The sequence below is a fragment of the Schistocerca gregaria genome, chromosome 3 (genome assembly GCF_023897955.1).
Source record: "Schistocerca gregaria isolate iqSchGreg1 chromosome 3, iqSchGreg1.2, whole genome shotgun sequence".
Lineage (NCBI taxonomy): Eukaryota > Metazoa > Arthropoda > Insecta > Orthoptera > Acrididae > Schistocerca > Schistocerca gregaria.
Genome location: NC_064922.1, coordinates 455,562,929 through 455,707,107, shown reverse-complemented (window position 1 = coordinate 455,707,107; position 144,179 = coordinate 455,562,929).

Sequence of the window (144,179 nt, the reverse complement as noted above, 5' to 3'; positions counted from 1 at the left end):
GACGGAGTTGAAGATTCTGGCGTTTGTGGATATCATGTTTGTAGCTAAGTTGTAACAACCAGTGTAGAAGTGGTTTCTTCTCTGTTAGGAAATAGTTTTATTTCTTTTGTTGTTTTATCGTCACATTCTGGGTTCTTCTCTTAGCGGTTTGTTTGGCACGTTACATGATGTAGGTACTGTATTCTACATTTGTTACCTATTTTCTGGAGTTATCAAGTGGTTTGTCTAGAAGCGGAGTTGACAAATATTAGCGCCGAATATCACGTCTTTTTTTTTTTACTAGCCCTTTAAACTTAAAAGGACACGTTATACTTCACTAAATGTCTGTAGGTTGCAAGAGAGGTAAACTTCTGCATTTCACTGTTTCATACATGTCAGGCTCCTGAGCAAATGGAAGAGAAAAAAATGTGGCGTCATATTTTTATTATCGCTGCTATTTATAGCACTGCATACGCTCTCCTTTGTGAAAAGGATACTACTCGCTTTCATCCCATATCACAGTACGCTGTCCAATTGGAGCACTGTTGTCGCATTGTAATACAATATGAAACGTAGTGTTACGACTTCTGTACCACTTCTTAGAAGCAAACACAGTGGCTGCGCCAAAGACTGAGACTGTGTGGAGTTTTACAGTTATTTATTGCACTTTCTCTACAATTTCTCCCTCGTCGTCGCTGCCCAGCCCTGTGGGTCCTTCCGCTTGGCTGCTGCTGTGTAGATTCTCTGACAATGCGCACAACACGCGCCGCTTGTTGCACTCGGGAGCCTCAGGCCACCTGTGCTCCGCTGAAGCCTGGATGTCCTGTGGTTGACATGAACTCGGCGGCACTCGGCGCCCCAGTACGGCACGCCCACAGAGCCGCGTCGCCGTGAGGTCAGCTGCCGACGCCTGCTGCACCGGCGGCTGGGAAGCTGTCAGTCGCGATGGCCACGAGGTCCCGTCGTGGACAGACCACGCGCCGTGTGGCTGGGTTGCCGTGAAGTCCGGGCATCAGTCCCCGGCGGTGTCTGAAGACCGCGCTGTGGACTGTCCTGCTGGAAGTTCTCGCTGTAGTTAGTCAGCCATGGTGCCGACCGAACTCAGGCCTACCTCCAGAGCTGAAGTTGACATCTGGCGGCGAGCGGATGACTCCTGCGAGATGGAACAGACTTTCGGAATCGTCACCTACGAAGATTGAACATTCGGACACGGACCACGTCCGTCCTCAGATCCGAACTGCTTCCTAATGGCTTCTGTCTGTTGCTGCCTACGCTCCACTATTTTTATCCGGCAGAAGGACGTTTTTTACCCTCAGTGGTAGCTTCTTGTTATCACTCCCGCAGTATATTGCTGCGTAACTTAGCGTGTTGGCCTCAGTCCCTCTTACTGAGATCTCTCCAGGCTTCGCTCGGCACTCGGTCTGTGTGTGTCCTTGCGTCAACCCGTTGGTAGACTGCTGCTGTCAGCAAGGCTATACGTGCCTGCCTACTTCGCAACGCCTCGGTCGTCGGCGTGCCTCTTTTTTGCATTCTCCACTGCATGAAGCAACGCATACTACATGTGGCCGCAACAGTAGTGAAGTATGTGGTTGCATTCAGTAGTGTGAGTGGTGGTGACGACAATGGCTGACAAGAAAAAGCTTCTGTCAACTTTAATTACACATTGCGTCATTTGCTTAGCGAGGCAAGCATACTTCACTCTTGGCCTTAGCTGGCGCCAGTTTCTTGGCAGCTGCTTACATGCGGGTGAGATGATCACGTAACTGCCCCACGATGCTGAAAACAGGCCGAAACATGGTCGTCAGCCGCACTAGGCTGCTGTCGTCACGTCAGTTGCGTTGCATGTTGTGGTGTGAAGGTGTTTCTCTGGGAAACAGTCTCTCTTTGCGTCTCAGGCCCACAAGCTTTCACTGCAGCGATTTATGGAGACTTGCGCATGGGATGTGACTCATTGCTGTCCTGCGGAAGTTGGTTGGATTGTACGTCACGTCTATAGCACAGTGACACGAGTTCCCACAAGAAACTCACTCCTGTCAGCGGCTGGCCCAATCTGATCTGCAATCCATGGTTCCTGCTGGCAACGTTGAAACCTGTCATCAGACGAGTTGTCCCTAGCATCATGCTGGTGACGGTCAGATGCTGAAGTGCCTCATCTCTAAACTCAGACCTGCTCTGCAGCATTTGTTACACTACAACCCGCATCCAGTCACGTTGGCCGCAAGAGTCTGGTTAGAGCTGTTACCACTGCATGGTGCAGTTTTCCTCAGAGCGTGGCTGGCCCATCTTGCAAACCTTTTGCGTACATATTATTCTGACACACATGTTGAAACACTGCAGCTACCAGCCCATGACTGCTATCGCAATCCCTTGCCTCGCGAAGCAAATGACGCAATGTGTGGCATGTCCAGAACAAACGTAAAAACTGATTTAGGAACGAGGCCATGGGAATATGGAACAGCTGGGCAAGGAAAAACATCTTTCACCCCTTGGTTTCACACTTTAGTTAAATAAGACCAAATTTTTTTGTAATAAGAAAATAGCTCAGGTCTTAACAAAGTTAACAAAACGTAAGGCATTTTCAGTAAAAGAATAAACTACATGCCGACTCAAGAGCTTGAGGATGATTTACAACCACAGAATTCTTAAAAGAAGAAAAAAGATTTAAGAAACAGCCCATTTTCAAATACACTCCTGGAAATGGAAAAAAGAACACATTGACACCGGTGTGTCAGACCCACCATACTTGCTCCGGACACTGCGAGAGGGCTGTACAAGCAATGATCACACGCACGGCACAGCGGACACACCAGGAACCGCGGTGTTGGCCGTCGAATGGCGCTAGCTGCGCAGCATTTGTGCACCGCCGCCGTCAGTGTCAGCCAGTTTGCCGTGGCATACAGAGCTCCAGCGCAGTGTTTAACACTGGTAGCACGCCGCGACAGCGTGGACGTGAACCGTATGTGCAGTTGACGGACTTAGAGCGAGGGCGTATAGTGGGCATGCGGGAGGCCTGGTGGACGTACCGCCGAATTGCTCAACACGTGGGGCGTGAGGTCTCCACAGTACATCGATGTTGTCGCCAGTGGTCGGCGGAAGGTGCACGTGCCCGTCTACCTGGGACCGGACCGCAGCGACGCACGGATGCACGCCAAGACCGTAGGATCGTACGCAGTGCCGTAGGGGACCGCACCGCCACTTCCCAGCAAATTAGGGACACTGTTGCTTCTGGGGTATCGGCGAGGACCATTCGCAACCGTCTCCATGAAGCTGGGCTACGGTCCCGCACACCGTTAGGCCGTCTTCCGCTCACGCCCCAACATCGTGTAGCCCGCCTCCAGTGGTGTCGCGACAGGCGTGAATGGAGGGACGAATGGAGAGGTGTCGTCTTCAGCGATGAGAGTCGCTTCTGCCTTGATGCCAATGATGGTCGTATGCGTGTTTGGCGCCGTGCAGGTGAGCGCCACAATCAGGACTGCATACGACCGAGGCACACAGGGCCAACACCCGGCATCATGGAGTGGGGAGCGATCTCCTACACTGGCCATACACCTCTGGTGATCGTCGAGGGGACACTGAATAGTGCACGGTACATCCAAACCGTCATCGAACCCATCGTTCTACCATTCCTAGACCGGCATGGGAAATAGCTGTTCCAACAGGACAATGCACGCCCGCATGTATCCCGTGCCACCCAACGTGCTCTAGAAGGTGTAAGTCAACTACCCTGGCCAGCAAGATCTCCGGATCTGTCCCCCATTGAGCATGTTTGGGACTGGATGAAGCGTCGTCACACGCGGTCTGCACGTCCAGCACGAACGCTGGTCCAACTGAGGCGCCAGGTGGAAATGGCATGGCAAGCCGTTCCACAGGACTACATCCAGCATCTCTACGATCGTCTCCATGGGAGAATAGCAGCCTGCATTGCTGCGAAAGGTGGATATACACTGTACTAGTGCCGACATTGTGCATGCTCTGTTGCCTGTGTCTATGTGCCTGTGGTTCTGTCAGTGTGATCATGTGATGTATCTGACCCCAGGAATGTGTCAATAAAGTTTCCCCTTCCTGGGACAATGAATTCACGGTGTTCTTATTTCAATTTCCAGGAGTGTATGTATCAGATCATGTAAGATACCAAACTCCCAATGAGTGCACAATATTTAGCAAAATCTTACGTTTGTCTCTCAGATAAGCAAGTACCAACAATTTAAAAAAAAGGTATTGACAATTTAAGAAAACAACCGTTTAAGAGACAACCCCAAAATGAGGTTTCAACCCATCTTTCAAAATGTGTATAATCTGCTTTTAAAATGTTTAAAATCTGAGTGCGTCCATCATATTTAACAAACTTACCTTTTCTTTCAGTTAAACAAGCAACAGGAAAGTTTTTGAGGTATTAAGCAATTACGAAAAAACAACCATTTGGGGGGCCCCCTTCAAAATGTGCTTTCAACTCAACGCAAAGTGGGTATAAATTGCTTTACGTCCCTCTTGGTTCGGGGTGAGCCGTTTGCAGAACCGTCGTCCCTCGGCTGTCACAGGTGCGGCCATTGACCATCGTCCCCCCCCCCCCCCAACCCCCATCCCCACACCCCGTCAGGCCAGCGTCGTCTACAACACACTAAGGCGTGTTTTAACGGTCCGTTCCATACCATTTGCCTAGTAGTAGTTTTCATAAATTAATAAATACGTAGGAGGGGGGAATACAAGTCCAGTCCGAAATAGGACAGTGCCTTTGTGAAACCACACTCACTATGGAAGCACCGAGCTACCGCAACAAGCAGGAACTAAGAGCTGCAACCCCCATGAGGCAGTATTGAACGAAAACACAAGAGACGTTACGGACACGTAGAACAACTCTAAGAAAGACCTGACAGAAGGAAGGTTAAACCAAAAAGCCTCTCAACTTGGGTCACCGGAGAAGTCAGTAACTTGAACAGTTTACAAGGATGAAGCCAAAGGATACATACTCATTGCCATGAAGATGTAAGGAAAAATCTGGAATAGAACACTGTGCGGGCTTTCAGATTAATTGAAAAAATGTTAGACAACTGCCACTAAGACGACAATGAACAGGCTCGTTATTTCAGGCATTCACGTGAGCAAAAGCTAAGCCATCAGTCAGAGTTTTGCAACCAAGCTCAGAATTCGTGTCTGAGATCGCAGCACTACAGCTACTCCACCAAAAAACAGAAGTTAGTGAAGGTCAATATGTAGTATAAAGACGACCAGAGCGGACGATGATCCCTTTACACCAACGCGAACACCTACGGGCCTCCTCCTGTCTGTTCTTGCGGACGAGTCGTAACTGACGCTGCCACTTCCGTCTGGCCAGCGCCGCTCCACAAGAGTCCCCTGCATGGATCAGTCCGTCTCCCGTATTGCCGATCGCGCCCTCTCGTGGCCACCGTCGCTGAAATCGAGCTGCCGCCGCGAGGGCAGTGATTCCACCAGCATAAGAAGATCTCAGAAGCGAACAAAGAAAGGACAGACACTGAGAATTTGAAGAAAGCTCATCCGCACGGCTAAATACGTACGAGAAAAATGAGGTGAATATTTTTATGACAAATGGTACGAGGACTGATCATGAAAATCTTATTTTTAATTGATATTCTGCAGTTACATTGTATAAAGATGTGCAGGGAACATTTTCGATCTTCTATTATCTTCTGTCATCTGTTTTATGTTCTCGTATGAGCAGGATGTTAACATTTACAGTACGGTGCCCGTACGCCATACGGGCGCGGCCGCCCTGACGTTGGCGACGGCGCCCGTATATCGTACGGGCGAGCGTTTATTTGGCTCCGTAAGCGCGTTTAGCGCGTCTCCGAAGCAGTTTCGTCAACTAATGTGGACGTATTTCATTCTTCTTGCGCAAGAGGCAAGCACTTATCTGCTATCTCATCCTAGGAGCGGTTGTGAGCACTGTAAAGACAAAATAACCTGCAATTCATTCACAGGTGTTTACGATCGTGAAAATATTGCGCAGCGAGTTGACGGAGGCAGAGATCTTAGATATTCTTTATGGAGATGCAGGATATGAAACTGACGATTCTGACAAAGAGGATTCGTACTCTCCAGACGAAAGTACAAGTGATGATTCAGGTCTGTATACGTCTCAACTGTTGATAAAGTGAATAGTTCGTTACCGCATTTTGTATTCTGAGTAGTGTTCATTACTTCACTTGCATTTAGTACCTTTTAGTACCAATCTTAGCATTTTTTTTTCTATGCAGACAATGGTACAGACCATCAGTCACCATCTGTGGTACCTGGTCGTGTGTGCCTCACTGAGCACAAAAAGGAAGATTGGCCGAAACTAGACGATCAGCCAGCACTGCCGGATTTCCAGGAAGTAGTCGGCGTAGCATCGCATTTTTCAGATGCCACTGAGGAGCTTCAATATTTTAGTTATTTCTTTCATGACGACCTTATTCGGCTCATCAAAACTGAAACGAATCAGTACACTGGTAACGTTATTACGGCAATGAAACGCAAAAGTAGGCTGAAAATAAACTCTGTTTGGCACAAGTGGTCTGCAGTAAAACTGCAAGAGATTTACTGGTCTCTCAGTATTATTTTGCATATGTGCGTCGTCAGATTGACGAAACTCAGTGATTATAGGTCAACAGACCCGTTTTCGCAGACAGGATTTGCGAGTAAATTGTTGCGCTACATTGTCGATGTTACACTTGAATGACAATGCTACATTCACTTAGCAGAGGCGAAGAAAAGCATGACCCACTTCACAAAGTGAGGCGTTTGTTTGATTTCTTTGTGAATAAAAGCAAAATTAGTTTTCGTCCAGGCATGAATCTGACAATAGATGAGGCAATGTGTCCCTTTCGTGGTAGAACTAGCTTCAGAGTATACATAAAAAACAAATCCAATAAATATGGAATAAAATTGTATGCTCTCTGCGATTCATCAACTGGTTATATGCTAAACTGCGATGTATATACAGGTTGTGCAGGCTGTGTTGCAAACAGTATCGAGGGCCTTGTAAAAAGGTTGTGTTCACAGTAATTTGGCAAAGGACATTGCATTTATATGGATAGGTACTACACCAGTCAATTTCTTTTGGACATGTTCTGGGAATATAAAGCTCTTGGAGTGGGAACTGTAACGAAAAACAGAAAAGGTTTACAACGAATATTCAAAACACTAAAACTAAAAAAAAGATCGTTTTTCAAAGGAAACACCATCTCTTTGGCAGTGAACTGGAAGTCAAAAAGAGATTTTTTTTGTCTTTCCACAAAGCATAAGTCTACCAGCACTAATATTCAAGTGAGGGCTAAAGGTGGAACAGCATAAATTGTAAAGCCAGACGTCATTATTGATTACAATAAGAATAAAGCTGGGGTTGACAGATCAGATCAATTCTCCAGCTATTATCCGTTTGACCGAAAAACTTTGAAGTGGTGGACAAAGCTGTTTTTCCACTTATTTAGCGTGTCAACTGTCTACAGTTTTATTTTATATAAAGAGAAAACTAGGAAGAATGTATCCCTAGTAGACTTTACTCATAAAAGGGAAAGAAATTGTCTTAGCAGGGCGGAAATATTTTTCAGCAACAAGCAGCTTCATCCTCACAACTTGAGAGGACATTTGCAAGGCACTTTCCAGAGAAGGTCCCACCCACTGCAAACATGGTGAATACTGCTAAGTACTGCATAGTATGTTCAGACAGGGGGTAGAAAGAGACGGTTAAGCGCGTCAGGAAGGAAAGTAGATGGTGGTGCAAGGACTGTGGCGTTGGTCTTTGCGTCCCACAATGTCTCTCGGATTTTCACAAAAAGACTAACTACATATGAACTATTAAAATACTCTAATTGACAGGTACCTACAGTTAGAAAGTCCAGTGATATTTTGTTTTAAATTTAGATACAGTAATAATGGCATTACTCAAGAGAGAGATCATGTAAAACTTTTTTATCCACGACATTTTTGTGTTTTCTTTTTTTAATTATAACACCCATTTCTATTTTATATTCTAAAATAAACTCACATTCACGTAAAGCTCTTACGTTTCCCTTTTAAATGATGCACGAACCATATTACTATCATTTTTCTGTTCTTTGCAATCTAATTTCAAACATCCATTAAGTATGACAGTTCACAGCCAAGTGCCGGGTGTAAAGAGAGCAGTGTTGAAAGTGTTAAGTAGTGCTTGCCCGTATAATTCACTAAATTTGTACATTTTACTGTACCTCGAGGAAGTCTAAACCTAATCTGAGAATTATTTAAAACCAATGTGTAAATATTAACCAGTGACGGAGGAGGGGAAAGCATAGCTAAGAAATTAGACTGCCTTCCATTAGGTTTGCACACAGCAGAAAATCATTATTTGGAGAATGGAAAAACCTACAACCTCCAGGGAAAAGAAAAACTTCGAAAAGATTATCTCTATTAGTCGCTAGTTACAGTACCGTCTGCGAAACGTTTGAAAATACAGCAATAAGTGTTAAATTCAACTATAAACACACTTATAAATTACATATATTTTCGTTCTTCATACCATTGATCTTTCGCGTAAGGAATGCCGTTTCCTTCTCTCCATACGTGTTAAAAACAAAACAGTGGTGACCTCACAGGGACTGCACCTGTAACAAATAAGTTTTTGTGTGTAACGAATTGCAGCTATTTGGTTGTACAAGCAATAACGAATGTCATTTTCTTTTCTGTTTACATGTCACGAAAGAAATTGTATTACACAGAGTGAGAGAAAAATCTTATAGAAACGGAGATTTTGGATATGTAAAGGTAGTTTACGAAGTTTAACCAGAATGAATATGTGCAAATGGACATGATAGATAAGTAAAATAAGGCACAACAATGAATAGCCTTAGTTCCGCAAGCACAGTGTAACTAGTTCAACAGCAGTAGACGATTTTCTTTGTTTGTATCTGATCTAGGAAAATTCCCAGTAAATTTTAGCATTCTGTAATGTCGCAGTTTATGCCGAATCGAATATTCTAGAAGACACAATTACTTTGATGTGGTCTGGTTTCAAAAAAAGAAGCGGGTATGTTGCCGTTTATGAATTACGTACTAGAAATTTCTGTTAGGTCCAAGATAATCGCAACGTATAGCAATGTTAATACTAACGAACAATTTCAGATAAGCAGTAAAGTGGCACCGATAGAAAATAAAGTATTTCAGGCAATCAGAATCTGGAAACAAATAACAGATATGCAAACAGAAATAAATGATGTTGAACGTCATCAAAATGGCATTATCATAAATGGTAGGACGATTCAAATTTGGCGCAGATTATAAATGAAGGTATTTTCCCAGGAGGTATTTAAGTGCAAACGATAGATGAATTACCGTCGTAGCTTATACCACGAAGTATTCTTTTCTCAAAATAGTTTGGAGGGAGGTATCGCAAAAGAATCTGGCATCTGACAGACCGAAGAACGAGATTTAAAAAATTTTATGGGCGAAAGGGCATCACAAATATCACCTGAGAAAATCGACATGAGCGAAATGATACAATTTTTAATAAATATGTTTGCAAATACGTCGAATGATTTACATCAGAAACTTGATCAAGAATTTACAAATATTTTTATTGGAAGCTTTTACAACTACTTGAAGATCAAGAGAAATCTAAAAACAAAACTGTTTGCAAACAGCATACGACGAGTTATCTAAGATCGTATCTACAATTCACAGAGATGTTTCAGAACTACAATCAGTTTGCAGAGAACTCCCTGAGCTGTCAGAAGAGATTGGGTTTATGAAATTGGAAAAAGATCGTGTTGACTTTGACGTAAGGATTTGAATGACCGCAAGGAGGTGTGTGCGTTCGACAGCGACGCGACACACGCAGAAAAGTTTGCACTAGAGCAGCAAAGACAAAGTCAAGAAATTGATGTCCGAAAAAGTAAATATGTAGGCAAAGTGGAGGCAGACATCTAAGTTAGTGTACAACATGTTCATGATGTACAGGCCAGTGGCAAAGATAATGCGAACGAATTAACTACTGTTAACACAAGAAACACCCACGAGCGTTTAGGGAACGAAAAAAGAAATATCTTTTCATCTCCATAGATTCATGATGCCATTGAAAGAGATTTCTGGACGTACAGTCAGTCACCGACGCAAAATACAAAAAAAATTAATTGTATCCCAACGCCAAAGAATACAGTTCCACACCCACTGAGGGCAAGACCCTGTCATTTATCAAATAAAAGCATCTTAAAGCATCGCCAATTTCGGGTGATTTCTATATAGTAAAAAAACATCCACTCAGGACGTTTTATAAGAGAGTTTCGTAAGGTACTGATGCGAAGCATTACAGAATCACAAAAAAAAATTACTGTACGTGGTACGAGTCATTCAAGGAGATGGAGTGCTCTGAGCAGCGGTTGTGGCGGAACGTATTCAAACATATGATTAGTTTAAACAAATATTTGTAGCCAAATTTTGGTCTATCGGTTTTCAGGAACGATTACGATGAAAAGTGTTCGAACTGCAACTGTTCAGCAATAAAAAAGGGACACTGCTAAAATTAATTCAGAAATATACAAATAAGACGAGATATTGGAGAAAATCTCTCTGTCACGTAGATATGCCAAAAATTTTGAAACGTAGCTCCCCTCCGAACACCCACGAAAAACTAGTCACCTCCCCAGACCCGAATACTGAGTATTTCCTATCGATTTTTTAGACTTACTTTATGAAGGCGGGCAAAGTCTTGGGAGCAAGACGAGCACGCAATCAAGATTTCAGGCGATGAGAACACAAAACCCAAAAATAATAACAACAACATCCATGGTTGACGCCGTTATGCGCCACCACAAGACGACGTAGAAACTCTGGTTGGCGAGGAAATAGACATTAACGAAGGAAAGACGATCGTAGGGTACGAACTCGGATACCAGACGCAACTGAGTCACGAGATACAATTGGCAAGTTCCTCCGGACAATGACACAGTTAATTTTACAGTACGACCGGAAGCGGATAGTAGAGATCAGATACGACAAGTAATAGGATATAGCACCCTAATGCCAACTACGACGACTGACTGAAAGGGATGGACACAGGCCAAAACTGTAAAAATGTATATATTAATTTTAAGTTTAGATTTATGAAAATGGACCGAGGGAAATGTGGTTACATACAAAACTGCACTATACTATGAACTACTTTATGAAACATACACTATTTACAAATTTGTGCATTAATACCTATCAATAGTACTCACAATCACTCAAGCTGCTATAGCTAAACGCAATGAATAACATTGGTGGAGTCAGTAACGATTATGATGTATAACTGGACATCATATTACACTACTGACCATTAAAATTGCTGCACCAAGAAGAAATGCAGATGATAAACGGGTATTCATTGGACAAATATATTATACTAGAACTCACATGTGATTACATTTTCACGCAATTTGGGTGCATAGATCCTGAGAAATCAGTACCCACAACAACCACCTCTGGCCGTAATAACGGCCTTGATACGCCTGGGAATTGAGACAGACAGAGCTTGGATGGCATGTACAGGTACAGGTACCCATGCAGCTTCAACACGATACCACTGTTCATCAAGAGTAGTGACTGCCGTATTGTGACGAGCCAGTTGCTCTGCCACCATTGACCAGACGGTTTCAGTTGGCGAGAGAATGTGCAGGCAAGGGCAGCAGTCGAACATTTTCTGTATCCAGAAAGGCCCGTACAGAACCTGAACATGTGATCGTTCATTATCCTGCTTAAACGTAAAGTTTCGCAGGGATCGAATGAAGGGTAGAGGCACGGGTCGTAACACATCTGAATTGTAACGTCAACTGTTCAAAGTGCCGTCAATGCGAACAAGAGGTGACCGAGACATGTAACCCATGGCACCCCATACCAACATGCCGAGCGATACGCAACTATGGCGATGACGAATACACGCTTCCAATGTGCGTTCACCGCGATGTCGCCAAACACGGTAGCGACCATCATGATGCTGTAAACAGAACCTGCATTCATCCGAAAAAATGAAGTTTTGCCATTCGTGCAGCCAGGTTCGTCGTTGAGTACACCATTGCAGGCGCTCCCGTCTGTGATGCAGCGTCAAGGGTAACCGCAGCCACGGTCTCCGAGCTGATAGTCGGTGCTGCTGCAAACATCGTCGAACTGTTCGTGCAGATGGTTGTTGTCTTAAAAACATCCGCACCTGTTGTCTCAGGGATTTAGACGTTGCTGCACGATGCGTTACAGCCATGCGGATAAGTTGCCTGTCATCTCGACTGCTAGTGATACGAGTCCGTTCGGATCCAGCACGGCGTTCCATATTACCCTCCTGAACCCACCGATTCCATATTATGCTAACAGTCATTGGATCTCGACCAACGCGAGCAGCAATGTCGCGATACGATAAACTGCAATCGCGATGGGATACAATCTGACCTTTATCAAAGTCCGAGACGTGACGGTACGCATTTCTCCTCCTTAGACGAGGCAGCACAACAACGTTTCACCAGGCAACGCCGCTCAACTGCTGTTTGCGTATGAGACATTGCTTGGAAACTATCCTCATGTAAGGACGTTGTAGCAGTCACCACCGGAGCCAAATGTGTGAATGCTCTGAAAAGCTAATCATGTGCATATCACAGCATCTTCTTCCTGTCGGTTAGCCGGTCGGAGTGGCCGTGCGGTTCTAGGCGCTGCAGTCTGGAATCGAGCAACCGCTACGGTCGCAGATTCAAATCCTGCCTCGGGCATGGATGTGTGTGTTGACCTTAGGTTAGTTATGTTTAATTAGTTCTAAGTTCTTGGCGACTGATGACCTCAGATGTTAAGTCGCACAGAGCTCAGAGCCATTGGAACCAAGCCATCCTGTCGGTTAAATTTCGCATCTGTAGCACGTCATCTTCGTGGTGTAGCAATTATAATGGCCAGTAGGGTATTGCGAAGCAATTACAATACAATTCAACGAGCAAAGTTTTCGAAAGATATGTTTTACTGGCTAAAAATGCAGCGAATTGTGCAAGCTACCTAGCCAAAATGAGATTTAACACATGAACTCATTGGTACGAGTTTCGTCAGAATAAGTTCAATTTCAGTACTTGTGGACTGTGAAAGACACAACAATAACATGTCACACGAGTGGTAAACATTACGTTCCAACCTACTCTACCAATAATGTGCAGAGGTATGAATGGTATGCTGGTTAACCTACGGATACTGAAGCAGTTACTTGTTATGTTTAGTGATTGCCCGCTGTACCGAAGTGTGCTCTATTATATACCTGTGTGCCAGTGGTACAAAGGAAATGATCCAGGTTCGCCTCTAATGTAGCATTACTGACTATTTGAGTACTGCTCTTACAGAATTCACAATTTTCTTTAGTACACTCTACACACAACTACTAGCTATATCCGTAAATCAAACATGATGTATTAAGCACAAAAAAAAAGTTTCTCTTAATTGGTCCAGTCTGCATCGTAAAACCTGGGACAGGAAAAAGTCTGCTTCAGTATGAGGTGTCATAGTTTGAAATTTCCACAATAATATATTACGCTGTAATAGAGGGTTCTGTGATATAAAACATTTTGTGAAATTGAAGGTGCGTGTCGGGCGGAACTTGAAGCCGGTACCTCACGTTCGGCGGTTAATTCTCTTATTGCCTATGCGCGATTCCCCCTCATACCTCGACTTTCGCCAGTATATATCTCGGAATAAAGAATAATCCGACAAAAAGACCTAAGCACAGTCTATGGGATTGCTTCCAGAAGGGTAATCCGGAAGAAAGGCCTAGACACAGTCAGGAGGTTTGCCTCCAGTGTGAATTTTCCCCGCTGTACCGAAGTGTGCTCTATTATATACCTGTGTGCCAGTGGTACAAAGCAATGTTCTGTGTCTGAGCCCCTACATGAAATATGAAATAATGGCTGTAAACAGCCAGGTGCTGAGCAACTCATAAACAGATTGATTCTAGTTCTTTACAGTTGTTAACAGCTTCATCAAGCTACATCAAGATTGCATTATCATCTTCAAATGGCAGATAGTTCTCCTAATACTGTAAGATGCTACAGATGTTACAAGTATATGGCAGATTCGTACATAGTAGTTGCTATGGTGTCAAGGCACATACATGTAGCAACTATGTGACGTCGATAATCGACTATATTTCTCTACTACATTTACACAATTCTTCAACTGTGGAACAATTTCTTCAGACTTAGTCAGCGATGCTTTTGTGTTTTTTTTTCTGCCCTCCACAAGATATGGGACAAACCCCACGCATAAAAGCGCCGTGTTACATATGACCCAGGTGCAACATAGTTACGATTAGAATAAAAAAAGCACACTTGACGAGAACTATGTTACACATCTGCCTTGTGTCGCACAAATAGAACCCAAGTGTGCATCCATCCTCCAAACGTGGACATAAACGGATACATGGCTCCATCGAGTAATTAGTTAGTACCTCAGGACTAACCACCAGCTCCTCCCAAGAAGAGTTGAACTGGACATTATATAAGAGATGCTAGTCATTGGTTACTGAAGGTATGACTATACCAAGATTTAAAGTAAGGGCAGTGCAAGTGAACAAATCAATATTGCCATACATGATCTACATCCATTTACGTTTTGTACACCTTTTATCAATAAATCATTGCAAGTTGCTTCTAATCTGTTTTGCCATCTGCTTTTGTGATAGCTTTTTCCGAACCTTATATGTGTCTTGTGACAACTCAACTGTGTAAATATAACTGCGCTGTATAGTTTCTGAGTGCAAGGAAATCGTTCCACAACAGCAGCTGTTTGGTGGTGTGAGTTGCCTTCTTCCACATTTATAAGAGCTGTAATGGGTATAATTTCAGGTATTTTATATGTGGTTCTTGAATATATACACACATTAGTGTGTTGGTTATTTCTCTCTGCACAGAACGGCTCCCCACGAAAAGATCACAAACTTTACGACCTGATGTTTTCAGCACGGTCTTAACTGAACCACTAAGTGGACTACGTCTGTCAGTATAGACTAATTGTTTTGCGTCGATGTGTCCACACTGAAGTACCTGACCTGTAGTCCTAGGGAAAATAAGCAGTGCCTTGCTCTTGGAGGAACTAACCAACATAAAATCATGCTATTCCTAATAGCTATAATCATTAAACTGCAAATGAGGGAGACGCTAATGTAATGTTGTTCAGTGCACCGTCTTCAGTCGCCAATAGAAACATTTACAGTTAGAGCCGCTGCAACCTGTATGTTTGACGCCAAGTGCCTTTGGTGAATACGTGTCTAAACCATGTCTTCTGCCAGTCACTTACTGCACACGTTCCTCCCCATGAAAATTCAATAGTATTTTGTTCGCAAAAAAATATTTTTGGACTGAGAAGTCCTTAAACGACTAAGAACGCTGTATGCTGGCCCAAGTGTTGTTTTCGGTTTTTAAATACTTATAAATGAGATATCCTTTGTCATTTGGACTATCCAGTGATCGTCAAGAGCTTACTCTCCAACCACTAATCCTGTGCTCCCAGGAAAGATCAAGTTTGTCGCGAGCCATCACTAAAAATTTGGGCATTAATGACAACTTGATTATTGACTTCAATGTCCCTGTTCTATGCTTCTCGTACATGGTGGGTATGACAGTTTTGGATGGATGACGATATCAAGATCTTACCTTCGAAGGTGAACGCCCAGTTTGTTGAGCTCTTATCTGCTTTACGATGGTAGCATCGTACAGATGTGCTCTCCAACGATGTTGTTTGGCAGCTGCAATTCCAAATGCTGAGAAAAGCTAATAGCCATATAAGTTTATGTGCCGTGTACAAACACTCTCCAACCAATTTTTATATTTTGATAATTTAAAAATAATCTGACAGAATCACAGTTCGGGATCTGTGAAAGAATGTTACTTTACAGAATAGAAAAAGTTACATATTCACGTTTCTAGTACACACCCAGAATCTGCAATTTTATAGTTTATACATATCTAAGGATTTATTTCAAAAAGGCAGTCTGTATTAAGGACGAGGTCCTGAAATTGGTTTAACGGTTATTGGTGTTTACCTGGTTTCAGTCGTCGCTAAAAATAGTTACTTTTCTTACAATGCAGAACAGTTTCGGTTTTAACTCCTCAGCGATTTACACTACAAAAAACACACTTCTTCCTGCTGCTCCTGAAAGTTTCTTCGTCACATACATCTGTCCTACTCCACTAAAACTGTAAGGTGTCAAGTGGGAGCTGCATACGTTTTATTTATTTATTTTACGGGCGTGTCCATCACTCTTGCCAACGCCTCTGTCTTCGACCGTCTTTAGCTCGCTTCCAAATACATCTCAGATATTTCATGTAACAATTTCTTTCAGCTGGAGCTGAATATCTTCTTCACAAGTCAGTTTTATTTTCGTACAAAACAGAAACTTACAAATGTAATTCATATAAATATTAATACATTGAAGAATTAGATGAATTACGTGACAAGGTGTGTTTTTATAAAGGCACCTCGAAGATTTCTCGTGATAACATACAGAACTTACATAATAATTTGATGTGACATTGTGAAGGGTCACATGTTGTTACAAAGTTTGGCTGTGAGCTGAAGATGACTATGAGATAGTAACGGGAAGTGGAATAAAGCACTTAATGGACTGCTGTAGTGGTCACGAATTATCATAAGGTATATCTTCCTCATTCTCCAGCAATGAACACGAAGGATGAAATATTATGTTACAGAGCCACTAGTCTTATAACTTATTTATTCGATCTATTATAAATATTTAAGTTTGTCGCATATCATGTTTGGTGTAGCAGTTAAAAATAAAGATAAGTAAATGCCATTCGCATGAATATCAGATTTTTCCATGGTAATAATTATTACTTATTTAAGGGATTCCGAAAAGAGTGAGGTATGTTTTGTTTCGTTCTTTCCCACAGAATAGGCTGTGATTGGTCAAAGATCATTGATAAAGTTCACCCCACAGTTTTATTTCAGGAATTCAAATTGCTCTCGGGAAGCGAAACAGCATGTAGCTGCGGGGTGTATATCTTCGTTCAAGTTCATTGCTGCGATTAATCTGACCAACATGTATCACCATCATTGAGTAGGAGGAGCTTACGCGTTTGCAAGAATGATTATTTCAATCTCCTTTATCTGTTTCAGAACGACAAACCGGACCATAGCCACCCACGACATTTCTGACCGATCTCTGGTAGAAAATGGGGTGGACACGTCCCACCAGTCCGCTTGACAATTTTTTCCGGGTGCACGCAGCAGTATAAAGGGATGCATAGCGCCCCCACGGTGAAGCTGGGACATTAATATTCTCCCCGGGCACGGGTTATTGCTGAACCGTGTGCGACCAACAAAGGGAACCTACGGTTCATTCCCCGATATATCGCATACAACGCCATCCTCATCCCTACCCTATTCGTAGTCTGCGTATCATGCGAAACACGTAGAACTGAACTTGGCTCCCATTGGCTCTGCATTCTGACGCTGTGCGGGACTACATCACAGAAGAGTGTGGAAAGCAGATGCTTTATCCTGTTGCCACACTTTGAATCCAAAGTACTATCTGTTACACGTGACGTTCATTCGTCTACGTTCTTTGCCGCTTGTTCCTTATTTCAACCATTCATGTTCACGGAATAGTTTCAGTCTGCACGGGGCATATTGATTCTAATTGTTGTTCTTGTGGTCTCCAGTCCGAAGATTCATACCCATCTTAGTCCACAGCAAGCATCCTAACTTTTATATGTTCACGCATTCACGCCCTCTGTAATTACACCCTCCTTTTCCCTCTCCTCCCCCAATCAACCCTCCATTATGAATCTGACGACTCCTCGATGCCTCAGGAAACGTTACATCAACTGATCTCATCTTTTACTGATATTGTGGCTGCATTTCCCTTTACCCAATTCGGTGCAGCACCTCATTGATTATCTCATCCACTCATCCAGTTTTCGAAATCTCTCCTTATCTTTTCGTTCGAAATCTTATCGTCCACGCTTCGCTTCCGTGCAGGGCTACCTCCAGACAAGTAACGCCACACAAACTTCCTAACGAATTTATCAAGTGAAGCCATTGGTTTCACGTGACCTTTTCGAGTCTCAAACATGTGCGGTGTACGTATGAAGACTCAAGCGACGAATGAAAATTTGTACCAAGGCCGGAATCCGAACCCAGGTCTCCAGCTCACTAGGCAGATGTGCCAATTACTACGACACTCTGGTACAGTGGTTTTGCGCAACTGCATGGACTACAGTAGCAGGTTTCCCTTCTGAATCCAGTTCCCCAATCTCGCCTCAGCTGACTTGGTACTCTCCTCAAACTCGAACAACTTTGCAGAGGCTCTTCATTTGTTTTGGAATAGTATCTCAGCATCGAACGAAACGGGAAATCGTGCCTAAAACCCAGCTGAGGAGGTAGGCATATTAGGGTAGCCCATGAAGCTGTACAAAGCCACTGTGCCCGGCTGGCGTATCGGTTTGCGCAACTCCCTAGCGAAAAGGAAATGTAGGTTCACATTCCGACCTTGGTTCAAATTGTAATGTCTTTTCAGTCATCCTATTTATATTACAGTTAAATCTACATCCCATGTTAACTAATTTCTCTGTCTCAGAAATGCTTTTCTTGCTACTGCATTTTATATCCTCTTTAAATCGGCCATTATCAATTATTTTGGCCGCCCGGAGTGGCCGCACGGTTTGAGACCCCGTGTCACGGATTGCGCGGCCCCTCACGCCTGAGTTTCGAGTCCTCCTCGGGCATGGGTGTGTGTGTGTTGTTCTCAGCATAAGCTAAATTAAGTAGTAGTGTGTAAGTCTAGTGAACGATGACCACCGCAGTTTGGTCCCTTAAGAATTCACATCCTTTTTTATCATTTATTTTCCTACCAAAATAGCCAAATTATTTGCATGGCCTTATTTCCCAGTTGATAACCTATCCATTACCCTTTTTACTGTTGCTGATGTTCATCTAATAATCTCTTCTCAAGGCACCATCCATTCCATTCGACTGATTTTCCATATCCTGTCTCGACTCTGAGAGAATTGCAGTGTCATCGGCGAACCTCAATGTTTTGGTGTCTTATCCCAGAACTGTAATTCCTTTTCCAAATTTGTTTTTGATTTAACAACCTGCACAGCGTAGAAATGATATAATTTCGGGGATATCCTAGAGCTCTGTCTCCTTCCCTTGTCAAGCACTGCTCCCCTTTCATGTCCTTTGACTCTTATAACCGCAGTCTGCTTTCTGTAGAAGTTGTAAATAACCTTTTGGTTAACGTGTTTTGTCCGTGCTGCATTAAAATTTTCAGAAAGTATAGATAGTCCACATTGTTCAAAGATTTCCCTAAATCTGTGAGTACGCATGTAAGTGTAGGTTTGCTTTTCGTCAACCTATCTTCTAAGATGGTTCAATGGCCTGATGAAAGTGAATTCGAAGCCCCTCAGGTATTTGGATGTCCCTAATCATTCTCTGCTATCCAACCTTGAAGAGCAGAGGGTGCTCTACACTTTAACGTGTAATCCAAAGCACATATCGCTCGTGGTGGCTACTCGTTTCGTTGAAGGTGAAGGCTAAATTAAAGTCAGGCTGATAATATCTGTTTTCTGGCCGGAAATCGACCCGGTGATCCTGTTTTAGGTATACTAGACCAACAAGCCCGACAGTTTCCATGTTAAGTAGTAAGTTCAGTATTACCTGGCGTATTCCGAATTTCTCTGAAACCCCAATTGACTTTTTCCAATGTCCTCTAGTACCAGTTTCTCCATTATTCTGTAAATATACTCTAAGACAAGAAAAAATAGAAAAAAAGACACATGAAGAAGGAATTATTCGAAGTATAAGGAAGTCGATAGGACTGATGTACATGTAAAGACAAATAATTTGTTACGGTTTCAGAAAAGTTGGGTGATTTTTTGAAGAGAAAGAGATGCACAAATAGAGAAAGTCAGTGACGCATTGATCCACATTTGACACTTTAGCAAGCAATTATTCGCCTTTACATAGATTAATAGAATTTTTTTATGTCCTTCTGTGGAGTATCACGCCAAATTCTGTCCATCTGGTGCGCTGGACCTTCAAAAACCCTGCCCGTAATAGTCCAAACGTTTTCAATTGGGGAGAGACCCGGCGATCTTGCTGGCCAGTGCAGGATTTGGCAAGAACAATATCTCGCCATATGCGTGCGAGCGTTATAATGCTGAAGCGTACCGCTGTGCTGTAAGCGTGCCGTGGATGATAACCGAAGGCGTCTTGCTATTAAATGAAATGGCACCATACACCATCACCCCTAGCTATCGGGCCACATGGCGGGCGACAGTCAAGTTGGTATCCCACCAGTGTTTGTGGCGTCTCCAGGCACCTATCTGGCCTGAAATCTCATTGATGTAGTCTCCAGTGATGAGCGCCGCATCGAACTGATCACTGGTATCCAGCGAAGACGAGTCTGGGAACGCCCCGGACAGCTGTGGGATATCAACCTGCCTCTCACCCGCCATACAACCCGAAAGCCAGGAGTAAAAGCCTGGACCGCCATTTCGTACCAGGACCACTTTGGCTGTCACCCGCCGCGCACTTACAGCACAGCACTACGTGGACAATATTCTGCGCCCCGTTCTGTTGCGCTACATTGCAAGCAATCTTTGGGGGTACACTTGAACAAGATAATGCCCGACCACACACATCGATATTTACTACTGCTTGTCGTCGTGCTTGCCAAACCCTACATTGGCCAGCAAGGTCACCATTGACTGAGAATATCTGGACCATTACCGGCAGGGACCTCACCCAGCTCCGAATTTTGAAGATCTATCACGCCAATTCAACAGAATTTGACACGATATCTCTCAGGAGATCATCGAACAATTCTGTCAACAAATGCCGAACTGTGTAACTGCTTACATAAAGCCCAGATACGGATCAATGCGTCATTGGCTTCCTGAATTTGTGAAGCTTTTCTCTTAAACAAATCATCATTATAAAACTGCCAGCCGCTGTGGTCGAGCGGTTCTAGGCGCTTCAGTCCGGAACCGGGCGACTGCTACGATCACAGGTTCGAATCCTACTTTGGACATGGATGTGTGTGATGTCCTTACGTTAGTTAAGTTTAAATAGTTCTAAGTCCAGGGGAGTGATGACCTAAGACGTCAAGTCCCACAGTGCTTAAAACCATTTGAACCATTTTTTTATAAAATTGTAATGATTTCTTTGTACATGTACATCAAATCTACCGATTTTCGACCCCTCCGTTAGACAGAAAAAAATGACTAACCATGAAGCAATCTGAGTCTAATTCATGTCATTGGTTTGCAGCTATAATTTATTCAGCTGATGATTCGGTAATATTCACAACTTTTAACACCAGTCTTCTTTGGATTAGGAATTATTACATTCTAACGGGCGAAATTACAGTTCATTGCGTGGCTGCATCGTACCAGTGCAGAATCAATGGCTTTGTACGCTGACGCGCCACGGGAGGAACGTGTCGCAATCCTGTTTCTTATTCAATGATCGCGACTGAATGCCACTATAGCCAGTGGACAAGGCGGAATTGGCTCCTGCGTAGAGAGACCATGTTACCTAAGAATGTGATGCTCTGTTGCCTCGGTAGATGATGCCTCTGGATGCGTGATTCCATCCGTAGTTCATTTTCCTCCTGGAATCCTCGAAAACCTCCAATGTTTCTCTGTGTACAGCAGCAAAATAAACTCCAGATAGAAAACCACGTCTAAAACTGTCATCTACCAAGGCAACATACCATATCAGTCATAGGAGACAAGGCCTTTCTAGGCCGCAGGTACCTCCAACTTCTCCACTTGCATTCGTGGCAGTCAGGCACTGAATAATAAACAACATTGCCAGACGTACCGCCTACAAGTCATCAGCGTACTATGTCACGTAAGCTGATGAAGGGGTTGCCTAATGACAGGCGCCGGCACTTATCATTTCGACGGTCTGTGGTATCGCTGGATGACGTTTCGGACATGGGTGTCTACCCACTATTTTTCCTCAAAAATGGTTGAAATGGCTATGAGGACTATGGGACTTAACATCTCAGGTCATCAGTCCCTTAGACTTAGTACAAACCTAAGTAACCTAAGGAAATCCACACATCCATGCCCGAGGCAGTATTCGAACCTGCGACCGTAGCGGTAGCGCGGTCCCAGGCTGAAGCGCCTAGAACCACTCGGCCACCAACGGCCGGCTCTATTTTTCCTTAAGACACCCCCTGCAACACCTCAAAGTATTGCGCAACATTTCTGGAACACCCCTTAAACGTTTTTCTGCTAGTTTCAAACATCTGGTACAATTTGAGTTTTAAAAAGTCTTGTCCCTATTGGGGCAAGCATAACATTGTAAGGGGACAATTACCCAATGCGGAAAGACGGCCAAACTGCGGCGAAAGAGTGGACTGTGCGTGCTCTGCAGGCGGCCGAGGAGAGATAAAGAGGCGAAGCCCACTGGTGGCAATGAGATGTGGTCTCTCTGAACTGCGGGAAGTAGCCCCAACCAGTTGGTGTACGTGACTCGTAACGATCTGTGAGAAAATCCCAGCAGCCTCTGCGCTGGAATAGATGCCGCCGACTAAACCGTAAAAATGACAGAGTTTCTTAAAGTCACAAGTAACTGATTAGTTATATTTAATATAGGAGCAGAAAATTAACTACAGTCATCGAAGGCAACAACACCTAAAACAATTCATGATCAGCGCCCTGAGACACATCACTGTATCCGCTGAGTGAGTGCTAGTCATTGACCCTGTCTAATTCTTTGTAATGATGTTTTTCAGCCACCAGCTGTGGTTAATTCATACTGATCAATAAAACGTGATCAATGCAAAACATTCACTTTCCAGATACGAAAGCCCACCAGTCTATGAATAGTTTTAGCGTACCGTAAGTCGCAGTTACCACTTGTAGAATTCAGTGAGCTCCAGTGTTGAAATATGACTTTGAATATTGATTTAGAAGAACTTTCAATGTGTTTCGAGATTTGTAGGGACCTGCAGATTTAGCTAGGCAAGTGTTATATAAAATTTCCGGGTTTTCAGTTAGAGGCTTTGTCATTTTTATCGATCGGTCCGCTTCAACGTCTGTTTAGACACCCTTTCACGCTCTCGGACTTTGATAATTAATGCATTCTGTGAAATCTCTATTGAATAGTACCCAGTGGTGATGACCTTTCGAACACCCTTTGAAGAGTACAGTGACACTGAGGAGGTGCGAGGTAGTGGTGGTGGCAGGACCCTTGCCCAGTGGGAACACTGTTGAGAGTAAGGAATGACTATTCAACTCCAATACATGACGTGTATTATGAAGCAGATACACATCGCACTGTTCTCTCTGGCCAGACCTGACATATGAGCGGTGTCTTCTGCTCTGGACATTGAATAGGAACCCTGCGAGTCACAAGATAGGCCCATGGGCCACGGCTCTTGACATCAGCAGCGTCTTACTTCCTCGGCGTTATGGAGACCTGGCAGCCCCTCAGCACTGCTTGAGTCTTCCGTGACATCACATGGAGGCAGCTGTCCACAGGTTTTGACTCGCTCACCTCTGGCTGGAGTCGGACGTCGGCTAGCGCTGAGACACAAAATCCCACTACGAACTCTGTGTTGGCAGTAACAGGCATGGATGGTAGGTTGGCCGGGCAGTGGCTCCAAGTCCCGTGTGGAACCTAGTACTGGCCAGCAAAAGTAGCAATCTTCAATCCATGGCTGCTTATGGGGTTCCACAATCGTCTCGCTGCCTTGAGTTGCCCCTGGCGTTGTTATGGGGCTGCAGGACTGACGACGAGCGAATCCTTCTGTCTCAAAATTCGGCCGTATTTACATCACTCTGAGACACTGGACGTTGATTACGTCAGCCGTAACAAGATATCTGCCCTACTTTGGTGACGTCGATCTCCATGTTACGGCTAATACCACTGTGAGTTGCCGTATTCCACTGAGAACGGCTAACGGCATCTTACAATCCCTTACGTGTATATTATTCTGACCCATATGTTGTGAACAGAAGGATAGGGCAGAGGGTGCTTTAATGTGAACAGTTCAGTAATAATGTTACATCTTATCAGAATCGACAGCAAACGAAATCCGACAACGATAGTTCAGGTATACATGCCGACGTCGCAAGCAGAAGATGAAGAGACAGAGAAAGTGTATGAGGATAATGAAAGGGTAATACAGTATATAAAGGGATATGAATCTCTAATAGTCATGGTAGAATGGAAAACAGTTGTACGGGAACAAATAGAAGAAAAGGTTACAAGAGAATATGGGTTTGGGACAAGGAATGAGAGAGGAGAAAGACTAATTGAGTTCTATAACAAGTTTCAGCTAGTAATAGCGAATACTCTGTTCAAGAATCACAAGAGGAGGAGGTATACTTGGAAAAGGCCGGGAGATAAGAGAATATTTCAGCTAAATTGCATCATGGTCAGACAGATATTCAGAAATCAGATACTGGATTTTACGGCGTGCCCAGGAGCACACACAGATCACAACATAGTAGTGATGAAGAGTAGGCTGAAGTTTAAGACGTTAGTAAGGGAGAATCAGTATGCAAAGAAGTGGGATACAAAAGTACTAAGGAATGACGATATACGGTTAAAGTTCTCTAAGGCTATAGACACAGCAATAAGGAATAGCTCACTAGGCATTACAGTTGAAGAGGAATGGACATCTCTAAAAGCGCCCATCACAGAAGTTGGTAAGGAAAACATAGGTACAAAGAAAGTAACTGCGAAGAAACTATGGGTAATAGAATAAATACTGGATCGATGAAAGATGGAGGAGGTACAAAAATGTTCCGGAAAACTCAAGAATACAGTAATAGAAGTCGCTGAGGAATGAAATAAATAGGAAGAGCGTGGAAGCTAAGACGAAATGGCTGCAGGAAAATGTGAAGACATCGAAAAAGAAATGATTCTCGGAAGGACAGATTCAGCACACATTCAGCATCATCCACACAGTTCCGGAGATGGCAAGAGCTGACAAGTGCGACAATTTCTACAAATTCAGCTTAACAGCTCATTCAAACAAGTTGCTGACAAGAATAATACACCGAAGAATGGAAAATAAAACTGAGGATGCGCTAGATGACGACCGATTTAGCTTTAGGAAAGGTAAAGGCACGAGAGAGACAATTCTGACGTTGCGATTAATAATGGAAGCAAGAATAAAGAAAAATCAAGACACATCCATAGGATTTTTCGACTTGGGAAAAGTATCTGACCGTGTAAAATGGTGCAAGATTTTCGAAGATTGAGAAAAGTGGAGGTAATCTATAGGAAGAGACGGGTCATATACAATATGTACAACACCCAACAGGGAATAATAAGAGCTCGTAATAAAAGGGGTTTAAGACAAGGATGTAGCCTTTCGTCCCTACTGTTCAGTCTGTTCATCGCAGAAGCAATGATGGAAACAAAAGAAAGGTTGAGTGGAATTAAAATTCCAGGTGAAAGGGTATCAATGATACGAGTCGCTGATGACATTGCTATTCTGAATGAAAGTGAAGAAGAATTAGACGATCTACCGAACGGAATGAACAATCTAATGAGCACAGAGTATGGACTGAGAGTAAATCGAGGAAATACGAATGTAATGAGAACTAGTAGAAATGAGACAAGCTAGAAATATAATATCAGAATTCATGGTCACGAAGTAGATGAAGTTAAGGAATTCTGCTACCTAGGCAGTAAAGTAACCAATCACGGATGGAGCAGGGAGGACATCATAAACTGACTAGCAATGGCAAAAAGGGCATTCATGGCCTAGAGAAATCTACTAATATCAAATGCCGACCTTAATTTGAGAAAGAAATTTCTGAGAACGTGCGTCTGGGGTACAGCATTGTATGGAAGTGAAACACGGACTGTGCGAAAACCGTAGCAGGAGAGAATCGAAACATTTGAGATGTGGTGCTACAGACGAATTTTGAAAATTAGGTGGACTGATAAGGTAAGGAATGAGGATGTTCTGTGGATAATCGGAGAGAAAAGGAATGTGTGGAAAACACTGACAAGGAGAAGGGACAGGATGACAGGACATCTGTTATGACATGAGGGAATAACTTCCATGGTACTAGAGGGAGCTGCAAAGTGAAAAAACTGTAGACAGAGATTGGGGTACATCAAATAAATAATTGAGGACTTCCGTTGCAAGTGCTACTCTGAGATGAAGAGGTTGACACAAGAGAGGAATTCGTGATGGGCTGCATCAAACAAGTCAGAAGACTGTCCCAGATGCCTTTCACCTTTTTCTTGCTCTAAGACATCTTCATTGGGATCTATTACGATACAGTTGTTTTCTTATTTTTAGATTATCAGACACTTACGTGGTGACTTTTAAGTAAAAAAGTATTTACTCACGATTTGCTGTGAACTTCGTTTCCTCTCGTCTGGTCTGGAGGTGGCACTACCACTTTATTACATAAGCACAATTTTGATTTCCCAACTATGTAACACTGATAGAGCGACCTCCAGATCAGATGAGAGGAAACGAAGATCACAGCAAATCGTAAGTAATTACTCTTTTACATAGAAAATCGTGACGTGAACTGTTTGTCAATATAAAAATAACAAAACTGCATCGTTATAGACCCCACTGAAGATGCCTTAGAGCAAGAAAAAGGCGAAACGCGTCTGTGAAAAATAAATGAAGTGGCAACAGGAAAAGGCGGTTTTGTTTACAAAAGAAGTTCAAATGGTTCAAATGGCTCTGAGCACTGTGGGACTTAATTTTTGAGGTCATCAGACCCCTAGAACTTAGAAATACTTAAACCTAACTAACCTAAGGACATTACATACATCCATGCTCGAGGCAGGATTCGAACCTGAGACCGTAGCGGTCGCGCGGTTCCAAACTGTAGCCCCTAGAACAGCTCGGCCACTCCGTCCGGCTTTACAAAAGAAGTATTTCTGCGCATGCTGCGCAGGATGGTCACGCAGACAAACTTGCTAAAGTTAGTTAATACGTCACCAGTGTATGAGTGGACCTGAGAGAGCGGTAAAAGACTTCAACGACGCAGGACCACACACCTGCTCCAGGCCACGCATAGAAGGGGCGCAACGTTAGAATAGCCTCTCTGTTGGCTACTCCTTTCCTTAATTTAACGGATCGTCATGTAACAGAAGATTATACACCTCAGAAAAGGGATGCATGACTTCTATACTGATTGTACGATATCACATTTATCTGCCTGACTTCATTGTGATTGTATCGATGATATTCTTCCAGATTTTATAAATTCAGAAGGAGTGTTATTCACTCACTTTGTCTTGTTTCATCGCAAATTTCCAAAGTTCTGACAAACTCTGACTCTATTGGTGGATGCTGTGATGCTGTATGTCTTCGGTCGACACTCATTCCTTCTTCTTCTAAATCATCAGATAGAATGTCCCTGTCGAAGACTCAGTCATTGTCCTCCTTGCACCTATGCACCCACGGCTTGGCGTTTAACAGAGGAATTCATTTTGTACTCCTATACGACACGTTTGCTTTTAGTTTCAGTGGAAGTTAGCTTGATTTTTCTATATCCTTAGTACGTCCCGCAGACGAACATTTTTGATTCTTTCTGCAGCCATATCGCCTCATCATTCCTGCACTTCTTGTTGACCTCATTCCTATGTGCCATTTTCTCTGTATTACATTTTCCTTAACATTTTTGCATTTATTTCTTTCATCTGCAAGACTACACCGGACTTGCTGTATGATTTGAAAGCTCCTCTCCATGTCGTCTGTTCCACCCATCGGCCAGTCCCAGTCAAAGTTAATCACATTCTTCTCTTATCAATAGAAGCAGACAATCCCTGACCCGCAAATTCCTATGCAGAGAGTAGAAGAAGTTAAGAAGTTGTGCTCCATACTTCTTCCAACGGCCACTTACGCAACGTGTTTTGAGTTTCCATACAGCTCTACCACAGAGATCTTTATGTGGACGGCCCGAAAGTTACAGCGGGCCCGACTGCGGTCCCAGGCTAAGCTAAGTGAAGGGCTTTTGTTTCCCATCATAGATTGTAAGGTGTCAGGCAAATCCAACACCTTACATGAAAACCCTGACATGATAAGCAAATCTACTAGTATGTCACATAGCTCCGAATAAATCGAGACATTAAATTAACCAAAGTAACACGAGTAACGAGTGAGCAAATGGAATACCACAGACTAACACAAGAATGCCTAAATGCATGTCGTACCTTCCCACCGTGAGGCAGACGCAGTTCCGAGGGGAGAAACGAGGACAGAAGCCGAGAGCAGAACCGTGTTAAGCTAGAAAAGGGAGGGGCTGGGCACCCACGCCGCGAGCCTACCTGTACGACTATACAACCCGCACGTTTTAGCGTGAGGCTTTTTCGCGTCTCAGGTACGTCAAGAATCACCCCCAGCCCATGTTAAAAGCTAGAGCTCTCCAGAAAAGCAGTATACATCTTACGATAACACAAAAGGGGCCACTACCACCCGCAAGTTTTAGCGTGAGACTTTTTCGCGTGTCTGTTACATTAGGACAATCCTCCAGCCCATGTTAAAAGATAGAGCCCTCCAGAAGAACAGTATAGATCTCACAATAACGCTAAAAGGACCACACTAGCTGCAGGTTTTAGCTTGAGACTTTTTAGCGTCTCTGTTACGTTGCAAACTTTAAAAACATTGCCCCACCACGAAAAGTATAACGTTTCGCATTGGATAGACAGAATTTTTGTAGGCGGAGCTTAAGGTTAACATTGAGACCCTGATTGGTCAGATGAAAACATAGCCAGATAGTTTTTTTAAACTAACTTCGGTAAATTGTAGTAAGGAGAAGTTAAAGGAGAGTTGGTTCGGAGACGGCGAGCTAGATGGCTGGTGCGCCGGCCGCTGCCGCCCTGACGCTGCTTAAACACCGACAAGGTAATGAACGCACGCGATGCCGCATTTTTGAGCGCATAAGGCTTCACTCAGAACCGCAGAAGACTCATCTGTTACACCCCTTTTTGCGTAATACTAGTGTCGATCGTTAATTAAAACTCATGGTGTTCACATTTGCCACTTGAAATAAAAATCTGAAACGCGATAATGTTTCTGTTATATAGTTATTGAGAAGCCACATCAGCCACTGTATTTTACGACAAGTTAGATAAGTAATTAAAGATAATTGAGGGTCACTGCAGACCATTTTGATAGTTTTCTCTTTTGTGAAACTTAATTTAAACATAGATTGTAGATGTGATATGGCATAGGTCATCCTTCGATCAATTGTAGAACTTTTAAAACCACTCAGGGAATATTCGTTCACATTTTTGTTGAACGCTGTTGGTTTTTACCATCCTGTATTAAAATATTTCCTTTTATCTCTATTGCAATTTATAAACGATGTTTTAAGAGTAGAATAAAATTATCAATGGTAAACTTAACTGCTTTTTCGACGTTATTTTACCAGCTAACTAAAAATAGGAAAGCCTTGAACCCTTTCCACTAAATTTAGTTAGTATTAAGATTCTTTTACAGGGAGTGCAGTGGAGCTGACGCTGAGATCATTTGGTCATATCATCGCTAGTCTCACTGAACTCTAGTGTATTCTACATGTCATGTGTGGTCTGGCGTCTCCTTACCAGCAACAGGTCCCAGGTTCAAACTAGTAAATTCCCTAAAAAACACGCTCAGAGCGTCGTTGCGAGACACAATATAGTACAAACAGACACCACCATGAATGTTTAGAAGATCATTGCAGAGCTGCCATAAACGTTTCGTTCCATCTAAAATTGTTTTAAACGCTTAAGGCTTTCTGAATAACTCCGTAGGCAGGGAACTAAACCACCTAATTGCTGATGATGAAAATCGAAACTCCCGGATTATTTGTCCGACATGCCCATTAACAAAGGCCGTTTGCGACACTGTCGAAATTCTTTGGCAGGGCGACCTAGTTTTCTCTCGCGCCCATGCCTATGCTGTGGGTAGAGGCGCCTAAGAGGTGCGTCCCGTTGGGCAGTTTTTACGTCTCTTTGGTCAAACCCACCTTAGTCGAATGCATTGTCTGTACATCTGAGCAAGAAATTCTAAAGACCAGCATTCTGTCCCTCGTAAATGCTTCGAGATGTTCATTTCTCTAATAGCTGCATGTGGCTTAGAAGCCCCAAATGTTCACTCCAAGATATACTTTAAATGACCAGACTAGCTCTCAGCTCATGAGAACACTATTTGAAGGAGAGCCTGTATTAACAATATACATGCTCCCATCAGTGGCTGCTCATGCTGATAACCTCCTGTCATCTCACAAAAAAAGGTATCTTGGGTGTAAAATCAACATTAAAGAGTGGCCTTGAATGTGGAGAAAAGCAAGGCAGCGACTCGTCCTCTCTCACATCATTCCACTCAAGTATTTCTTCTGTTCTCCAAGTTCTCTTTGCCCTTACACCTGCGCCAGTCATATGTGATTGCCTTTTTTAAGTATGTCTATTTTACTCTCAAGTGGGCTGTCTAATATGGTGTTTATTTTCTCAGTATCTGCAGTTTCAGAGAACTTCAAAGAGTTTTCATCATTTGTGAATGCTTCAGTATCCAGTTCCACTGCTCACTGATTTTCTACGATTTTAATAAACTTCAGCTCATACTTCATCAGTACTTAACTGTGATCTGAACCTAAACCTACTACCGGGTGCGCCTTACAGTCCTCTGTCTGATTCTGAATCTCTGCTGCACCATGATGCAATCTAGCTGGAATCTTCCCGTGCCCCTAGAGTCTTCCACAGATACTCTTTCCCTTTTGATTTTTGAACGATTTATTTGCTATTACTACCTGAAATTTATTACAGTAATTAGTCTTTCTCTTCAAACTCCTATTACCGACCCCGTATTCTCTGTAACTACTGTTCTTATTTCCTTCCCCTCTATGGCAATGGACGGCAGCTTGCATTATATGTAGAAAAACGTCAATTAACGCAATTTAGGAGGAAAACAATCTCATAATGTTAGAACAAAGCATTAATAATCCGCTGATTGTTTCAATCATGTCAGTTAAATGTCTAGGTGAAACGTCGCAACACGATATGAAATGGCACGAGCGCGTAAGGACTATAGTAGGGCTGGCGAATAATCGAATTCCGTTTATTAGGTGAATTTTAGGAAAGTGTGGTTTATCTGTGAAGGAGATCGCGTATAGAACACACTACTGGCCATTAAAATTTCATCAGCACGAAAATGAAGCGTACACACGTGAAATTTAACCAACAGGAAGAAGATGCGGTGATATACAACTGATTAGCATTTCAGAGCATTCACACAAGGTTGGCTCCGATGGCGACACCTACAACGTGCTGATATGAGGGAAAAAATGGCTCAAATGGCACTGAGAACTATGGGACGAAACATCTATGGCCATCAGTCCCCTAGAACTACCGAGCGAGGTGTCGCAGTGGTTAGCACACTGGACTCGCATTCGGGAGGACGACGGTTCAATCCCGTCCCCGGCCATCCTGATTTAGGTTTTCAGTGATTTCCCTAAATCGTTTCAGGCAAATGCCGGGATGATTCCTTTGAAAGGGCACGGCCGATTTCCTTCCCTAACCCGAGCTTGCGCTCCGTCTCTAATGACCTCGTTGTCGACGGGACGTTGAACACTAACCACCTCCACCTAACCCCTAGAACTTAGAAACGACTTAAATCTAACTAACCTAAGGACATCACACAACACCCTTGACATGAGGAAAGTTCCCAACCGTTTTCTCATACACAAACAGCAGTTGACCGGCGTTGCCTGTTGAAACGTTGTTGTGATGCCTCGTGTAAGGAGGAGAAATGCGTACCATCACGTTTACGACTATGTTAATGGTCGGATTGTAGCCTATCGCGATTTCGGTTTATCGTACCGCGACATTGCTGCTCGCGTTGGTCGAGATCCAATGACTGTTAGCAGAATATGGAATCGGTGGGTTCAGGAGGGTAGTACGGAACGCCGTGTTGGATCCCAACGGCCTCGTATCACTAGCAGTCCAGATGACAGGCATCTTAAACGCATGGCTATAACGGATCGTGCAGCCACGTCTCGATCCTTGAGTCAACAGGTGGGGACGTTTGCAAGACAACAACCATCAGTACGAACAGTTTGACGACGTTTGCAGCAGCATGGACTATCAGCTCGAAGACCATGGCTGCGGTTACCCTTGACTCTGCATCACAGACAGGAGCGCCTGCAATAGTGTACTCAACGACGAACATGGGTGCACGAATGGCAAAATGTCATATTTTCGGATGAATCCAGGTTCTGTTTACAACATCATGATGGACGCATCCGTGTTTGGCGACATAGCGGTGACGCACATTGGAAGCATGGATTCGTCGTCGCCATACTGGCGTATCACCCGGAGTGATGGTATGGGGTGCCATTGGTTACACGTCTGTAACCTCTTGTTCGCATTGACGGCACTTTGAACTGTGGACGTTACATTTCAGATGTGTTTCGACCCGTGGCTCTAGCCTTCATTCGATCCCTGCGAAACCCTACATTTCAGCAGGATAATCCACGACCGCATGTTTCAAGTCCTGTACTGGCTTTTCTGGATACAGAAAATGTTCTACAGCTGCCCTGGACAGCACATTCTCCAGATCTCTCACCAATTGAAAACGTTTGGTCAATGGTGGCCGAGCAATTGGATCGTCACAATACATCAGCCACTACTCCTGATGAACTGTGGTATCGTGTTGAAGCTGCATGGGCAGCTGTACCTGTACACGCCAGAGGTGGTTGTTCTGGGTACTGCTTTCTCAGGATCTATGCACCCAAATTGTGTGAAAACGTAATCACATGTCAGTGCTAGAATAATATATTTGTCCAATGAATATCCGTTTATCATCCGCATTTCTTCTTGGTGTATCAATATTAATGGCCAATAATGTTTTAGTGCCACCATTTCTTGAGTAGTGATCGACTATTTGGGATCAAAGCAAGTCATAGGTGGGCTGCTAGTGTTTACCGGTAGGTTCAATGAACGCTTGAGTTTTACGGAGATAATTCGTAAACTCAAATGGGAATCGCTGGAAATAAGAATATGTTGTTTTCATGAACACTGTTGAGAAAATTTAGAGGACTGTTACTTTATGCTGACTACAGAGCGATTCTACTGCTGCTAACGTGCATTTCGGGTAATGTGCACGAAGATAAGATACGAGGGCTCGTACAGAGGCATATAGAGAGTCGTTTTTCCCTTCGCTGTGCTTGCGAACTGAACAAGAAAGGAAATGACTAGTATTTGTACGATGTACCCTGCCCTACGCACCAAGTATTGCTGTGTGGAGCACGAATGTAAGTGTAGATATAGATGAAAAGAGTTCTGCATACATTTCTTAACGTGATGTTCGTTAAACCGTCCATCAATCCACGATCCCTTGTAGGTCTTCTCTAGGTTCGATACAGCCTCTTGGTGTTTCGAGTTTCCAACTTACGACAGCGAACTGCGCAAACCACAACATCTACATCTCTACATCTACATCCATACTCCGCAAGCCACCTGATGGTGTTTGGCGGAGGGTACCCTGAGTACCTCTATCGGTTCTCCCTTCTATTCCAGTCTCGTATTGTACGTGGAAAGAAGGATTGTCGGTATGCTTCTGTGTGGGCTCTAATCTCTCTGATTTTATCCTCATGGTCTCTTCGCGAGATATACGCAGGAAGGAGCAATATACTGCTTGACTCTTCGATGAAGGTATGTTCTCGGAGTTTTAACAAAAGCCCGTACCGAGCTACTGAGCGTCTCTCCTGCAGAGTCTTCCACTGGAGTTTATCTATCATCTCCGTAACGCTTTCGCGATTACTAAATGATCCTGTAACGAATCGCGCTTCTCTCCGTTGGATCTTCTCTATCTCTTCTATCAACCCTATCTGGTGCGGATCCCACACTGCTGAGCAGTATTCAAGCAGTGGGCGAACAAGCGTACTGTAACCTACTTCCTTTGTTGTCGGATTGCATTTCCTTAGGATTCTTCCAATGAATCTCAGTCTGGCATCTGCTTTACCGACGATCAACTTTATATGATCATTCCATTTTAAATCACTCCTAATGCGTACTCCCAGATAATTTATGGAATTAACTGCTTCCAGTTGCTGACCTGCTATTTTGTAGCTAAATAATAAGGGACCTATCTTTCTATGTATTCGCATCACATTACACTTGTCTATATTGAGATTCAATTGCCATTCCGTGCACCATGCGTCAATTCGCTGCAGATCCTCCTGCATTTCAGTACAATTTTCCATTGTTGCAACCTCTCGATACACCACAGCATCATCTGCAAAAAGCCTCAGTGAACTTCCGATGTCATCCACCAGGTCATTTATGTATATTGTGAATAGCAACGGTCCTATGACACTCCCCTGCGGCACATCTGAAATCACTCTTACTTCGGAAGACTTCTCTCCATTGAGAATAACATGCTGCGTTCTGTTATCTAGGAACTCCTCAATCCAATCACACAATTGATCTGATAGTCCGTATGCTCTTACTTTGTTCATTACACGACTGTGGGGAACTGTGTCAAACGCCTTGCGGAAGTCAAGAAACACGACATCTACCTGTGAACCCGTGTCTAAGGCCCTCTGAGTCTCGTGGACGAATAGCGCGAGCTGGGTTTCACACGACCGTCTTTTTCGAAACCCATGCTGATTCCTACAGAGTAGATTTCTAGTCTCCAGAAAAGACATTATAGTCGAACATAATACGTGTTCCAAAATTCTACAACTGATCGACGTTACAACTGAGATACTTAATGTTACTTCATACTTCACGTATTCGAACATAATACGTGTTCCAAAATTCTACAACTGATCGACGTTACAACTGAGATACTTAATGTTACTTCATACTTCACGTATATATCTTGAACGCCAGCGGATTACAAAACTTCCAGATACTTAAAAAGCTGTTTGCTCATCATAAATTTTGTTTCCGCTTTGACGTGAGTTGTTACGATGTCTTCAATTCAGTTACAAGGTTCGATTTACTTGCTGAAATCTCAGGTTTGTTCAGTAAGCGATACTGGTAGCTACTCTTTCCTTTTTCAAGAATTAGAAGCCAAACTTGGTTTCATTTCGTACTTGTTGAATAATGTTTTCAATAAGTTGCAACACGTAATTGGAGAAGAAGAATCGTTATGCAGTGGTAGTTGGAAACTAGAATCCAGTAATAAAACCATCATTCCAAGAATTAATATCGGCTATTTACAGAGTTGACAGTAAAGGAAGACAATGAAGATGAAACGTGTTTTGCGCCATACGTACGCACAACGGAGCTACGCGTCTGCGTCGCCGGTCGCCACAAGAACGGGCACTAGCAGGCACTACGATGACCACCGGCGAAACTTAATTTGCAATTTAGATGCAAATGTCAGCGCCGCGCTGGCGCCCGGTCTCCACCGCGAGATGCCGATAATTCGCGCCTGCTGCTGCTGCTGCTGCCAGCAATACAATGCTGCTCCATTGGCTGCCTGCGTGTCAGGGGCGAACTCTTCCTCAGGGATGTTTGCTCATCAAATTTGGCCACAGTCAGTGGTTGATTGCTACATGACCCGATGTTGTTCTCTGAAAGAAACGATTCCGCAGAGCTGCCGATAGCCGCAATATACGAATCAGCTAAAGGTATTGCCTTTGCTATTATTTACTAGAACGTTCGGTATGTGACATTATTTTCTTGTCAAACGAACCTGCAGCAGCTGTTGAATAAACTTTTATTAGTACAATTAGTTTATCATGCTATCTGAACTGATAAAAGAAAAAGATTGGAAATCCCCTACGTCCAGGTCTTCTATTCTCCTTCCTGTCAACTCGAGACTTGTCCGCGGGCTCAGTTTTCAGCTGGTATCGGCCTGTGCTCGTTCTCGCCGTGATACTGCAAGTGAATACGGTAAGAATCAAGATTGCTTCTTTCTTTTTATTTGTTTCCGGTGCGACTCTTTTTAACGTCCGTCCGTTTTATCTTATGACGGGGTCCTGTGTTTCACTATAGTTTATACACTTTTAGTTTCAAGTCCCTACACGGTAATACGACAGCGGACATGATGAAACAGACTACTATGACTTTTATTCATTACTTGGTCCGACTGATATACTTTTATTATATTATCCTCCATATTTCTTTTTTAGAATTTGAGTCATTTACTACGGGCGTCTCCTCTATCCCAGGACTCTTATTTTGACTATCGTTTTTAAGACGACATCATTGAGAATGACACGAGGTCCAATAACATCTATGCTTTGCTGTAAAAGATTTGAATGAGAGTGTTCTGCTCTTGCGTACCCAATTCTGTTGAGAATTGTTGTCTATCTGGTATATTAAATATCCAAACATTATTGAAGTAACATGCTGATTCAATCGACCTCCTGTCAAAAAAAAAATTAATTTTTTCACCAGTCTCTGTTTTTTATATTCAAATGTACCTGATGATGAATCTGTAGTTTGCGAAACTGGTTGTATTGCTAATGAATTATTCAACAATTTCTGCGGATTTATTTAATAAGAATGTCCTCTTACAATTGCGGCTGACCACATTATAAAGTGTGTTAGCATATTCTTATGTGATGTCGTGCGTTCGAATTGGTATGAATTGTGGAGAAATAAGGCAGGCGTTAAGGATAGACATGTTAATAATGTACGTATGTGGAGATTAACAAAAGCGATTATCTATTAACTTTTATAGGCACTCTGAGGAGACTGTGTAAAGATACCCCCCTCATCCTAGATTTAAATGGTAAATTATCACAGTCCAAATTTACAAACAAAGTGGTCTCTCACACCTTTCGACATATATATGAACGATGCATCGTGAGAATGAAAAATCTAGTTATACCATGTATAAGATACAAAATTTTATCCTAGCATTTATGTACAGAACATGCCACACCTTTTACCTAAAAGCAGATGATTTACAAAACGGAACTTACACTATGTGATCAAAAGTACCCGGACACCTGGTTAAAAATGTCTCGTGGCGCCCTCCATCGGTAATGCTGGAATTCAGTAAGTTGTTGGCCCACCCTTCGCCTTGATGACAGCTTCCACTCTCGAAGGCATACTTTCAACCAGGTGCTGGAAGATTTATTGGGGAATGGCAGACCCTTCTTCACGGAGTGCTGCACTAAAGAGTGGTAACGATTTCGGTCGGTGAGACCTGGCACGAAGTCGGCATTCGAGAACTTCCAATGGTGTTCTACAGGATTCAGATCAGCACTCTGTGCAGGCCAGTCGATTAAGGGATGTTATTGTTGTGTAACCACTCCGCCACAGGCCGTGCATTGTGAACACGTGCTCGATCGTGTTGAAAGATGGAATCGCCATCCCCAAATTGCTCTTCGACAGTGGGAAGCTGTGACAGTGCCACGCAAAACAATAATGGGTGCAAGCCCCCTCCATAAAAAACACGACCACACCATAACACCACCGCCTCCGTATTTTACTATTGGCACTACACACGCTGGCAGATGACGTTCACCCGGAATGCGCCATACCCACACCCTGCCATTGGATCGCCACATTGTGTGCCGTGATTCGTCACTCCATACAACGTTTTTCCACTGTTCAATCGTCCAATGGTTACGCTCCTTACACCAACGAGGTGTCGTTTGGCATTTACCGGCATGATGTGTGGCTTACGAGCAGCCGCCCAACCATGAAATCCAAGTTTTCTCACCTCCCATCTAACTGTCATAGTACTTGAGTGCATCCTGATGCAGTTTGGAATTCCTGTGTGATTTTCTGGATAGATGTCTGCCTATTACACATTGCGACCCTATTCAACTGTCGGCGATCTCTGGCAGTCAACAGACGAGGTCGGCCTGTACGCTTTTATGCTGTACGTGTTCCTTCCGTTTCCACTTCAATATCACACCGAAAACAGTGGATCTAGGGATGTTTAGCAGTGTGGGAATCTAGCTTAGAGACGTATGACACAAGCGACACCTAATCACCAGACCACGTTAGAAGTCCGTGAGTTCCGTGGAGCGCCACATTCTGCTAAATCACAATGTCTAATGACTACTGTGGTCGCTGATATGGAGTACCTGGAAGTAGGTAGCAGAACAATGCACCTAATACGAAAAACGTATGTTTTTGGGGGTGTCCGGATACTTTTGATCACATAGTGTATGTATTGGTCCGAATATGCAACTATCATAGCCTATTGATATCAAGAGGTAAATCGAAAATCATACCTTTTAATCTAAAAGGCTCCAAACAATTCAAAACTTTTGTTGACAATGAAACATTAGAAAAGGTTCACTTTTTAATTATTTAGGCTATGGAATTTTATTTGAATATGATGTTTGTAATGTGAAGAAATGAACAAGATTCTTAAGTAAATGTGGACCAATTAAAATGAACCAGAAAAAGAAACCACAAGAGACAGAACCAGTTTACAAAAGCATTGTAGTTACAACTATATTGAATAGAAGTCAGTCGTGGGCCACGTCAGAGCAACAAAAGAGTGGAATTGAGGGAGCAGAAAATAAATCTCTCGCGGTAGTCATACGATGTAGGAGATTAGACAGAATTAAGAACGATACCATTACAAAAGAATCGAAAACGTATAAATTACGAAATAAAATCCACGGAAAGAGGCAAAATGTAATAAATATATATTAACAGGATGAGTTGCAAAAGATTACCAATCGAAACGGCAAGTTACATTGAGAGCACTGCAAGAATGCTGTCAAAACTCTGATACTGAATAGTCATCAAAGATGCACGAAAGTAAGTCCACTTCGTGATCACAACTCATGAAAGATTCACCAATTCAAAATAGTTCAGAATTCAACGTGATGATTCACAAATTAAAATACATACTACAAAGAAAATTAGCTCATCCTACGTCTATTCTCAGTGCCGTAGACCAAGTGGCAAAACAGAGTCCTGCTCTAGAGCACATTCAGACCTCTCGAAACATGAAGACCCTTCAAACGTTAGTCCATAGTAGCGGCCTTCCACCTCCCAGGAACAACGACCTATATGACTGAATCAAATGTCACTCTAGACAAGTCTACCTTCTTCCACAACTCGCCATAAAGTGTCCAGAATCGCTCCCTTGAGCGTTTCACCAAAACGTCCGAGGCTCCACTTGACTTATACTGCTCCTGTACTGTGTGCTTCTCCATTGGCTTCAGGCCGTCTCCACCAAACATACATTGTCCTTAAGCTCTACAGTCATGATCTCTTTCGTCTTTCCCCCACTAAACTAAGATATTAAAGCACTATTTAAATAAACATATCTTACAAACTTTCCGTAACACCCAGATAATTTACAATAATTATAAATGAAGTTTTGCCATAAACAAGTAAGCCAGTATTCCTGTACAGGTGCGCTCAATGACAACAGATTGTCGTTATATATTATTTAAATAGTTAAATGTCGTGTGGGAATTCCTAAGGGTCCAAACTGCTTAAGTCATCAGTCCCTAGACTTACACACTACTTAAACTATCTTAAACTAAGAACAACACACACACCCATCCCGAGGGAGGGAGGACTCGAACCTCCAGCGGGAGGGGTCGCACAGTCCGTAACATGACGCCTCAAATCGCGCGACCACTCCGCGTGGCTTTTGAACAGTTACTTACACCTTCTTGACAGAGACATCTTTTGATTTTCTTTTCAATTGTGGTGCTAACACATACGATTGACCACTTTGAAACTTAGGTTTTTAATAACACTTACAATCAACATTTAAATAAAGTTACTGGAATGTAGTAAGCTCTTCGTTCAATAAAAACGCAAGTATGACAAAATGTGAGGTATTCATGCTGTGTTCATTTTCTGCGTAAGCGTGGAGAATATGATGTTCTGAAAAAGATTTGCGTTATGAAAAAGGTATAGAAGACTTCGTGAATCAATAAATAAAATAGATAAAGGTACATAACTTTGGTCGATGATAGCGATAGTGAAATGCTATCATATGAGACACTATACGTTGAGATCGTGTGAGGCAATTAAAATTTGTTAATTCAGAGGTTTGTTGTGTAAATGTTGACTCACTGTCAACTATTACCTTTTGTTGTTTCAAAGATATTGGCATGTTGTCATGTCATTGGGTGTTCCTCTTTTTTCTGAGATCGCAGATGTATTCAGATTTGCATTAATATTTGATGTCATTTATTGTCGATTCATAGAACTGTAGCTCAGCCAACTTTAAGATCGTCTGACACTCCGTCATTTCTTCGAACACAGAAATTATGCGAGTATAAACCACTCAGCCGGTCGCAGTGACCGAGGGGTTCTACGCGCTTCAGTCTGGGTCCGCGTGATCGCCACAGTCGCAGGTTCGAATCGTGCCTCGGGGATGGATGTGTGATGTCCTTAGGTTAGTTAGATTTAAGTAGTTCTATGTTCTAGGGGACTGATGACCTCAGATGTTAAGTCCCATAGTGCTCAGAGCCATTTGAACCATTTTTGAACAACCGTCCAGATTCCCAACTTAGGGATTTTTCCCTGTATCTGGTTTTTTACTACCGCACGTGGCTCTCCTGGAGTGGTCGTAGCTGCCCGCCCAGCTGCCTCGTGCCCTGGGGCCGCACAGCTTCGCAAACAAATCCCCATTACCCTGCACCAATTCTAGGCGGCCGTTAGCTCATCTAAATAGGCGTTGCGTTACACACCTTCAGCTGACGTGGCATATTAGCTCGCTAACTTGGCACATTAAGTAGCACCAAATTTCACACATATAACATAATAAATACATAACATAGTAAATGTTATGTACGTGGCATATTAGCTCGCTAACTTTGCACATTAAGTAGCACCAAATTTCACACACATAACATAGTAAATACATAACATAGTAAATGGAATACCCTATTTGCATGACAGAACAGTAGAGCAACTATCTTTTTGGTGTTGTATGAAACAGCATGTACCTCCTAAAATGTCTCATATTATTAGCATAAATTTTTTAAACCTAACACATATTACAGGAATAACGACATATTAAATAAATGCTGAGATAAACATTGATATAAAGAAACTTTCGAATTTGTACAGAGATTTTAGCGCTGTTGCGGTCATTTGATAGTAAGTTTTTGCTTTGATCACAGCGTAGCACTGCACTATCACCATCAGGACTCTCGATCGATGTACTGGATCGAAGTTTAGATGGTTCACAGTCCAGTCACCTCTGCAGTATCTCATGACTTCCTTTGCCCGTGCTGCACCGAACATGCTCCAGTCCGCAGTCAGCCCCTGTGCTAAGGACGACAGCTCTCACCCCTATAAACGAGGCACCTAATGCCCTCCGCAGTAGAATCGATACATTCACAAGCAGGATGCCAAGCGAAAACTGATTTATCGCTCGGTTAAAATACTTAATTTAGCTCGACATTTCAAACATTCTGTCCACGTTCCCACTACAAACGCGTCTTTCATGTTATGGAACTCGATTGACGCCATATATCAAGTAACTTTTCTAATTTCTCTACTACTTTATCTCGTATAATCAGAAATTTTAAAACTAATTCTATCCTGTGTAGAAATCGTCCATTTAACATTCCGTTCAACTCAGCAGATAGCTAGATGAAACGTTCAGCATACGATCAATCGTACCTCCACTAAAATAGCACTATCACCATAATTTCACTACCTTAAATCTATTTAAAAGATCTTCAAAAATTATTTGTAATTAACCTACCTACACTATGTGATCAAAAGTATCCGGACACCTGACTGAAAATGACTTCTCAGTTCGTGGTAGTGCTGGAATTCAATACGTTGTTGACTCACACTTAGTCTTGATGACAGCTTCCACTCTCGCAGGCGTACTTTCAATCAGGCGGTGAAACTTCTCTAAGGTAATGACATGAAGTGCTGCAATGAGTAGAGGTATCGATGTCGGTCGGTGCGGCTTGGCACGAAGTCGGCGTCCCAAAACATCCCAAAGGTGTTCTATCGGATTCATTTCAGGACTCTGCGCAGGACACTCCACTACGGGGATGTTACTGTCGCGTAATTACTCCGCTAGAGGCCGTGCGTTATGAACAGGTGCTCGATAGTGTTGAAACATGCAGTCGCCATCACCGAATTGCTCTTAAACAGCGGGAAGCAAGAAGGTGCTTGAAACATCACTGTAGGCCTCTGCTGTGATAGAGCCACGCAAAACAACAAGGGGTGCAAGCCCCTTCCATAAAAAACACAACCACACCATAACAACATAGCCTCCGAATTTCAATTTTGACACTACACACTCCGGCAGATGACTTTCACTGGGCATTCGCCATACTCACAACCTGCCATCGGATAGCCACATTGTGTACCGTGATTCGTCACACCACTCAACGTTTTTCCACTGTTCAGTCATCCAATATTTACGCTCCTGTGTCGTTTGGCATTTACTGGCATGATGTGTGGCTTATGAGCAGCCGCTCGACCATGAAATTTAAGTTTTCTCACCTCCCGCCTAATTATCATAGTACTTGCTGTGGATCGTGTTGCTGTTTGGAATCCCTGTGTGATGCTCTGGATAGATCTCTGCCTAATAGACATTACGACCATCTTCAACTGTCGGCGGTCTCTGACAGTCAAGAGAGGAGGTCTGCCCCTACGCTTCTGTGCTGTACGTGTCCCTTCATGTTTCCACTTCAGTATGACATCGCACACAGTGTACGTAGGAATGTTTTGAAGTGTGGAAATCTAGCGTGTAGACGTGTGACACAAGTTACACCCAATCACCAGACCACGTTGGAAGTGCGTGAGTTCCGCGGAGCGCCCCATTCTGCTCTCTCACGATGTCTAATGACTACTGAGGTCACTGATATGGAGTACCTGGCTGTAGGTGGCAGTATAATGCACCTATATGAGAAACGTATTTTGTTGGGGGTTGCCCGGATACTTTTGATAACATAGTTTAATATGCCCTCACAAACTTAGCTTGAACATCCACAACAAATTAATATTTTAACGAGATCTAATGACCTCCAAGCACCAAATTTTATGCCAAAAATAGGTACAAATAAATTACACATACATTGGACAACAAGCCCAACCAAAACACTGCAAGTAACGCATATAATAGTGTTGTGGTTGGCAGGAGAGCCAACAACTCGCAACTAAAGGAGGCCGAAATGCACGCGTTTCAGCTCACGCAGGCTGGCGTGAGGTCTGGAACATGACAAGGGAATTAGAATTGAGAAAAACGGACGTAGCTGGTGGAATACTTAACTTTAATCCATTAATCGAGAACGTCGCTCTTTATGGTACATGATTTCCAATATCAATAGAAACTGATCATGGCGCCTTGTTAGGTCGTAGCAAATAACGTAGCTGAAGGTTATGCTAACTATCGTCTCGGCAAATGAGAGCGTAGAAGTCAGTGAACCATCGCTAGCAAAGGCGGCTGTACAACTGGGGCGAGTGCTAGGAAGTCTCTCTAGACCTGCCGTGTGGCGGCGCTCGGTCTGCAATCACTGATAGTGGCGACAGGCAGGTCCGACGTATACTACTGGACCGCTGCCGATTTAAAGGCTACCACCTAGCAAGTGTGGTGTCTGGCGGTGACACCACAAATAGCCCCCTGAAATTACAGCCAAACTCTCACGTACGGCACGATTTACAGTTCTCTCTTTCGAAAATAACGAAATTATGTTCGGTCGTGCTCCACACACCAACACTTATGGCAAACGTCGACATTTTCCTTGCACTAAGTTGTGCCTCAATACATTTTACATACTTTTCGAATTAACCATTCCTATTCTTTACATCAAAGAAAAATAGGCCCCAAAATTCTCATAAAATACAAACCACGTTGTTCATTCGCCAGGTGCAGCTCTGCTTCCATTGCGGTTTATATCTATCACTCCAGTTCATCCTATGAATCTCACTATTTCACATGCTCAAATTCAAGCCCTCTTTTCTCGTTCGCCAACGGACGCTTACGTTTACGGACAAAATTTGTGACTGCTGTTGCAACACCATTTTTTAGATCTGAGAAACGCAGACTTTTTGCCTTCATCAACATCGATCATTTCGCTTATAGACAACACATTTTTAATTTCACCCCGCCGGCGGGTGCGGCAGAGCGGTTCTAGGCGCTTCAGTCTGAAACCACGCGATCGATATGGTCGCTGGTTCGAATCCTGCCTCGAGCATAAGTGTGTATGATGTCCTTAGGTTAGTTAGTTTGAGTAGTTCTAAGTTCTAGGGGACTGATGACCTCAGATGTTAAGTTCCATAGTGCTCAGAGCCTTTACAACCAATTTCACCTCTCTCTAAACATTGCTCCGCAATTCAAGTCGCCGCAACTTGTGATGACTACAGCCGTTCCTTCCTTTCTCTTCCGTGCTTACAATACAGATTGTAACTTTAGAACGACTCTGTATTTCATTATCCATTCCTGGACTCTCCTGATCTACCTCTATTTCATCTGTAGGATTTAAATCACCCTCAAAATCCGTCGTTTCATCAACACTGTGAGAATCAAATTTATAGGCCTTTTGTTGTCTCCCTTGAACATCATTCTCGATATTAGAAATAAATCTCTCCCAATGTTCCTAGCGCATTTTTCTCACTATACATTCAGCGATATTTGGTCTCCGCTTCTGGTATTGCTTCTTCTCAGTTGGGTTTTGTTCAAGTATCTTATATATGCACCTAGATTTTCTTAACAATCTTTCATTATATTCTTATTTCAAATTTTCAGGTTTTCTTTCCTTATTATATTTTACTGAAAGATTTTCCAACGATGCGATACACCACATTGTTTAGATTTTGTCATGTCTTCTATACTGTCTGACAGAGCCATCACACCGACGTCATCTCAGACGCCGTCGCAATCTGTTCCACCGCGCTACCGTGGCGCGGGGCGCGGACGGCGGAGGGAGCGCGCCGCGAGCGGAGGGTATTTAAATCGGCCGCCGCCGCGACCGAACCCAGTTCCCTCTGAGCAGCCATAGCGTACGGATCTCCGTGCCGGCGCGTTCACAGGAGCTCAGTCCGTCAGTTCACCTGATGATGGCGACATGGTTGATCGCCGAAATATTGTGCCCCTTGGACACTATAGACCGGCAGTACACCCGTGGATATTTAGACTTTTATCTGTTTCTAAAAGAGCACCTGCGACGACTCCACTTCGATAGTGATGAATCTGTACAAGATGTGAGGTTGTCACTCCGTCAAAAATGTCAACCTTTCTTCAATGGTGGTATCAACAGACAGGTCTTTCATTGGGAGAAGTGTGTTCGTCGCGATGGTGACTGTGTTGAGAAATAAATAAATTTAGTTGGAGAATGAGGATATGGTATGTTAAAAGCGTTTGTTTTATTTAACAAGCTTTAAGAGCTTTCACACAAAAAATTCGGAGGAATTGCTTTTCAGGATTCTCTGTTACAAGACCAAAAAGAATGGCAAATAACTGAACTTTGTGAAAAATAATGCCGGAAATTTGGTATTCTCCTCATACTTTGATAGTGTGGATCTCGGAATATTGAATTTCCTAACGATTTCAGAAATGGAATGTCCTATGTATCTAGCTGTAACTAACATTCCGCGTTCAAAGTTTGTTAACTCACTTATATAATATGTTTGTGTGTGTATTTATATGTGAAGACGTTTAATGTCATCTCTGTTGACTACCTCTAGGAAGAGCTTTGTAACTGTTTTGTTTATGTAAAATGTTTTCGATATTTAAAAGTGTACAACAAGTTGTGTGTGATGTTTAGTGTGTGTGAGACTCTGCACACATGGACCATAAGGAAACTTTAAGTAGACATTCTTCTAAATTTCGCCACTAACTTCACAAAAAGATCGACAACCAACAAAAAATAGCGTGTTTCCTTATCTATTGCAGTAAAGTCAACGAAATGAAGCAAACTTACACACATCGACAACATCACATAGAAATGGTATAACAAACACAAAAAACGATCTTATGAATAGGAATCATTTCCCGAAACGCGTCGTGCGAAAAATAAAATTAAAAAAAATCGTGACTGATAGCAGATGAGTTATTTATGAACAAACCTAATGCTTTCAGAGCCGCAGGCTTTCAGAACCATTTGTAATGGATCAAATCAGAGTATGTATTGTCTTTTCCAATCATTGTCTTTAAAAATAATAAATCGTGCTTATTGTCTTTCACCTTTTCACTCGGTGCTCATCACATGAAAAAATATGAATGTTTTTCACTTATGGTAGAAAAATATTAAGTCCTTTTCTCATGTATATTCACAGGGGAAAATACGAAAGGAGACGGTGATCATCCATAAAAATTACATCGTAGTTTGGGAACGTGAAGTCCGTGAGTGGCTGCACACTGTCTCCAAGTTGCTAAACATAACCATTTACAGTCAATGGTCGGTTCAATTGGACCAGACGACCCACTCTACTCCATGTAAACACAGCCCACATTATTATGGAGCCACCAACAGAATGAACAATGCCTTGTTGATAACTAGGGTCAATGGTTTCGTGGGATCTGCTTCACACGCGAATCCTACCATCAGCTCTTACCAACTGACATCTGGACCCAGCTGACCAGACCAGGTTTTCTCGTCGTCTACAGTCTAACCGCTACTGTCGCAAGCCCAGGAGAGACGCTCCAGCAATGTCGTGCTGTTAGCCAAAGTACTCGCTTCGTCCGTCTGCTGCCATAACATATTGACGCCAAACTTTGCCACAATATACTAACAAATAGGTTCGTCGTATGCTCAACATTGATTTATGTGATTATTTCACGCAGTGTTGTTTGTCTGTTAGCACTGACTACGCAAACGCTCCTCCTCTCGGTCGTTGAGGGAAGGCCGTCACCCATTGTGTCGTCCATTAGTGTGACTTGTGTCATATCGGTATATGCATATGTTTACCTTCACGCCGTCTACCAGTAAGATTACGCTACATGCGCATTTTTTGAAGGGGCTGTAGATAAACGCAGCACGAGATATTGGCGAAATATCAGTCTTCAATTGTTGCAGCAGCTTTAAGAGCAGCCGATGCGTTTAGTTTAAGTTATTTTTTATACTTTGTGTATTTTATGAGTATTGCGTCCAAAGTTTAATAACAGTTTAACGCAATGTTAAGCCAACACAAAAGCAAGTCACTGAAGCTGAGCAGAATGACACCGTGCAGGAAACAGGTGGATCTATGATTCAGACTTTACCGACAACTGCAATTCCCACTTGGGAAATAGAAACACAAAATAATGATAAAAGTATTCCCGATTAGGAACAGGACGTAGTAGACAAAGGAAATGTGTTTATTAGGTCCAGCAATGAAAACGTTATCGATATTTCTATGGAGGGGACAGTGTCAGTTGAACCTCTAACACAGAATGTACCAGGAACAGATTTAATTACTATCCTGTTACAAAAGCTGGCTTTATTAGAAAAAGAGCGTGAAGCCAAACAGGCTTTATTAGAGAAAGAGCCTGAAGAGCGACAGGCTCTTAGGGATAAAGAACTCCTGTTTGAGTCTGAAAAGGAAAGCGATGAGAAACAGGCTCTATTGAAAATAAGAGACTCAAGCCAGCCGTGCTGCATTAGGAAATGAGCGTGAAACCACACACACTGTATTAGAAAAAGAGGGAGATGCTAAGCAGGAGCTTATGGAGAAGGAAATGATCAAACAACTAGATCAAGCACTAACTGCTCGAGACGAGGAGTTAGTATCAAGGCTAAATGTTGTCTTAGATGCTCACAATAAAGCTACCGTAGAGAAGTTTTGGAGGATCTGGGTACTATTCGCGAAGACATCACTACGTTGCAGACTAACTGCAAAGACTTGCGGGATGAAGTGAAAAAAACTGATGGCAAATCTGGAAAAAATGAAAGTGTCTCACGACACTTTAGAAGGTCAAGTGAAAAGAGTCATTTCAACTGTGGGAGGTAAAGAAAGAGGTAGAAAATGCCACAATAGAGGTATTCTTTGGCAAAGGTGAAACCTGCCAAGGCTTACTTGAGGAGCTAACTAGTATTACAGAAATCATACAGTCTACCTTCCACATGTGTCAAGTTAACCGACAGATTCAGGTCGGAGAACCCGACAGGCAAAAGCATAATTAAAAAAAAGAAAAAAACGCTGAGCGAAATGATGTAAGCTACGCTATTCCTCAGTATGGCAATAAATCAATAACACCGTCTACGTATGAGGCCGTGACTAGGGATGAAGGAGTGCCGTGTAAAAACATTGGATATGAAAGAAACCGAAGTTTGTCTTACACGGAACCAGGCGTACCAACTTTGACAAACTTAGTTTGACCAAACATCGCCGGTTCCAAACTTCCAGTGATGATAAAAAGAATACGCACCTTGTGGTATTCAAAAACGATACTTTCGCTGTTGTGGACGGCTACAGAGGCAGCATGGCTCAGTACTTCTGCAGGGGGCCTCCAACGACTTTTTGAGTCCACGCCACGTCCAGTGGCTACACTATGCCGCCCAAATGGAGGTCAAGGTTTTCGAAGGGCTGCCATGATTTTTGTCACAGAGTATGGCTCTACAATTGCAAGCTGCTTCAACCCTACCCATCAGTCGTAGTGGAACTGTTGATGTGCCTGTTCCTCGACAAGCAATGACAGGTTGCTGTAAGCTCTCCAGAAGACGTTGGACAGGACATCAATAGAACACGCTATATGTTGTGGTAGATGAGAACAGCACGGGTAATATGCAGTCTTCTGGTATTTTGTAAAGATAACGTCATGGAGACCATGAAGATAGGGATCAGAAAAAGGTCCCAACACTTCGGAAATGTAGCTCGATTGTCCCAATTATCGACTAGGCGAATGAGAGATTATCGTGTTGTGTACTGTAAGCCAACCCACACCATCACCCTAATTATTTGGCTCATGAGGCCATGACGAATGCAATATGATAATGTTCGTTCGCTTCGAACTCTCCACAAATGGATAGTCTGTCATATTGATGTACGCAGAACTGGAATACGTCTGAAAAGAAGATATGCTGCCACTGTGGGCAGTGTTAACAGAGTACTCTGAAGAAAGAAAATCGCAACACAAAAAGTTTATTGATGTAGAGTAATGAAATTCCGCGAATAAATCACAGGTTAATGTAAGCTCGAGATAAACCGTTACAAATGTGAAATGATAGTACATTAATAACCGCAAGAATGTCGAATGCAAGCAAGCAAACGAGCATGCATTGTGTTCTACAGGTACCGGATGCCAGTTTGTAGTATGGAGTTCATGCCTGTTACATTTGGTCGCCCAACACAGCGATGGTTAGTGCTGTTTGTAGCTGACACTGGAGCTATCGTCCGAAGATGTCCATTATGTGCTCCATTGGAGACACATCTGGCTATCTAGCAGGCTAACGCAACATGTCGACACACTGTAGAGCCTATTAGATTACAACAGTGAACAGTGGTATGTAGACGAGCGTTATCCTGTTGGAAAACGTTCCTTGGGATGCAATTCATGAATGCCGCTACAAGAGGTCGAATCACCAAATTTGCAATCAGTGTGCGTGGTACATCCACGACAGTGCTCCCGATTTCATACGAAATCGCAACCCAGACCAAAACTCCACGTGTGAAGGTCCACTGCTTCTAGACAGGTTGGTTATAGGCCTTCAACTGGTTTCCTTCTAACCAACTCACGGCCATCACTGACACCAAGGCTCAATCAGCGTTCATTTGGTTCATTTGTTCATCGGAAAACAGAACAGACCCACCCTCCAATGGGCTGTCGCTTGATTCCCTGATGTTGCAAATGGTGGTCGTAGAGTATCAGTGGAATGCTTGCTACAGGGCGTCTGGCTCGGAGCTGTACTTGAAGCACCACATTGTATCAATGTGGCGTCAACCGATGCTCATATTACGGCTGCAGATGCGGTATGACGCGCCAGAGCCTTGCGCCCAACACCATGGTCTTCCCTCTCGGCAGTGCCTCTTGGTTATCTGGAGCTGGTCTTCTTGCGACTGTACATTCTAGTTACTACCGCTGCCAGCAACCATGCACAGTGGCTACATTCTTGCCAAATATTTCTGAAATACCGCAGAAGGAACATTGAGCTTTTCGTAGCCCTGTTATACAACCTAGTTCGAAATCAATGACGTATTGATAATGGCGTCTTTGTCACCTGAAAGTTGTTCTTGACTATCATCAACTCACCACGATCAGTCTCATAGGCAACTAAAGCTGAACACCTCTACAGTGTATTTAAAGTAAACCTAATTTTCATTCTCATAGTGGCACTATTAAAGCCACTCTTAAGAGACACGCGCGAGATCTGAACAAACATGATCTTTCAAGTGCAGGGATATGCGTACCAACTTTAGTTTATATTGCACAGTTCCTTGCTCGTGTTGCAACTTTTCCTTTTCCTCACTCAACGAATCCTGTTTATAAAACAAACTGGTAGAATTCTTTTTAACCCATGATTGCCGGTTTCGGCGAAACTAAACCCGCCATCATCGGATCTTAGGACACATACAGGCCTGCGTGTTATAGGCAACTATTTATATCACCATAGTTTGCCTTGATGTTGTAACCTGTATGTGTCCTAAGATCCGATGATGACGGCTTTAATTTCGCCGAAACCGGTAATGATGGAATAAAAAGAATTCCTGCGATCTAGGCTACCACTTTATTGACTTACAAGCATCTAGATCGCTCCAACATGAGCACAATGTGCTCCTTGCAGAATCCTGTCTAGTTCTGATGAGAATTTCTTTGTTAACTGCACGACCAGTTTATAAGCATTACAGCTTCACCCTCGTGTGCTAAAATGTAATTAAAGACAATCATATATACATGGCGGTGCATAATTGCTTGTTGCTCTTGGGGACGTGCTTGCCTACTGCTCGTAGCTCCCTTCACAAGTGAGGGCGTTAGGGAGACTTTCCATACTGTCTGGACCGACCGCCACGCATGTATGATTGTAATTAATTGCTAGCTATTATTATTAGTAATGCTTAGCGAGTTCTTCCATGTACGGTAGCCAGTGTTAGTCTATGTCAACAACCATCAATACAGACACGCCCTGTAAATAGGAAGTAAAGTCCAAGTGCATCTACCTTCAGAAATCGTTACTGAAATGTCAGTCTGCAATGAAACTAAAGGTCGACTGAATCTAACACACAGCGAATAAAGAAGGGCTTTCCTTTTTCAATTTCTCAGGAATAATCTTTCGTCCATTCTGTGAAGTGGCAACGAACATTAGCCTCTTTTGCAGAAATCCCACAGAGGGGAGGCCGAGGGGCGCCATTCATTAGTGAGGACACAGCCTCCAGCCGTACCATTGTGCGCCGAGACTCTGCTTTGAGGGATCGCTGCTCAGGCAGCACGGGGAGAAACGAGGACAGGCGCCACCAAAGAGTCGCCTACGACGTAGCGGGCACCGTGTTCTCTGCAACGGGAAGCCCCGAATCTCGTTTGCTAGGAGCTCATCTCCGAGTAATACGACAGGTAACAAAGCCCTTTTCTTGTCAGATGCGGAAAGAACTCCTGAAGTAGCAGGCTCCTCACATACTTTTACCTTTGCCACATCCGTTAAAGGTACTTTGTCAGCGTTATTGACGACAGTAATTTTTGTGGTACCGCGCTTTGCTGCACTACAATGGTGAACGAATATCAAGCAGTGGACGATGCCGAAAAGAATATCACATCCGTTATCTTACCGATTTAACCACACTGCGCTTGTAATAAGGCGTCTTTGGGATTTTTGTAGTGGTGGAATCGGCTTAAAGATGTCAATCTTTCATTGGATATTCTAAAATGGCACTGCACATCAGTCATAATTAAACTGCTGCCCGCCAAAACAATGATAGAGGAGCTCGATATGTATCTAATTATCTCAATTGAATTGGATCAATTTATTACATGTCAGTTCAAAATAAATGGTTTGACATTTATTGCCAACACCGAACAATATCGTGGCAACGCTGGACAAGTGAGCTAGGAGGTGATGCAAATGAACGCATATCTGATTATATTCGCATATATCGTAACTTGACTATCGAAGGTTAGCCCTTCTTCTTCAGACAAAAAAGACACGGTTGTCTACGTTGTCCTGGTATCACGTAAGCATTGCGACTGCCAACCAGTGAGAAGCTATCTTAAGACGCACTGGTCTCCCTCCCTTACACTCACTTCAGGTGGTTAACCTGTTACGAAATTAGAAATTCGTAATACTTGGCACTCCAACTGTGTTCTACTCTCCCCCCTCTCTCTCTCCACGCTCATGGGTCAGCCAGTAAGGAGGATGTCAGTAAGCACAGCCGTATTTCTTACTCCCACTTGTAAATTGTTTACGTTAATCAAAGGCAGCTGTTTTTATAGTTCGTCAAACATTTTGTCTTGTGGGTCCGAGTGAGGTGGCAGTCTCTCACAAATTTCAAAGGTGCTCCAAACGTTTTGGTTGCCAGTCCGCTCTCTCAGATGTTATCTCAGCAGTCTCTGCATTTCGGCGAATTCTGACTGCCAGTCCTGCCGTCCGCGATAGGAGTGCTTCTGGGAGTCTAAAAAAGCCGCACGCTTTCCCATGCCACGCACTGCTGGCTAAGAACATTTTCCGTTGTCCCAGCACAGCCGAGAGATACAGTCTGCATTGTGGCTTTTAGTGTGTCCGGCGCCGAGTGGCCTTACCTCCTCGGGTGGTCCCCTGCACGTTCTCGAGTGTGCTTTCGGGATTTGCGCGAATTATACTAAGGACTGTTTCTCTGCCGGCTTTTATGACCCACGGCGCAACCCTCGCATACAGCCAAGTGCAAGATGCTTCCACACAGCCTTTTAATTTAGGTGTACACGCAAATTCATGAAGCAAATTGTAACCCACATACATAAATACTGGTACTGATTTATATTTCAATTATCGCTGGGGGTTAATTAACTCTTATTTTATTTATTTACTATTTTTGTTCATGGCTCATATTAGTTACGAGACAGTTTGGGGAAAACTATCGCGTAACACCTTCAACATCTGATTCAACGTGAATGGTTGCGTAAACATACCAGACCTAAACCAGGAAACAAAAAAGCTAAATGTAAGACTATGCCTCTAACAATAAGAAAAAATTGATATTCTCCGATTACAAGATTAAAAATTAACGTTTTGAGCAACTAACGTCGTGTAAGTGTTTAGGAGTAATACTGAGAATCAAAGTAAAAAGGAATGGTCTCGTACTAGGAAAAGCGAATGGAAGACGTAGATTTTATGGAAAAATGAAAGGACACTGTAAAAGAAATCGCATGCATGTCGGTCGTACCATCAGTTCTAGAGAATTTATTCGCTGATCGAGTCTTTATGAAGTAGGCAATGCAACAGGCATCGAACAGGCATAGAGACGCGCTGTTAGGATCGTAGCAGGTCGGTGGTATAGCCCATACCAATGTATGATGAGAACCCCAGCGCGAAACACGTCATAGTTCTCGCAACACCTTGTTGGTTAAATTCGGAGAACTTGTAATCGAAGAAAACTATGGTACCGCTATGCAACTCCTATCGGATATGTCTCATAGTGACTACAAAGTGACATGGCAGAGATTAGGGTGTGTATAGAGGCATCCAGGTTAACATTCCCTCACCCAATACGCAGATACACTCCTGGAAATGGAAAAAAGAGCACATTGACACCGGTGTGTCAGACCCACCATACTTGCTTCGGACACTGCGAGAGGGCTGTACAAGCAATGATCACACGCACGGCACAGCGGACACACCAGGAACCGCGGTGTTGGCCGTCAAATGGCGCTAGCTGCGCAGCATTTGTGCACCGCCGCCGTCAGTGTCAGCCAGTTTGCCTTGGCATACGGAGCTCCATCGCAGTCTTTAACACTGGTAGCATGCCGCGACAGCGTGGACGTGAACCGTATGTGCAGTTGACAGACTTTGAGCGAGGGCATATAGTGGGCATGCGGGAGGCCGGGTGGACGTACCGCCGAATTGCTCAACACGTGGGGCGTGAGGTCTCCACAGTACATCGATGTTGTCGCCAGTGGTCGGCGGAAGGTGCACGTGCCCGTCGACCTGGGACCGGACCGCAGCGACGCACGCATGCACGCCAAGACCGTAGGATCGTACGCAGTGCCGTAGGGGACCGCACCGCCACTTCCCAGCAAATTAGGGACACTGTTGCTCCTGGGGTATCAGCGATGACCATTCGCAACCGTCTCCATGAAGCTGGGCTACGGTCCCGCACACCGTTAGGCCGTCTTCCGCTCACGCCCCAACATCGTGCAGCCCGCCTCCAGTGGTGTCGCGACAGGTGTGAATGGAGGGACGAATGGAGACGTGTCGTCTTCAGCGATGAGAGTCGCTTCTGCCTTGGTGCCAATGATGGTCGTATGCGTGTTTGGCGTCGTGCAGGTGAGCGCCACAATCAGGACTGCATACGACCGAGGCACACAGGGCCAACACCCGGTATCATGGTGTGGGGAGCGATCTCCTACACTGGCCGTACACCTCTGGTGATCGTCGAGGGGACACTCAATAGTGCACGGTACATCCAAACCGTCATCGAACCCATCGTTCTACCATTCCTAGACCGGCAAGGGAACTTGCTGTTCCAACAGGACAATGCACGTCCGCATGTATCCCGTGCCACCCAACGTGCTCTAGAAGGTGTAAGTCAAATACCCTGGCCAGCAAGATCTCCGGATCTGTCCCCCATTGAGCACGTTTGGGACTGGATGAAGCGTCGTCTAACGTGGTCTGCACGTCCAGCACGAACGCTGGTCCAACTGAGGCGCCAGGTGGAAATGGCATGGCAAGCCGTTCCACAGGACTACATCCAGCATCTCTACGATCGTCTCCATGGGAGAATAGCAGCCTGCATTGCTGCGAAAGGTGGATATACACTGTACTAGTGCCGACATTGTGCATGCTCTGTTGCCTGTGTGTATGTGCCTGTGGTTCTGTCAGTGTGATCATGTGATGTATCTGACCACAGGAATGTGTCAATAAAGTTTCCCCTTCCTGGGACAATGAATTCATGGTGTTCTTATTTCAATTTCCAGGAGTGTATGATAGGACAGAATATTTGTAATACTGGTGCGACGTAGCCTTCGCTTTGCACTGTACATTTGCTGGCGGAGCGTTATCAGATTTAGATTGGATATGGAACAAAAACTATATTTTAATCTCAGTACTAGCCAAAATATCAGAGTCAAGTAATAGGCCCTGTAAACCACTCACTGATGGGTGCTGCATGTTTAGGAGATAACCACCAAGTCGCTAGCTGCATTTGTCAGACTTTCAGGGGGCAACTACGACATACAGCTGGGTCTCATGACATCATTGCTTACCAATGTATTCTAAAAACGTGTTCAGCGTCCGAAATGTTCAGCCTGTGAACTTTAAGAAATTTTTCAACTACTCCAGCGCACCTAAGATCATCCCTTCCTGCAAACAAAGTAAATTGATGTAATTGAATGACGAAACGTTTCTTTTAGGTGGTCCTGACGCATTACGTTTCATTATTGGCTCAATGAGAGGAGTTTAGTCGACTTCGTAACACTTTGGCTTAGGGATCACAGTGTGACTAGACGTGGTGGATGAAGATAAATCTGAAGACCCGGTAGATAACGTTCTGTTAGACTTTCGAAAAGATAAAGGACCCAGAGCGGTCTTGATAATGGAAGTAAGACTTAAGAAAAATCAAGACAATTTGATACAATTCGACAACCAAGAGAAAATGGTGTAAACTATTCCAAATTCTCTGGAAGAAAGAAGTAAGCTATAGGGAAAGACGATAAATATACAGGATGTAATAGAACCAGGAGGGGACAATAAGAAACTAACGAAACGCTTGGATTAAAAATATGTAAGACACAGATGAAATCTTTCACCCCTACTGTTTAGTATGTATACTAATGAAGCAACTACGGCATTAAAGAGAGTTTTAAGAACGGAATTAAACTGCAGAATGAAAGAATACGAATAATAGCTTTCCATGGCAACGCTTCTATCCTCAGTGCAACTGAAGAGGAATAACAGAACTTGTCGAATTGAATGTACTTTCTAGTGAATATATAATATGAAGTGAGGGAAACCGAGGAAATATGATAATCAATAACACAAGCGGCGGTCATAAGGTTTCAGTTATTACCTCGAAAACTTCTCGTTAGTTCTTCCTGACATTTTCACCTGATCGATGCGAGACTTTTTTCTACACTACAGGAAAAAAATGGAACTTCCTGAAGGGCTGTGTCCAGTGTCAACATGGTATAACATGAGGTTCCTGAGGGAGATCCTCCACACAATTCCGAAGATTGTAAGAACTGACACGTGCGCGAATTATCGCATAGTCAGTTTAACAGGTCGTGCATCCAAGATGCTGACAAGAATAATAAGCCCAAGACTGGAAACGAAAGTTGAGAATGTGCTATATGACGATCAATTTGGCACCATATAGGCGATTCTGACGTTGCAGTTGAAGCTGGAAGGAAGACTAAAATAAAATCAAGACACATTCATAGGATCCATCGATCTGGAAAAAGCGTTCTAAACTCCGAGAAAAATAGGGGTAAGCTGTAGGGAAGTCCGTGTAATACACAACACTATAAGAGCCGAGAGGGAATAATACGAGTGGACGACCAAGAACGAAGTGCTGGGATTAAAAAGGGCGTAAGACAGAGATGTAGTCTTTCGCATCTACTGTTCAATCTGTACATCGAAGAGGCAATAACGGAAAGAAAAGAAAGGGATTGAAATTGAAGGTGAAAGAATTTTAATGACACGATTCGATGATGACATTGCTATCCTCAGTGAAATTGAAGAAGATGTTCTGAATGGAATGAACAGTCTAATGAGCACATAAAATGGATTGAGTGTAAATCGAAGAGAGAGAAAGTTATGAGAAGTAGCAGAAATGAAAATAAAGAAAAACTTATCAGGATTGATGATCACGAATTAGATGAAGGAATTCTGCTACCTAGGCAAGAAAATAACTAATTACGGACGGAGCAAGGACATCAAGAGCAGGCTAGCACTGGCGAAAAGAGCATTCCTGGTCAAGATAATTCTACTAGTATCAAGCGTAGGCCTTCATTTGAGGAAGAAATTTCTGAGAATGTACGTTTGGAGTACAGCATTGTATGTTAACAAAACATAGACTGTGGGAAAAACGGAACGGAAAAGAATTGAAGCCCTTGAGCTTTGGTGCTTCAGACGAATGTTGTAAATTAGGTAGACATGAAGTAAGGAATGGGGAGCTTCTGCGCAGAATGGGATAGGAGAGAATATGTCGGAAACACTGACAAGGAGAAGGCACAGAATGATAAGTTAACTGTTAAGACATCAGGGAATGACCATTGTACTAACTGAGGCAGTAAAGGGCAAAAACTATTATTGGAATACGTTCAGCAAATAACTGAGGACGTGGGTTGTGAGTGCTACGCTTAGACGTGGAGTTTGGCACAGGAGAGGAATTCGTGGCGGGCCGCATCAAACTATTCAGATGACTGACGACTCAAAAAAAAAAAAGAACTCTTAGTGATTCACTTCTCACGATCATGGCCCATCAGATGATGGCCTGAAGACCTGTGTACACCTCTGTTCTGACTCTGCAAGCAGTAACCGTGATGAGTCTAGAGGCAGAAAGAGCCTGAAAATTCATTCTAGAGTACAACCACGCCCGCCGACAGGAACGTACTCCAGTTGAACAACTTCAGCCATTTGAACACGGTCGCATTAAGGGCCTGAGGGAAGCTGCATGGACGTATAGACTGGTTTCTGCACACGCTGTGCGCAGCGTGTTGACGGCGTGTCTCTGCCTTCAGCAGTTGTAAGTGGAACATTACTACACCTATAGACCAGTTTCTGGACGTCCGTGCAGTGTAGAGACACATCAAGAACGGCACATTATAAGAGCTTCTACGCCTATGTCATCCAAGGAAAAAATTTCTGCACATGTTGGACCTGATGTGTGACCGAGAATCATAGGGGAACCGTCTGCTTGAAGCACGAGATACGAGTGCCTCTGGCCGGGTTATCACTGACACCATGACGTCGCTATGGGCGGCTACCCTGAGATGCATGAGGCGGCTGGCAAGTGGAATGGCACTCTTTTGTCTTTGGATCTGGTTAGCGCCCTAGTCTAGAGTGCATTCACCCAGGCTTCATGATTCATGGGATGGAAGCGCCCTCAGTTAAAACGCGCAGTCACATTGGTGTCGCCGATGGCTGTGACCGAGCAGTACTAGGTGCTTCAGTCCGGAACTGTGCTGCTGCCGCGGTCACAGGTTCGAATCCTGCCTCGGGCATGGATATGTGTGGTATCATTAGGTTATGTAGATTTAAGTACTTCTAAGTCTAGAGGACTGTTGACCTCAGATGTTAAGTCCCATAGAGTTTAGCGCCATTTGAATCATTTTTAGAACATTTGATGTTCCTACAGAAAAAAAAGTAATGTGCCCACTACATTTCATCAGGTCGTTACTCTGGGAATACTGCAGTTTCTTGGACAGGAAGGAGATGTGCATTTTGAGCTGAACAATACAGGTTTACATACAGCTGCTCCTCGTTGTGCACAATAATTGCCCTGACCTACAAGATAACCAGATCTCACGTTAAGTGAAAACGTAAAGGGCACGGTGAAAAGGACGCTTACTTGTTCTCCGAAGCCTTCAAGAGTCTCAGCCGAATTGCAACTAAAGGTGCAAGATTCTTGGGACAGTATCACAAGATGTCATTTGGCACCTTTGCATACGAGAATATCAGCCTTTGTCGCCAACAGTGGGGGTATAGTGTGTAATGATGTGACTGTTGGGGCACCCCTTGCCGTGACCCGTGTGTTTCGTTATATCTGAATTTATTATCGCATACTCCTACAGTGGTGAACTACCTGTGACATCACCTTTCAATGAAATAGCATAGTCTTTAAGGGTGTTGGATTTTATTTTCCGGTAGTGTATGTTGTAAAATCCTGCATTTTCTATGTTCAGGAAGTTAAAATCATTTAGTCCTTATTGTGGAAATGCCTGACAAGCAATAGTTTTTCACACGCACAGATAAGAAGAAGTCAGTGGAAGCCATTTCAGAATTGGGTGGATAATTTTGATAACCTAACAAACCAGCATGTGTAACTGTTCAGAGTGAAGTGGCCCATTACCGTGGGGAAAAGACATCCTCTAGGAAAGTTTCCACTTCGCTTCGTTGTAATATCCTCCCATAACCTCGTCACAAGGTTTCCGTAGTTTTTCTAAATATTTTGCTTATTTAATCATCCGTTACCAAGTACCTGGTAACAGGTCGTACATTTTACAACTTTTTTGTCAAATAACACAAATGTTTCATATTAGAAAAGGTACTGTTTTCAGCAATGAAAAACCACTTCAAAATTGTTGTTGTTGTGATGTTCAGTACTGAGACTGGTTTGATGCAGCTCTCCATGCTACTCTACCCTGTGCAAGTTTCTTCATCTCCCAGTACCTACTGCAACCTACATCCTTCTGAATCTGCTTAGTGTATTCATCTCTTGGTCTTCCTCTTCGATTTTTACCCTCTACGCTGCCCTGCAATACTAAACTGGCGATACCTTGATGCCTCAGAACATGTCCTACGAATCGATCCCTTCTTCTATTCAAGTTGTGCCACAAATTTCTCTCCTCCCCAGTTCTGTTCAATACCTCCTAATTGGTTGCGTGATCTACCCATGAAAATGGTTCAAATGGCTCTGAGCACTATGGGACTTAACATCTATGGTCATCAGTCGACTACAACTTAGAACTATTTAAACATAACTAAACTAAAGACATCACACAAAACCCAGTCATCACGAAGCACAGAAAATCCCTAACCCCGCCAGGAATCGAACCCGGGAACTCGGGCGCGGGAGATCTACCCATATAATCTTCAGCATTCTTCTGTAGCACTGCATTTCAAAAGCTTCTATTCTCTTCTCGTCCAAAGTATTTATCTCCAAGTTTCACTTCCATACAAGGCCACACTCCATACAAATACTTTCAGAAACCCCTTCCTATGCTTAAATCTACATTCGATGTTAACAAATTTCTCTTCTTCAGAAACGCTGTCCTTCCCATAGCCATTCTACATTTTATATCCTCTCTGTTTCGACCATCATCAGTTCAAAATTATTAAGTTAAAAAGCAAATTTAATTACTTTAAGGAAACATAGAGTGGTAAGAAAAACTGGTAGTAACTTTGAAAAAAGTACGAGGGTTACTCGTAAATTAACGTCCAAAGCGCCATAACTAATCCTGTGTCGCGCTAACGTTGAAATGCGCATGTGCGCCGATCCGCATTGGTACTGTCGTCCTGTTTACAGTGTCAGTTTAAAATCGTTCAAACAACTGATCATTCTGTCGACTATGAAATATGGTCAGTGAGTCGCTTTTTGCAAGCAAGCAACGTTGCAATATCGGAATTTCGTCGACAGTTTAGAAAGGTATATGGTTCCTATGCAAGGAGTGGCAGCAAAGTACGTAGGTTGTCGAGAGCGTTCAAGGATGGACAGGAAAACGTCCATGATGAAACACGATCAGGTCGATCTAGCCATCAGTGATCTCAGGAGATTTTGTCAAAGCAGTGGATGAAAAGTTTCTTGAAGACTGGCCACACTCTAAATTTCCGAGTATGTGTAGGATGACCTAGCACAAAATTGTCTCTGAAAAGCAGTTAAAGATCGAATATCCGCACAGGTGGCAGACGCCTATGACTTAGAGATACGAAAACTTGTAAAACGGAATGACAGATGTTTAAACGAAAATGGACACTATTGAGAAAAATAGATAAACATACAAGAAACCAAAAAACAACACTTTTTTGAAAAAGAATCCGTGTGGTTTGTGTTTTGCAAGAAATCTTACCTTACTTTCCGAATAACCCTCATAACGGAAAGATATGAAAAGACAGATAAGATAGTTGTGCGCCAACGTCACTGATCGGAAGGGAAGCCTTGGAACTGCATTAGCTTTCCCCTTTGATTTGACGCTACAAGTTTTACATTTAATACTATATTATCGGTTAGCTTTCTACATCAGTTAGTTACATTTTTAAAAATAGGATAACATGTAAGGAACCAAAAAACAATTTTTTGAAAACGGACCTGTGCGGCTTTTGTTTTACAGGAAATCAAACCTTACTTTCCTAATAACCCTAAAATGGAAAGATAGGAAAGGACTGTGAGATGGTTGCCCACCACCATCAGTGATCGGAAGCACAGCCTTGGAATTGCATGAGTCTTCACCTTTCGATTTGACATTACAGGTTTTACATGTAAATTGATTCTCTATCATGGGTTAGTTTTCTACATCAGTTACTTACAGTTTAAAAGTGGTCTTTTCTAAAAAACAAAAATCCAGTCAATGTTTACAGACAATTACGAAAAACACAATTATAATAGTTATTGTTGTGTCTTCTTAATGGGGTTTGTCAGGAAGGAAGATCTCGGAATGGTGTCATTTAGTTATGCGTTTCTGACACCATTTTCTTTTTCATTAATTTTTATGTACATGTACTTGTAAGTATCTATTCTTGAACTGTTCTACGTATTTCTGCAGTCCCATAGGTACGTTTGTATTATTTGTTACATTGTGTTAGTGTGTCCATGTTTCATCATCTGTCTGTGTATGAGTAATTTTTAAGGCATCCGGATTTTGACGGACCTTACATGAACCTTAGCTATAATGACAGTACGATACAGTATGAGAGCCTCATAAAATAATAATTACATTATATCAACAACAGGCAATTGCAGTTAATCTCATGCACTTGAAAACTAACAAAATAATCTCTACCAATATATGGACAATGGAATGAAACAACAAGTTAAAGTGAAACGCATTTAGCAGATGAACCGAGCAGGTGGCTAATGATGTCGCAAAACTCCCATTAACAAGAGAACAGCGAGCTTCAGCGCAGAAAGGAATAAAGCCAGAACAATACATCATTCCTTTTAGTGTATATAAGGCCCCGACTGAGGTTAAGTGGCTGCACGCCATTAACAGGGCTAGGCCGCGATCCAGAACGGAAAATAAAAATATTTATTCACCTCTAGCGAGGCAGTGATTGACTGAAGCCATACTTGGCGATGCAGACACGGTTCGGTGGGGGATCCCCATTATATAAAAGCATTTTGAGACATACAGTTAATACTCTCTCTCTCTCTCTCTCTCTCTCTCTCTCTCTCTCTCTCTTCTCGCGATAGACCACACAAGAGTGTGTAAATAAGTGAGGGCGTTGAGAGTTTGCCTTCTGTGAATTGAGAACAATACACTTCATAGATGGGAAAGCAGTAGTTAAATAATAGTGGGGGAAATTTTGAGGGAAAAGAAACTGTGCATGTTGCTCCAACCCATTAAAAGTGTGTAATAGCCATTATTTTGACTAGGGAAAGATTAACATTCTACAGAACGCAGGAAAGTTGAGTGAGCTCAGTCGAGGCCAGAGTAGGGAATTAGTGTTTCAGATACAGCACGGAACAACACCGTTGCAGATGCCACCTGGTAAAGTACCATTGCACATTAGGCCACAGTAAATGTTGATTCTAGATTTTGCTCACTCCAACTCGAGTACAGTTTGTTCATTGAATATCAAAAGCTAGGATACTAATTTACCCTCACATTGAGTATATGAGAGTTTTCATTGGTTCAAAAAGTAAATTTATCCTCCACCAAATCAGGGCATTGCCCAGCTATGACAGTGTGGATTTAAATGAGTGGATGAGGTAAATTAATATTCATTCTTTCCTGTGATAAAAAACTTTTAATATGTAGAAATAAATGTTTTAATAATTGCCATTTCAATACGTCCAAGAATTAAATATTTGGCTATTGACTGTAAGAAGCAATTGAATATGACTGTTGTTTATCACTTGAACCTGAGAGTGACAGTTCATAAATTATATGTAGAAAAAAAAGGGAAAAGCTGTTTTGTCTTTCTAGAATAGACCCGAAACTTTCACCTTTATTATTGCATTGCAGGTACCTGACAGGAACATTTCTAACGTTTTTTGTTTCTATCTGCCCTGTGTTACAGGGCCAGCGTCATATTTATTTAGAACGTCTGTTTGACACCCTGGGCTTGAGTAGACAGTTCGGATGTTTTGCCAGTTTGTACGTGAATTGGTAAGCTATGTGTGCACACATTTGTAAACTCATTGCACAGATACAAAGGTCAGACATGTGATAAAATGGCGACCCTCTCAGGATATTGAGGGTTTGCATTTAATAGGTAAAAAACACATAATCGTCCCAAACAATAAGCTGACACAAACTCGAGGAAAAAATGTAAATGTAAATGTTATTGAACTTTGTAATGAGTGTAGATAGAATTGTATTCATGTATCTCTTATTAGCTGGTGCATGGGAAAACCGTCACATCATTGTGTTAGGTTGTGTTGAGGTCTGACTGAACTCCAGTAATCAAAAGGCTTATATAAAAGACATGGAAATGGGTTCAAATATTGAATATAAGACAGTGGATGATATTTTGGGGTACAATCAACTCTTATGATAACACAGTCAGGTTCGGAATATTCGCGAACAGCAACGCTTAGTGGAACGCTCAGAATTGACAGAAAATAATCGATTAAGACAAAGAGAAATTATGGGAGATCTTAATTGGATTGATTTGGACACACAACTGGTAGTTTGGCGTGAACAACACGAGACAGAGAACGTAGAAATACTGAATGAAGCCGGAAATTAAACACATGATGTTCAACATGGTCCAGAGAATGGACATGAGAACGGCATTGCTAATGAATCAGATGCTGAGTCTGTAAATAGTGATTTACAGTATATTTGACTAAACGTAAACATATTGGATCAGTCAGGTTTCCATTTACGTGAAAGAACGAGATTTAGTGCTCCTACACAATGATCTGAAGTGAATGAAACACTTCACAAAAAACGAGATCGGGAACGATTGCATCTGATGGCAACTGGCGGAAATGGTGTACACGAAAACGTCAGCACATCTGGAATGTTGCAGTGTTTATTACAACTATCTCAGGAATGAGAAAATTGTATAGAGGAGAGCATAATACATCAAACAACACAGTTTCAATAATCAGAAAAGCATATAAAGGGGCGCATAACACAAGGGCAAAGAGAATCAGAAGGGCGCATAACACTGGGGCTGAAAGAAACTAATAAGGAAATTCAAAAAACGCGTGATAATATTCAAGGCCAATTAGATCAAATGCGAACTGAAGCTAAGAAAGCGCCAATCACGCTTCCAAAGCTCGTTACAGGGCACAAACAAAAGAGAACAGACACTGATACTGTCCAAAGAGAGATGGTTACGTTGCGTGAAGATACGCAACAAAGTGTCAAAAAGGTTAAACAAAAGGTTTAAGCTTCCGCAATCAAAGTGACGACGAAGGCGAAACACGTTATTGCTGAGACGACGTCTCACAAAAGAACAAGAAAAGCAGCATTAAAGAAATTCGATGCTCCTATTTTAAAAATACAAGAGAAAAACGAACGCCAATTTCAACGGCTGAGATCACAAGTTTTACGTTCGATCGAATGTCGTGGTGATGTTGAAAGCGTTAAAGAGAGGTCGCAGACGACGACAGAATCCACTTTAGCGTTCCTGAAACTATGCATAAGATAGCAGAAACTTGCGATTCGTATGATTCGTTTAGAACTGCCTTTATAGCAAGATATTGGTCTTCTGATTCTCAAATGCGAATAAAATATGGATTATTACAAAACACCTCATTCAAAAATTGGGTTGACCCTAGCGACACGATGAACTCCCAGTATTATCTAGTAATGACGAAGCATTAACGTATATGGTGCAGATGTTTGATTCTGCACAGACAAAAAGCTATGTTCAGCAGGATAATACATATCCTACTGTAGCCTGCGACGCTACGTTTGATGAAGATGATAGTATTAACCGACAAACACGGTTGATACAGGTCATCACAAAAAAAGGAAGCACAGATAAGCATACCTCATCAAAACTATCTACTAAAATCCTTCAACAAAACTTTGAAAGAAAAGCAGAAAGAGACTGGGTCATTGTGGATTGCGGTAATTGAACGAAATCGGGAAGAACAAGTCTATAATGGAGAGGAAAATGAAAGGGAAAATGTCCCGTCTGGATCGGAAAACGAACCAGATAATAAAGTATGTGAACAGTCTGATAAATCAGATTCAAATGTATACAATTTTGGCAATGGGAGGACATAGTACGGCATTATTACCGAAATTATGTAAACATAACACCAGACACAGAAAACAGCGTCGTAAATAATTACGAGACAGCTGAAAATTTGAATCTGCAACAGTCAGTGGCAGATAACAAATATGGATAAGAGCGGAATCAGGGTGCGAGTACAGATACACTTAACGTAGGATGTGACTCCCCTGAATCTAAGAGAGAAGTACTGTCAGACATAAAGAATACTCTCCAGGCTCCAAAATTCAAATTAAACACGTTTACACAGATGTGTGACGCGGAGACAAACTTAAAGGAAGTAGAAAGGCGTGAAATTGAGGATTTAAAATCTGCTTTAGAAGCTTATCTAGAAGCAGAGAGAGTGGAGTTATGCAATTTAAAAAAAGGATGCACTTCTTCCAAAATTCTCGATTAATACCATCAATTGTTAACAGAAAATGACGCAATAATGAGAGTCCATAAACATCCAATGTCGACAGAACAAACAAACATACATTGGTTAAAATACAAAGTAATTGAGGACATATTAATGGAGGAAGTCGAAGATGGGAGTTCTTCAGAGATGTTGTTGTTGTTGTGGTCTTCAGTCCTGAGACTGGTTTGATGAAGCTCTCCCTGCTACTGTATCCTGTGCAAGCTTCTTCATCTCCCAGTACCTACTACAACCTAGATCCTTCTGAATCTGCTCTACGATTTTTACCCTCCGCGCTGTCCTCCAATACTAAATTGGTGATCCCTTGATGCCTCAACACATGTCCTACCAACCGATCCCTTCTTCTAGTCAAGCTGTGCCACAAACTTCTCTTCTCTCCAATTCCATTCGATACCTCCTCATTAGTTATGTGATCTACCCATCTAATCTTCAGCATTCTTCTGTAACACCACATTTCGAGAGCTTCTATTCTCTTCTTGTCTAAAATATTTATCGTCCATGTTTCACTTCCATACATGGCTACCCTCTATACAGATACTTTCAGAAACGACTTCCTGACACATAAATCTACACTCCATGTTAACAAATTTCTCTTCTTCAGAAACGCTTTAATTCCCATTGCCAGTCTACATTTTATATCCTGTCTACTTCGACCATCAAAAGTTATTTTGCTCCCCAAATAGCAAAACTCCTTTATTACTTTAAGTGTCTCATTTCCTAACCTAATTCCCTCAGCATAGACAGACTTAATTCGACTACATTCCAATACACTCGTTTTGCTTTTGTTGGTGTTCATCTTATATCCTCCTTTCAAGACACTATCCATTCTGTTCAACTGCTCTTCCAAGTCTCTTGCTGTCTCTGACAGAATTACAATGTCATCGGCGAACCTCATAGTTTTTATTTCTTCTTCATGAATATTAATACCTACTCCGAATTTTTCTTTTGTTTCCTTCACTGATTGCTCAACATAGAGATTAAATAACATTGGGGAGAGGCTACAACCCTTTCCCACTCCCTTCCGAACCACTGCTTCCCTTTAATGCCCCTTAACTCTTATAACTGCCACTTGGTTTCTATACAAACTGTAAATAGCCTTTCGCTCCCTACATTTTACCCCTGCCACCTTCAGAATTTGAAAGAGAATATTCCAGTCAATATTGTCAAAAGCTTTCTCTAAGTCTACAAATGCTAGAAACGTAGGTTTGCCTTTCCTTAATCTAGCTTCCAAGATAAGTCGTAGGGTCAGTATTGCCTCCACGGAATCCAAACTGATCTTCCCCAAAGTCGGCTTCTACTAGTTTTCCATTCGTCTGTAAAGAATTCGCGTTAGTATTTTGCAGCTGTGACTTATTAAACTGATAGTTCGGTAATTTTCACATCTGTCAACACCTTCTTTCTTTGGGATTGGAATTATTATATTCTTCTTGAAGTCTGAGGGTATTTCGCCTGTCTCATACATCTTGCTAACCAGATGGTACAGTTTTGTCAGAACTGGCTCTCCCAAGGTCGTCAGTAGTTCTAATGCAATGTTGTCTACTCCAGGGGCCTTGTTTCGACTCAGGTCTTTCAGTGCTCTGTCAAACTCTTCACGCAGTATCATATCTCCCGTTCCATCCTCATCTACATCCTCTTCCATTTCCATAATATTGTCCTCAAGTACATCGCCCTTGTATAGACCCTCTATATACTCCTTCCACATTTCTGCTTCCCCTTCTTTGCTTAGAACTGGGTTTACATCTGGGCTCTTGATATTCATGCAACTGGTCCTCCTTTCTCCAAAGATCTCTTTAATTTTCCTGTAGGCAGTACCTATCTTACCCCTAGTGAAACAAGCCTCTACGTCCTCACATTTATCCTCTATCCATCCCTGCTTAGCCATTTGGCATCTCCTGTCGATATCATGTTTGAGACGTTTGTATTCTTCTTGCCTGCTTCATTTACTGCATTTTTATATTTTCTCCTTTCATCAATTAAATTCAATATTTCTTCTGTTACCCAAGGATTTCTACTGGCCCTCGTCTTTTTATCTACTTGATCCTCTGCTGCCTTCACTATTTCATCCCTCAAAGCCACCCATTCTTCTTCTACTGTATTTCTTTCCCCCATTCCTGCCATTTGTTCCCTTACGCTCTCCCTGGAACTCTGTACAACCTCTGGTTTTGTCAGTTTATCCAGGTCCCATCTCCTTAAATTCCCACCTTTTTGCAGTTTCTTCGGTTTTAATCTACAGTTCATAACCAATAGATTGTGGTCAGAGTCCACATCTTCCCCTGGAAATGTCTTACAATTTAAAATCTGGTTCCTAAATCTCTGTCTTACCATTATATAATCTATGAAATCTGTCAGTATCTCCAGGCTCCTTCCATGTATACAACCTTCTTTTATGATTCTCGAACCAAGTGTTAGCTATGATTAAGCTGTGCTCTGTGCAAAATTCTACCAAGCGGCTTCCTCTTTCATTTCTTAGCCCCAATCCATATTCACCTACTACGTTTCCTTCTCTCCCTTTTCCTACTACAGAATTCCAGTCACCTATGACTATCAAATTTTCGTCTCCCTTCACTATCTGAATAATTTTTTTTTCATCATACCTTTCTTCTATTTCTTCATCATCTGCACAGCTAGTTGGCGTATTAACTTGTACTACTGTAGTTGGCGTGGGCTTTGTGTCTATCTTGGCGACAATAATGAGTTCACTATGCTGTTTGTAGTTGCTTACCCGTACTCCTATTTTTTTTTATTCATTATTAAACCTACTCTTGCCTTACCCCTATTTGACTTTGTATTTATAACCCTGTATTCGCCTGACCAAAAGTCTTATTCCTCCTGCCACCGAACTTCACTAATTCCCACTGTATCTAACTTTAACCTATCCATTTCCCTTTTTAAATTTTCTAACCTACCTGACCGATAAAGGGATCTGACATTCCACGCTCCTATCCGGAGAACGCCAGTTTTCTTTCTCCTGATAACGACGTCTTCTTGAGTAGTCCCCGCTCGGAGATCAGAATGGGGGACTATTTTACCTCCGGAATATTTTACCCAAGAGGACGCCATCATCATTGACCATACAGTAAAGCTGCATGCCCTCGGGAAAAATTACGGCTGTGGTTTCCCCTTGCTGTCAACCTTTTGCAGTACCAGCACAGCAAGGCCGTTTTGGTTAGCGTTACAAGGCCAGATCAGTCAATCATCCAGACTGTTGCCCCTGCAACTATTGAAAAGGCTGCTGCCTCTCTTCAGGAACCACGCGTTTGTCTGGCCTCTCAACAGACACCCCTCCGTTGTGGTTGCGCCTACGGTACAGTTATCTGTATCGCAGAGGCACGCAAGCCTCTCCTCCAACGGCAAGGTCCATGGTTCATGGGGGGTCTTCAGAGATAAGTCAAGGATATTGTCGTTGACGCAATAGTTGATAGTGGAAGTGAGTTAACGGCGATATCGGAGCCGTTATTCAATCATTGCAATTCTAACAATGACTTATTAGTCTTAAAAACATAAAAGATCAAAGTAAACATACTAATTATGGGACGTTCGTCGAATGTCACCAAGGAGACTGGACTTGCATTTGACTGCTAGGGTCATGTAATAGAAACGAATTTTGTCATAGTACCAAAGATGTTAGTTGATAAGATTGTGGGAGCTGACTTCCTCAATCAACATAAAGCTGTGTTGCAAATGGACAGAGGAAGTGTCACTTTAGGAGAAACCTGAAATTCTAAGAAAACCTGAGACATGTGTGGAAATTATACACAGTTACAAATCCAAGCAGATTGAGATATTGCTTGTCAGAATAATCCGCGATATCTATGGTCAAACGAGCCAGTGTCCATAGATTTGGCAATACTTGAAGACATTTATACAGAGATCGAAAAACAAACGAAGTCTAGTGAGGTTAACAGATCAGCAAAGGTTGGAATTAGATAGAATATTACACGAACATGTCATTGTATTTGAACCGAAACCTGGAGCAATTAAAGATCTACGACGCAGATTCGAGGTTAAGGACCATAAGCCTTTTAAAGTAGCTCCATATAGCTTCCCAGTGAGTTACCAAAGTGCTGTATTCTTGGAGTTAAATAAGATGGAACAAGATGGTGTTACTGAACAGGTGCCGTCAGCTTATAACAGCCCATTACACGTTGTGGAAACAAAAGATGGAATGATACGTTTGGTGTCAGATTCCAGACAAATTAACACATACTTCCGGAAACAGATCATCCTGAGAGACTAGAAGACTTGCTCCAAAAATTTCATAATGTAAAAGTATTCTAGTTACTAGATTTATGATTAGGCTTTTGGCAAATTGAATTGGCTCCTGAATGCACGAAAGTTACTGTATTTACTGCTTTTGGAAGGTGTTATAGGTTTCAAAGACTCCCCTTCAGATTGAAAATTCCATCAGCAGCTTTTATTTGAGGTCTAGGTCGTATCCTTCATAGGGAGTTACAGGAGCGATTGATATGTTATGTGGATGACATCTTCATAGCAGAGTCATTGTGGGAAAAACATAATGAAATGTTGGGTACCTTACTAAAACACTTAAAGAAACTGGAGTAAGAGTAAACTTGGAAAAATTCAAATTTGGAACACAACACATAGACTTACTAGGACAGGCCACATCTGCACAGGGAATAAAACCGAACCCAGAAAAACTAGATCCAATGAGAAATTTTGTTACACCATACAACAGAAAGACACTCAGAGGCTTTGTGCGACTCGTGACGTTTTTTAAAAGGTTCATCTGTATAGACACTGTAGCTACACCCCGATAATGCAGTTTAAGCGGTAAAAACACTCAGTCGATATGGGATGGTACTGCAGAACAAGAATTTGAGAAGTTGAAAAAGACGTTAGCGGAAGCACCGATAGTGTCACACCCAGATTTTATGCAAGATTTTTGTATGGCGACGGGCAGTGCCAAGACTGGTTGAGGCGTAGCATTATTTCTACAGTACGAACAAGATGGACAGATAACACGTAAGTCCATTTCATTTGCGAGTCATGTGTTATAAAAAAAGAGAGGTATTATTCCATTACAGAGCTGGAAGCTTTAGCGGTAGTCTGGGGCTTCCAAAAGTTTAGATATTTGTTGTTCGGAAGGAAAACTACTATATATGCAGATCATAACCCTCTTGAGCTTTTTCTCACAGCAAAGTTGACGCATGGTAAGCTAGCAAGGAGGAGTTTAACCTTGCAAGAGTATGATTTCTGTGTAAAACATATCCCACCAACGGAAAAAGCCATAGCAGATTTTCTTTCCTGGTGTCCACAAAGTGCAACCCCAAGTAACATGAAGTTCAGTGGAGATGAAGACCAAATTGGTACATATTACATAAATGGATTTCCTATTGAACAGAACAAAGACAAAGAGGTGTTAAGGGTCAAACGTGACTGGAAAGACCAGCACTCAGTTGACATTCGTCAGCATTATTTGCTGAAGAATGACATGCTTTTCTACAGACGAGACCTTGTGCCGATTTTCGGTACGATTGTATTCCACCCGCGAGTGTTAAGGTCGATATTGACCTCGCCAGACATACTGGGGGTGCCGGGTGGCCCTCTGGTGACCAGGAGTGGAGGTTTAGACAGTACCGAGCGAGAAGGACGGAACGGCAGAGTGTTGGGGTCCACATGGTCCGAATTGTGCATATTCAATAATTTGGGCACTGTGGTTGTGGACTGATGAACCGAGGCGCTTGGGAATTCAATGCTGCTGTGGAACGATAAGCCGTGCGCTCTGCAAATGTATGGACGCAATTACGGCGAGCTGTGGCCGATGTCGGTTTTGTGGGTGTTTTGCCACAGCAGATAAACAAGACAGCGTGGGCCCAACCTCAACACGCTGTGCTGTAGCATGTTCGCCCACAACAAGGATGTCTTGATATTGGAGAAGAAGTTAGTGGAATATGGTACGTGTATTAACCTTCAGTGACATCCATGGTGTTAGTTGGCTTAACTGTGTGGAGATAGGGCAGTAACTATCACTTTTCAAAGGAACTGACGAGTGTGTGAAAGTGTGGCCAATGCTGGATGGGCATTGTCATAAAGTTATATTTCTTATTTGTGAACATGATTTTATCAGGATTACTCATTGAATAGATTTGAAATTCAGTTCCACGCTGTAGTTCGGCGGGTTGTAAATACTGGAATTTACTATATCTGCTAACTGTGAGTTTTGTCTCTGTTTTTTTATCTGCTTGTTAAATGAAAGTTAATTTTGAAGTTGAAAAGGTGTCTTTCTGCCATTATGATTCTGTAAGTTTTTATTTGGAAGTGATTTTGTTGGCTACTGTTATTGGTTGAGAATTTATTACCCAAAGGAACATTTATTTAATCAGTCTTTTATGAAGTGTTTTAAGACTTGTTGTTGTTGGTGGTGAACTATTACTAATAAATTACGTAAATTAGTTACGTTATGTAAGTAGTTATTGAAGGCACTTATCTCCATCAGCCAATCAACCATGGACAGTTGGTATCAGACATTGATGTAACATTAGGGAACTAGAATCTATTTGCTAAGTTGTGGCAACGCTTATCCTGTTTGTTGTTATTGCTCAAATGTCTAGTCGCCCCTAAATTAAATAATTCTGTACATTGGTAGCAAAGCGTGTTTGATTCGCTGGAGGGAAGTGTCTTCATACGGTCAAAAATTAGGTTGTAGTATAAGTTTGCTCGCTACTATTTTGGACCTGATACTGCTATAATTATTCCATGGTGCCGTCAAATCGGGTGAAGGACGCGGCTTTATTGAGGAGAAGTGAGCTGATGTACGAACTTCAAAGGAGGTGTTTGGAACCTCAAGGCAATGTAACTGAATTGTTGGAATTATTAAGGAAGAATATGCATTTCCCAGTAACAATAAACATTACTGAGAAAAGAGACGTAACTTTGGCTGCTGCCGCTATAGTTGCACCACTTTAGGAAATGTTGGAAAGTGTTGACGGTTTGGATATGGGTTTACTAACCGAAAATCAGGTTAAGAGGTTACAAGCGAGACATGCCCATTACCTAAATCTCGTGGATGATTTAGGATGTATGGAGACGGAGGAAAATAATGAAATAAGGGATTCTTTAAAGCGAATCAGTGATGGGCTGGCTCGCGTTGGAGGAATGGAACGTGAAATAGAAAGTGTAGCGGGGCAGGTCGAGCGACGCTGAGTGTGTGTGTGTGTGTGTGTGTGTGTTGGTGGGGGGGGGGGGGGGGGGGATGCAATTTCAGATTGGCCATATTTGAAATTACCACACCTCATTCAAGATTATTTGACAGGATGTAAGGAATGGTGTTTAGATTCAGTGGAGAATATTGTCGAATTTTTGTATTTCATCATCGATTTTAAGTGGAAAGTGCGAGCTGTTAACATGACGGACTTGGAAATTTTAAAACTCTTAGTAGGAAAGGTAATGGGAGAGTTATAGAACACCTGTTGAGTGCGATTCAGGAGAGACCAACCTTGGAACAATTTAGAGGAAAAATTTGCACCTTGATTCCACCCTGTGCATTGCAAGAATTAGTTTATAGGGAGTATGGTAGAGAGCAGGGGCATAACTAAAAAATTGTCGACTTTGTTGAGACAGTTAAAGAGAGTGCACTAGCCCTGTGCCTGCCTTACTGCGAAAGAGAAATTGTATGACATATTGCTCAAGGATTACGACCAGACGATAGACAGAAGGCAGTATTTGGCGGGACACCACAACCTTTTGCCCAGCTGAATGAATTAGTAAGGCAGATTCAGGCTATTATGTATGTAGGCTCACAGAGGGCGGCGCAGGCCATTAATTATGAAAGGATATGTGGACAGGAGAACATGTTGAATAAGACAGAATGGAATAGGAATGTTCAAGCGAACAATAGGAATAGTATGGAAATTACTTCTACAAATCAGCAGTGGGAAAAGGAAAGTAAGATAACGTATTGGATTTGTGAGAAGTTAGGTAACATTAGTAGGAATTGTCGGAAGAGTAAGCCGGAGACTTCCTGATATTGACAACCAGAGGTAGGAACAAAACGGAAAGAGATCTGTGTGATAAGTACAGGGGAGGAACAGGGTTTACCTTTTTTATGCTGTGTTGTGAATGAAGAACCTGTGTGCGCATTGTTGGACTCTGGTAGTGCTCTTACGGCAATTGAAGGAAATTAGTTTAACCATAACAGTGATATTTGTAAGTGGAGTGAAATAGAAAAGGGTACAGTTAAATACAAGGCGGTAAATCAGTCCAATGTAAGAGTGAAGGGTGTCGTATTTGTTAAACTGAGAATTAGGGATTTCACGTGGAGGGTGAGGATACAAATGGTAGGCAGGACTGTCACAACATGCATTATAGCAGCTGATGTTATTAAAAAGATCGGATTGATGACTGATTGTGGTGAAAGCGAATTTGGCTTCAGATTTAAACCAGAGGAGAGTTCAGAATTTTGTAAGCACCAAGGGGAAGTTTCTGTGGCAGTTGTGACTAGTGAAGAGGCATTACAAACCGAAAAGGGACAAGAGAAAGGGTTGCAGTTGGAATATTTGGAATTAGCAGAGAAAGAGGAAATACAGAGATTATGTAGTGAATTCCCGGGTGTTTTGATAGAGAGGTTGGAGGTGACGTCTCTCGTGGAATATCACATCGAATTTTCTGATAACGTGCCTGTTAAGAAAGCACCGTATAGGTTGGCTCCACCTCGAATGAAATTGTTGAAGGAAAAGATTAAAGACACGTTAGATCAGAAAGTTATTCGGCCCTCTAATTCGCTATATGCTGCGCTTACATTTCTGGTCTGGAAACCCGATGGGAATTATTGTCCGGTGGTCGATTACAGGGATTTGAATAAAAAAGTGGTATTGCAGTCAGTACCTCTTCGGGACCTGCAGTCTTGTTTCGTGGTGTCCGGATATTTACCACCTTAGATTTAAACCAAGCTTTTAATCAAATGCCGCTCATGGAAACTTCCAAACCAATAATGGCCTTCGCGACCGATTAGAATATTTACAAATTCAATAGGGTTCTGTTCGGATTATCTACGGGTGCTGCAGTTCTATCTCAGCTCCTAGACAAAATGTAGTTGGGAATAAAGTTTAAGTTTATAGATCACTACCTGGACTACTTGGTACTTCATAGTAATTCCATGCAGAAACATTACCAACATTTAAGGGGGGTTTTAGTGAGGTTAAGGAAGGCAGGTCGTACGGTGAATCCAGCCAAGGTAAAGTGTGCTTGTGAATCCATGCACTTCCTGGGTCATGTGGTCTCTCCAGAAGGGATAACCATTGCCGAGGAATGGGTGCGAGCTATAAGGCAGTTGCCCATTCCCAAAAATGTGAAGGAGGTTGCAAAGTGTGACGGGGTAGCAAACTCGCGCATGCTCCGTTTATACTTCAGACTGACGGCTGAAATGCGGGGATGGGGATGGTCCTTCTACAGGAATGAGATGAAGGAAGGAGGCCTATAGCATATGCTTTGCGTGCCTAGAACCATCCAGAAAAGAACTATTCTATTTATGAGCCAGAGGCTCTCACGGTATTATTTGGCATGGAGAAATTTCGGTATTACTTGGAACATACAGTTTTTCTTAGAGACTGATAACCAGGCGCTCAGCTGGGTCCTCGTACATCCTTGTAAGACCAGAATGATAGCTATTTGGGCAACAAGGATCATTTAAGTTCCAGGTCAAAAACGTTAAAGGATCGGAAAAACAGGAGGCTGATGGTCTCGGCATCTTTTTCAGGAACCTGACATACAACATGATTGTCATGAATTGGATGATGGTAGTGCTTCCATATGGAGAATTAGTTCGATTCTCACTGATTTTCCACAGCTATTTAGACATTCAGAAATATCAGGAGAAGGACGACGTGGTGCGGTAGATAAAACAAAAATTTGAAGAAGGAAAGGTGGTGACACCATACCTGCTTATAAATAGTGTATTGTGTTGCAAGGCTCGGTACGATGAAGGTTACAAAATTGTGGTGCCTGGGAATTTGGTGCCTTTCACTTTTAAATATTTTCATGTATTGCCAGTGGGTGGCCATTTGGGAAAATTTAAAACTCGTGCAAAAATTCGTCAGCATTTCATTTGGGAGGGACTGGATGAAGATATTAAGCACAATGTTAGTACATGTCAGATATGTGTTGCTGCCAAACCAGGACAGGACGGAAGGGTTGGGTGGCTGGAATCGGTACCTATGGACTATCCTCTTCAGAAAATGTACATCGACTTTGTAGGGCCTTTACCTTGATCTAAGAAAGGTAATAAGCACATCCTAGTATGTATTGATGCCTTCACAAGGTTTACTTGGCTGTATCCCACTAGGGCAGCGACGACTGAAATTGTGATACAGAATTTGAGAAATATATTTGGCGTGTTTGGGCCACCGCAATATTAGATTAATGACAATGTTTCTTGTTTTACTTCAGGAAGGTTTAAGAACTTTTGCTTGGGAATGGGTGTTACTCATGAGACCACGACTCCCTCTTACCCGAACCCATCATATGCCGAAAGGGTAAATCGCAATTTTAGGGTGGCGTTAATTGCCTATCATAGTAAAGACCAGGAGAACTGGGATCGCTCGCTGCCTTAGCTTATGATTTAACATGGCCAAGCATGAGGCGCATTTGTCGACTCCTGCAGAGCTCATATTGAACTTTAAGATTTGCGCTCCTCTGAGTAACCTGTGGTCTATTAGGGATCTGCTACCTGGGCACATTGAGCCTCGGCAGCTCGGCATCAGATTTGCGCAAGGCGTTACAACGAGGGGTGGCGTCCAAACCCATGCAAATTGGGAGATTCGGTGTATGTAAAATATTTCCAGGCTGTGAGCAGCAAGGTAGATAAGGTTACTGAAAAACTAATCCCACATTTCATCGGGCTGTACATTATTAGACGTTTTATAACACCGGGCACTGTTATGCCGATGGACCTCCAAATTTACTCTCACAGAAGAGCAATCAAAAGCAGACGTCCAGCTTAGATAATAAATAGTCGATTGCCTCTTGGGTCGCCATTAGGAAATCCTGTGGGTCACCCTCGTATGCCCCTAGTGGGCATTCCTGCACGATGTGTTTGACCGTCTGTCTCTCAGCGCCACAGTCGCAAGCGGCCGAAGGAAGTTTACCCCATCTGTGTAAGAAGTCGGCGCATCTCCCACAGTTGGTTCTGATGCAATTAAGAGTTGACCAAACTTTGCGAGGGCAATCAAATCCTTTTGGTTTGCTAAAGATGCATGGCATACTGTGGCAGTTAATGCTGTTCTGCTCTCCCATTCCTCTTTCCATCGGTCATTTATTTTAAAGTTTGTTTGGTGCAGAGCCTGTGCGGTCTTTAGTGGAGGATGCCTAGACCGGAGACGGTTTCCTTGGATGTCGTATCTTCATGGATTTGTAATTGAAGGTTGGTCATGATTTTTTTGAAATTCTCTAAGCAGAGCGTACTCACGGTTCAGGTTAGGAGGGGCTATGTTACTGAGAACGGGCAGCCACACTGTTGAAGTTGGCCTGATTGTACCTGATATAATACGCATTGTTGCATTAAGTTGGCTATGTACCATGTGTGTGTGTTTGCTGTTGAGCCACCCTGGGGCACAGTATTATGCCATTGAATACACCAAGCCAAGTGCGGAGGTTCTTAAGGTAGATGCTGTGGAGCCCAAAGAGGTGCCACAGAGTTTCTGTAATATGTTGTTGCGTGTTTTAAGTTTCGCTGCAGTTTTCGTCAGGTGTTCTTTGAATATTAGTGTCATGTCTAGGGTGACCCCAAGATACTTTGGGTGTTCGTTGTGATATAGTATTTTCCCGTCTCGATATACATGTAGTTCTCTGTTGTTCATTTTGTTGTTCAAATGAAAGGCAGATACTTCCGTCTTCGTAGCACTAGGTTGAAGCCTCCATTTCCTAAAGTACTCGCTGAGACTCCCTATGTCACAGGTAAGGATATCTTCGGCAGTTTCTATGTTTCTGTGGGCTGTTGCCAGAGCCCAGTCGTCAGCATAACCAAATTTACGTTATCTGGTAGCAGGCATGTCAGCTACGTAAAGGCTGAAAAGAAGGGGCGCAAGGACAGAGCCTTGTGGGAGTCCATTATTGAGTTTCATCTATTTACTTCTCTCATTCCCCATTATTACTTGGAAGGTTCTATTTGACAACATATCATCAATGAGGTTGGTTATCTTCCTGGAGGGGACGGCACAGATTAATTTGTACATGAGCCCCTGTTTCCAAACTATATCATAGGCTGCTGTTTGGTCTATGAATTCTGCAGCTACTTTGTTTCTTATGGAACTCCGCCTCTATATATGTTGTCAGTGAAAGGACTTGATCTGTACAGCAGCGATATGGACGGAATCCTGCTTGTTCGATAGGGGTTTTTTTGAGTATAGTCTGGCCTGTTCTGTTGAGGAGCAGTCTTTCTAGAAATTTATAGACCATACTGAGAAGGGCAATGGGGCGGTAACTCTCTGGTCTATCGCCTAGCTTACCAGGTTTCAGGACTGCGATGATCTTTGCTCGTTTAAATGAGGCAGGAATGTTACCCACTTGGACAATGTCCGTAAAGAACTTAGCCAGCCATTGTTTTGTGTAGGCTCCGACATGTATGAGGAACTCAAGGTGGATACCATCGAAACCCGGAGCTTTGCCTGATTTAACCTTCTTCAGGGCATTGGTAACCTCCTCGATACGAATATCTGATGAATATTCTGAGTCCATTGCACGCGTCCTTTTTAATGTTTCTAAGTCTTTCTTCACTTTTGTTGTGTGCTTACTTTTTGGTCGTAGCAGGAATCTACACACATGCGTTATCTTGTCGAAACATTAGACCTCCGTCTCCTAAGTCCTCATACATTCTAGTAAATTCTGTCTAGCATCTCGGTGTACGTGTTAGAGAATACAAGTGTTCAGCGACCTAGTGCGTGATTTAAAGTGCAAAAGGCAGCCCAAATCATAACACTTTCATCAAAAAAATTTCTTTCTATTCGTAAGTGCTGGTCTTTTCTCAGATCATGCCAATAATATTGGAATCCATCCGCCACATCTAAATTAAACTTCTCATCATTGAGCTCACTGTACCGCATCTGAATTCCGAGACATATGTTTGCAACAAACTGCGATCTCGCCCGTTTTTCTTGGGTGTTAGAACAGGTTTCTGCAGTCGTTTCTTGAATGGAAGATGTTTATCAAGAGATAAAATTTCTCGTACAGTTCTGGCACTTACAGGCAACCGCAAATCAGCAGCAAGTTGCGCATAATAACGGTTTTTGGCACTTGATTTGCGCAAAAGTAACCGTTTCTTTGCTTCAGATAATTTTCTAATTCTCCCATGTTTTCCCTTCAGTCCATATCGTACAAACAATCTAACGAAATTATCGGTCACTGTAGTTGACTGACGCAATTTCTTGGTTATTTGACGATTAGAGAGTCACATTTCCTTGTACGCGCCGTCTTCTGCTTTTTCTATCAAACGATAATTCACTTCCGCATATCGTCAACACAATCGTGGTGTATGTACGCAACATGTATTGTCAGTAATTGTGTCCGTTTCCTATCTTCTGTAAAGGCACGTAAGCACTGGCGCCGCAGAGAGCCGATTGCCTTCATACCAACTTTAACCCTCTACCACCTGAATTGTTGCACAGTAATTCGACAACGTACAAAACAATGTACACTACATTAAGAACGTTGCAAATGCGTAATACACAAAAGCCTTTTTGTATGCTTAGATATTAATACAAAATCGGTATTATGGCACTCCACCAAAACTAACGATTAGAGAGAGAACACTAGAGCCTTGCATGAAAAGGACTGAGAGGACTGGACAGCGACCAACAATTCAAGAAATCGTATAATGGCAAAGTAACACAGGTATCCCCACCGTAAACAACCTTGACACAGCTAGAAGACTGGAGTGATCACAAGAGCTGCACGCAAAATGACCACAATGTAGGTAACGATGTAAACTCAGATCCGTAATGCAGCATTTGAAGTATATAACTATTTACTGTCACTTCATGACGTAGACTGGGACATACTGCGAAAAATAGTATCAAATTATCCTCTGCAAAAAGAACAGTGTGGGCAATAAAATCCGTACGTTGACTAAACAAAAACAATGTTACAAAAGACAGAAATACCAAAAATAAACAATAATCCAACGCAACTTACAAAACGCCTTGGTGATGACATGCGAACGCACTGGTGAAGAGGCACTCCAGCATATGTCCTGTAAAAAATCCTATCCGATGGGGATCAAAAGAGTTCCAGTGTAGCGCCCATAAATAGGGGTAGCCTCTTTGACTATTAATCATACTGTCCTGGGGCTCGTGTGTAAATCCTGCCACTAGTTAAATTTTGCATAAGAATCATCAGCAACTGCGGCCGGAAACTGCCGAAATAAAGCGTCAGACTCGTTCTGCCAGCCGCCTTGTCAAAGAAGGCGGAGGAGCAGACGGAGTTTAAGACAAACTTCTTGTCCTTGAGGTAGGAATACTTTAGAAATGATAAACGACATGGCGATGCAGAGGGAATTGAAATATACTGCATTAAATACACACGTATTGTATACACAAGACATGTGTCCTGTAACTGAAAAAAATATCATGATATCTCCCCTTTCGGATCTCCGTTAGGCGACTGCAGCGGGGTCGATGAGGGTGGGTGGGTAACCATGACAAAAAAAACTGAATCACCGAGAAAAGAGTAACATACCACGAGTCGGAGTGTCGAATGTCAGAGCTTTGAGTGCGGTAGGGAACCCAAAAAATCGGAAAATCTAAATGCAAAAGCATAATATTAAGATAGTGTGCGTCATTACAGTGAAATGTAATGAAGGTAAAACTTTCAGTTCAATGTCTGCTCAGACGAATATAAGATAATGTCAGTAGCAGCAGAAAATAATACAACAGGTGTAGGATTCGTTATGAATAGGAATGTATACTAGAGAGTTACTGTGAACAGTTCAGAGATAGGCTTATTATTCTGAGAATCAGTAGAAAATCAACGCCAAAAATAGTGACTGCGTAACAATAGTGCATGTATGTACGCCAACGTTATAAGTAGGAGTGGAAGAGATAGAAGTATATGAGGGTAATGAACGGGTAACTTAGTATGTATAAGAAGATGGTAATAATATGGGCTATTGGAACACGGCAATAGGGGAAGGAATAGAAGAGAGATGTTGGAGAATATGGGCTTTATAGCAGGAATGAAAGACGAATAGTCTGCAATAAATTTCAGTAATTGCAATTACACTGTCGAAAACCTAGAGAGCAATATGTGGAAAAGACCTGAGGATACGGGAAGATCCCAGATGGATTACATTATGGTCAGACAGCAATTACAAACTCAGTTGTTGAATTGTAAGGTGTACCCAGGAGCAGTTAAAGACACCCTCACAACTTAGAAATGATGAAGAGTAGGCTGAGGGATTAGTAGGAATGAGAGTTCTTTACGTTCTCTTTGGATATAGATATAGAGGTAATGGATAACTAAGTAGGCAGTCCATGTGAAGAGGAATGGACATATTTAAATTGGCATTTACAGAATACGGAAACACAAAGGAAGGTAACTGTGATGAAACCTCGGGTAACATAAGAAATACTTCCTTTGGTCGACGAAAGAATGAAATGCAAAAATGCTCCGAGAATTTCTGATATACAGAAATGTCACTTAGGAATGAGAGGCGTAAATGGCCTAAGGCGAAATGGCTGCATGAAAAATGTGAGGAACTCTGAAAAGAAATGGTGGTTGGACGGACGTCTAAATAACCTTTGGATGAAATTCTAATAAAGGGTGGCAACATTAACAATGCAATGTGAATCCCACTGTTAAGCACAGATGAGAGAGCAAGTATCTGGAAAGAGTACATTGAAGACCTCTAGAGTGGCGAGGACTTGCCTGATGACGTGACTGAGGAAGAAGCGGGAGTCGATGTCGAAAACCTAGGGGATCCTGCTTAAGAGACACAATTTGATAGAGATTTCGAAGGCTCGTAATCAAATAAGGCAGGAAGTATACATATTACCATCGGAATTTCTAAAGTCATTGGTGGAACTGGCGAGAAAACGACTACTCACTTTAGTGTGTATGTATGTATGGGACTGGCAATATACCATCAAACTTTCGGAAAGATATCCACAAAATCCAGAAGATATCAAAAGTAAATGACTGGGAGAACTGTAGTACAATATCGTTAACTGCGCATGCATCAAAGCTGCTGACAAAAACATACAGAATAATATTAAAAACATTTCAGGATCCGTTAGACGCTTTCGAAAAGGTTTGGGTGCCGGGTAGAGAGTTCTGACGTCGTGATTGATAATGGATGCAAGACTGAAGAAAAATACAGACATTTTCATACTATCTGCCGACATGGAAAAAGCGTTCGAAATTCTGAGAGAGATAGTAGTCTATAGGGAACGATGGATGATATACCATATGTGCAGGAACCAAAAGGGGGATCAATTAAAATGGAACACCAAGAAAGAAATGTTCTCATTAAAAGGCACTAAGATGGGGGTGTAGTCTTTCGCCCCTTCCGTTCAATCTTTACATCGAAGAAACAACGACGAAAAGAAAAGAAATGCACAAGAGCGGTATTCAAATTCAGATACGATTTGCTGACGACATTTCTATGATAAGTGTATGTGGAGTCACATAACATGTTGGATGGAATTAACAGTCTAATGAGAATATGTGTTGAGAGTAAATTGAAAAACAGTGAAAATAGTGAGGAGTAGCAGAAATGTGACTAACGATAAACTTAACCTGCTTGGAACAAGAAAATAGGTTAAGTGGAATAACTCTGCTACCTTACAAGCAAAATAACCCATGTCGGGTGAGGCAAGGAGAATATGAAAAGAAACTATCACGTGCAAAGAAGGCTGTCCTGATCAAGAGAAATCTGCTAGTATCAGACATCGGCCTTAATCTGATAAAGAATTTCTAGAAATGTAAGTTTGGAGCACAACATTGTATGGTATTGGATCATGGATTGTGGGACAACCAGAAAAAATAGAATCAAAGCGTTTGAGACATGGGGCTACAGAAGGACGTTAAATCGGGGAAGAAAGAAACAAGAAAGAGTGACATGAAAGAGGTATGAGCTCAGGCAATAACCTGTATTGAGTTGGAGGGAGTTGTACAAGATTAAAAACTGTAGTTGGAGACAGTGATTGGAATACATCAAACAAATAATTGAGGACGTACGGTATAAATACTACTCTGAGATGAAAAGTTTTGCACAAGGGGGGAATTCGTGATGAGCCACATGAAACTAATCAGAAGGAAACTAATGACAATACCCTCTGCCTCTGCCCTCATCTTCTCAGTACTCTTCCCGGAAGAATGCATTTAAGCCGGCAATTTCTGCAGTACAGTTCTTAGAGCCAAATTAGCTCCGCATCGTGTTCAACCACAAATTTTGTTAACACCGAGTTATTAGCTTGCTTCTTTCGGCTTTAAACTGTAGTATGTTCATGTGGCGAGTTGTTCCTTACGAGTATAATCTGTTATCGTTATTCAACGGCAGTCCCAGAAAACAGCATCACCTCGACCGATTATGTCTGAGTCTACTAGTGGCTAACTCGTCGCATGTGTGTGAAATTAGACCACGGTGGAATTTTATATTAGTGATCTAGAAATACGAGAACTGTATTTTGTTCTCATATTTGTAGATCACTAATATAAAATTCTTACCTCTGTTTCGTTACAGCATAGCTAGATCATAAGATAAACGTAAGGAAAGACCAGGTGAGTTAACAGTACTCACTGAATAACCTATTTTAAGTGACATACTAAGGTCCAGACACTTTTCTCTGTAACTTCGATGCTGCATTCTCAAGCGCAAGGAAATGTTGCTGGTAGGGTCTGAGGGGTGCGTTCCATATGCTATCAGCTGAATATATCTTGTTAAGTAATTGTTAAGCTCACGTTCTTCATTTATGTTCCTAATTAGCATGTCCTTATACTGGGTACGTCCTAGTGGCGGTCTTATAAAACAGACTTTCTGTCTCTCTGATGTGTTTGCCGTTAGCAGAAGGCCTTACGAAAACCAACAGATAAAATATATCCGTCGCACAGCAAGTATGCGAATTTCTATTCACCCGTTTATCATTGTTGCCTCCATAACGACTATTTCCATAATAAAAGTTATCGTGTGGTGTGCCTTTTTCTGTTCCCCGACGTGAATCGTCGTCTTTCTTTCTACATGTCTGCCGTACTAAGAGCAGCTTTTATACACAATGTTCGGAAATTACAGTTACGAACTTCTAGCACTTGTAGAGAGCCGTGAATTCATATTATTTTGAGTAGGAACCCAGGTACGGAAACGTCATCGAACGACACTGCAGAGCGTTAAAGTTCTAGGCGCGGGTGGCTGTTAATGTATCTAAATGGAGATTTTTTCCACCATGTACAAACTCTAGGGATTTATCGATAAGAGGACACAGAACAAAATAGTGTAGTGAACCTAGTTCCGCAACTGAATGGTTTCCATGCTAGGAGGGTTATTGGATCATACGTTTTTACAGATACTGCGGTCTAATATGCGCTATACCGTGCAGCCACAGTTACAGTATGTGATGAAAATGGTTTCGATGTGCCTCAACCCATGCATGTATCCGCCATAGCATGTCCTGTCTTCCACATTCACACCAACCAGACTGCATCCGAACAGTGTCGAAGGCAGCATGAATATGGCTGCTCCAGTGTCTCCACATCTGGAAAGTGCATACACGACACTTTTGAGATGCCCCATAACAAGAAATCGCACGTGTTGGAATCCGGAAAACGAGGAGTCATTGCAACTGGACCCACTCATCCGATCCATTGACCAGGGAAGACACGATTGAGGCTCGTCCGGAAGTTAAAGGGAAGTGAGCTAGAGCACCATCACGTAGGAGCCATATATCCCTTCACATCATCACTGGCACTTGTTCCAGCAGGGGAGGCCAAGTCACCTGCAAGAAACGCCGATAGTTCTGGCCTTATGGCGACTTGGAAGGAAGGCTAGTCCCAAAATACTGTCGCCAATTATCCTGGCCAAAACATTCCGGCGACGCCGACGGTGGTGATTCACTGTCACCATACCACTGGCACTCTGCATACTATCCCACAGATGACTGCTGTGAAAGTTGAAGATGCCACTCTACGTAAAGGTGGCCTCATCTGTGAGTAGGATGGATGACACAATTCCAGGAACCGTGGTTGCCTGGTGAAGAAACCAGTTACAAAACTGCTCCCGACGTGGAAAGTCTGTCGCTAGTAAGCCCTGCAGACACTGTAAATGATAAGAGTAGTAACAATTGTCATGGAGAATGTTCACACAGTCGTCTGGCTTACCCTGTACTGGCGGGAAAACTGCCTGGTACTGTACTCACACGGCATTCACCTTCCACAGCGTTTATCACATTTTCCTTCAAGTCTGGTGTCCGAAGATTTTTGATATGACCATCATTCCCTGCTTCCTGAAACGACCCTGTCTTAAAAAAGGGCGGAACACTGTTGTAAACATTGAATGCTAAATTTGTTGTCAGCGGGGATAGGCCTCCTAATACATCCTTGCTGTCCGCCTTTGCCTTTCCGGTAAGTATACACCATGTCGGCAAGCTCTCGATTCCAATACGGAACCATTTTGTACAAGTCTGTATCACACCCACTACGAGATGAGTCAGCAAGAGAAGTGAATGGGACACATTACCAACTACTACTGCACGAGAGGGTGCTAGGGCACGACGTATGAGAAACAGTACCACCCTCTGGAGGAAACTACGCATACTGTAACTGTGGCTGCGCGGTACAGGGCTTATTAGTCTCTGTAACAAAGTATGATTGAATAAATGGTCTCTAGCACAGAAACCATGCAGTTCCGGACTTACGTTCGTTAGATCTTTTTGTTTCGTATCGTCTCCTCTACCAATCCCTATAGTTTGCACACGGTGGAAAAAATCACCTTACGTATACCATGTCAGGGTCAGCCACAGAGTGCCGAACTTCACGCGTGCAGTATGTGTGGGCCACCAGGGAACAAGGCCTCTGGCCTGTCATTAAGCTTTGCTCGGCCTTTCTCGAAAGTAACCGGAACAGCCAGCGGTCATTTCATGTAGCACTGCGGTGCTGCATTTTTCAGTTGGAAAAACTCTGAGTTCGGCAGAATCATGCTGTCAGTGTTGTTTAACATTTGCTGTTTGTTCGTATTATGAAGGACGTTCACAATGCCGGTGGTTGTTTGCACAGATAGAGGCAGTTTAGCGATCTATAGTCGCAATCCTTTAAAATGATTGGGAATGATAGAAGAGAGGGATCAGAATTCGCGTAAGTGAAAGGTACTGCGCACTTGCTATGAAACTATATTACAGTCCCACGCAGAAGGAATTTAAAGATTCAGTTGAAAACGAAACAGCAAACAATTACAACGGCCGACAGACAGGATTCATCGTTCTGTACATCGAAAAGCACATCGTGCTAAAATTTCCAGGCGTAAAGCAAGTGGAGAAATTGGTGGTACGAATAGTAAAATGTTTTAAATCGCATGTATTATTCCATTGTCATCTGCAGTTATGAAAATGAAAATGAACGGAGAGTATGAAGACTTCTTATATTACTGCAAAGTACATTGGTTCTAGTGGCATTCCTGGAACTATTTTTCGAGTTAAAATTCACTATTATTGGATTTGTGATGGAAAATGAATGCAGGAACGAAAGTAAGAACATCCGGAAGGGAGTGCAGACTTCGCATTTTAAGTGGATTTGACTGCCCGCTGCCCACAATAAGACATTTCAAGGTAACTGATTTGATGGGAATGCTTTTAAAAGAAAATCGCATTGTAGAAGGGACACATTCTGACAAACACAGTCCAGTTCCCTAAGCTCACTGTCATTAAGGAAGTCGTTGTTACTATCAGGTTACCCTACCTTCAGAGGCTGTTGCACGCAGTGACCTTTATTTTGATTTGTAAATAATAGATTTCAGCTATGAGTCGTCCTTTGGAATTTTTATTGGCAATCCATGTAATGCCTGTTGGTCGGGCTTTGTCCACAGTTCTATGAACTGTGGACAAAGCCCGAACAACAGCATTACATGCAGTGACCAAAAATGATAGTGCATTGAGAATGCCTAGTTTCTAGCTGAAATCTAGATCTGCCAATAAAAATTCCAAAGGACGATTAATAGCTGAAATCTATTATTTACAGAAGTCGTTGTTACATTGAAAGAATTACAAGGATTCCGTTTCAGTTAAAAGTGGCCCTTTGCATGTGCAGATGTAACTGACTGACCTGTAAAGTAATTCCAATTTTTAATGTCAAATACTACATGACGTCTAAATTGCTTTTCGAGTGTAAAGTTTCCAAGTCTCCATAATGAGGCGGCAAAAGTATTATAATATATCGATTGACAAAATTGTGTGAGACCTTTTTTTCGATTATGAAACTAAATAAGTCAAGGTTACGTGGCAAACTGAGCGCGAAACTCTGTGAAACAGTCGGAGTCTGCCGTTACACCGACAGTTTGTAGCAGCTAAAAATTATGTTGAGTTCAGTTATTTGTGGGAAGAGACGAAACAGCGAGGTCATCGGTCTCATCGGATTAGGGAATGATGGGGAAGGAAGTCGGCCCTGCTCTTTCAAAGGAACCATCCCGGCATTTGCCTGGAGCCTAAATCATGATGGCTGGACGCGAGATTGAACCATCGTCCTCCCGAATGCGAGCTAAAACTTATGTATTCAACGCAAAAAAGTCAAGTAATACGGAAAATTTGTATTTGTTGTGATCTATGTCGTAGCGATATGTTAAATGTAAAACCCAGTAGTATGCGATGCGACAGCACTGCCATTCAAATGCGGAGCGTTCGCAGGTTTCCCCCTTTCTGTTCCCCGCGCTCAGAAAGAGCGGCGTGGCGGTAAGGGAAACGTGAAGAGTCGCTAAGCACTTTGACACTCGAGACCGGGCAAAGCCCGAGAGCCGAAATATTGGCCTCCCCTGTACAAGGTGCGTCCGTGTTGACGTTACAAACTCTCTAGGATGACAGGAAGGATAAAGGTATCAATTTGAGATAAGGATTCCTGTACCGGAAACAAATCAGTCGAAGGTTATAAGCGAAAACCGTTCTCATACCTCTGACAGTGGAATAAATGTACTGGAAATGTAGTTGCTAAAATTGCTGGGTAGGTAACTTTCAGACGAGGTAGTATGGACCAAGAAAAATACAGTCTGGTAAATATGGGTTCTAAAACGTGTACCTTAAGAGTTATTGGCATTTGTTCAATTGAAAGGTGTTACACAATAATGAAGATGAACAGGTGCCCACATCTCAGGATGCAATTCAGACCCACGTTTACTGGACGTCTTTTCCTTGTTTCGGTCCGTACTACCACCTCTGAAAGTTGCCGATCCTACAGTCTTAGCAACAGCAGTGCGGCTACATGTACTCTACTGTCAGAGGGATCAGAACGGTTTTCGCCTATAACTTTCGACTCGTTCGTTTCCGGTTCAGGGTCTCTTACCTCAAATCGATAGATTTAGCATTTTTCACCACCCTATAGTGTTTCTAACTCCATCACGGGATCACCCTGCATATACATTCATTTAAAGGCGCCGGCACCTCTAACTTTTACGTTTTGTAGTGTCATTAGATGACGTTTCCGGACATGTCTTCCTATTCAAAGTATTGTGTTCTCACTCCCCTCCCCCCTCTACAATGGCTAGACTATGTTGTTCTACCACAGCAATCCGTCAGGTTTTATATATTTGACACTTCTAACAGAAATAAATGTTTGGATTTGTGTTTCCGTAATTTGGTCGCACTGTGTCATGCGTTTTGTGGAACATGGTGTATGTCTTGTTTTATTTGCAAGAGAGGTCAGTAGTAAGCGTAGAAGATTAATTTATTTGTTACTTACGTAGCAATAAAATGTTCAAATGTGTGTGAATTCCTACGGACTAAACTGCTGAGGTCATCAATCCCTAGACTTACAGTGCTTAATCTAACTGAAACTTGTGCCAATAACGACGCACACACCATGCCCGAGGGAGGACTCGAACCGCCGGTAGGAGGGGCCTCACAATCAGTGACAGGACGCCTCTATCCTCACGGTCACTCCGCGCGGCGACTTAACAATAATTTCAAACAATAGTGTTGCACGAGGATAAAAGACAATGTGTCAGAAGAACGACATCTCAGTTAGCATATGCAATTTTGCTCACGCGTCTGACGCATGAACTACATTGAATCGTTGCGTAAGTCCAGAATCGTGGTTAATGAACACAAACTTACGTATGAGTTTACCTAACTTTAAGAGATGCTTCTCAATGGGACTCCTTCTGTACATCAACTGTGCATGTCATACTAGCATCAGGTGTGGAATGATTCTACAGTTACTAATGTCGCACTGATGTACATGCCGATATGTGACGCTGTATACAAGATGGCCTCACTCAGTTAGCATAAAGTCACCAGTTCATCTTCAAGACGAATATCAAACCAATTCTACAACGCTCTAATAGTTCACCAAACAAGTCTGTGTTGCGTTGAAAATGGAAACAAACGTTATGAAAAATCAGTGAATCTGCACCACTAAAAGGAAAGCTTACTTTCTGACTATTAAAAAACGGCAATACACTTCCAAGAATACGCTTCTATTGGTCTGCAATTAATTTACGTTACTGCTACTCACACATGAAATAAATCTCAAATTTTAGAACTGAGACACTGTGTTCCATTTTTCACGATTAAGAACACTTGTACATGGCGAAACAAGCATTAAAACTTGTTAACTGGAGAAGAAATTATAAATGGAAATTCTGTTGCCCTACGTTCAGGTGTCTTGAATCGTATTCAAAGATTGGGTGAACAGCTTTATCACGGGTTTAATTTATATCAAAACTGTTCCACAGTGAATTACAATACTATATGCATAACAGAGGTCTTTATGTACTGAAATCATCACTTAAGGCCCATGGGTTTTCCCATAATTTCTCTATCGATCCCGCTTATTGTGGAGGAGCGGTATTTAAATCTCTGAACTCGGATTCTGGAAAACGGGGATAAAATCCCACACTGGATCATCCAGATATATATTTACTGTCACTTTACTAAATCACTTAATGTAAGTGAATGAATAGTTCCTTTTAAAAGGCAATAATGGCGACTTCCTTCTTTAGCCTTCCTCAATTCTTTATTATGCTCCGTCTCCAGCGACCTACTCGTTGATGGCGCTATAAATCCAAATCTTCCTTCTTTTATCGGCTAGTATATATACTAAAATCGACGAAAGAATAAGGTGGTAAAAGAATGCTGGTTGATTTTCAAAAATAGGGCGGTAAAAGAATGCTGACTGATTTTCAAAAAGTCAGACAAGCAAGCAAAAGGTGATGGTTTAGATAACATTTCATGATAACACATCAAAGAGCAGCAATGGGAAGAAACATGAAAGAGTGAAAATTATTAGTGAAAATATTATTCTGCTTATTTAGACGGAAGGGAAACATCTTTCTGAACTCTGCCGAGTAATGGTGTAGAGTAATATCAACCCAGTAAGAAGTCAATCATGCTCGCCAACTGAAGATAACCGCCGACAGTTACGATAGCATTATATGGGACTGCTCATGTAAAACTGCTGCATTTTGGCAGAGTACAACAACTTCCATCTGTTGCACAGAACGGCCAAACGTGTAAGATTCATTTTGCACATACCCACTGGGATACTATACAACAGAATGATGAGCAAGTCTGCGAAATTACATATTGCCACGAAGGATGTGGGTTAACACACGGGAAACAGGGACAACAGTCCACTTAAAGTAAAGGTTATGCCTAATCGTCTACCTCTTGGTCTAGGATAAAGCCGTCAGTCATATTGGTCCAGCTATTTTCCTTATAAGCGTCCCTAATGTTTCGTTTAGTACTCTGTTTTGGCATGCTAGATATAGGCACGTGCAGTAGCTTCTGTAACTAGTTGTTCCAGAATTACATTACCAACCAAAGCTTCTGTTAACTCCTAGATCCAGTATCTTTACAAAAGTTTTATAGTCAGGCATTTAAAAACACCCTACGCGTCGAATATACCTCATTTCGGTCACTTTGTTTGTTTCACGCCGCTAGAAGTTAGTCTATTTTTCTTTAGCACTATGCAGCAATAAAGACACAATAATTACCCTACGCAAATGGAGTAATGTCTCTAGTAGGAGTACGACCTTAACAAACAATTGTCTTTGCTGGCGGGGAGGTATGCGTACTCCAATGAAGTTGGGGGTCTAAGTTAGAGTTAGCGTAGCTGCTGGTACGGTCACGCTTACCCAACAGGCCCTGGCTGAGGAGCCAGACGAAGTGTGTCCTGCAAAGACCTGTCATTGCCTTTCCTTTCCTTTCATTACACGTAAGTCGACTGGTAAACTAAGAAATTTAGAACCTCTTACTATCCTTAGTTATTCCTTTCCCATTTTCTTCATAAACGAAATCGGAGGCATAGTGAAACCAGTTTTCCTGATGACAATATTGGTCTCCAGGGTGAGGGTTGTATAATGGGCCAGCTCCCCATCCACAGAAAGAGGCAGCCAGCTAAAATAGCCAGCAACATACCTCGGTTTTCCAATGATTTTGATGGAATTCGACAACGGAAACTAAATTGGACTTTGCATTTCCGTATCTGGAATGAACAAGCATCCGTAATAAACAACAATTTCTAAGGAAGTTCTAAGGAAAACAAACCTGATGCAAATGCGCTTTTCGAGACAAAAGCAAAAGCTACTGGCTGTGAATATCTGCTGATGTGAGAGCGTTGTTTTAGCGGAAGGGACAAAGGCATATGGTGAGAGGAGTATCTATCATTTGAAACAAACGGTGGTGAAATATGTAAACTCGTGAGAAGCAGTTAATCGCTATGTGATGTAACTGAAAATTTGTGACATGGTTTTCACATTTTTGTAAATACCAATTCTATGTTAAAATGATTTAACAATGGGTCTAGTTCCGAAACTAGTCATCGAGTGAAAAATAAAGTGAATTTGCAACCTGCACTAGTTCAGTGTACAAGCTAATGAAAGGTTTAAAAATCTGAGTCGGAGAGCTAGACCCATCAATGTAGTGATAGTAGTATACCCCTACTGAAAACTCGTGGGTGAAAGTAAAAGAACGTTTTGTACAGATGCTGGCATAGAATATAGAAGCCGTTCCAAGTAGCCATGAACTGACACTTGTAGGAGATTTTAATAGCAGAGTAGGGAAAGAGAGGAATAGTAAGGCTGTTGGGATTTGTGTGAATGTTTGATAGGAAAGAAAAGTGGGCAAGGTTGATGCATTTATTGGAGCAGCATGGAGTAGAAAATGCATGCTTTGCTCACAAGGACATACATAAATTACCTTAGTGTTATTATGCAAGAGGGCTGAAATCAATTACTGATTACCCAATCTTGAGGCAAAAGGCCAATTAAAAAATTCATTACGTCAGAGCTAAAAGAGGAGCATATTTTGTAATTGACAATTATCTGGTGTAATGTACTATTTATCTCTGTACTTTCAGGACCAGTGGCAAATAGAAAAGGCCTCAATATACTGGACAATCTGAGAACATAAGTCGTAGCTTGGACAGTTAATGGAAGTCTGTACGGAGCAATTATACCAATGACTGGCAAATAAATTGAAGACTGCAGATAGAACAACAGGAGAAGAATACAAGCATATAAAGAAAGCCATAGGTGAAGCAGCGACAGAAGCCCTTGGAGAATATTAGAAGAAGATGAAACCAGTTTAGTGTGACGTGGAAACAGCAAAGTTGATTGAAAGGGAAAAAGAAGCTTATTTGATATTCTTGAATGTAAATGACGTTCAACGTAGAGATATAGGACATTAAATAGAGAAGTAAAAAGAGAAGCCTTAAAAAGAGAAAATAAGGCGTAAGAGGAAAATTATGAATATGTATAGGGGATGATTGATGTGGCTCGTAGTACTAACGCATGGAGAACAATCAAGTCAATCTAAGTGTCAACTAGTGACATTATAATAATAATTATCATGGTCAATGGATAATGTATTTAAGGATTTCTTCCAGGCTAATCGGCTTGAATTTGCTAATACATGTGAGTGGAAGATGCAACAGGAGACCTATGGCGTGTAGATACAAAAGTTCAACAGGCTGTGAATAGATGACAGATTTAGAAGATACCAGGATGTGGATCAATATAGCCAGGTCCACCGAAATTGTTGGATATGCTAAGGAGGCTCTTTGAATGGGTGTTAAATGGACAAGATGTTCCATCGGAACGGAAAACGCATTACATAAGACTGGAGCGTAAGAAAGTGTCACGAAATAACTCAAATAATTATTGGGCATTGGCTATGGCTCCTTTGGTTGGAAGACTGTGCTGAAATGTACTGAAAGATCTTGTGGAGAAGGAAACAGCCCACAAGCCGCAAAAAGAGCAAGCAGGATTCCGAAGACGGATGTGGGCTGTCACTGACCCTCTGTAAGCTGTATCTAGGAGCAATCCTGCAGACTTCACATAGCAAATGTCAGGATATAAGTGTGTCAGCAGAGGACAGCAAGATATTTAGTCTGTATTTTGCGGATAACTCGACTGTACTAGCTGAAGATTATCTGTGCTGTATGACAATAAAGCTTGAATACAGTAAGGCTGACCTTAAGGGGAGTTACACTTGAAATTTTAACCCAGTCGTAAAAAAATAGCATAGAGCTCAAAACTCGTTTCATAACGTATCTTGGCGTGCTAAATTCATCGGGTGAATCCAATTTGCTAAACAAAACTTTTTTCATTACTTTTGAATTTTAGATTTTAGAAAAAAAATCAATATTTTTTCAAGTCCATACGTGAAGTTGGTTCTCGTGGAATGTATTTGCAAAAATATTTCGAGTCAAAAATGTTTAAAATTGATGAAAAAGTGGCATTTCTTCTTTTGGTCGTTTTGAATGTTTCCAAGGAGACTGAAGTATATTGACATTTTAATACTATACCCATAAGAAAGGTACAGATAAATTATAAAAAATTCTGTTTTTATACTACCCGGCAAGAATTTAGCGTACAATAGAATTACACAATATTTGGCCGAATATGAAGGAAAAATAAATAAAATAGACTTGAAACGTTCGAAGATTGTATTATTTATTTTTCAATTAACGTATTACATCTCTTGCGCACTGTATATATGTGAATATTACGTAGTTACTTCAAAAGAACTCGTCAACGTAGCCTGCACCATCACGTTCGAATACAACTTCTTCTCTTTGATGTTCAGAAAAATCAGTTTTATGACGAACTTCTTCGTTTTTGTCGAATGTTTCACTTCAGCTTGCTGCAGTGCTACTTTGTCCTTCTTTGTGGATGCTTATGCTGTTCGATGACAATATCTGAGCACTATTTGTGTGTCTATTTCTGAAATAACTGCGTGAGAGCCAACATTATATTCACAAACACTGATTGGAACTGCTACTTTTTCTATTTGCACAAACACACGTCTCTCTGGGACACTTATTCCACACAATGATGTGTAAACTCTCATTAGCACGTCATGTTAGTAATCATTCATCAATCAATCGAGTGTAAAGAGGCATTATTTCTTCTTGCACAGTTTGTGTTATACCTGCATAGACCCTGAAAAATGTATGACTTGCATCATATCCGAAATTTGTGACAAAAATACTGAAGATAAAGTAGATTTTAAGTGGATATGTTTACACATCTGTGTATATGAAAGTGATTTTCTATAGATATATTTATATACAACACCTTTTTGCAACGTGATCCACACATTCTTCCTTTTGCATTCTGCTTCACCATCTGAAAGCATTTTGTTATATCGAAATCCATAGCTTTCTGATTGTTTCCGGATATTTTCAGCAGTCGTAGGCTCCATCGCACCAAAAGATCCCGAATGATTCATGGAACGGTCATTGGCGTGCCCTTCCAAACAAAAATGAAACGCTGAGTTGCTGTAGTCAAGCGAGTTTGACAAAGCTTTGTTTCATCGACAATGTATCCTGTGGTCAAATCAATAATGCTGCCAAATAAATTTTTGTTCGAAAACTTCTAGTTGACTATGAAAAACCGTAACTCATGTGTAAATCCATTTTGCCACATAAACTTTCGCAATATTACATCATTGTTGCCAATTCTATCATCACTAATCTCTTAGTCAAAATCCACTTGAAAATTGTCCTCACCATCATTATCAGTAAGCTTATTATCGGCATTCAATTTTTCATGTCCTTCAAGATCATTATAACTAAGCTTATTTCTCAAAATCTAGTTTTGAGCCTTTATACGTATTTTTTACTACTACCCGACATTCATCAAAAGTGACTTCTGTAGATTCATCAACTGCAGTTTCGATATGTGTACCATCTTCTTGAAAAGTATCACAAGAGTAAGATGGCATATTCTTAATCATCGTCAACTGTTGAAAGCTCGAATACTCTCTTCCTGCGTGTATAAATGTCATACACATGCCCGCATTTACATCACCCGCATTTATTTATTTTATTTTGGTTGAAACATCGTGGTCGACGTATAAATATGTGATCTAGAAGATCCATTTCCATTCAATTCGCAATACGGACAATTTAGTGTGATTGTACGCGAAAACCCCCAGCGCGATGGATCTAGCTCAAAATTCATGATAGTGTAATCGTTACCAGCGCATTTCGCTTTCGATAATAATGATAATAACAGCGAAAAATCAAATGTAATACATTTAGATTTTTTCCTTCACCTTTTTTTTCATCACTAGTACTAGCAACATTGTTTTTCGACGCGTTGACTAACAATACTGTCAAATTTCACTTCTGTACTTATGTTGTTCTCAAACAGTATATTTTCATTTACACTACCGTCGCAGACATTTTCGTCTTCTCGTTTTTCACATTTTTCCATTACTTCTTCAGTATCTAATTCCAATTTAGGAAGTGTCTCTTACGTTGAGGCATGTTTGATATTGTTTCCTACTGCTGTTTCACCATAGCAAAGAATGTGTAAGGGGGTGATGTAGCAGTGAATGCGAACATTCACCCTCCAACGCCGAAAGCACATTCTTGTCTCCGCTGCGGCCGCACGGGTGGGTCGTCAGCCACGGATGTACCTGGCCACGCGGAATAAAAGTGGATCTTTTTTGGCCGCCAGGAGTCGTGCTGTCACCAATGGAGGGTCTTGTGCAATGCGTTGGCGTTGGTAGATTGCACGGGCGTTGAACGCTAGAGAGTATATACGTGTCGTGGTATGACTAATGTAAAGTAACTGGACTGTTTTCGAGTGTCGGTCACCTGCTCACCCTAAGAACTTCACACCCCACCACCACCTATCGTGGACCAAAATCTCTTATAAATATTTACTTTCTAGTTCACAACTGAGTCTGCCACGAATGCAAATATGTATGCCCGTAAATTGCAAATAGTACTTACGCTTTATTTATTTGCTTTGATTTTCGATGTACATATAGATTAGGGATATATAAATATACGGTTAAGGAACTAGGTACAGGCATATTAAAATAATATTAATGTTTGAATTACATTTCTACACTGACAATATCTATCTAGTGACAGAAAAGTAGTTATAATTAAATTTTCTGAAAAGACGTCAATGTCACAATAAAAATGCTACTCGTATGTGAGTTTGAAACATTTTTGGCTCCAATTTTATGTGGTTACATTCCGTGATAACCAACAACACGTTTTCTCAAAACCAATACAAAAGTATGAAAAAAGAATTGTTTATAAAGTCTAAGTTGCCCACCGACTTCAGCGTTCCAACATATGCTATGAAACAAAATTTCAGCCTCTTGTGATGTTATTACGGTTGGGTTGAAATTTCACCAGTACCCTGCTTAAGAAGAAAATAAAGAAGTGTGAGTACTTGGCAGCTGAGACAGAAAAAATAAATAAATAATTTGGTGGTAGACGGAGAAATAATTATGATAGGCGTGGAAAAGGCAAAGTATCTTAGGGTATTTTTAAATAAATAGGGTATGAATAAATATGTAATCAATATTACGATTAATAAAGGACGTGATGGAACAAGGGCAGTGAAGCCTGTGGAACAAAAAGATAACAACGAAGAAATGAATATATGACTAAGTCCTATGCCACCGATTAATAGTCGCTAGACATCACTAGTCACTAATCACTAGTTATGCCACTCAAGATTTGTGCATTTTCGGATTTTTATGACCATTCGGAATACTTTGGACAAATCTTTATATTACGTTACATTACTGTGCCATGCATGCGAAACATATTTGGTGCTGTAATATCGATTATATCTGCCCTGTGTTCATCTCTGATCCACAGCTGGGAGACCAGGAGAGACCTACACGCAAGAGCGCTGCCCTAAGCGTCGGCGCTCGTGGTTGTAGGTCGGTGCTCGGTGAGCTACGGTAAGTGACCGGCAGACAGAGGTGGGCAGCTGGAGGTCCACATACTGCCCCCCTCTAAGTCAATTTCTTCTTCCCCCTCCTTTTGTCCATCTCATCTTCTCTCTCCTTAACTATCTCTTCCTCCCCCACTGTCTGACCAGTTCCCTTCCGATTTCCTCCTGCCCCTGTTTCATCTCCACCTCCACTTTTCTCTCTCCATTTCCTCCTCTTTCCTTTCTCATTCTATCTCCTCCTCTCCTCTCTCTCTCTCTCTACCTGTAGCCTCCTGTTCCATTTCTCTGTCCATTTTCCCCTCCTCCACCTCTACTCTGTGTCCGTTTTATAGCTACTCTCTGTCTGTTAATCTCCTCCTTCATCATTCTCTATTCACGTTATCACACCGATCCCAATAGGAGATTGTGGTTCTTACCCCACAATACTTCCTTCCAGATAGTAAGAAATATGTGTGTGTCAAATTTGATTCAAATCGATCAGCGGGCTCACAGACGTAAAAGTCACGTATATTGCACATGTATTTAGCATATTTTACAAGTTTTTGTACCCATACTTCATCTGTATCTCTAGAGAACTTCGCCCTGCAGTTTCATTTTCACTTATGGTTCAAATGGCTCTGAGCACTATGGGACTTGACTTCTCAGGTCAACAGTCCATTTTCACTTAGCTCTATGCTTATGATGTTACATGACCTGAAATATATATCGCACAATGGTACAATTTGTCTAGTACATTCAGAAGTGTATCTGGATTCTGTCTGCGAAATATTTTACTAATACAGTTAGTAGTTAAGAATTTACTACCTCATGTGGCAGTTTGACTGAATAAACAACGAAAATTGCTATGCTATAATTCGTTTCATTATTTTCTGGGGGTTACTAGCCAGAAAAAGTTTTGAAAGGGTCTGCAAGTAAAGTTTGTTGCAAGATACTAAGTTCTCTCATTCTCAAACATTGGACGAAGCATGTGTGGCAATTTTGCGAACCGCCACCCCAATCCCTTCGATGAATAGGTTTTGTCTTACCCCCACATTGATTCTACCCCAGGCCGCAAGCGATATGTGTACCAAATTTGGTTGAAATCGGTCCAGTAATTTAGAAGATGTGGTACGTACATATGTACAACCGTTTTTATGTATTGATCAGGAAGCAGTTCCACACAATGTCACATTACGAACATACTCACAAATAATCTAGATATATAAGATCGGATCTAAGTTGCGGAACCTGTTTGCCAGGATGGAAGAAACAGATCGACATGCGCGCCGCGCTTCTTAAAATGTGCTTCTTACCTGTTTTCCAGTAGCAGTCAGCATTTGTCAAACATATCAGTCACAAGTCCGTTCTGTGCTTAATGCTGTCGTTTATACCGTGGGCGATATGAGTGCCTATGCGCCCTCTTCGGAGCGACAAAAGAACTCTATGGACAAATTCAAACCGTACACTGTTTGTGGGACCATGGAGGAAGCCCGTAATGTTTCGGAGTCGCAACTGCAATCTATAATGGTGAGATCGCAACGTGACTCATAATTATGGTGGACTTTCAATTTTTCAGACGTGGCGTTCTGATTTTAATATTTTTTTTCCCGAGCATAAAGCTGAGTAATATATTGGTATACTTTTTTGGAGATCCCAGTAACGTTACAGAATAGTTTTATCACACTGGAAACCCAGACTTAAGAACCACATGGGAAGTGAAATGCAAGGGATCTTCTAATATCAGTATTAGCACACGCTCGTAAGAACTCTTAAGGTAGAAACTTGCCTGCTAGGGATATGCAGGTTATATATTTCCTGGAGACTCAACTGCAGTCGAGTTTGCAGTTAATGTTGACGAAGTGAGGTCGCTCTTTTATGTTCTATGTGGATTATTCCAGTGCCATGAGAACAACTTCAGTGCACAAAAAATCTGAATTTTTACTTCTTCAATGTAATATGCTTTTGTCAAACTACCTCATTTTTTCAGGAAAGTTTGTTAGAAACGATGGGACCAACCAGTATATCCGTCCTAACTGAAAACTACATGAGTGTGTCCCAAGTTAGCGTGAAGCTTAACAATATATACTTTCCAGTCTTCCTTTTCTGTCAGTGTAATGGACCTATGGGGGTTAGCTCTTGTGATGTGTGGGCAGAATGAGCTCTTTCTTTTCAGAACCAGGTTATGTTTGACTGAGCACCTTCATTTCACCCACACACTGCAACACTGCTTACCAGAAAACGAATTTATCAACCTATAGCAGTTCAACTGGTGCTTCTAATACACAATTTAAACGGATTGACTATTACCAATAAATATTCAGAGAAAATTCGGCAGATCTTCATATCAAAATCCGAATAGTTATCCTACGATTCGACAAACATTGTCAGATGCTTGTTGTACCGTCGGGCACAGTAAACTATTTTCTGCCAACGAATAAGAGCAAACAACAGCAAAGAAACATTTCTGCTGTGATGAGCCCAACGCATTCACACTCCTATATAGCTGGTCCCAAACCGAGTTGAGAAATGTAGAAAGGAAGTAGGAATCCCTCCATATAAATCCTTTTTTCACCTACCCGAGTGTTAGCAATTCATGAGGTTCACTTGGCACAGCTACGGCGAAGATACCAACGGCAGTGAAAGCAGAGGTGGAAACCATAAGAACGTCTGAACTGGCGGGTGGGGCGCCCTGATTTCAGTGGTATTATGAAAGTGGTGCGGGAAAGACATCCTGCCACAGTGCTAGCAACACCTCCTTAGGGAAGATCACCCTGACAGAAAATTTCCTGGTCCTCCGGGTTGGGATTTGTCCGAAGGACTGGTGTCCCTCTTACATAAAATAAAATTCAGTCATAAACCTCAGAATAATAGCAGCACGGGGTTTTACACTTACAAAAAAGGCGAGAGCAAAGGACGAGTGATTTCGTAATTACCGACTAAATGAAGTTAGGGGTGGAATGTCGCGGACATGAAAGCCAAATGAGAACTAGAGAGGGAGTTGTCTATAAAATAAATCATTATTGTTGTAATTAACAGAATGAATAAAGAAAGTATAAGGCGTTAAAGAATTTGACAAATACGCTGTGATTTACACAGTAGTTCCATGGAAGGAAAGAGATGTAACAGGGATGGCCTTATTAACTGCGAGGTGGCGCAGTGGTTAGCATACTGGACTCGCATTCGGGAGGACGACGGTTCAATCCCGTCTCCGGCCATCCTGATTTAGGTTTTCCGTGATTTCCCTAAATCGCTTCAGGCAAATGCCGGGATGGTTCCTTTGAAAGGGCACGGCCGATTTCCTTCCCCATCCTTCCCTCACCCGAGCTTGCGCTCCGTCTCTAATGACCTCGTTGTCGACGGGACGTTAAACACTAATCTCCTCCTCCTCCTCCTTATTAACTGTCAAAAATTGGGTAAAGCAAAAGAAAAATCTGCACTAATATACTAATACATGGATCAATTTTAGAGCTTAGATTATAAGCAGAGAGAGAGAAATTAAGTTTAATAGAAGAGGAGAAATATGAAGATTCATAACGGTTTTACAAAGATCCTCAATCCGTATTAGATAAGATCTGTAAAAGTGATTTTATTATTGTTGCTAGTGATCTAAATGCTCATCAGAGTAGTAATGGGAAGTTAAGGCGAACTCGCTTGCTCACTTGAAGCCCACAGACCTACGTTACTTCTCTCCTGAAGCAGGGTTTTCGAAACTTTCCTTTTTCATAATATTTATCGCTTTTTTATTGTTTTCAAGAAGTTTCAAATTCAATCTCCGTACAGAATTTCATGTGAACAATCATAGCCGTTAATTCCATTTGTCTCTTGACCCCCCACCCTCTCCTCTCTCTCTCTCTCTCTCTCTCTCTCTCTTTCTGACTCCCTGCCCAGGAGCGTAAAACATTGTATAATTAGAAGTATGCTAATATCTACCTGCTGGAAATTTAGACCAAATATGACCCTGAGTTCATCTCATTTAGTCGCGTCTAATGAAATTTTAATCCACTTCTTACCTTTATTGATGCAATTTGTCGGGGAAAGATTACTCGGAAACGAGATCTCATTTCTGGATAAAGCTACAAGGAGGCAGTAAAGTATTAGGAGGCACAGTGATTAAGACACAGAAACACTGTTCCTGTTTTATACAGACATAGCTTCCTGATTTTATTTCAGTTAAATCACTTGCCGTGAATGACAAGGTGATGTCCCATTCCACCCTATTCCGCGATTCTTCGCTGTAATTTTAATTTATATTACATACATATATTTCAGATTATTTTCTTCAATACACTTTTTATTTTCACCCATTATTCAGTTCTGAATATTAATTTCCTCCGAGATATCGATCACTTTTAGGCAAATTTTTAAAGGATTAGCCTTTTGTTTTTTTTAGTAAAACATGACAACGAAGTCTGTTATAAAAGCAAATAACAGCAACTGATTTGCTATTAGCAAAAGATCGTCCAAATTGATGGTGTTGACTTCCTAAGAAACACATTTCATTGAATAATAAGAGTATTGAATTAATTTAGGGGGAGTTCAAATGAAAACTAGACGGATGAAAAGACTACAAGCAGACTTCATTATTTCAAAATTAATCGCGTATACCTGGCAATACATTTATACCACTATGAGAAAAGACGGTCAGAGCCTTTATGGGAAAAAAATTATGGTTGGCTACGGAAGACGTGTCCTATGGGTAACGTCTTTGATTAGTTGTCCGAAAGTCTTGGTCCTCGGCTTTGAAACACTTCACTGCTTCAATATCAACTAATAATCATAATTGGCGGCCGAAGACTTCCGCACAATGGACTCGCATTCGGGAGGACGACGGTTCAATCCCGTCTCCGGCCATCCTGATTTAGGTTTCCCGTGATTTCCCTAAATCGTTTCAGGCAAATGCCGGGATGGTTCCTTTGAAAAGGGCACGGCCGATTTCCTTCCCAATCCTTCCCTACCTCGAGCTTGCGCTCCGTCTCTAATGACCTCGTTGTGAACGGGACGTTAAACACTAACCACCACCATCACCGAAGACTTCCGGCATAAGAAGTCACCCTCAGTCTGCCAACGGCCATGTCAAAGATGGCGGAAGAGCGGAAAGAAGTTCACGGCACCGTTTTGTCCTTGGGGTGGGAAACTGCCCCTATATCATCAACGGCATGAGGATGCAGAAGGCTTGAAAACCACTCCACTAAAGACACAGAAAGTGTGTCCACAGGACATGTGCCCTGTAATTGAAAAAATCATGACGAGTTCTTCGTTGGCAAAGGATTCCGGAGTAGCGTCCATTCGGATCTCCGGCAGGGGAATGAAAAGGGGAAGGTGACCTTGAGAAAAAGGTTGAATAATCAAGGAAAGGATAACGTTCTCAGAGTCGGAGCGTGGAAGGTCAGAAGTTTGAACGAGGTAGGGAAACTCGAAAATCTGAAGAGAGATATGCGAAGGTTCAATCTAGATACGGTAGTGATAGGTGAAGTGAAATGGAAAGAAGACAAGGATTTCAGGTCAGATGAGTATAGGGTAATATCAACAGCAGCAGAAGATAAAGCGATTCCTTATGAATAGGAAGGTAGGCCAGAGAACATGCTACAGCGAAAAGTTCGGTGTTTTTGTTGTTGTCTTCAGTCCTGCGACTGGTTTGATGCAGCTCTCCATGCTACTCTGTCCTGTGCAAGCTTCTACATCTCCCAGTACCTACTCAACCTACATCCTTCTGAATCTGCTTAGTGTATTCATCTCCTGGTCTCCCTCTACGATTTTTACCCTCCACGCTGCCCTCCAATGCTAAATTTCTGATCCCTTGATGCTGCAGGACATGTCCTACCAACCGATCCCTTCTTCTAATCAAGTTGTGCCACAAACTTCTCTCCAATCCTATTCAATACCTCCTCATTAGTTACGTGATCTATCCACATTATCTTCAGCATTCTTCTGTAGCACCACATTTCGAAAGCTTCTCTTCTCTTCTTGTCTAAACTATTTATCATCCTCGTTTCACTTCCATATATGGCTACATTCCATACAAATACTTTAATAAACACGGCTTCCTGACATTTAAATCTATATTCGATGTTAACAAATTTTTCTTCTTCAGAAACTCTTTCCTTGCCATTGCCAGTCTACATTTTACATCTTCTCTACTTCGACCATCATCAGTTATATTGCTCCCCAAATATCTTCTTTACTACTTTATGTGTCTCATTTACTAATCTAATTCCCTCAGCATCACCTAATTTAATTTGACTACATTCCATTATCCTCGTTTTGCTTTTGTTGATGTTCATCTTATATCCTCCTTTCAAGACATCGTCCATTCCGTTCAACTGCTCTTCCAGGTCCTTTGCTGTCTCTGACAAAATTACAACGTCATTGGCGAATCTCGGTGTTTTTACTTCTTCTCCATGAATTTTAATACCTACTCCAAATTTTATCTTTTGTTTCCTTTATCGCTTGCTCAATATACAGATTGAATAACATCGGGGGGAGGCTATAACGCTGTCTCACTCCTTTCCCAACCACTGCTTCCCTTTCATGCCCCCCGACTCTTATGACTGCCATCTGGTTTCTGTACAAATTGTAAATAGCATATCGCTCCCTGTATTTTACCCCTGCCACCTTCAGAATTTGAAAGAGCGTATTCCAGTCAACATTGTCAAACGCTTTCTCTAAGTCTGCAAATGCTAGAAACGTAGGTTTACCTTTCCTTAATCTAGCTCCTAAGATAAGTCGTAAGTTCAGTATTGCCTCACGTGTTCCAACATTTCTACGGAATCCACACTGATCCTCCCCGAGGTCCACTTCTACCACTTTTTCCATTCGTCTGTAAAGAATTCGCGTTAGTATTTTGCAGCTGTGACTTATTAAACTGATAGTTCGGTCATTTTCACATCTGCCAGCACCTGCTTTCTTTGGGATTGGAATTATTATATTCTTCTTGAAGTCTGAGGGTATTTCGCCTGTCTCATGCATCTTGCTCACCAACTGGTAGAGTTTTGTCATGACTGGCTCTCCCAAGGCCGTCAGTAGTTCTAATGGAATGTTGTCTACTCCCGGGGCCTTGTTTCGACTCGGGTCTTTCAGTGCTCTGTCAAACTCTTCACGCAGTATCTTATCTCCCATTTCGTCTTCATCTACATCCTCTTCCATTTCCATAATATTGTCCTCAAGTACATCGCCTTTGTATAAACCCTCTATATACTCCCTCCATCTTTCTGCATTCCCTTCTTTGATTAGAACTGTGTTGACATCTGAGCTCGAGATATTCATACAAGTGGTTCTCTTCTCTCCAAAGGTCTCTTTAATTTTCCTGTGGGGAGTATCTATCTTACCCCTAGTGAGATAAGCTTCTACATCCTTACATTTGTCCTCTAGCCATGCCTGCTTAGCCATTTTGCACTTCCTGTCGATCTCATGTTTGAGACGTTTGTATTCCTTTTTGCCTGCTTCATTTACTGCATTTTTATATTTTCTCCTTTCATCAATTCAATATTTCTTCCGTTACCCAAGGATTTCTAGAAGCCCTCGTCTTTTTACCTACTTTATCCTCTGCTGCCTTCACTACTTCATCCCTCAGAGCTACCCATTCTTCTTCTACTGTGTTTCTTTCCCCCATTCCTGTCAATTGTTCCCTTATGCTCTCCTTGAAACTATGTACAACCTCTGGTTCTTTCAGCTTATCCAGATCCCATGTCCTTAAATTCCCACCTTTTAGCAGTTTCTTCAGTTTCAATCTACAGTTCATAACCAATAGATTGTGGTCAGAGTCCACATCTGCCCCTGGAAATGTCCTACAATTTGAAACCTGGTTCCTAAATCTCTGTCTTACCATTATATAATCTATCTGATACCTTTTAGGATCTCCAGGCTTCTCCCATGTATACAATTTTCTTTTATGATTCTTGAACCAAATGTTAGCTATGATTAAGTTATGCTCTCTGAAAAATTCTACCAGACGGCTTCCTCTTTCATTTCTTCCCCCCAATCCATATTCACCTGCCATGTTTCCTTCTCTCCCTTTTCCTACGCTTGAATTCCAGTCATCCATGACTATTAAATTTTCGTCTCCCTTCATTACCTGAATAATTTCTTTTATCTCATCATACATTTCATCAATTTCTTCATCATCTGCAGAGCTTGTTGGCGTATAAACTTGTTCTACTGTAGTAGGCGTGGGCTTTGTGTCTATCTTGGCCACAATAATGCGTTCACTATGCTGTTTGTGGTAGCTTACCTGCACTCCTATTTTTTTATTCATTATTAAACCTACTCTTACCTTACCCTATTTGACTTTGTATTTATAACCCTGTATTCACCTGACCAAAAGTCTTGTTCCTCCTGCCACCGAACTTCACTAATTCCCATTATATCTAACTTTAACCTATCCATTTCCCTTTTTAAATTTTCTAACCTACCAGCCCGATTAAGGGATCTGATATTCCACTCTCCGATCCGTAAAACGCCAGTTTTCTTTCTCCTGATAACGACGTCCTCCTGAGTAGGCCCGCCCGGATATCCGAATGGGGGACTATTTTACCTCCGAAATATTTTACACAAGAGGACGCCATCATCATTTAATCATACAATTAAGTTGTATGTACTCGGGAAAAATTACGGCTGTAGTTTCCCCTTGCTTTCAGCCGTTCGCAGCACCAGCACAGCAAAGCCGTTTTGGTTAATGTTGCAAGGCCAGATCAGTCAATCATCTACACTGTTGGCCCCGCAACTACTGAAAATCCTGCTGCCCCTCTTCAGGAACCACATGTTTGTCTTGCCTCTCAACAGATACCCCTCCGTTGTGGTTGCACCTACGGTACGGCCATCTGTATCGCTGAGGCACGCAAGCCTCCCCACCAAAGGCAAGGTCCATGGTTCTTATTATCAGAATCGACTGCAAATCAAAACCGACAACGATAGCTGAGGTATACATGTCTACTTCGCAAGATGTGGATGCAGAGATAAAGTATATGAGGATATTGAAAGGGTAATATAGTCTGTAAAATAGAGATAAAAATCTGATAGAAATAGGGGAGTGTAATGCAGTTGTAGAGAGAGAAGTAGAAAGGTTACAGGAATATTAGGCCTTTGGACAAGGAATGAGAGAGGAGAAAGACAAAACTGAGTCCTGTAATAAATTTCAGCTAGTAATAGCGAATACTCTGTTCCATAATTACAAGAGGAGTAGGTGTACTTGGAAAAGACCGGGTGATACGGGAAATTTTCAGTTTGATTACATCGTGGTCAGGTAGAGATTCCGAAATCCGATAATGGATTGTGAGGCGTAACCGGAAGCAGATATAGACCCAGACCACATTGTAGTAGTGGTGAAGATAAGAGCTAACATCCCATAGTTGTTCGGGCGCACATGCGGTTCCCCTTCATCAAAATGTCCTGGCTCAAACTCGTCTAGGGGTTGAACCGCAAGTGTCGCATTACACGCCATAAATTGGCCACTTGTGACCCTTTGGCTAAATTGTCTCACTCATGGAAAGTTTGCGAAATACAAAGTTAATATAGCATATAATAAGAGTAATGATAATATTATGAACTAAATTAACGACCCATAAATTGTGTAGAGCACACAGTTGCGATTTGGTTAGTATAATGATTATTCAGAAAGCAAACAGGTATCGAAAGTGGTCGTATTTAGAGATACTGTTACACTTGAACGCATATCCATTTGACACAGTTCGATCATTCACAATCTCATCGCGAAACACATGTCAGACACTCCACCTCGTCATTTACACGAAACGTCAGAGTTCACACCAGGCGTGCGGCTGCTCACCGCTCACCCACGATACCACACAACACGATATTTCCTAAGTCGTTTAACTTCATAGCTGACCAAAGACCGACTCTCCGCTTTCGCGTTGAAATCCGAACTGTCCCTGTCTGCAAGTCTACACAAGTTCTCTCACCGGTGTCCGAAGTCATTGCCATGTGTACTGATTAAAAACCTGTATTCTGGAGAGGTGGTAGCTTACTGATTTAGTTTTCCTGTTGATTCAGTAAATAGCTTCACGTGAGCTTAGGGGTGGTTGGTTATACAGCCTAAGGGCACATTTATTTTCCATTTGTTATATTGTGATTGTTGACACTGTTGCTAAACACGGTCACTCCATCAACAATAATCAGCACCTGTGGTGATGAGATACGAACGAAATATTAGCCTCTCCCAGTCTTTGGTTATTATTTACTTTCAAGCCTCTCTGTCGAAATTAATAGGCATCACACTTATTCTATGACAGTTTTGGGCGACAGGCTTAAGCCCAAGGTACACGTGTCAAACTGCTGAAGTCTGTAGCCGTGCGCTAACTAAAGCGTGGTCAATGGAACTCCTACTATTCCTGTACATTTCCACCGCAACAAAATAATAAAAATGATGAAAACAGCCTTCCGAGCTATATTCAGTTTCGAACAAACACTGATACTGCTGTTCTTTAGACTCAAAGTAAATGTCTCCACGTAGTTACCAACACACGTGAGTATTTGACAGCTTCTGAATTAGCTGTTGTTTCGGTTCGATACGATCACCTATTACAATTTTGCAGTGAACACACAGAGCGTCGTGGGGCGATAGTCTGTTGTAGAAATAATTCAAAAGCCAAGATCGCTTAAATACTGTTTACTGGATAACCTATTTCAAGAAACTAAAGGTGCCATCATCGGATCTGAATGTAGCTTAACATGTATACACCATTTGCATATACTGATGCAAGAGGCGGACCCTGCCCACTGCTTGACTCCATTCTCTCCTCCCGAATCCTTTTCCTTCCCCCTTCACTGTCTTCCCCACTCCTTTCCTCATCAGTCCTGCTCCACCACCATTTTTCTGTGCCCTCTCCCTCCATCGGCTCCCCCTCCCCCCCCCCATAAACTGCCCTTGTCCTCCCCCCCCCCTCCCCCTTCATACCCATACACCTTCGTACTCTACACAGATTCCGTGAGTGTTCAGTGTTGGGCGTCCTCTTTTTAAAAAGCTGCGAACAGAAACCAGACTGTAGCCGTGTTTTTCTATTGTGCATGTCTATTTCGTAAGTATTTTTAATCAGCATCACCGACCTCTGTTTTTTTTCACAACTTTATCGCCGTGAACCAGTTTTAAACAGTCACCATTTTGTCGCCATTTTTTTATCTCTCCTCATTATGTTTTTTAACTTTATCTGTGGGCTGCAGAGCGGAGTATTACGCTGCTGCCAGCCACCCCTTCTGGGGAGGGGGGATGGTGGTGGAATCGAAATACAATAAAGAAGTGAATGACAAAATGTCTATATGACCAAATAACTGTATGGAACCAAAGACAGATCAATTAAACCTACATATTTACAATATGACAGATGTTACTAAATATACAACATACGCCACGGTGTGCAACTCTCCTTGGTATCAGTAACACAAAAGCAAACAATGTAAGTAACTACTAGTCAACAGAGCCACAGACATTACAGTGTGTGTATCTAAAGAATGCATCGCCTTGAGGCTGTGAAACTCAAATCTTTGTCCTTACGTCGACTTCCAACTTGATGTAAACCGTCAGTAACGTAGTGTATATTCTTAATAATTGTTCATACTGACACAGTTGTGGGCACTGTCATGAATAAATGGAAATAGTAGATAGCTACTTGCTACATGAAGCTTTAAAAAGAATCTCATAAACGTGAAAATCTCTTTCACAAAATTACTAATATTTTCTAGCTATGCTAACTCAGTATGCTTTTTCTAAAACAAAATGTCTTAAAAAAATACACACACACACAAAATACACACACACACACACACACACACACACACACACACACACACGAGAGAGAGAGAGAGAGAGAGAGAGAGAGAGAGAGAGAGAGAGAGAGAGAGAGAAGGCTATATACACACAATCAGCCACATGAAAAATCGTTTGTGATAGGTCTAAAGACCTCCGTCTCGGCTAAACTGTAAAATACTTTTACAAATCCTTCAGTAAGAAGCATCAATATTCGGCTTAAAGGACACAAGACCATTGTCGTCTGGGCAACACAGGTACTCCATCGTACACTGAGACCGGGGATCCAAGAAATTCGATTTTCCTATAACAGTTTTGTAAAGGTCTGTTCATTGTTATGCTATTTCTTTTCCTGACACCATCAGATTTTTCTTAATACACTAAAATGTTCATTCTGCACATCTGTGAATACCGTTGTGTGTACCTTAGACACACTCACACAACGGTCCCCTCAAATGTGACGAATGAAAATTTTGCTGTATGTTAAAACTTTCTGATGGTGCCCCAGAAGGGCGAAACGCGCTCTACAAAGAAGACTTTTTTTCTTTTAAAATATTACCCACGGCTGCTGCACCATATACGCTATGGAGTGGGGAAAACTGTATATTACTGTGCTAGGATTTACAAAGAGACGACAGACATAAGGAACCACAACAAAAAACAATTTTACCAGAAAAGAACTTAAATCAGATAATTTGAGTTCCTTACCTCTAAAAAAGAAGCTGTGCAAGCTAGTAACACATTTCGGCGTGACTCAAGGAGTTTTCGTGGTGCAAAATAGATCATCCAAGCGTTTGTAGCCTCTAAGGGTGTCTCCAGCAGGAGAAGACGAATTACTGGGCACTGAAAGAAGTTTTTGATCACTCCGTAATTCACATAAATCAAGTATAAACATCGTTGTAGCCTCCTTCTATTGTAAAAGATAGACCACGGAAAAAAACCGTTTCGTATGAAGAATTAGGAACATTTATCCATTAGAACTACTGACGGCCTTGGGAGAGCCAGTCATGACAAAACTCTATCAGCTGGTGAGCAAGATGTATGAGACAGGCGAAATACCCTCAGACTTCAAGAAGAATATAATAATTCCAATCCCAAAGAAAGCAGGTGCTGACAGATGTGAAAATTACCGAACTATCAGTTTAATAAGCCACGGCTGCAAAATACTAACGCGAATTCTTTACAGACGAATGGAAAAACTGGTAGATGCAGACCTCGGGGAGGATCAGTTTGGATTCCGTCGAAATGTTGGAACACGTGAGACAATACTGACCTTACGACTTATCTTAGAAGAAAGATTAAGAAAAGGCAAACCTACGTTTCTAGCATTTGTAGACTTAGAGAAAGCTTTTGACAATGTTGACTGGAATACTCTTTTTCAAATTCTAAAGGTGGCAGGGGTAAAATACAGGGAGCGAAAGGCTATTTATAATTTGTACAGAAACCAGCGGGCAGTAATAAGAGTCGAGGGGCATGAAAGGGAAGCAGTGGTTAGGAAAGGAGTGAGACAGGGTTGTAGCCTCTCCCCGATGTTATTCAATCTGTATATTGAGCAAGCAGTAAAGGAAACAAAAGAAAAATTTGGAGTAGGTATTAAAATTCATGGAGACGAAGTAAAAACCTTGAGGTTCGCCGATGACATTGTAATTCTGTCAGAGACGGCAAAGGACTTGGAAGAGCAGTTGAACGGAATGGACAGTGTCTTGAAAGGAGGATATAAGATGAACATTAACAAAAGCAAAACGAGGATAATGGAATGTAGTCAAATTAAATCGGGTGATGCTGAGGGAATTAGATTAGGAAATGAGACACTTAAAGTAGTAAAGGAGTTTTGCTATTTAGGAAGTAAAATAACTGATGATGGTCGAAGTAGAGAAGATGTAAAATGTAGACTGGCAATGGCAAGGAAAGCGTTTCTGAAGAAGAGAAATTTGTTAACATCGAATATAGATTTATGTATCAGGAAGTCGTTTCTGAAAGTATTTGTTTGGAGTGTAGCCATGTATGGAAGTGAAACATGGACGATAACTAGTTTGGACAAGAAGAGAATAGAAGCTTTCGAAATGTGGTGCTACAGAAGAATACTGAAGATAAGGTGGATAGATCACGTAACTAATGAGGAGGTATTGAATAGGATTGGGGAGAAGAGAAGTTTGTGGCACAACTTGACTAGAAGAAGGGATCGGTTGGTAGGACATGTTTTGAGGCATCAAGGGATCACAAATTTAGCATTGGAGGGCAGCGTGGAGGGAGACCGAGAGATGAGTACACTAAGCAGATTCAGAAGGATGTAGGTTGCAGTAGGTACTGGGAGATGAAGCAGCTTGCACAGGATAGAGTAACATGGAGAGCTGCATCAAACCAGTCTCAGGACTGAAGACAACAACAACATCCCTCGCACAATACATCAAAACAAGCTAGAGCAGAACAGGGCTTACAAGGTTTCTGTACTTCTGAATACTTGCAACATTAATAGCAAATGTGTTTTATGAAACTTGAGGAGGCATCAGTAATACCAAAAGTTATCTTTTAAAATATCCCTAATAATTTAAATATAAGTGTATTACTATATCTGCAGTTGACCAATGGCTCACTTAAGTATTACCCGTGTAAATATTGTACTTACACCCGCATTAGAAAAATTGTCTTTTACTTTGTATTTGTGGACTTCGCGTGCGAGGGATTACGTTTAAAACCTCACAACTTATTGTTAAGGTTTCTTGCATAATATCCGAATCATGTAATTCATATATTGAAACACACTACATGAATGGTTGTATTTATGCAAGTAATGTAATCCACACTGGCTTATTTATTTGTGCACGAATATTTATTTTTACTTACTCTAAAAACTCTGAGTGTGACAGAATAATTATAACATTTCTTTATTTAAATATTGTTACAATATGTTATCTTAGTTCGGAATGGGTTAAGGTGGGTGAAACCAGTTCTGTAGCGTATACGAACAATGTATTTTTCGTGGAGATTCGCTCCAGCCAACGGAAAAGCAGACAGTAGTGGAACACCGCTTGAGAAGGTGAGGACTAGGACTTTTCCAGTGAAGAGCACAAGAGGGCGATACTGGGTGCTCCATGTCTACTTCTTGAAGGCAGAACTGCCTGTGGTTGTGCCTGTGATTCGGTCATATAGGTGTCTGATTCTAGGTGGTTAAAGGCCGCTACCATACCTTAACGTCTGAAGAGTCTTCGTATTTCAGGACGTCTGAATGTGCTCCAGAATAGGACTCTAGCTTATTCCGCTTATATCACAGAATTAAGGATGAAGAGAGTATGAGTTACTGTTCTTTGTATCGCAAGTGATAATTTGAAAAGCATCAGGTTACGTTTTGAGCTGTTTCGAGCTGGTGAATATTTCGTGTATTGCGTTCACGAGTTTTTACTAAGTATTTTGAGTATTTTGCTACCATTCCTGTATTGCTGCCAACATAACCTTACTGCATTTGATACAAGCTTTTCTGTCCGTATTTTTACTGAATATCACAGGACTACTTCCCCTTAGAGAGGTCACATCTTGAACAAACAATATTCAACAGAATTCTCTGCCATCTATGTCTGTTACAGACAGTAGAATAGAACCTTTGTTGTCTTGTTATTCATTTAACTTTTATTTTGTATTTCTGTGTATTTTATTTATTCGACATTCTTGCTAACGCATCTCAACGGGTCAGAGCTACAGATTATTACTTGCACCGAGCTAGCAGACATGTGTGGCTCGACCCTACGACCACATCGAGCTGTTCTTTATAAACAGAGCCGTCCATATCCCACCTATGTTAAGTACGACTAATCGCAGGTAAACACACAACTGGGTGGCTCGTATGAGATGTTGTTTAGAGGAGCAACTACTCAGTATTAACCGTTAGGTACTGTTGCATGACGAAACAATCTTATCGCTTGTTATCGACTGCCTCCCCCTCCCCCCCCCCCACTCCCCCCACCCCCCACCCCCACTGCCAATCGGACGAATGCTACGCTTCACTGATTTGGTTGGCGAACATTCCGACAACTTCCTTGCAACCCGTATCCTTCACTGTGTGATTTTCACATTTCTTGCGACCTGACAAAAACGTTGGTTTCAATTGGACGAGGAAATGGAAGAGTAGGTGCGTTGTGGACCCGTCAGCATCCGGCCACATTCCACGATACTAGAACTGATAGTCGTTTCCCAGCGGGATAAATGTCTTGAAAGGTTTGGTAATTATTATTGAATGGAAACGTAACGGTTTATTCTATACGCTTTCATTGCAGAATTACAAGTAAAGTGTTTAAGTCTCACAAGACGGCACTCAATGAAATATCTATTCATTTTGGTCATTGTAAGCCAAAAACTTATTTGTCATTTTTTTCCCTTTCACCCTCTCTCTGTATTTCGGTCTTATTTATTTTGATACGAACGGTTTTCTATGCGGCTTCTCCCTCTTTCCACTACTACGGGCTATTCTCAAATAGATCCGTCATCAGGTTAACTCTAATACATGTTTCCTCTAGTAAGAAGAACCGCCTCTGAAAGTAGAGATTCTTTGCACCTAAGAACCTGAAGAGGTCTGTTATACAGCGACCCCAAACAGTTTGTCTAGTTTCTGAACTTTGCTATGTTTCACCTACGTACTACCCAATATATCATTTAATTAAGTTTCCCACAGTATGTATCGCGGATGCGCCGCATTCATTCTAAGTGACCAAAATAGTTTATTCCCAAAATGTATTTTAGCAAACACGAAGTTCATTTTTCATATTACGTTAATCTGAAAAGTATATGTATGAAAGCTTTTACTTCATACTAAGCTTTCTTTCTCTCACATTGTATAGTTCCAGATGGAGATTATAATATCCACCAAAAAATCCACATTTTTCCACTGTTCGAAGAATGTTTTCCCTAAATTTAGAAAGTCTGTATCTGCTAAAGTACCTCAAGTCCTTGGCACACATATCCACAGACTAGTGGGCACCACGTCTTTGTCCTCTTTCGAAATATGGAGTGAGGAAACTGCTGTCTAATTCACAAACATGTCATAACGTACTCGACCTTCCGGAATAAGTAACTGTCACACAAGTTGCATTGTCAGACACCTACCAATTTATCTGAAGCTGCAGCGTCCCTCCCATCCACCCGCGACATCGGCATCCCGCATGACCGAACAGGCATGCGGGATACCTTCATCTCAGCGTGTGAAACCAAAGTAGATGTTATGGTACGACCGACGCTGCTACCAGGAACACAGCTTCGTGTCTCAGCCAACGACCGCCATGGACCGCTAGCCGAGCACCCCGGATCGACAGCAGCACCAGAGGTCTCAATCAACAAGCAAACTATTTTCCTACTCCACTCACGGGACCGGAAATAGTCTAGAGGACCCAACCTGCCTTGTAAGCTGGCCCGCAGCCGACCAGAGGACAGTTAGGCACTCGCACTGACTTGTGCGGATCTGTCATCCCAGCCGCAATGTCCATGCGCCTCATCTGCTCGTAGTCCTGGATCTTCAGGAGTGGTGGATCTGTGACTCAACAGTGTCGTGTAACGGTGGTCCTGGCCTTCCTGGACAGCTTTGTGGTAATGCTGTGCCTACAACCGCCTAGTAGTTTTGTTCTCCGTATTTTCTTTCGCGTTCCTTCTTGAGCGACATACTTTAATTTATTGTCCTTGTGTTGTAAGATCGGAAGTGGGATCCACACATTGTTTCTTGATTAAACTGTATTTTGTTTTGTACTACTTTGTTGACATGAGCAGTGTTCTTGTTTATTGGTTCTTCGGATATCTCATCTTGAAGCGTACATGTTGGTTCAAATAGCTCTGAGCGCTATGGGACTTAACATCTGAGGTCATCAGTCCCCTAGAACTTAGAACTACTTAAAGCTAACTACCCTAAGTACGTCACACACATCCATTCCCGAGGCAGAATTCGAACCTGCGACCGTAGCGGGCGCGCGGTTCAAGACTGAACCACCTAGAACCGCTCGGTCACACCGGCCGGCAATTGTTGGTTGTCGTTTTGTTATCATACGAATACCTTAGTTGTATGTCTGCCTTTAATTTGCGTATTCTTGTTATTTTTTGATGGCTTTTCTGAAAGATTCGACTCCACCTATGCTTAAAATAGCATCGACGTTTACAATAGAACTTCTATTTCGCGGAAGGTCAATGATACGTTTAATTATTCAGAGATAGTATTTTTGTGTTTTTAACGTAAATACGTATTCTATTGTTTTGTGTTTATCGCGATAATTTGCCCTTTTCCTTTAATAATTTCAATAAAATTGTTGAGGTATTTTTTTACGTTTATAATCTTTTTTTTTACTACTACAGAAAAATCGCTTCAGGCAAATGCCTGGATGGTTCCATTGAAAGAGCGCGACTGATTTGCTTCCCCACCCTTCCCTAATCCGATGCGACCGATGACCTCGCTGTCTGGTCCCCTCCCCGAAATCGACCAACCAAACAACCAACAACACAACACCCAGTACCAAAGCAGAGAAAATTTTCGACTGTATGACAGTCAGATTAAAGAAAAAACTATCGTGATAAACGCAAAGCAATTGAATACTTATTATTTCAGTAAAAACCACAAATATTCTAACTCTGAAAATTAAGCATAATCACTAACTTTCTACGAAACAAACTCCATTATAAACATATAGCACCGTTGGAGCCGAAATGATCAGAAAGGCAAACTAGAAATAAGAAGGCCACGCAAATTAAAAGTAAACTTATAAGTAAAGTGATCCTGTCATAACAAAAAGACAACCGACATTTACGCTCTAAGATGGTATATGGACAAGGTCATACCAACTAAGACGTAAGCATAAGGTGACATATATAGACATAGAGTAAAATAGACGGCTGGATCATCTTCACAGGTACACTTGACAACGGCAAATCACCAAAATGAGCTCGTCGTATAACTGTATTACTGTGAGTAAGTAAATAAATAAATACTGCAGCAAAAAGTATGCATTTAAAATACGTCGTTCTTCGACCTTATGCAAGTTGCGGGCCCACTGGAAACGAAGTTGTGCAATGTAGTGTATTTATCTATGGATTGCTTCATTCAGTAAAACCAGACGAAAGACAGATGAAAGGAAAAGTGGCTTTTTACAGTTGAAAAGTGGTTTGTTTGAACAACAGGAATTTGATTTCGATGTAAACGCCCTGATACTTGTTTATCGTCGCAGAGACCAAACTCTAGAAGTGGAGGAACGCTGGAGAGAGTTTTCGCAAATATTTGCCTTTCGGCTCCCACCCAGTTTCATATCCGAGCCGTCCTCGCTCACTGGTCTTGCTGGGCTCCTGCCACCCATTTCGCTGGTGGAGGGCGAGCATTAGTAAAGGCCGTCCTAGTAATTTTAGGCTTTCTGCTTAAACAGAAAGTCGCGACTATTAAGAACAATAAAACAGTGTGTCGATCTCTGTACACGGAATGACGACTGCGGTAACCTGCTGAAACAGTAATAAAATGTTCCACCTTCCTCACTAAATCTGGAAGTAAAGAAATCTTCGGAAACAGGTAAGGCGACGAATAAATCATCTCAATGGCAATTTTATTATTAGATAAAAAGAAAGCTATCGGGCCTCTTCCTGTGCCACTGTGTAAGAGAATAAAACCCACACAAGCACAGATAACGGAAACTTGGCAACAGGGAACCCGAGGACACTTTTTAGTGCCGACAGTAAATGAATGTATCTTTCTACTAACAATTTTCGTGGAATGTAGGAATGTAGGCTTACCTCAGCACTACATTCTCTTCCAACTAACCTTTCAGAACTCGGTACAGAGCTAAGAGAACAGTAACACAGCTGGATATAAACAAAGAATGAAGCTGAGAAAAAATTTACGGCGTCTACAGGTAAGCATCTGCTTCTTATGAATTCTGGCGCAGTGGGTGCACGTCCATCTTCAGTTCCATTCACAGGGGAATAGTGGTACGCTTCTATAAATATATATCCAATTTTACTCCGATTGTAATCGAGCCAGATACTTGGTTGAGGAAGTAGCCCGTTCATAATTTTCTTTAGAACCTGTGTTCCCGCTATTTTAAGAACAATCCAGTGGATGGTGCAAAGCGTCTCCCATTTTAATTTGTTTAACGATTCAGCGTGGTTTTCACGTTAACAAAACAATGTAGCAATTAGCACATTTTTAATTTTTTTTTAATTGTTTTGTATTTTCTCCTTCAAAAGATTTGGATTTATCTCAGAATAACGAATATTATTCAGTATTCGACTGGACGATTCTAAACGTGTACATCTACGTCTATACTGAGCAAACCACCTCACAGTGTGTGGTGGAAGAAACAATGTGCACCAGTGTCATCCAATTTCCTGTTACAGTCACGAGTGGTTCGCGGGATGAACAATTGCTGGTGGAATCTTTCTCATTTTAAATGATGACTAATTGAAACCCTCAGCTGTCGACAGGTGGTGTTGATATATATCGATGTGGACAGCTGAAAATGTGTGCCCCGACCGGGACCTGAACCCGGGATCTCCTGCTTACATGGCAGACGCTCTATCCATCTGAGTCACCTAGGACACAGATGAATAGCGCGACTGCAGGAACTTATCCCTTGACGCTTCCCGTGAGACTCACATTCCCAACTTTCCATCATTCTAGATATTTAATGTGCCTTATAGACATTTGCCCATCCACTCATTACTCGCGCACGCCTTGGCGATTCCCGTAAGAGTTTGGGCAACCTGTGCGCATTCGCACAGACGAAGGTCAATGGCTGGGTAGCCTTTAACTATATATATATATGAAGATAGTAACTGTTCTCGAAAGAACAGACTACTGTTAATGAGCGTGCCGCTTTTCCCTGGAATAAATGATGACTAACTGAAACCCTCAGCTGCCGACAGGTGTTGTTGATATAGCTCGATGTGGACAGCTGAAAATGTGTGCCCCGACCGGGACCCGAGGTATATCAACAACATCTGTCGGCAGCTAAGGGTTTCAGTTAGTCATCATTTATTCCAGGGAAAAGCTGCACAGTCATCAACAGTAGTCTGTTCTTTCGAGAACAGCTACTGTCTTCATATATATTTCTCATTTTATGTTCACGGTCTTTCTGCAAGATGTACGTAGCAGATAGAAACAGTTGGTAGACTCTTCCAGGAACGTACGGTCTAGGAACTTTAACACCAAACCACACCGTGATCAAGAACGCCTTTCTTGCAGCGACTGCCACTGGGGTCGACTGAGCACCTCTGTGACGCTTTCGCGCTTCCTGAATGAATCTGTAACGAAGCGTGCTGCCTCCTTTGAATCAACCCTTTGTGGTACGGATTCCGGACTGGGGATCAGTATTTAGTGGTCCAACGAGTGTTTTATAAGCTATCTCCTTTGTTGATGGTCTGCATTTCCTGAACATTCTTCCAATCAATCTGTCTGACATCTGCCTTACTTGTGATTAATTTTATGTGGTCGATCGATTTAAAATCGCTGCGTACCCACACTCTTAGGTATTTTATGGCAGTAACTGCTTCCTGTGATTGTTATGCAATCGTGATATCGTAGAATAATGGTATTTCTGTCCACGTATTCGCAGTACACTTGTTTATGTTGTGTGTCAGTTGTCACTCCCTGCACCAAGCGTCGATCCTCTATAGGTTTTCATTTATTTTTCTACAGCAGTAAGTCATTCCCTTTGCCGATCCATTAGGTTTCCTTTCTGATATTTAAGTAAATTACATCTACACATCCAGACGTCCTGACAGGGGGCCTTCGGCTTTATTGAAATATTATAAATGAGACCTAATTGCTAAGTGAAGGATCGAAATGGCCGTGAGCTTACGTGACCGGGTGAATGGACGTACCTGATCTGACAGTAGGTTCCTGTGGCGTTCACGGTTAAGAACGAAAGACATTTTCATCGCACGTAACATGCTCCTCGCGAGAATACTTCCGCCACATGCCGAACACATCCCTGTTAGCAGTTGGGAAGCACTGATTACTGAGGATCTAGACTCAGTCAAGACACGAAGGAATCAATGACATAATCTGCCAGCGGGCATTGATTTAAATCATTGTGAATTTTGCAAATCTGTGCCGGACCGGCATTCGGACTCAAGCCCCTGGCTTGCTTGACAGATGCGCTGACCACAGCGCCATCCGGACACGGCGATCGACACAAATTCACGGACTACGCTAGCACGCCTCCCGTCGTACCCAAATTCTCAGCTTACCCACTCACGACTGACGTAGTGCCTCTTGACCATTATATTACTCGCGCCATTACGCCTATTCCCGTAAGAGTTCCAGCGTGGTGTGCATCCGCACTGAACTGATCAATTTTCGGCATGAAGTTGAAAATTTGTGCCGAACCCGGATACGAACCAAGGTCTCGGGTTCCATAAACAGATGCGCTAACCACAGTGCCATCCAGACACAACGGTCATCGGAAATGCGCACTCTACCCTAGCACGAAATACCGAGTTTAATGAGGATAACGGGTAAAGAGCACTTCACCAGTAGTTTGTGAATAAGTTTTGAATTCGGGTCTTATGGGAGACGTGCTGGGTAATCCTTGCAGATGCTGGCTTAGTAGTCACAGCATCTGCCTAGTAAGCAGGAGACCTGGGTTCGAATCCCGTGCCACCATCAGTTTTCAGCTTTCTCCATTGATTTAAATCAGTGTCCACTGCCAGCTAATGTCATTAATTCCGTTATCTTTACTGATTCACAACGAGATGGAAATGGTGTCAAGTTGCTGCTACAGATGCGCCAGAGCCATACGTCTAACACCATGGCCTTCCCTGCGGTAGCCAAATGTAAATACCACATATACCTTATAGATCTAGACTCACTTGTACCCTACCGTAGTAGTACAGCACCATGTACAGTGCCTCAGCATGGAACATATTTCCTTTTTTTTGGGGGGGGGGGGGGGGGGGAGTGTCCAGGCAGTGTTCCCGCCTTCAAATAATTTCTGTGTCTCTTAGCAGTGGGAAGGGAAAGTGCACTATTAATGGTAGCTTCTCTTCTCTGCCATTTTTTGCGACAACTGAATTACTGCGTGAGATGAGGCAGGGCAGTACCACTATGCTCCGTAATTATTCACGACTAATGTAGACCTACGCAGACATCTACACGATGAACGAAATTTGGCACCCGAATTACGTCCCGTGCATGCTTTATGTATAGAATACGTGAAAGCACGAGACGTATATTGACTCAGTACTGTATAGGTCTGGTGGCCAGTTAGTGCACTGAGTAGAATTTTGCATTAGAATAGTCGAGCTACATTCTGACCCCAGGTTTAACTTATTTTTGCTGTCTAATTCTGGGCTCCCCCAGTAATAATGTAGCACAGATTTCCTTAAACAACACGTATCATGCTACTCGTAAAATGTTTGTAGCGTTCAACTTAATAATGTTTGGTCATACATATCAGAAATCGTGAAGAGTAAAATCAGTTAAAAAAGATTCCATGTCACAGAAAAAAACTACAAAACTTGTCAATGTGGACATGTTAAATACACATGCGGAAGAAAAACATAATCACAAACTTATTAATGTAGAGGAATGAAATTTTGGGAAACATATTTAAGTGATTAACCTTTCAAACCCCAGATTAATGTAAGGGCGTGATAAGGCATTGTTAATGTGATATGCACCAGAATATTGAATGCAAGCATGCAAATGTACATGTATTGTGTTGTAGAAGTGCAAGATCTAAGTTTGTGGGATGGAGTTCACTGCCTGTGGCAGTTGGTCGGTCAAAACAGGGACGGTTAATTCTGTTTGGGGATGACACTGCAGTTGTCTCCGATGATGTCCCATATGTGCTCGATTGGAGACAGTTCCGGTGATCGAATAGGTCAAGGCAGCATGTCGACACAATCTACAGCATGTTGGGTTACGACATCATTACGTGGGCTAGTATTATTCTGTTGAAAAGCACTTGCTGGCATCCTGTAAATGAATGGCAGCACAACCAGCCGAATCGCCATATTGAAGTACAAGCTTGCAGCCATAGTGCCTGGGATAATGACACGAGTGTCATACAAAGCTGCACCTCAGACCATAGCTACAGGCCTAGGTCCAGTTTGTCTAGCATATAGTCAAGTTACTTGACAGGTTCCCGGGAATTAAGCCGGATAATATTGTAAAAACCGCACCATATTTCAGCGACATGACTGCCCGCCATCTTCAGATGCTACTGTCGCGTCGCTGAGTAGCCCGCCAATTTATGTGTGGGCTTTCTAGAACAGTGAAGGCGCCAGCGGGGGCATAACGTAATCGAAGACCAATCGTGGACGGCATCAAATACCAGAGCCCTCTGCTAGAGAAACGGGTCGCGGTCTGCGGAAGCGCGCCGCGGCGCGGGAAAGTGTGGCCAGGAGCGACGGACTCCGTTCGCGCGCGCGAGGTGTTGGCGCGCGATTATGCTAAGGTTTCCCATCTGCCTTGACTCGGTGCGGTTGCGATTCTTTAGTGCCGCCAAGGCTGGCTCAAGGCTTTGCTCAGGTGGAACACTGTGTCTCTGTTTATTAGGTCACTGCTTATACGTATTTAGACCTCCTCTTTGATGATGGAGTCACAGTATGTGGAAGCATACTAGAGGATCTTGGTTTCTTCATAATTTGTGCCGAGTCCCGTGTCAAGGCAGTGCTCAGCAACCGCAGATTTCTCTGGCTTACCCAACCTCGTATGATGTTTATGTTCGTCGCCTCTGTCTTTAACCGTACGACACGTCTGGCCAATATAAGATTTCCCACAGTGGCACGGGATTTTACAAGTTCCTGGTCTCCTCAGGCCGAGGTTGTCTTTAACAGAGCCCAGCATTGATTACACTCGTGCTGGAGGCCGGAAAACACATTTAATTCGGTTTTTCGTGAAAGGTCTGCCCATCTTATGACACGCCACCGACACACGGTAGAAAAACCAACCCCGTGGTTCTTCAGGCTGTTCTTGAGGTATGGAGCGTGCTGGTCGAAATGCATTCCGGATCTGCTTTTCGGAGTACCCGTTCTGGGCAAACACAGAGCGGAGATGGCAAAGCTCTGCCGATAAGCTGTCCTGATCTGAGTTGGCTCTAGCCCTATGCACTAGCGTCCGTAATACACCGCTGCGCTGTGAGGGATGATGACAGCTCGTAATTTGTAATTACAAGTCTGTGTGCTCTTTGTAAGCTGTTTCTCTCTTAATATATCGTCAGCCGTTGGGTTTTGTGTCAATTTGCGTTTTTGATGCCGTGACAACTACTTATATCTGCCGTTGGATAGTACCTGAGCCGTAAATATGCTTATTACTCTACTTCATTCATTAAAGTGTGACATCTTACTTTAAATGAAGATAGGTCCTCATATATACTAGGGGTTTTATCATGTCCAAAAATTATGTAGTATTTTATAATAAACAATATATTAAAAGAATAAAATCAAAAAACTAGCTTTGTTCAGCAGAGCTCCTGATTGAATACTGTCTAGTCCTGATCTTTTTACATGTTTTTGCATGTTCCCGGGTAAATACTTGATGTTAAACATTTTTATGACTAACAAATATGTACACATGTTTTATTCTGTTGCGCTGGTACATTCAGAGATTTGTTTTAACGCCACTACTTTCATCTTGCAACTTTAAATGCTTTTATGATTACCCGTTACTTTCTGTAAGCTTTCTTTGTACACCCTGATATATAATACATGTATGCAGGGACCTGAAGATAACATAGTGGAGTGCCGAAACTGGTAGGTCAGAAAAACAAGAGTTATCGAAGGGAGGCCGATAGGACAGGAAAAAGAATAAGTCCGCAACACGTAAGTGCAAGTAACGTCTGACTTAGCTAAGGTCCCAGCTTATTGCCATCCACGTATCGATAACGGATCAATGTGAAATAAAAGATATAAATAAATGGATGGATGAAGAAAAGAAGATGATGTGGGATCAAGTGGAAAGGATGGACGACATCAAGGGAAACGACTGCCCAGACGATCACCCAACTGATGGGACAGGAGTTGGTATATTACATCCACGGAATAAGGCCAAAAAACAGCGAAAACGCTAGTCAGCAGAAGAAGAAGAAGACATAAATATATACGAAGAAATAATGACTGTACGAGTGATCCACGTGAACCTCAGTTAATCATTTGCTTCCGTTTGGTAATATTACCTCTGTTACCCCTTACTTCAGATATCACAACTATCTGCATCTTTTCATTAGGTTTATGAGATATTTATTAGGTACACCCTCCATACAAATTTAAAAAAATGGATGTACGTACGTATTACGTATGATACACGTCTTCTCCGAAACCGTGATTTTCCTAAATCGCTCCAGACAAATGCCGGAATGGTTCCTTTGAAAAGTCACGACCGATTTATCTCCCAGTCCTTGACACAATCCGAGCTTGTGCTCCTTCTCTAATAACATCGATGTTGATGGCACCGTAAGCTCGATTTTCCTTCCTTCTTCCAAAACCATAGGACAGATTTCAACCAAAGTTGGTACATTTATCATTTACTGTGTAGAAGTAACCACTGTTTAGGTAAGAACCAGCCACCTATCAAAGAGTGGCGCGGAGGGTAAAAAAGCAGTGTAGCCCATGCTTTAGTCATCCAGTATTTGGGAGTGAGAGCATTTAGATACTTGTAACAAACTTTACACATGATTTCAAATGTTTAAGAAACTTCTTCTTGCTGACGACTCCCACGACAAGAGAAATGTTCGTCGCTTAGTACATTTACTGTGTTCATGCACCAAAAGTCCCACATGAATCAGAACGTTATAATATATTGCTTCTTTACTAGTAACTGCAATCACGACACGTTTTGCTGACAGTATTCACACATAGCATTCAATGTACCAGAAAAATTACAACATTGTACGACACAAAGTTCAGGAGATACGATGTCAATGCGTGAACAAGTGCCGCGTCATCCAAGACGCTTAAATTTATTGCTTCGTTACTTCTAACTCTATTCGCCAGACTTTTCGCAAACAATATTCACATTTCCTGCTGAATATACCCACAAAAATGCCATTACGCGACACATGACGTCAAATACTTACAAAGGAAACTCCTCATCGCATCAACCTCAGATTCATTCGTAAAATGGTCCAGTGGACAGACAGCCCTTCAAAAAGTGAACACAGATCAAGCAGGAAAACAAGGTGTACTAAACTGTGAATAAAAAGAAACAATGAACGATCCAAGTTCAAGATGTGCAAACTTCAAGAGGCTTACAAGAACCACGGCCTCGTGGTTGGATGCTCATGGTGTTGTACAGAAAAGCGGCAGATTTGTGATCAAACCTCCGTCATACAGCAATTTCGTCACGAATTTATGAACTGTCTATCAGGTCATTGTCTGCTCTCCTTCTGCACTCATTGTAAATGTCATACTATACATTTAAAGAATATGGGTCATGTGCCAAAAATACATTACCACCGCAAGCATATGTGATGAAAAGTGAGAACAGGCGAGATGCCTCACAGACCTCTAACGGAAATGAAAACTACACAGAAATGGGTGTGAACGGTGTTACAACAAAGGAAGTCTACAGTGACAACGGAACGCAAGAGGCATAACATGTGGGATTTGTATAGAACAATTGGGGATACGTAAGTCTGGAAGCCCCTTCGTTGCACGTCGCTGTTGCAAACGGACGTTACACCACGATATAAACACGAATTTTAATATAGCGAACAGGCACGTCAATGAGCAGGCGGACACTTCATAATTTTGTGAAGGAAGAGAAAGACACGAGAGAGACTTGAACGCGGTTCTCCGCACCAGCAGTCCAAGAGCGAGACCACCTACCCATGCCGCTACGCCCAGTCAACATTTGTCAGAACTGCACATATTAGTCTTGGGCCATACACGTTCTATTCTGCTTCTTTTCTCCAATGTTCAGTACATTTTCCTACTGTTTCCACGCTCGATCTGTGTTCAGTTTTTGACGGACTATCCGATGAGCCATCATACCACTAAATCGGAAGGGGAAGGGGGTGCGTTGCCTTGTAAGACGAGGGGAAGAAAAACTGCCGCATCATTCAAGATGTTTTAACTTATTACCACTTTGCTGCTATCTCTATTCACAACACATTTCCTAAACATACAGTGCTGAATGTACCTACAGAAATATATCACTGTATGCCACATAGTTCAGTACATATGACGTCAACTATTCAGATTACCACCTCATGTATGACGTTTTAATTATGACTTCTTTGTTACTAATTTTATTCGCAACATTTTTGCAGACCGCATCCAAATATGCCGCTGAATGTGCGTAGGAAAATATACCATTTTAGGATACATAGTCCAGGAGATTTGACGTCACAAACTCTGAGATGCTTGAGAAACTGCGGCATCATGCATGCCGTTTTAATTTATTAGTCTTCACTACCATCGTTATTCACAACTCATTTGGCATATGCTATCCGTATAAGCTGCTGAATGTACCTAAAAAAATGTCATTGTACGACAGCACACGCATAGATGCATGAGAAATCTCTGTATAATGCACAACATTTTAATTATTTCCTTGCTGTTAATTCTATTCACAACACATTCTGCAGACAGTAGATACATGTACTACTGGATGTACCTGAAAATTATATGATCGTACAGCGCAATGTTCAGAAGATATGTCATAAACATTAAGCTGCTTGAGAATGAAACTGCACTGCGAAATCTGCTAGACATACAAATGAAATACGTTCACAAATATGAATGAAATATATTATATGTGGCCGAAATGTATTTGACATGTGCGTATGTGAGCACAGCCATTGGGATAAAAGCTCATCCCAAACATCTAGAACGATTTCAGTCAAATTTGCAACACATGTTAGTTACAGTAAAAAACTAAATATTGTAGAGCGAGAACGAGTAGGATGCTATTGGGGTGAGTTTGATAATGCGCAGAGAGAATGGAATACGAAGAGGTGGACAGGCAGCAAGGGGAAAGAAGGAGATAGCCACAGATAGGAACAGGAGATGAACAGAGATAGGGGAAGGGGAAATGGACAGAAGGTAAGAACGAGATGGACAGAGACAGGGTAAGGGAGAATGGACAGAGGGTGAGGACGAGATGGACACAGAAAGGAAAAGAGAAGAGATGAACAATGAGAGTGAGTGGAAGGAGAAAAGAGACAGAGTGGAGGAGGAAATGGACAAGGAATGGGCGATGGGGGAAGAGGACAGGGAGAGGGGTAGGGAGGAGATGAACTTACAGAAAACTGGAATAAATACATGCCCGAGAAACGCCTGGCACTGAGTCAGTTTACTCTACAAAATTCGGCGTCACGTAAATTTGTATTTATGTTTCCGCTTGAAAATCTGAATAGTAGCATCCAAACACTGCTTTAGTGGAGTATGGTTTTAGTGATGTATGAGAGGTCAGCGCAAGCAGACCCTCTGAATGAGTTATGCTGTCGAGTGACGCAGTGATTTACAACTCTACGGCTTCAGAGGGCAGTGGAGGCATGTTCACGCTCGCGCAAAGTAACCCCGAGGTCACGCGGCAGCGGCAAAAGGTCGCGATGGACGTGGGACGCCGTCAAACAGCCCGGCATAATGGACACCAGCTGTCCGGCGAATTAGCCGCTACTCCCAGCGTCCGCGCCTCATGCTGGTATTCAGCAGTCTGTATGCCCAGGCTGCAGAAAGCGAGAGATGGGGGTACACCTCACTGCGAGGAAACCAGTCTCTCTGCCTGCAAGAATAATGACGTATGAAGTGCACAGTCGGCCACAGTAACTGCTACACCACCAACCATAAGAAGTAGTGAAATTTTAATTATTTGTACATAGTACAGTATGGAGAATATGTGATTAAAGTAGTAGGTATTTTGGGGTTTACAGCGTGTGAAATGTAATGCACACGGTTGCCACCATTAGCAGTAGTAACGGTTCCAATTCGAATGGCCATCGAGTCGAACTGAGTTATGATGACGGAAAGGTGTAAGTTAATGAACTGTGAATTTACTTTCAAATTTTTTTCCAAAGGAATTTACTTTATTTACTGGCGATTCATCAAGAACAATGACACATTTAATCACACTAGGTGAGCGTGGAAGTAGTTGCCAGGAAGTAACTGATGGAAAATTACTTTTAACAAATGTGAATTTATTCCTAAAAGCTTTTTCAAAACAGATTTAAAATTATAAGCAGAAACACACACTCGAAATATCTAGTCACAATTTAACAAATGTGAATTTTATTCCTAAAAGCCTTTTGAAAACAGATTTAATATTATAATCAGAAAAGCACACTCGAAATATCAAGTTACAGTTTTATTTCGAGGCAAAGAATAATATAAACGGTAGGAGCCTTCGGGCTGAGAAGCTTGCCTGCTCCCTTTCAACACGGCCGTAGTCATCACCGCTCACAACAACCTCTGAAAGAGTACACTGGTGCAAATCTGCAACACACCAGATTACTTTAAACAAAAATTTTTAAGAACTCACACGACAATTAAACTATGCACCCCGTAACAGGAATGGAAATTATTTGCCAACGAAAGTGCAATTTTTGTAAGGACTCTTACTGTGGAAGGGTGGCAAGCTTATAACCTAAAATAACTATTTAAATAAAACCCATAAAATGCAGACTTACATAAAATGTACGACATGCTCTACATTACACATATACCGCTTTGCAAGATGATAAGCAAGATAGAAACATATTTCAAGAATTCGGCATTTAAGCAATAAATTCGTCAACACCGAATCCGACAAACATGACAGAGGCAGCTATTAACATACGGCAGACCGGCAGACCGAAACTGCCAAACAAACGCGGACGAGAAACAAACCAGCGAACTGGGGACGAGAGACTGACCAAGAACACAAGTACAATTTATCAAGTAACTGAAACAAAATATCACTAATCACTGAACTTCTAATAACTAGGATTTCTGGCTAAGACCTGGCGCAGCATCCCCAAAACGCTCTCCCGATCCGTCCGCTGCCAGACGCTTCAACGGACACAGGAAGGCGCGCCGATCTCCCGGCTCACGGCGTCGCAGCTCGCCCCGGCCAGACCGATGTGGGTTGAGCCCTGTTGCTTCCGTGTTGGCAGCCAAGCCACTACGCCTCGCTATACGGCGCGGCCACTGGACTCAGGTGGCGACCTCACATGCGCCGACGCTCCAGGCGGACAAGTCATCTTGTGTCACAGTGCTCGACCGACCAACCGATCGATCCAACCGCCAATACCCATTGCCTGAGCAGACTCGAGCAGACTGGCGGCCTAAGCCATACTAGCACTCCGGACGATCCACAGACACTTACCGCCTCGCCAGTGGGGACGAGAAATAGAGACAGACTAACTTGGATGACCAACTGACCACACTCGCCCAGACTGACAGACTGCCCTACCAGACCAGCTGCCTCCGACTGACTCCCCGACTGCCGAGCTATTAGCGCCCCTTAAATGCACGTGAGCAGGCAACTTTTCCCCTTTCCCACCAGAGGGAGACACAAAAGCTGCGATTGCCACAGCGGCGCCACCGCCAGAAACGGAAGACGATTTGCTTTACACTACGCGCTGCTGCGCGCTCTTCAAAACAGCAGATTTTACCACGGCTCAGTTAGTCACTTAACGTGATCATACGAATGATACTTTTATGGAAATCATGTGGAACGATTCAGTTAACTGGGTAGTTATACACATGATTAGCGTTAATATTAATGAACACATTATTTTTAATTCTACTCACACAACTAAACCATTTTTTCTTTTCTTCCTGGCTATCAGTTTCTAAATAGAAATTCGTCGTAGGAATGGAAGCTGTCCATGACAAATGATTATACATTAGATTTAAAACGTATTTCTTTACCCGTCTGACATTTTCTGTTTTTGGACAAAACATCAATAATTTTTGTTGCGGCATAATGCACTATATTCTGAGCCACAGACAGCTTGAACAATGGTCATTTTTCCCTCTAGTATTTCAGTTATATCACTGTTATTCTCAAACTGTGATGTATTATTTGTGCGAATTTTATTAGAGAATATATACAGGGTGCTTCAAAAATGACCGGTATATTTGAAACGTCAATAAAAACTAAACGAGCAGCGATAGAAGTACACCGTTTGTTGCAATATCCTTGGGACAACAGTACATTTTCAGGCGGACAAACTTTCGAAATGACAGTAGTCAGAATTTTCAACAACTGATGGCGCTGCAAGTGATGTGAAACATACAGAAGACAACGCAGTCTGTGGGTGCGCCATTCTGTACGTCGTCTTTCTGCTGTAAGCGTGTGCTGTTCACAACGTGCAAGTGTGCTGTGGACAACATGGTTTATTCCTTAGAACAGAGGATTTTTCTGGTGATGGAATTCCACCGCCTAGAACACAGTGTTGTTGCAACAAGACGAAGTTTTCAACGGAGGATTAATGTAACCAAAAGACCGAAAAGCGATACAATAAAGGATCTGTTTGAAAAATTTCAACGGACTGGGAACGTGACGGATGAACGTGCTGGAAAGGTAGGGCGACCGCGTATGGCAACCACAGAGGGCAACGCGCAGCTAGTGCAGCAGGTGATCCAACAGCGGCCTCGGGTTTCCGTTCGCCGTGTTGCAGCTGCGGTCCAAATGACGCCAACGTCCACGTATCGTCTCTTGCGCCAGAGTTTACACCTCTATCCATACAAAATTCAAACGCGGCAACCCCTCAGCGCAGCTACCATTGCTGCACGAGAGACATTCGCTAACGATATAGGATTGATGACGGCGATATGCATGTGGGCAGCATTTGGTTTACTGACGAAGCTTATTTTTACCTGGACGGCTTCGTCAATAAACAGAACTGGCGCATATGAGGAACTGTAAAGCCCCATGTTGCAGTTCCATCGTCCCTGCATCCTCAAAAAGTACTGGTCTGTACTGCCATTTCTTCCAAAGGAATCATTGGCCCATTTTTCAGATCCGAAACGATTACTGCATCACGCTATCTGGACATTCTTCGTGAATTTGTGGCGGTACCAACTGTATTAGACGACACTGTGAACACCTCGTGGTTTATGCAAGATGGTTCCCGGCCACATCGAACGGCCGACGTCTTTAATTTCCTGAATGAATATTTCGATGATCGTATGATTGCTTTGAGCTATCCGAAACATATAGGAGGCGGCGTGGATTGGCCTCCCTATTCGCCAGACATGAACCTCTGTGACTTCTTTCTGTGGCGACACTTGAAAGACCAGGTGTACCGCCAGAACCCAGAAACAATTGAACAGCTGAAGCAGGTTTCGGGTAATTTCATTCAGAGACTACGCCATATTCTACATCTACATCCGTACTCCGCAAGCCACCTGACGGTGTGTGGCGGAGGGTACCCTGAGTACCTCTATTGGTTCTCCCTTCTATTCCAGTCTCGTATTGTACGTGGAAAGAAGGATTGTCGGTATGCTTCTGTGTGGGCTCTAATCTCTCTGATTTTATCCTCATGGTCTCTTCGCGAGATATACGTAGGAGGGAGCAATATACTGCTTGACTCTTCGGTGAAGGTATGTTCTCGAAACTTTAACAAAAGCCCGTACCGAGCTACTGAGCGTCTCTCCTGCAGAGTCTTCCACTGGAGTTTATCTATCATCTCCGTAACGCTTTCGCAATTACTAAATGATCCTGTAACGAAGCGCGCTGCTCTCCGTTGGATCTTCTCTATCTCTTCTATCAACCCTACCTGGTGCGGATCCCGCGGATCCCACACTGCTGAGCAGTATTCAAGCATTGGGCGAACAAGTGTACTGTAACCTACTTCCTTTGTTGTCGGATTGCATTTCCTTAGGATTCTTCCAATGAATCTCAGTCTGGCATCTGCTTTACCGACGATCAACTTTATATGATCATTCCATTTTAAATCACTCCTAATGCGTACTCCCAGATAATTTATGGAAGTAACTGCTTCCAGTTGCTGACCTGCTATTTTGTAGCTAAATGATAAGGGACCTATCTTTCTATGTATTCGCATCACATTACACTTCGCTACATTGAGATTCAATTGCCATTCCGTGCACCATGCGTCAATTCGCTGCAGATCCTCCTGCATTTCAGTACAATTTTCCATTGTTGCAACCTCTCGATACACCACAGCATCATCTGCAAAAAGCCTCAGTGAACTTCCGATGTCATCCACCAGGTCATTTATGTATATTGTCAACAGCAACGGTCCTATGACACTCCCCTGCGGCTCACCTGAAATCACTCTTACTTCGGAAGACTTCTCTCCATTGAGAATGACGTGCTGCGTTCTGTTATCTAGGAACTCCTCAATCCAATCACACAATTGATCTGATAGTCCGTATGCTCTTACTTTGTTCATTAAACGACTGTGGGGAACTGTGTCAAACGCCTTGCGGAAGTCAAGAAACACGGCATCCACCTGTGAACCCGTGTCTAAGGCCCTCTGAGTCTCGTGGACGAATAGCGCGAGCTGGGTTTCACACGATCGTCTTTTTCGAAACCCATGCTGATTCCTACAGAGTAGATTTCTAGTATCCAGAAAAGACATTATACTCGAACATAATACGTGTTCCAAAATTCTACAACTGATCGACGTTAGAGATATAGGTCTATAGTTCTGCACATCTGTTCGACGTCCCTTCTTGAGAACGGGGATGACCTGTGCCCTTTTCCAATCCTTTGGAACGCTTCGCTCTTCTAGAGACCTACGGTACACCGCTGCAAGAAGTGGGGCAAGTTCCTTCGCGTACTCTGTGTAAAATCGAACTGGTATCCCATCAGGACCAGCGGCCTTTCCTCTTTTGAGCGATTTTAATTGTTTCTCTATCCCTCTGTCGTCTACTTCGATATCTACCATTTTGTCAACTGTGCGACAATCTAGAGAAGGAAGCACAGTGCAGTCTTTCTCTGTGAAACAGCTTTGGAAGAAGACATTTAGTAATTCGGCCTTTAGTCTGTCATCCTCTGTTTCAGTACCATTTTGGTCACAGAGTGTCTGGACATTTTGTTTTGATCCACCTACCGCTTTGACATAGGACCAAAATTTCTTAGGATTTTCTTCCAAGTCAGTACATAGAACTTTACTTTCGAATTCATTGAAAGCCTCTCGCATAGCCCTCCTCACACTACATTTCGCTTCGCGTAATTTTTGTTTGTCTGCAAGGCTTTGGCTATGTTTATGTTTGCTGTGAAGTTCCCTTTGCTTCCGCAGCAGTTTTCTAACTCGGTTGTTGTACCACGGTGGCTCTTTTCCATCTCTTACGATCTTGCTTGGCACATACTCATCTAACGCATATTGTACCATGGTTTTGAACTTTGTCCACTGATCCTCAACACTATCTGCACTTGAGACAAAACTTTTGTGTTGAGCCGTCAGGTACTCTGTAATCTGCTTTTTGTCACTTTTGCTAAACAGAAAAATCTTCCTACCTTTTTTTAATATTTCTATTTACGGCTGAAATCATCGACGCAGTAACCGCTTTATGATCGCTGATTCCCTGTTCTGCATTAACTGATTCAAATAGTTCGGGTCTGTTTGTCACCAGAAGGTCTAATATATTATCGCCACGAGTCGGTTTTCTGTTTAACTGCTCAAGGTAGTTTTCAGATAAAGCACTTAAAAATATTTCACTGGATTCTTTGTCCCTGCCACCCGTTATGAACGTTTGAGTCTCCCAGTCTATATCCGGCAAATTAAAATCTCCACCCAGAACTATAAAATGGTGGGGAAATCTACTCGAAATATTTTCCAAATTATTCTTCAGGTGCTGAGCCACAACAGCTGCTGAGCCCGGGGGCCTATAGAGACATCCAATTACCATGTCTGAGCCTGCTTTAACCGTGACCTTCACCCAAATCATTTCACAATTAGAATCTCCCTCAATTTCCTTCGATACTATTGCACTTCTTATCGCTATAAACACGCCTCCCCCTTCACTGTCCAGCCTATCTCTGCGGTATACATTCCAATCAGAGTTTAGGATTTCATTACTGTTTACGTCTGGTTTCAGCCAACTTTCTGTTCCTAGTACTATATGGGCGTTGTGACCGTTTATTAATGCTACGCATGGTGGATATGTGGAAAATATCGTACTATAGAGTTTCCCAGACCGCAGCGCCATCTGTTTTGACAATTGTAACTATTGTAATTTCGAAAGTTTGTCTGTTTGAAAATGAACTGTTGTCCCAAGCATATTGCAACAAACGGTGAATTTCTATTACTGCTCGTTTAGTTTGTATTGCCGTTTCAAATATACCGGTCATTTTTGAAACACCCTGTATATTACGATGGCGCAGACAAAATGTCTAGCTCCTTCAACATATACCTACATGATATCTGTGGGTGAACACCACATATTATTACTGCTCACTTTTGTTCAATCAGTACTTTCTTTCAAGTGATAAGTTATTCCAGAAAATCCTGTAAGATGCCATCGAATGCAAATATACAAAATATGTCAGGAGGCTGATGAGAAGTTATTCAAAAAGCCTAAGTATCTCAACCTGTTTGAGAAGTTTAGTAATATCCTTTCAGCTCAATGTGTACACCACAAAATATGGAGCATCCTGGCCTATTTACTGACTCCTGTTTATGTGCTACATCAGTTGCTTGTATGACTATTGCGCAAAACTGAATCTAGTGTGTTTTTCCTAAATTCAGGAAGAGTCCATTTTCAGAGAAACACTTAATAATTCTTCAGGAAATATCGTTTTCCTGCATTTCTCTTGCTTTCTCTCTCTAATGTGATTTATTATAACACAAGTACCATCTGCAAAAAGTATCAATTTTGCTTGTTGAAAGTTAAATATAATACACATAAAAGCATAATAATACACATATAAGCAATATGAGTGGACCCATAACTGAACCCTGTGGGACTTCCTCTGTTGTTGTTTTTTTCCAACACTTAAATTTTCCACATCATCTGACTTACTCAGCATAATCGTTTTCATTCTGTTTGTTGACTATGATTCAAATCAGCTATTTGTAAATCCACCAACTCCATAAAACTTGATATTTGTTAAGAGAGTAACATGACTTAGATAATCAAACGCACTGGAGGCCACTCTCCTGGCAACCCAGAAGCAGATCGTACCAGTGGGTGAGAAACGTGGGGAAATTTTCTGGTCAAGGCAGCAGTTGACGTCTATTGATATCTCAATATGTACGGACAATGCAGTCTTATGCTGCCTTGTTAACAGATAGCATCACAGAGATCTAGAAAATAGGGCACAGCAAGCGGCCTTAACACGTCAGAAACGTACCAAACGTATTGCCTTCTCTCTAAGTTACTAGTTATGCGAGCTAGATGTATTCGTGTTGTGAGGCCAGTCGTACTCTATGTGATGAAGTCAGGTTAAGAAACAGTTTGAAAAATGACATGCAATCGGGCAAAGTTTGTTTTTTTCCAGTGCTATATACTGAACTGGGATCCATCTGAAAAGACGACATGGTGCTACTAATGTGTGCAGTATAGTCGTTGGGTGGTCATTGTCGGTGTGCATCTCTCGCTTGTCGCGTCAGTGGTATTCACTATGCTGTCAGCGAACCCCAACATGGTGGTAGGGTTGATTGTGACGGCGGATGTTTCGTCCTCAGCATCGGACGTGGCATACTGTCCACCTGCCGCTCACTGGCAACTGCTGTTGCATGGTTCAAATGCCTCTGAGCACAATGGGACTTAACTTCTGAGGTCATCAGTCCCCTAGAACTTAGAACTACCTAAACCTAACTAACCTAAGGACATGACACACATTCATGCCCAAGGCAGGACCCGAACCTGCGACCGTGGTTCAAATGGTTCAAATGGCTCTGAGCACTATGCGACTTAACTTCTGAGGTAATCAGTGCGACCGTGGTGGTCACGCGATTCCAGACTGCAGCTCCCAGAACCACTCGGCCACACCGGCCGGCCGTGCGTATTTGCTTTCGATGCCGTAGAGCATTGTGAATCAAGTGTCGAGAATGAGCCAACGCTGCTTCAACGTTAATTCCTCGTTCCTGCCTAGGCTGGGGCGCCCGAGAAATAACCGACATGGTGTGGGCCTGATTCGACCTCAGAAATTAGGTGAAGCTGATACAGAAAACTTCACGATTGCCAGGCAGTTTTAATTGATGAATATGGGTGTGTTGGCACTTAGGAGGCAGACTCCGTGGGGGAATCCCCTAAACATATTGTCTGTGACCTGAAATTGACGACTCACCAATCAGCCTCAGTACGATTTCAGACGAAATGATGGGGCCTTAACATGTTTTGCAAGAGGTTTTAAATAATGATGATTTGAATTGTTGATCAGTACGAGGGAAGCTCATATGTGTTCTGTCGTCGCCAATGGACGCAGTCGGAGCTGACACGAGAAAAATAATAAAGCATTTAATTCGATATAATAGAAATACGCTGCTCCGTACTAACTAATTTGATTGCATCACTAAAATGCTGGGAATACCAACACAACATACCCCATTTGGACCCTCTCAAATTTGAAATAACCTAAAACCTTACTTACTAATAAAAGTAAAAAAGCAACACTAATCAAATCACAGATAATTAAAGAAAGAAAACTTCAAATAAACATATTAAATCATATAGTATCAACACTATAAGTAAAAAAAATCTACATAAGTGAATTCTACAATCAACACATTAATCTTTCAAAATAGTAACCATTTAATATCAATCAATAATACAAAAATATTTTATCCACATGGTGGATACATAATCTTAGGATAGAACCGATCTGGATCACGCCGCTCTGAACTCGAATCTTATAAGACTTTTAAAGTCTAACAGACCTCTGAGACAGTTTCCGACTGGCGCCACGGCAGCTCGTTGAAATTCTCGCCAACTACAAATGCGGCCCAATCAGCAATCTCCGCGCCTCCGCCAATGAGATGGACTTCCGCATTTTGAAAAGCGGCGGCCACAGTCAGCAGCGGACAGTTTATATTCGGCATTGGCGCACGACATTTCTAGTACAGAGTTCCATGGTTGCTGTTTGTAGCTACAGTTTGTAACGGAGATCAGTCTGCGAGACGAAATCTCACGTGGAGTCGTCTGTAGCCTCCGTAGAGGGACAAGTGTTAACTACAGTGATTGACAGTGTGACGCCCAGGACGGACATATCTTGTTCACACTGCATTTAGTAACGCACGCTTTGGTAGGCCACTGTTCAGTCGTATTTTTTCGCAAGCACTTCCAGGGAGCTGCTGTACAACTTTACTTAAGTATTGCAGTGCAATAAAGGATATACTTGTGTGCCACTAATTTGTTTCTGCTGTCACAGTTCCTCCGTCCACCGCGAAGCACCTAAACCGAATACGACGTGTGTGAGCCGGTCTACAAGTCGACGTTACGCATCATCTGGCGGCTTCTGGACTCGCTGCACTGCACCATTTCCTGTGTGACTTTGCTGTTTCTTGCTTGCTTTTTCGTTATCTTTCATTGCTTGGGAAGACTTTGTCACAGACTGGTGCTCTTCACTTTTGCTATTTACTTGCTGTGCTGCCATAGTTCATAAGTTACCTTAAGTATTTCTTCTGTGTTTGTATTAACATTTGTTTACCACGACAAGCCCATCGTTCCTAACCCCTCATTTGCCTACCCCTCAGTTATCGGTGCCACAAATGCAAACGCCTGTGGCACCACCCCTCGATCTAAATCAGCTGTAATTTTTCAGAACATGTCTCTCTAGAGTACAATATTTTATTTATTATTTAAAACTGAATATAAACAGTCACAACCGGAATAAACTTTTGTTATTTATTTTCTATAAGGTTACGGGTTGCGGTCTGTTATAGATCATCTTCTGGTCCACACAGTGATGTAGATGTTGGCCCTGAACAGAGCAGGCGCTCTTAATACAATGACGGCGCGCTTAATGCAATGACAACCAGAATAAGCTGTCGTTTACGACGTAATTGTTTCATATGATGTAGATTTCCCGGCGTATACTTTTTGTGAGAATCTGTTCTCCAGAAGGTGACGAGTATGTCACTCTACTAAACGTCGTTGTACTTAAACAGTGCAAACCAGCTGGAAACTCGAGAGCCCTTCATCAATTTAATTGTTATTTAGCTCTAAAATTTTTGGAAAGGTAGCTATATGCGTCTATCACTCAGTTTTCTTTCTTTCATATATTCAGCTGCTCTTTTTTTTCTGTACCATGACCAGTGAACTCCACTGTTGTTTAGTCTCAGATACTATATCCAGCAGCGGTATTTTATTCATGGAACTTTTTATATGCTGTGAAAGCAGACACCAAGTCGTATGCAGCCCCCACCTCAATCACCGATGACCACCATTCATAGCAAATAACGCAAGAAGCAATATACATCAGCAGATCCCCACTCCCTGCACCGTAGCAACCTATTGCAAGCGACGAATCATAACAATGATCTTTTAAAACTGTGACGTAACGTCATGCTCACTGAGCAGAAATGACAGAATATAAGCTAATCCAGAGGGCTGAAGTACGCCAGTAGAACCAGAAGAAAGCTAATGTAAATGTTGTCGAAACGTTGCAGTGCGATAGTCAGAAAACTTTTATGTCAACAAACAGTACGCTGCACATATTGCTCATGTCACCATTTTCACATGCCTGGTCTTCAAGATAAATCTACTGCATTTACGTTGGTGATGACATAGAATGCTAAATGTAAAAGTTATAACAATGCACTATTTAGTTTTATTATATACTGTGGAGAGGTGTACTGTTTTCTTATTATTACCTACATAAATCACACTTACTCATCCTTAAAGTAAAAATATAAGAACAAGTTGGATTCAGCAGAGACTGAACAACCTTCTTCGAAAAGATCCTTGATATATTTGACTTTACTGTCGCTGACATAAATTTGTTTTCCGTCTGGGAACACGGTGGTTGAAATTTATGGCGCCACATTAACACAAAGTTTCACGTTGGTAGTTTCGACTTTATAGCACGGGCATAAATTGGTTTCGTAGCAGAAAGTGATTTGTACTAGGAACGCTTCTGAAGTGTTGAAGTTTCTACTTAATGGACGAGAATCTAAATTATAGTATAAATATTTTCGCGTACTATCTGACGACTGACAAAGACAAAACACAAATAAGTGCGTTGTAAGTTAAAATTAAAATAATCTTTGATAAAACTCCCTCTAAGATGTAAGTTGTGAATGTGGTTAGACAAGTAATCAAGGAGTGAGCGTTCAACGTCTCGACTGATCTTATCATCAGACACTCAACTATTACGCCACAGTAATACTTGAAATATCGACCATGGAACAGACAATACATCTTTATTAACAGTGTTGAAACAGGTCAACGAAATAATAAAACTATAAATTCTTATCTAGCTCAGCGAGCAAGATGAGTAATGTATCGGCGCATTAAAATATGGCGCATATAGGCGCCAGTCAAATATCGTACTCCTTTACTCTCAAAGACAAAATGTTGTGTTTTTTTTCTCAGATAAATTTACTTTCATATGTTTGTCAATGGAGCGAGAGGAATAAAAGGCGGCTGACAAAGATTCGGAATTCATGGACAGGGGGTGTTTGTATCAATAGAACGCTATAGAATACTATATAATGGCACTGACAACGAAAAAGCACGGTTTCAATACCAGTGATCGTAACTTTACATAATTTTTGCCGCCCCGTAAATCTTAGAGAATCCCTGTTTCGTTTTACAGCACATTCTGTGGAAACAACACTTCCAGAGTTAGGTTCTACTATTTTAAAATCTCTGTTTGGTATGCGTAAATCAATGGAACAAATCTCCGACCGCAGTCTACCTTGAGAATTTGGTTAAGGTTAGCTTGATGTTATCTTTCGCTTTATTTGTTATTGTCTGGTCATAATATCATATGACCCCTTGACTGCTGGAAAACCCGTGTGTAGTGCTACCTCTAGAGTTTTGAAAATTCCAGGGCTATTTAACAACGCAGTTATACGTTCTCTACCATGAATTATATTTTCACTTCCTGCGACAGTAATCAATTTCGTAGTCTTCACTGTACAGCGTCACGTTGTAGTTCCACGAAATACTTTCGGAAGTGGTTTCGATGGCAATTTAGAGCAACGTAATTGGTAAATATCCCCCCTGCTAGCCTCACCTAACAAAGGAAACGTGATGAAGCGTCAGTGAATTGACAAGATCTGCTTCAAATTTAAGCGTACATCTTCAATGTTTGTACATGAACGATAATAAGTGCTCGCGTCATACTCCGCATTATAAAATAACATTTTTATTCCCGAACCTCCCAAACTGCAACCGTGAGGGGCGGTACCGAAAAGTTACTATGTGATACTGTTAAGTGCACAATCTGACACGCAAATTCAGTTGATTCGAAGAGTAGAGAAGATGAGGTAGAGAGGGTTTGTTGACTGATTTGACTATCGAATATGCAATACCACCGTGAAAATGAGCGTTATTTAAGGACATTATTCACGAACTGTAATTCATCGTTATTCCACTGGTGAAGAATGTGATGTTTCCTTTCAGTGTTACCATATTACCAGTATAAAAACTGATTTCCACAAATAATTAAAATTCTGTTCACCATCACTGTATAACTATTCTAGTGTTTTGTCTCTAATCGTTTAGACAATACCAATAGCGTTTTTTTTTTTTACATTTTAGCAGTAGTTTTCTAAATACCATTCAGTGCAGCTATATGAAACAATACTCAGTTGTTAGTTGTTGGTAAGTTGTTTCAAACAGCCCTTGGGAATATACATGTATAAGAAAAACTGTGATTGTTTCTACTGTAGATACAGGTTCGTCATGAGCAAAGGATTGCTGTGTCATTGAATCAAAGACACATGAACATCAAGTAAACAAAATCTACTCGTGCAACAATGTCATTCCCATTTATTTTGAAATTAATGAACACAACATGTCACCTGCAGCACAGCGTGCCAAACAAGCTGCTGAAAGAGCGCAGTCAAAATATAAAATATACTCACTATACTCAGAAATCAAGGATTGAATCTCAACTTATACCAATTAACCCTGGAACTAACAAACGAAATCACTAGCTCCTAGTTCTGTATGATATATTAGAAAGAATAAATCATCACACAGAATACAAATTGAGCACTCTAATACAAATTGGACACCCGCATAACGCTCAAGACAATAGAAAACCTTATTACGTCGACTGAGTACATCATTAGGCAACATGAAAATACTGACAGATCAGACTTTACTCCAAGTGTAACAAGAGAACTAGTGACACGGGAAAAGAAACAAATAACCAGAAAGAACAAACCATCCGTAAATAAAAGTACAAAAATTTCTGACAAGAAAACTACAAATAGTTTACACAAAAAACTAGAACAACGTATAGCAATCGTCATCAAGGCGGACAAAGTTAACTCTCTGGACTCAATAAAAGAGATAGGGTACAGTGAGGAAACAGAAATTGTTTTGAAGAAAATGAAATTACGTTGCTAACCAGTGACCCAACACAAAGATACCAAACGAACATGAAGAATCTCTTAAAAAAACATGACATACACCCTCGCACAGAACCAGACGAAAAGAATGACTCGAAATAATTTTAAAGCTCCACTCTTTACAGTTGTTTCAAAGATCAACAACCTCAAATTCTGGTCAGACCAGTGGTTGATTTTAAAAAGTTCCATATTATTTACTAGAGAGGCACGTCCACACATTCCCACAGAAAACATATACAAAACACCAGAAGCCTCAAAAACACATGAGAGACAATAGAGAATAAACACAGGAGACTCAATAGAGGAATTAAGATCATAAACATCGTCCCCAACAGCAAGACCCGTATCTTCCGATATTACATCTGTAATCACACGTATAACCACAGAAAAAGGTATATACGTTATAAAAACAACAGCTGAAAAGCAAGAAGTTCCCGGGCAGGCAAATAAATGAAATGTCACCCATCCTTAGGCTAATCAGGGAACAAAAATATTTCACTTTGAATAACATGTGCTATTTGTAAAAGAGGGGCCACCCTTGAGTTCCCACATCAGTGGAACTTCAGGTAATATTTGCTTCGATCATATAGAGGACATAATATTCAACAGTATTGTGAAACTAGAAGAATGCAGTATAATGTACTGGTGCCAATGTTTGGATGACATAATATGTCTCATAAATCAAACACAGAATAGGACGGAGAAGCTATACAATAACATCAAAACACTACACCCACAAATCCACTTCAAAGTGTAAATTGACGAAAACAAGAAACTAAATTTCCTGGATCTTACAATTACAAGAAACATCAGGCAACAGAATTTTCCCTGTACAGAAAACCTACATTCATAAACACTGTTAATCATAGGTCATCGAGCCGACAGCTCATAAATATGTCATTTCATATACACGCTTCACAAGATAAACAGAGCACCTCTTCAACCAGTAGACTACAGATAGGAAGGAAATATAATCAAAAAAATTCCTGTTGAGAATGAACATAAAACAAACGCATTAAACACGCTCAAAAATGACGTAAAAATGATACATAATGGTAGTGGCCACCTACTAAAGAAAACAACCAAAGGGTCTGAAAACACAGAGGCAAAGAACACAGACAACACAGCAGACAACAACTTATCAGGAAATACAAAAATCTGGTACATGCTACCATACAATAATAAAATAGTACATAGAATTGGAAATATATTGTAAAAGCAAGGGATTCGAACATCATTCAAAAAAAATAAAAATTTCAACAATGGTTAACAGCAGAGAATCAACCTCATACAATTCAGCAACGTAGCACAACAAAAATCCTGTTGTCAAGCCTAGTACATGGACTAAGAGGCAGAAACTTTCGAACAACATAGACATAGCACATGTGAGTTCTGAAGAATGACAACAAGCTTTCCATTTTCGCAAAACACCAAATAAACACAATAAATAATTTCGAAACTGAGCCACGCATCCGAAAACACAGTAACAATTTACCTCGAAAATTAAGAATAGAACACAATAATTACGTACAAAAACCTATAGTGGAAAGGAAAACGTAAAAAATGAAAAGAACAGATGTCTTCAGAACACCTGACACAAATTTCGAAACCTTGCCGTTGCGATACATTGCCGCGAAGACCCCGAATTGTGACATGGCGTAATGTTTTGAATTATGAATAAGGTATAAAAGGAAATTTTGTGTGTTTAAAAGCAACTGCAAGCCGACCAACGAACAAGATTATATGACAAACTACATAATAAACTAGTGCACGAGAAAACTGTATCCAAAAATCTACTGCAATGACGTTGACGTATGTAAATTCACCTTTTCATACGAGTATTTTTTAATACAAGCCACTCATAGAGTTGTAGATGACATTTTGCATGCCGAAAAACGGGAACAATTGCCAGAATACACATCGGGCATAATGCAACTAAAGTAGACACCATGCTGTGACTTGAAATAAATACGGTATTGTGCAACTATTCACAGGATACAATATTGGGAATCAAGCAATACAGACATAGTAAAGTTTTGTAATCTATATATCGATGCTAAGTCTGTCAGTTTTAAATTAAAGGGAACTTCGCTGATATTGGCTATATTGTAGAAGAAGATACTTTGGGTAAGAAGTGTTTTGCATCAAGACGGACCCACAATCCCAATACGAAAAGTTTCAATGATTTCTAAATTTTTCATTTCACGCAGACTTTGTACTCTTTTAAAAGAGGTAACATATCGTAATATACTACTAAAATATCAAGAATGCCACTTTAGGGAAAAGAGGATCTTACGTTCATAGCTCTGTGTGACTCCTGACGTAGTAAAATGGTTGCCAAAAAATTGCAACACCAAAATATAATTAGTGTAGAGTAATGAAATTTCGGGAATATATTTATCTAGGTAACATATTTAAGTGACACATTGCAAGTTTATAGGTAAACGTAACCGCGAGAAATCCATTGCAGATATGAAATGCTTGTACATTAATAATCGGTGTAACCGCCATAATAAAGCCAAGCATGGAAACATGCATGCATTGTGGTGTACAAGTGCCAGGTGTGAAATGGCAGTTTGTGGGCTGGAGTTTCATGCCTGTTGCTTTTGGTCGGTCAATATAAGGGCGATAAGTGCCGTCTGCCTCTTATGCCTTTCTACAAACAGCACGCTGTTGCTTTTTGAGGGATGGTGATGTCAATGGTGCACACTGCCGTCACCAGGCATGGTGCCTCCGCTGGTGTGCCGAATGGCTCCGTCATACCGAGCAGAACAGTTCTTTGGCCACAACTCACAATGATTTTATGTGTTGCAACACTCAATCGATTCACCCAGGCGATCGCTGCAAAGCATACTATAGATTCGAAAATTGCGATGTGATAAGTACTTATTGTCTCTATGGGTAGTCTCTGGCTTGTATTATTTATTCTTGCCAATTTATGCATTATTATCTTTGCTTTTCCGTTGCAAGTCTCGTCTGAACTTCAGATTCTCGTCAGCGTGTAAACCTAGATGTAGTAACTCTTTTGCGTTGCAAGGTTATATTATTTAGCTTGATGTTTCCCCTTTCAGAAGCAAGTACACCGCTTTGTTAGCTGTAATTTTCAGTTTATCGTTATTACACCATTCACTGATGTCTACAAGGAGCTGCGGAGCCCTTTGTTCTAAGAGTCTCCTTGAGTTTCCCGATACCACATAAAGCATATCATCAGCTTATGCTGATACCCTGGCCGGCCGGTGTGACCGAGCGGTTCTAGGCGCTTCAGTCCGGGACCGCACGACCGCCTCGATCGCAGGTTCGAATCCTACCTCGGGCATGGATGCAAGGTGTCCTTAGGTCAAGGTCATGCGGTGCCTTGATGTATTTGCATGTTTGTCTGGTTTATGTGATTTCATTAATTTTCAGTGTCCGTACAGCCCGCTTCGTCTTCCAGCTCTTCCATTCTGAGTAGAGTGGTAGTTGGAAGGACACCAACTGAAATGTAATGTTTAAGCTACCTAGCTGCCATTCTACAACTACATATATAGACCGCTAGCCACCAAGCGGTGGGTGGCGGAGCACACTACTCGTGCGAAAGTCATATTCTCCCCCGCCCCCCGTCCTGTTCCACTCGCAGACCGCGCGAGGGAAAAACGATTGAACGCGTCATTGCTCGATTTGAAAATTGGTGGTAATAACATATGCTCTACATCCTCGGCGAAGATCGGGTTTTGGAATTTAGTGAGCAGCCCCTTCCGTTTAGCGCGTCGTCTATCTGCAAGTGTGTCCCACTTCGAACTTTCTATGAGATTTGTAACGCTCTCGCGCTGGCTAAAGGTACCAGTCACGTATCTTGGCGCTCTTCTTTGGACCTTCTCAATCTCTTGAATCACACCCCGTGGTCCAACACAGACGAACAATACTCTAAGACCCGACCTACTAATGTACTGTAGGCAATTTCCTTTGCTGAAGGTCTGCATCGCTTCAGTATTCTACCAATAAACCGCAATCTAGAGTTCGCCTTAGCCGTTACTTGTGTAATCTGATCGTTCCATTTAAGATCATTTCGAATAGTCACACCCAGATGCTTGAGGGATATTACCGCTTCCAAAGACTGGGCACTTATTTTGTACTCGTGCATTAATGGGGATTTTCGCTTTTTTATACGCAATAGGTTATACTTACTAATATTGAGAGATAACTGCCAGTCATTATAGCACGCATTTATTTTCTGCAAATCCTCATTGATTTGTTCAAGTCCTGTAGACCACAGCGTCATCGGCAAACAGTCTAATGCCGCTGTCAATACCATCAACCAGAT